Genomic DNA, 144179 nt, shown 5'->3' on the forward strand with positions numbered 1-144179 from the left:
CACTGAGACACCTATGCACTCCTCCTATTAGCCACCCATCTTTTCCTGTGCCCATCTGGCAGAGAACTAGGGAGCTCTCCTCAGTTTCATCTACATTAGGATGGACCATTCCCACACCAGCCCCGGTAACTAGGAGGCTGGGCCCCTTCTTCAATAGAAATAATTAAAGTTTGAGAGGAGAGGATGTATTTGTGAATAAGAACAAGATTTTGATTCTGTTTCTGTTTACAAAATTGAGGGTATAAATAAGGTTTAAACCCCTCTTTTATGTTATTTCATTTATTCATGTGGTTTTTTTGAATGGGTGAAAGAATGTTATGAATGCTCCATATCAAAGTGTGCTAATAGCTGGGGCTGAGAGCACAATAACTCTGCTCCTCCAGTTGCACACTCAATAAATGCTATTTAATGTACTCCAGAAAACTGTTACTGTCTGGCTTCCTGAAAGAAAGTGATTCAGTTTTATTAGCAGCTGATCTGAAACGCAAAGGTTCTAAAGGGCCAGTGCTTGCCAGCGGTACCAAAGGAAAACAAAGAAAGGTCCATGGTTTCACTATGGTTTTGTGTGTTTGTTTTTCCAGGCAGGGTTTTTTCTCAGTCAAGGGTTGCTAGAGTTTGGTTGACCTTTATCACTAACCCTTTTGGATCTGTAGTTTAAGAAGCCTTGGGCCAGTAGTCCACTATATGTTCAGGGGTGGCTCCAGGCACCAGCGCAGCAAGCACGTGCCTGGGGCAAGCCTCGAGGGGCGGCCTGCCGGTCGCTGTGAGGGCGGCAGGCAGGTGGCTTTCAGCAGCGCACCTGCGGGAGGTCCGCCGTTCCCATGGCATTGGCAGCAATTCGGCGGTGGGGATGCCGATGGCGCGGCACCGGTAGACCTCCCGCAGGCAAGCCGCCGAATCCACATGACCAGCAGACCTCCCGCACGCGTGCCGCCGAAAGCCGCCTGACTGCCGTGCTCAGGGCGGCAAAAAACATAGAGCCGCCCCTGTATATGCTGATGGAATTAGCTAACTGCTTAAAAAAAATAAAATACTTGCACCCAAGGGTTAATGTTGATAATATATTAAAATAAGTTTTAAACAAAATTGAGACAAAAACAGAAAACCTTCCTAGTTTTGAGTGCACTCCCATTCTATGGGCTGCGGGAGACAAGTCTTTCCAAGCAGCTACGTTGAGGTGTGCAATACCTACACAGTGGCACCAGTGTGATTTCACTTTTTAACTAGGGATAGTAAAAGAAACGTACATATTGACGTGTGAATTTACCAGTTAAAGATGAAGCCAATTGTACTTTGCATTTAAAAATGAACATATTTAAACCGTAGGCTGACATTAAATGTTTCTGTGACTAGAACTGTGTGTTTCTATTTTGACAAAGTGGTGTAAAAATGTAAGCAATTTTTGGTAGTCAAAGCTAGGCTTTGATGTTTACACTCCAGTAAGACAAATGGGGGAATTTCACGCTTCACACTTGGTGTTCTATTGTGTCACTGTGTCTGGCTATAGAACAAACAAGATGATTTATGGCATGATGGCTTTCTTCAGCACCAGAGGTACATTTTTCATAAAAGCTTTGATTCTGGAGAACATGGGAAAAGTTACATAAGGAACTTTAAATACATGGCTTTTCTTCATTTGTGGATTCTGTTGCTTCTACTTAGAAGATCATTGTCCAATCCTTTGATTTAAGCCAGTTTAGTTTCAACCTACAAGAGCATCCCGTCTTTGTACCAGATCACAATCTCGTTATCACATACGTTGAAAAGTACATTGCTGCCCCCTCACATTCATACACAGAAGTAGATACTATGAGATATGTAGCAAAGTACTCTATACATCTGAGTCTACAAGATGGCTCCATTAATAACACTCATGGTGCTTTGATTTTTGAGTTAAAAGCTCTGAAAAACATTAGACTGGCAAATATTTTGAAGTGCTTTATATATATATTTAAGTAGCATGAAAACTGTACAGCATATACCATAAAGACTAAAAACATGTTATCAAATATATTCTGCAAGCATTTTATAAAAAAAAACCTGTAACCAGGAGGCTGCTACCACAGAGTTGGGTGCATTTTGGTGCATGAAGTGCCCTATTTTGGATGAAAAACAAGGTTGCAAGTTTCCATTCTAACTCCCATTTTCACTCACTCAGAATTTTCTGAAACTCTTCCCTTTCAGGTTCATATCCTTTATGCTTGGCCTGTTCCCAAAGGTGAATTTTATGGCAAGGTTGTAAGTGGTTTTGAGTACTGTGTGTATATGGAAAATATGGCCACACTACCACAGCTAAGTACATGCAAGCACATACCTTCACCCATTCAATGACTTCATTGGGTCTCTGTGTGGGCTTAGCATTAACACCCGAGTTCAGTCCATAACATGATCAGGACCTATATACACACTCTTCCCTTCATAAAAATCTTACTCCTTGTTTTTAAGCACCTCTCTTGCTGAAATGGCATGGGAGAGTTTGTTTTTCTAGGTTAGTAACAATTCTTTTGCTGTCTGTGCCATGGCATTATTTTTGACTAGAGATCAGTTCATGGACCTCGTGACTGTTTAAGTTTGAGGGTTCAGAAAACTAGTCTAAACTGATGTATTTATTTTTCTGTAATCTAAACCCATCTCCCCTAAAAAAGAGGTTAAAGTAAAAAACAACAAAAAGCAAAGAAGAAAGAATCCTAGCCTGTATGTTGGGAAGAAAAAAGTACCTCATTAAGTTAAGGCTGGCTCAAATGGGTGCTCTATAGACAGTAAGTATCTCCTTAGTGGAATTTGAACACCAGTAACTCTAGGATTCAAGTTCAACTTTCAAATCTACGATGGTCAAAAGTTGGACCATCCATCCTTTTTTGTCTAATCCTGGAATTGTCAATGCTAGGGGTTGGTTTTTTTTTTTTTAAAGTGTAAGAAAGTCAGCATTGGAATAACTTACAAGGAGCCAGAAAAATGGTGTAGTAAGACCCCCAAGCAACTAACTTACAAGGAGCCAGAAAAATGGTGTAAGACCCCCAAGCAACTGTAATTTATGACTTTTCACACTTTCTATTGACTCCTTGGCATATACATTACATTAATGCGATATCCTTTACATATTACCAGAGCGTGCATAAGTACCTTTAAGGGACTCTGTCTGATTCTCCATTGCCTTACACCTTGTGTAGTCATTTCCACTGGTGCAAACTGTCAAATCAGAATTGCACAAGTGGTTGTGCAAAGAACTACACAGGGTAAGGCAGTGGAGAATCGAGCCTAAAAAGTCTAGTTAGTAAGAAGAGGTAGAGCAGGTCTAAGTTAAGCATCACCTTTGAACTTGGTCCAGTGAGTGAGCATGCATGTAGCAGAGATTGTGACAGAGAATGTGAGGGGGGAGATAGGAGTGTGAGAAGTAGGAAGAGAGAGAAGAGAGAGTTGACTGAAGACTAGAAAGCGAAAGGAGGTCTGAGCAAAGGAGAAAGTTAAGAAAATAAGACAAAAGCATAAAAAATTCATAGGCTTTAAGGCCAGATGGGACCATTGCCATCTCATCTGACCTGCCTATCACAGGCCATAGATTTCACCAGGTTTTCTGCAAGAACGGAAAACCCATGGAAGAGGAGAGAGCTCTGAAGCAAAAGTAGACGAGCAAGAACTAAGGTAGGACTCTCAGCAGAGGAGTTGGTTTTGGTTTTTTTAAAGAGCTGGATCTGCAGGTACAGGGTTAAAAAGTACCATGAAGGGGTTTGAGAATGAGAGAAACCAGCCAAGAGGACACCAAGGAGGGGAATCCCATTTCTCTCCTCATTCTCTTTAATATAGCTTCCCACCAATTTTATTCTGAAAGGGAAGAGGTGGAGTTTTTGGCTGAGAGAAAGGAAAGGGGTGAATAGGCAATCGTTGCTCCCAACTCCTCTATACCCTGATCCCTATTCTATTTCTATTGTATTCAGGTTCTTATACTTCAGGGCTGGGCTACACTGGAAAAGTAGATTGACCCAGCTATGTCACTCGGGGGTGTAAAGAATCCACACCTCTGAGCGATGTAGTTAAGCCAACCTAAGTCCCAGAGTCGGTAGTGCTAGCTACTGCCTCTGGAGGATGTGGATTACCTATGCAGACAGAAGAACCCCTCCCATTAGCATAGATAGCATTTACACTGCAGCTCTACCACAGTGCAGCTGCAGTACTGCTGCAGTGTTTCAAGTGTAGACAAGCCCTTACTCATCACTGTAGTGCCTGAGCACCTTCCAGAAGTGCAGTAAGCAGCATGGCTATGTGTCAGTCACATGTTTATTCTCTCATCCTCTACTGTGGGAGAAAAATGTACAATGGACTGTCTTGTTTTGGTAGGGTTTTATGTTTTGGGGGTGGGGGGTAATATACATGTTGCTATGTAAAAAGAACAGGAGTACTTGTGGCACCTTAGAGACTAACAAATTTATTTGAGCATAAGCTTTCGTGGGCTACAGCCCACTTCATCAGATGCATGCAGTGGAAAATACAATAGGAAGATATATATACACAGAGAACATGAAACAATGGGTGTTGCTATACCAACTATAAAGAGAGTAATCAGTTAAGGTAGGCTATTCTCAGCAGGAGAAAAAAAAACTTTTGTAGTGATAATCAGGATGACCCATTTGCAACAATTGACAAGAAGGTGTGAGTAACAGTAGGGGAAAAATAGCACAAGGAAAGCTTATGCTCAAATAAACTTGTTAGTCTCTAAGGTGCCACAAGTACTTGTTCTTTTTGCTGATACAGACTAACATGGCTACCACTCTGAAACACGTTGCTATGTGACTATGTTAGAAAAGGCAAGGTCAAACAAATGCATTTGAAACAGAAGGTGGTAAGGTTTCTCCTGAATCCCACCTTACTCAATTCACACCAGGTAATACCTGCTAGTATATTCTCTCTTTGAAAACCTGGGCAAGCCACAGTAGACTGAAATAGCTCAATACTTCCTCTGAAACAGAATCACAGATTCTAAGAGCCCAGTCGCCCTGACTATTTAAGGCTCCATGCTGCAAGATGGTGAGCCCTCTCAGCTCCAGATGAAGTCAATGTAAATTGAGGATGCTCATTAGGATCAAGCCAATACACAATAAAAACATTTCCACTTTTGTTTTCCTCACAGAGGCAATCCAACACATCCTCTTCCCATATGTTTCTTCGGTAACATAATGCTCTGAAAGAATGCAAAAAATGTCAAGAATAATTAGCGATTCACTTAAATGTCTAGCACTGAGCCTGCTGCATTTTAGGGGTGAGAAATGTGTCACTTCTACAGTCATTTTAATTAGCAAATGTGTAGTTCAAATGGCTGTGGTAGAAATAACTTTGTGTAGCTCTCCCAGTGCAACAGCTAACAGCTATTGTTGTTACCAGACACCTCCACTGAATCAGGATCATCCATCAGTGAAATGTATGGAGCAGTTCAAGAGCTGCCTTTGTCAAAGACAGAAATTTACACTTAAGGATGGGAGCAAATTGCCCATAGCCATCAAAAAGGAAGGAGAATTAAAGGAGCTTTAGGAGGAATTTACAGTACAGAACACAATGATGAATGTAATGACTTCATTAATTCATTTATTGCTTTAATAATGTTGGAATTAGATAATTACAGACGCTCTTGGCCTTGACACAAATTATTTTTCCTTTAGATTAAGTGTGTTTATGTATGCGTCAAACATAATGCTGAAAGTTTTCAAGTTCACACCAGGACTAGAGCTCATTCCCAATGTCTATGCTGTGGGGCAGAACCAGGAAATATCTATCCTATTATAAAGGCCATGCTTCAGATAAAACCTTAGTCTGAGGTTGCTTCTGGTCCACTAAGGTGCCTATTCAAGTGGAAGGTAATAGATCCCTGGGTACTCTTTGAAAACAGTAGGGGTTAACTTGTGTGCAGGCCAACTTTTGTCTTCCTTTCAATGTGTTGGCTTCTGGATTCTGCTGGCTTCCACTGGCATAACCCTGGGTGCAGAATCCCCAGTGGTGCCAAGTCTGCCTAGGGAAGGCTTGCAGAGAAACAAGGTGCCCACAATCTCTGCCTCTGTCAGGGGACCTGGCTCCAGCCAGCCACTTCCCATAAGAAGACAGTACCAATCAAGGACGTTGAGGTGGCTAGGGACTGCACTGATTCAATACATCATCTGGGCAACCTTCATTACCAAGGCTCCTATAAAGACCCAGCTGCAGTTAAAGGCACTGTCCCTGGTGTATTTAGTAGGGAACGGCAGTGCAAAAACTATACGCACTACCTCAGGAAGATTCCTCCCAAGGCACAGTGAGCCCTCTAGCACAGGGGGTGAAATTTGAACCCTGGGTTCCACCCAGGATGAATCCAGTCCTCTGCATATCATACCCTACCCATGAAAATGCTTTGAGATGTGCAGCTTGTACATTGGACTAGAAAGCCATCTTGAAAACCCTAAAAATTCAGCATTTCTGACATTTGCCATGGAGCAGTATACAACTGCCTAGCTCTATACATCCAGTCATCACCCTTTACAACTCAGCATTTACCCACAGACAGCACATAGTGAGGTCTGGGGTACCACGGTTATTTCCTATTCTGGGTACAGGGAGCTGCTGTGGCACTTCAGGTATAAGTGTATAGAGGTCTGAGTAAGTGCTCATGTAATGCCAACGGACCCCAGTCGTCAGCGGGCAGGAGTGAATTTGGGACCTTGGGAGCTTAGTGCATGAGCCTTTACCGCATGCGCTAAAAGCCGATTGGCTCTTAGCTAAGGCTGTAGCGCAGACTCATTGAACTCTCTCAGTGGTCTCGGTGCCAATAGATGGGACAGAACACCACACCCAGGAGGTGTGTGGGTTACACTCAGTTCAATTTTTTGTACTGATATTTTTCAAACTTAAAATCATTGTTATTTTTCCAATTGCATGCAGTGCTGATGATTTCTGGAGTAAGAGCTGATACAAGAGCAGAAGTCTAGCCTCCATTGATTCTGTTAAGTCCGTATGTTATTATAACAGACTGTTGTTGACTAAGATTGATTTTTTTTTAAAAGGATCCAGCATTTTGCCCTTCTTTATCAGCTGCTAGGTAGAGCAGCATTTGTAAATAAAGACATAGTAGTTCAAATCCATCCTTGGTGTAACTTCATTGAAGTCAGTCCAGGGATGAATTTGGCCTATTGCGTGCAAGTCTTAAGATGCCAGTGAGTGGGGATGATTGGAATAACAGATGGAAAATGAGAAGAAGGATTTCAGAACATACTTTCTTTAATGGGCCACAATCTAGAGAAATATCAACCTTTATTTGTGGCTTCTCTGTGGGAAAGGCCTCCACTAGATCACATATATTTGTGGTAGAGTGAGGGAGCTAATAGGGCTGTACTAGAGACATTTTTCATATTCATCTCTGTTTTGGAAAACGCAAAATCAAGTACAGAAACGAGTCTCAGTAAACTGTAAGCCTCCCCATCCCTACAAGGCCACAAACCTATGAAGACACTGCAGATCTATTAACTTTGCAGACGAGGCTACCCAAAATCCCACAGGAAACCTAGGGCCAAAAATGGCAAACTCAGGTATCTAAAATCAGACACCTTGACTTCAGTGAAGGCAACACTTCTGACAACCAGGTCACTTATTTTGGGTACAAAACTTTACGCACCCAAGTTAGAAAATATCAGCCTAACAGTCCTTCGAAAAGATCCAAGATATTTTCGCATGCTTCCTAATGCTACATCAGTCCACACACTCTCCAAATGCCTTTAAATTAACTCCTACTCCATGGTGCCAGAGGTTTAGAATGCTCAGATCCTTTCCACTTAAAAAAAAACCACAGAGGACCCTTTGAAGCACTTACACCTTCAGGGGAACAGCTTCTTATTAGTCAACATCTATATGTTCCAGCCATCTCGCGGGTGGTCAGCAGCGCAATTCTAAGCCAATGAGCCAAACTAAAACTAGCATGGGCAAATGCCAACAAATCCAGAGGTTCAGTTCTGAGAAAAACCCTCATGTCTGGATGCTTAGCTGGGCTTCATGGATCAATATTGCTAGAATAGTTTTTTGTGCAGCATTTCTGCTTGTTACAGGCCGGAAGCTGGAAAAATAGAGTCACAGGGAAATGAGGGGAACAGGTGAGTTAACGTTTCATCGCCTCAGAAAGTTTGGTTCGGTTTGATAGCAGGGTGAAGGATTTGCTTGGGAAGTTGTTATTTTATCACAATGTATTTTCCAAGCCCTACCTATTTATGCACTCTCTGTACAGTGCTTTGGAAATGTGCCCTTATCACTGTGTTTTAAGCAGAAAGAGGTTGAGCTTCAAGAAAAAGAAAATATAATTGTTCTAGCTCCACACTGAGCATATTGCCTCCCTGTAACATTCCAAGCTGGCTTAGCAACAGATACGCTGCAGTTTACAGTGCTAGATTGTTTCGTCAGTTCAATTTTGAGATTCCAGCCATGGGGTTCTTAGCTTTTGCCCGAGGCAATTAACTGATTTCCTGTCTTTGCTATTAAAATTAAGAATTAGAAAAGTTAGTTCTCTATTCCTTATTAGGAAGGTCTGATTTGACCCTGAGTCACTTCACTTGGCCACACAAAGGCAGTAGCAGAGACAGTTGCAACCAATGTGACAATTGGTAGCATCTTAATGTGTGACTTGGAAACTATTTTTTTTAACCTTTCTCTATAGTAAGTAGGTGAAAGAAGGTAATTGCTGGGTACATGCTGACAGCATTGGAACTAGACAGATTCCCAGTCTTAATCGCTCCATAAGCATTTTATTACATTGGGCTAAATTAATGGATTTTGTGTTCGATGGAGGAAGGGGATTTTCCTGTGTGTTCGCGCATGTGTGTGTAGTCCTCTTCAAAGCCATTGCTTTGGAAGTAAAGCAGAAAGGACTCTGGGCTACAAAGGGATGCTTATGCTTCTGTATCATCACATTATGATTCTGGTGATTATTATCAAATGAAATGAATCCCTAGTGTTAAAAACAGGGAAAATAAGGGGAAAGGAAGTACAACTGACCAAAAGTAGAACTGTGCAAAATTTTTACAACACACACCGAAACCAGACAATTTTGTATTTTACAGACTTGAGCCAGTTTGACCAATGATTGAGAGCTTTTCTTTGAGAATGAGCTGAATTTCTAGGAAATAATTCTTGCAAGATTTCTAGCCCAGATTTGCAGCCCAAGTGGTTCTGATGAGAAATCACACTCTTACTTGCTTATCCAAATTGAGCCTGAAGTCTGAATCATTTCAATTTCACCCTTTACTAGTTGGCAAATTAGAAAACACAACCTAAACAGGGCAAAGATGCTATACAAATGTAAAAGACTTTTATTAAAATGTGTATAAAATTGTTGAGGAGTTTTCGTGTCTTTGGTGCTGTTTGTAGGTCGTGTTTGTTCTTGGTGTATTAACTGTTTTTTCCTGAGCCACCTTTGTTGTTGTTACAAAATCATAATTTATTGTTTATTACTTCCATTTCAGTAGTGCCCCAAATATGCTACATGCTTTAGCAGTGTTAATTTCTAATATTTAATATAGATGCTGAACAAGAATTGGGATAAGGAGACTAAGAGCCCAAAAGAAAAATAAGTTCCACACTACCTGAGACAAGAAAACCTTTTTCACAATATGGAGATGAGTTAGCATAAAAAAACACTCCAAAGCTAGGGCTAGATAACAAGAGAGGACTGAGATAATGACCAGTAGGGCTGGCAAATAGGCAGGGAAATGGATAACAAAGGATATTTTAAGTTTTGTTTTTATTTCAGGGTTAATAATTCTGAGACCTTGTAGTTAGTATGCAAACACCAAACAATCTCACATATTAGGTAACATCAGTGTTGTGGTCAAGGAACCATCTGTGTCACATAAATACAAAGGGATTGGAGGCCAAGTATTTGGAGTGATCAAATGACAGATTTGTTTACATCCTCAACAGCCAAAGGATTCTTTCCAAGCTATACCTATGGTGACAGCTGCTCAAGGGATTACATACCTTCCCTCCCTGCCACTCCCCATCACTACCCCTCCACCCACATTCAATCACATCTCTGCCAAACTTCTCAGCAGCTGGGAATATCTCCTAGATTGGCAAGAGATCATCTCTGAAAGAATTTCTCTTTCCCCCCAGAGACTCATCAAACCGTGAAGATTAACCTCAGTGTGTGTACGAAATGTTAATAATGGAATGTTTGGACATCCATCGGCACTCAGACTGCACTGCTTATCTTTAGCAATGCATTTTCTGGTCGAGGGTTCATTTCTATGTCACAGGGGTATGCATGTCAAAATACAAGTAAAGGGAGTTTGGGTGTAATTACCCCAGAGGCAGGCATGAGGCTAAACAAACTGCAGAAAAGGACAGAAGACATCTTAGAAATTAGATTGTAGGCTTCCTTGGGGAAGGGCCAGGGCAATTGGACTGATTTTTCCACTGCCTTTCTTCTTGTGGTGCCATTTGCACCTGTGTAAAATGCATATACAATGCTACCACTCTGACTGAGTGGCCTTATGCACCCTCTTCGCACTGATGTGAATGACCCGACAAGGCAATGGTGAATCAGCCTCCCCTGCATGTGTCTGATTCTCCTCTCCCACCAGTTTTGAACCAAGATACCTCCACTGACACCAGTAGAACTACACCTGATTTACACCAGTGTGAGTGGAACATCAGGCCCTGTCTCTTTATTCTATATTGAAAGCACCCTAGGCAGCCATAATGCTATATGCAATTGTTAGATAACAATAAAACCACTTTACTTTTTATGGATTATTTCATACAAACTCTATCCCAGAATGTCTCTGCCAATCAAATAATATAATTATGGAATTCAAAAATAGCAGAAGGCAAGAAAAATTAAGAGTAATAGGCCAAAGGCTTCTTTCAAATGGGATTGAAATGTGATAGAGAACCGATGAGGTGAAGAGATGGAGGGTTTTTTGAATGGCAAGAGCTGCAAATGAGGCCCATGTGAGACTCCAGAGAGGAATCCTAGTTGAGCAGGAGACACAGAAGGAGAGCAGACAAAGCCGTTGTCCTCTCATTAGAATGGAGCAAATCCACTGAAGAATTTAAAACAAGGGTCCTTATTCCTCTCTCATACTAGATCTACAGCAGCGTAACACCATTAAATTCAGTACAGTTGTTGCTGCATTACATTGGAGTAGCTGAAAGGAGAACCAGGCCCCAAAGTAGCAAGTTTGAACTGGATCCTGAAATTAAAGGAAAAAGACTAAACATCTCTGAGGAGGGGTGAGGCAAATGAACAATCACGGTACATGTAAGAAGATGGACAGTAGCATTCTGGTCAAAACAAGGCTCAACCAAGATTTCTCAGATCTGTTGGGTTTTGTCTACACTAGGATTATTTTCAGCACTGGTGCAGCTCTGCCTGTTCCTGGCATCTGTTGTCAGCAATGGGTAAAATGCCTAGTGTAGGAAGACTATAGACTTTGGGGACTGATGGTTCAGGGACTGGTGATGAGATATGGGTTTTTTAATCTCTGGGCCCCTGGTTCCAATCTAGAGTAGGCAGACAATTTAACATTTTCATCCATGGCCAATAATTTGGGGTGCTTTGATTTTTGGTTGCCCAGTGTGAGACATGCATCTTTTTATTGTTCCTCGTGGCTTAATCCAACTCCTACTGAAGTCAAAGAGAGTCTCTCCATAGGCTTTGGTGCAAGTTGGATCAGGCTCTTTAATGGTTAAAAGGTCACCTGTTTTTTTCATCACACTCATGACAAACTGGAAAGACCCAACATGGCATTGTCTGTCATGTCTTCTTATAGATTACTTAATGGGGTTGAGCTGAGGTTTTCTTTTAAAAAATGAGTCAAGAAAATAAAAAAGAAAAGAGGAAAATACAAGAATCTGATGGAAAGAAAAAAATAATGTGGTGAAACCCATTTGAAAACCTCTGGGGTGGGGAGGTTCACCCCACAAAGAATATTTTGATTTTTCAGCAAAAAAATCAAAAGCTAAAACTTTTTGGCTTAAAAATTGAAAATTTCTATTACAAAAAATACCCCTGCTGTGCCTCATAGAGCTTTTAGTTCAGGTGCATTGTGCCTTTGTTGTCCTATATAAACCTAGCTTCCTGGTTGGATTACATATCCCATCATGCACCACACTCTCCCCTGGTGCAGAGCCACCATGGTGCATTAGGAGAGTCCCTAACCACAGTGTATCATGGGAGATGTAGTCTGACTGAGGAACTCTGCCCATAATAAAGAATGGAGGTATGAGGCACCTGAATTATCAATCCTATAAGGATCCGGGGCAGCAATTCCAAAAATCTTTTTTTTTCCAGTTTTTGGCCAAAAAGTCAAATATTTTCAGTTCAGTTTCAAAAAGACAACATTTTCCAGAGAAAGCAGACACTTTTCATTCAAAAAAATCATATAATCAAAAACACAAGTTCTGGTCAAAAAAATATTTTGAGGGAAATATTTTGTCCAGCTGCATTTTAGTTTAGGGGGCAGGTCTAGATAGAGGACCAGATCTTCAGTTGCAATTGAGCTACACTGAGAATCAGTTCAGCCCAGGGCCGCCCAGAGGGGGGGGCAAGAGGGGCAATTTGCCCCAGGCCCCGAGCCCCACGGGGGCCCCCACCAGAGTTTTTCGGGGCCCCTGGAGCGGGGTCCCTCACTCGCTCCGGGGTGACGGCAAACTCTTGTGCGGCCGGGCGCAGGAGCTTCTGCCGCTCCCGGTCTTCCCCGGCGGGGGGTCCTTCCGCTCCGGGGCGGAAGGACCCCCCGCCGGCGAATTACCGCCGAAGATGGAGCGGGACCCGCCGCCGAAGTTCCGCTCGGTCTTCGGCGGTAATTCGGCGGCGGGGGGCCCTTCCGTTCCGGGACCCGCCACCGAAGTGCCCCGAAGACCCGCGGCGGGGCCCCCCTCCGCCGAATTACCGCCGAAGACCGGGCTGCGCTCGGCGGCGGGTCCCGCTTCGGCGGTAATTCGGCGGCGGGGGGGTCCCCACCGCGGGTCTTCAGGGCACTTCGGCGGCGGGTACAGGAACGGAAGGGCCCCTCGCCGCCGAAGACCCCAGGCCCCCGGAATCCTCTGGGCGGCCCTGGTTCAGCCCCTCTTACTTACAGGTAAAGGTTAGGGAGATAGCATTCAGAACAAATAATCTATTTATGAGAGAGTTTCAAAGCAGTCAAATGATGCTTGTTGTGTTCTTTTTTCGACTGAAAATCTCCCTAAGGTCCTAACCTGAAGTACTAAAAAGACACGGATCACCAAATACTGATTTTTCATCTCTTTCACCCCTGTCCCATCCAACTTCAATGCTGGACCAAATAGATGAGTAAAATAGATTGAATTATCCTACAATTTATCTTCTTGAATACACAAAGGCCAAGAAATTCACAAATCTATGGAAACCACTCATTCTCACTGTCAGAATAGCCTATGGCAGTTTATTTTGTTTTGTCCTGTTGGAAGTGGCTCTTGCTTCTCAATGCCAGTATTGTGCACTGATGAGCTATTTCAGAAGGAAATTGGCTATCTATTGATGAGTAACTGGGAGGTATTTAAGCGCTTCTACTGGAAAACTCATAGAAATGCCTTATCCTGTATCACTCTGTTTTCATTATCTATTGGGTATAGAGCAAAATCAGGACAAATAAGGAGGAGAAGAGAGAAAATAGGAAGACCATGGGGGATTTAATTGGTCTCAGGCTAGCTAAAAAAAAACCCCCACCATTAGACTGACACTAATTAGTACTCAGCAATAGTTTAAACCAAGGAAATAGGCATACTTTTGCTGCACACACACACACACACACATACCTTGTCTCTCAGTGTTTAAGCACTGGTTAGAGGTACTAATGTTAGGTTCTAATGTTGTTCCTCCCCTGACCATGACTTACAAATAAACCAACGCTCTCTGAATCACTAGTCCAATGCGGCCACAGTAGGTATACAAAGAGGTATATTTTAGAGTAGCTTGAGAAAGCTGTATTTTACACCTTTGTTACATGCTCATATAACATATATCGGGAAATAGAGGAAGGGGACATGGGGTACAATTTCCATTATCAGAGCATAATTTACTTATTGGGCTTCCAATTTTTCACCAGCTGCAGTTGGTCTCTGCATTTCAATTGCACTGTGCCTGCCAACCTGCGACAGAGCTGCCATTTTCATGTATATTCAAAAAATACGTTGGTGCAAAAATCTCTATAGTTAAATCACATTCTTTAATACAACCAATTGCAAAAACAATGCCTGCAACAAAATGTCCACTAAACTACATTACCCACAAGGCCAAGGGCTTCAGGTCAGGGTTCACATTAACAACTCAAATATAAGAAGTTCCAACTGCTGGCTAGAAAAGAAGTTCCAGAAAAGAAGGAAGATAGCCAAGGTAAGTAGTAGCTTCCTAGCTCATTAGCCATGTTACTGAACAGACAGACCCACAATATGAAAACAACAAATAAGATAAGGCAGCTTTTATGATAAATAACCCACTCCAGTATTTGTCAGCCTTGTCTGGGTTGCCCAGTGTCATATTAGTCTAATTTATTCACTTGTCCCCAGAAAGAACAAACTACTGCTAAATTCAAAAGTCCTCTTAAAGTTACAGGCCTTTAAATATATTTTCTATTCAAAAACCTCCTTTCCACAGGTTGAACTGTAACAATTTTCAGTCCCTGAATTGCCTGTCTCCAGACTCTCATTCATCAACAAGTTTCTCTAGTTCATTCTGAGTCCCCTCAAATCAGCGGGGCTCTGCATGGGTGTAAAAGTCCAGGGTTGTTGATCCTGAGAGCTTAACAGTCTAGATTCAGTCCACCTACCTAGAAGTTACATACTCTGTTGTCCATTGTCAGTCTCCTGAGCTACACTTTCCCCTGCTTATGCTTTCAAAGAGGGCTATGCAAAATGACCACCATTCAACTTAGAATAATCATTTATGAAACCATATATAGGTGACCTGACAGCAAGACCTCATCTTTAAACACCTCTGAATTTTAAACAAGCTCAGGTCCAAGTCCAAGGTTGCAGCTGGAGCCCACCTCTAGTATTTTTACAGGCATTTGTGAATTTGATCCACAGCAATACCTTTTTCAGGTGAAATATACGAAATGACAGCCACACCAAATTACATCCTGCCATGAATTTGCCCAGGATGGAAGTGTTGCCATGATTCCAGTAAAATTATCTTTTTGCTGTGAAATTTTCTTTTTTGTCATCCTGCAAAATTTCCCCCTCCCCCTTCACACACCCTTATTTATGGTTTATGGCCTGTGTTATATAGGAGGTCAAACTAGATGATCTAATAGTCCCTTCTGGCCTTACAAATCTCGGAATCTTATAATTTATTTTGTGTACTGTAATTTATCTTTGTGGGAAATGGTCTGTAGACCTCAGACTCACTTCATCTTTCTCTGGTGAGCCTGGAAAAACAAATTAGAAGTAGCTCGTCATGACTTAAACCCAAGTATTTATGGACTTAGTATGCTTAACAGCCTTTGACTGCAGGTAGCTTTAGTCATATGTAGCTCAGGAATTATTGGAAGAAATTGAATGAGATTAACAGATTTGGGGTCTTCAAAGAAAAATATGTTTGTATTAGTAACATTGGTATAACGTTCCAGCCTATGTAAAATACAAATACATATTGATAGGGCAAATGTTGGTGTTTATGCAGCATTGGTTTGAAACATTGTTGCAAAATATAATGAAACTCTGGATTAAAATGATAATAACAAAAAACCAAGAATCTACCAAAGGGAAAAGAGTTAAACCTAAAATCCCCATAATCTTGCTTTTCTTTTCTCCAGTGAAAAGGTGATTTATTATTTGCATTCCAGAGGACAGAATAATAGGAACAAACTTGTGAAAATGCAGTAGAAGCAATAACACTTAAAAAGCAATCACCTTTCATTTCTAGATTTCCATGCATTTCTGTGTTGTCCTGTCTAGTGGTCCTGTTCCTGAGCCTTTTTCAAGAATCAGTCACTTCACTGTTGGCCAGCACCTTCTGTAGTCACTCACACCACTGCAAAGTGAGTGTAAAACATTATCCTTTTTTAAATGATTTTGAAATATTTGGCTGATTTTTTTTAAAACATTATTTTTATTTTAGTGTCACTCTGCACTTTCAAGTTCCAGAAGCAGAAATGTCATAATACCTGTTGTTTCCATAGAAAAGGAGATAACTGATACTATTCAGTCTAAATGGTCTTGATCTTAGGGCTTGGCTACACTTACAAATTTGCAGCGCTGCAGCAGGGTGTGAAAACACTGCTGCAAGCGCTGCGCGCAAAGCGCCCAAAAGCGCAGCAATCATCGCCCCAGCGCGCGCCCGCGCGCCCCGTCGCTTATTCCCCACTCCAGGGGAGGGGGAGGACAGCGCTGGGAGAGTTTTTCTGGGCGTTGGCGCTGACTACACTACGCGCTTCAAAGCGGCGCTGCGCCAGCCCGCCGCTGGCAGCGCTTTGAAGTTTAAGTGTAGCCATAGCTTCAGATTGAAAGAACAAAAATGAGAGAACTGAAGTAAATTCTCAGCGAGAGAGAGCAAGCTCACAGGGTGTGAATCCTATAAATGCCTTCACTAAATACACAATGGCTGTTAGTTTCCATAGATTGCAATATCCTTGTAGATTTAAAGGTGCAGTGCATAGTCACAGTCATAGTGATATAATCACTGGAATTTTTTAAATTAAGGTTGGATTTTTTCCCAAAAGATATGCTCTAGGTCAGGGGTCGGCAACCTTTCAGAAGTGGTGTGCTGAGTCTTCATTTATTCATTTATTCACTCTAATTTATGGTTTTGCGTGCCAGTAATACATTTTAATGTTTTTAGAAGGTCTCTTTCTATAAGTCTATAATATATAACTAAACTATTGTTGTATGTAAAGTAAATAAGGTTTTTAAAATGTTTAAGAAGCGTCATTTAAAATTAAATTAAAATGCAGAGCCACCCCGGACCGGTGGCTAGGAGCCAGGCAGTGTGAGTGCCACTGAAAATCAGCTCGCGTGCTGCCTTTGGCATGCGTGCCATAGATTGCCTACCCCTGGTCTAGATCCAACAGGAATTAATTCAGTGAAGTCCTATGGCCTATGTTATACAGGAGGTCAAACTGTATGAACACAAGGGTGTCTTCCGGCCTTATCATCCATATAGCTATGCAATTCATAGACTCATACACCATAACCACAAAGCATTTTGTGGCATATCTGGAAGTTATCAGTAGTGGAAATGCCACAAGAAAGCCTATTTTCACAAGCATTTAGATTCTCCATTGCACTGCATTGTTTACACCAAAGCAAAGTGGGGATAAAATGCTGTCATTCTAATTTACTAGCTTTTTGCACCCACTTTATACTGGTGTGAATAACTACACAAGGTATAGGGCAATGGAAAATCAGGACCTAGATCTCAGGTCTATTTTGCAGTCTCCAGGGGTTTAACTATGTGTCTGAATGTTTGGGTGTTTAATGAAATTGAGCTGGAATTCCCATCACAAATACCCATGTGTAAAAGGGAACTATAAACCTGTACTCCTACTTTTCATTTTCCCTTTTTGTTGATAGATGTGTAGAGATGTAAACTAAACACCCACACCCCAAATCTCTTAAGCCACTTAATTTAGCCATGCCATTTACAGTAAAAGTGAGAAAAGAAGTTTTTAAATACAGGCTAATAGCCAGAAAGGCTAGGAATTTCTCAGCAGGATACTGTACTTGGGTGGGCTGAGTAAAGCTAACATACATACTTTTCCCTTTAATTACAGACCTACCTTCCTACAGCATCAGGCAGGTTGCTAAATAGTTTTGGATGCCAACTGTGGTCTGTTATTTAGGTACTCCAATGTCATAGTGCACATATTTATTTAAAAATAAAAAAAAAATCCCCAACTTTATATCATGTCCCTGCAAGCTCTCTGAGCCCTTACTGTACATATGAATGAAGAGGGACTTGTGAGAGCCTGATTTTCTTGCATGACAAAGCACTAGGCTAGCTTTTGATGGCAGGTCATTCAGCCACAGGGTGCCACAGGACCAGACTGTATCTTATGCAACAGATAACGTCCTCTGGTCCTAAATGAAAGCTCCATCACAGGGGGTCTGGGAGGAACTTCTCTGCTATTCTCATTTTGTTCATCTCTCTGTATTTGGTTGCCCAGCTCAAATGCACCTGTTTTCACAAAAAAAGTCTCTCTTTGTTAGCATGGATTCCTGCACAGTGTTAAAATCCACTGAACATGGTCAAAAGGTCACTTATTGTAGCCCATCTCATCTAAAAAAGTCTGCTCTGTCCTGTTTGTAATTTCCTGTTTCCCTTGGGTACAATATTTAACTTATGTAGATAGGTGTATCTGTTCTTTCTTTATCCTCCAGCACACTCAGGTGCATAGGGTAGCTGCTAGTTGCCGACATGTATTTTGGTCTTGTGCTGGTCTGTTTAGCCGCCTGAGTGTCATGTTGAGGGATCTGGCTTCTTTCTCTATTGTTCTGCATAATGTTTCTCTAGGTTGCCCTCTTTTTTCCTTTTTCAGCTGGTGTCCATATTATCTCTTGATGAGGAAGTCATGTTGGTGGCTTCCTTCAAGCATGTCCTAAATAGTTCCATCTTCATCATCTTACCACATTTGATGCTTTGGGTTGGTTTGCTGTACTTAGAAATTCTGATATTGCAAGAAACTCTTTCCAATGGACTCTGAATGTTGTAGGTTTCCATGACTCCGCTCCGTAAAAGACAGACATGATGCAGTGTGAAAAATTTCGATTTTGCACTTACTTTCCTTATGACTTGCTTAGCTTACCATAAGAATAAGGTGCACTCTCCCATACTCCCATATCAGATGGGAATTAATAATTTATTCTCAAACTTGCCGGGCCACAAGCTTTCTGATGAGATATGGTTGACGGATATAAGCACCAACACTGTTCATCATGTTCAATTGATCGTGGTGCTATGTAGCCTTCATCGTAGCTCCCTGAAAGTTTATTGCTCAGCCTCCCTCCCTCATTTCCTCTAAAGCTTTCCCAGCTGTTGTGATTGCATGCTGGGTTTTTCCTCTTTCCGAAGCTGGACAAAGATTTCATTGGTTTCACTTCTTCCATTCTTGGTGTCAGATATCCCAGGGTCCCATTTTGGTGCCTGATCCTGCACCATTGAAGTGAATGGCAGCTTTACAATTGCCTTCAATGGACGCAGGAGCGAGGCCTTTATGGCATTGCATGATACTTAAAAGTCACTTATATGGGCATTCTCCTCCTCCTCCTTCTCCTGTGCTCTGTCAAACATGAGAAGATGAATTAGGATAGATAGGTTGCCAAGCTATTAACAGCTTGATGTACATTGCTAAAGCAAAGTTCATATAGTTTGTGACCACATCAGATAATATCTTCCTGATAAATGCATCCCTCTACATTTTCCATAATAAATTATCTAGGAAAACTCTGCATTGTACATGAAGAATACAGATCATTTGACTTAAAAGAACACTTGACATGGGAATGTATGTATCCTGGGCTAGCAGGGACTAGGAGCACCCAATTCCCTTTGTCTACACAAGTAATTGTGTTGCTTGGCTCTGAGGGGATCACTGCTTGTTCTACATCTCAGCCTCAACCCTGTTTGGGACCAGCACAGATTCTCCCATTTGTAGTACAGGGGGCAAAGGAAGGAAGGTTCGGGGTCAGGGCACTAATGTGGGACCTGAGAGACCTGGGTTCAATGCACTGCTCTTCTTGTGTGATTTGGGGCAAACTACTTCATCTAGCTATACCTCAGCTTCCCATCTGTAATACAGAGAGAACAGCACTTCCCTACCTCACAGGGGTATTGTGAGGATGAATAGAATCATAGAATATCAGGGTTGGAAGGGACCTCAGGAGGTCATCTAGTCCAACCCTCTGCTCAAAGCAGGACCAATCCCCAACTAAATCATCCCAGTCAGGGATGAATACATTAAGGATTGTGAGGTACTCCAGTACTATGGCAGTGGGGACCATATAAGTACCTAAGGTAGATACAAGGTGCAGAAATGGAACCTTATGGGTGTTCTACCTGTAGCCTGCCTGGAAGGTCTTGTGCTGGTTTTCTGGGACACGGGTGAAATTCACCCATCAGGTGTAATGTTAGGTTACCTGTGGGGAATTATGGATGTGTTAAAGGGAGAGCAAAGGTCTTATTGTGTGTGTGTGTGTACCTATTTCAAACTTAGATCTACCTCATGGCATCCGGGGTGTGATACAATGCTTTATTTGCTATTCACTGGGGCTTGATCTCGCATTTCCTGCACAACCCCATTACAATTAATGTATGTTTTGGTTTCATAAAGAATACAGCATCCACCTATGGCTTATTACTGGCCATGTATTTGGCTGCAGTTCAGGAAGCACTCCAATGGCATTAATATTGGATCTTTGTACTGTCTTCTTTTATATTGTTTACATGGCTTCTGTCTGCTCTGTTAATTCGCAGTGACATCTTTAAAACTTAATTTCTTCCCTTTGAAATGTGGAAAATAGTTTAAATCCAATATGTTGACAAATACAAGAATATAAAATCCTTTAAAATAATATTTAATCTTTGGCTTGACTCAAAACACCTCCCCGCTTTATGCTGAGGCCCAATATGCAAACATTAGAGTGCTCCACCACAGATAAGAAAGGTTCTGGGATTTTAATCAGTGTCATGGCCAGTTCTTCATCATATGCTGATTCACGTACAAAAAACATTTCTTTCCCTGTTTCTTAGCACACTCATTGTGAGTCTATATGGCCCAGAGTAGTTTTCAGTGCATAATGGCTATTGCTAAATGGATGCCCGGTTGTTGTTTTTAAATTAAATGTCTTTTGTTTTTTTCACTCGGAATTTTGGAATGTTGTATTGATTGTCTGTTATCTGTCAAGGCATCACTCAGCAACCAAGCAACTCGCTGTTGGAGATCGTCCTGCTTTTACAATTAGCAATAGAAAGCTATTGTCACTAGACAATGATGCCTCTGAGGTCTGGTCCAGTGTTTTGGGAGGGTTTTCTTACTCTACAATTAGATCTAAAGCATACACGAACTGGTTGTGACTTGGAAAAAAATGTTTAGTTCAAAAAGAGAAGAACACCACTGCACCATTAAATGCTTCGAATGCATATAGAGATTGGTTGCAGAATCCCACCTCCCTAATTTTGTAAGTTTCTGCCTCTTTTTCCCAGTTAAAATATTTCACATCAATAAAAAATATTGAAATATGCTTCTACAAAAGTTACGACCAATTAAAATTGCATTTTACATTGTGTTTAACAAAAACCTAGTTGGAAAAAGATCAAATCAGCTTGAAAGAGAGATTTATAAAAACAGCCTCGCTGGGAAAAGATGGCCATTTAAATGATAAATTAGATGCAGTTAGAGCTAATTTTGGCCTTTCTTTGAGCCTTCATAAAATCCCACACTTGGAAACTGAATTAGGCAGGGGGTCAGGAGGGACAAAGTTAGTCCTAATTATGTTTTATTTGGTATGACCGTGTAAACTGCTAACCCATTCTGAACATGGCTGTTTGCATAGATATCAGCTACTAATAAAGTATATGGTAGACTGTGTATATTATAAAATATAGATTATACAAACCAATATCCTGACTCCAGTTTTTAAAAATTACAGAGGAGCTCTGTCAAATGGGGGTTTAACTATTTTTTTTAACTGCATAGCTGGGACAGTATAAGCCCTAGTGTAGACACATATATACCAACATAAGTGCTTTTGCTGGTATAGCTTATGGCCAAGATCCAGAAAGATACTTAGGCACCCACCCCTCCAGATTTAGGCATGTGATCCACAAAACTCCTGCTCGGCTACTGCCTAACCCTTTAAGTGCCTAAACTCAATTGGCAGCCCAATTTTTGCAGTGAAAGTTCCCTAGGTGCCTAAATTTCTGCCTCTAGGCATGTGCACAGTTGCCTCACTTTAGGCATGCTGATGCCCGTCTGCCACCTAAGCACCAGTGATATCTACAAACTGAGGAAAGATAGGCAGAGGAGCATCTTCCTTGCCTGAGGGGTGCAAACCTGTAGGTGTGCTCAGGGCCCACCTGTCTCTATACAAAACTGCTGGTACTTGTCCAGGATGTGAAACTCTTGGTTCAAATCCCCCTTTTGCCTGATGAGGAGATGGGATTTAAAGAGGTGTTTCCCCACCTGTCTAACTTCTGGACAAGAGAGTGATTCATGTTCTTTCTCTGGCCCAATTAATATTCAATTATTGAATTAAAGTTGACCAACCTCAATAGGAGAGATGCAAAGGGACCCCTATCAGAATATCACATAATCCAGTGGTTAGATCACATATCTGAAGGGTGGGAGATCCCTGTTCAAATCCCTTTGCTTCATCAGGGAGAGGAAGGACTTTAATGTGGGGGCTCCCTCCCCCATCCGAGGTGAGTATCCTAACCAATAGACTTAAGTGGGTGCTGCTCCTCTGCCTTCTCCTTCTCCTCCTGACTGCTTAGTGGTGAGCTAGGCCTGCACCTAACTCATTCTCACAAGAAAAGACATCCTAAGCCACCTGACTCCAGGAGGGTGGTTCCCAGTTGTGGATCGCAAGCAGAGATAGGTACTGAACTCGGTGAGAGGGGTGGGGCTTAGCACACACCTCTCTTATCAGCATCTCTCATTGGCTTGCTTAGGTGGCTCCCTGCTTAGCATGCTGACCTTCGTGGATCCCATTCCCAGGCACCTGTCTCTCCCTATTCATTGTATAGGGACCCTTAGTGCCTCACCAGGGTTTGTGGAGCCCAGTATAGTTCTAGTGATTTTTCTAGGTACCTAAAAGTTAGGTGTTGCTATGCTGAGCATCATAGAGTCCAGGTCTTTCTGTGGATACAGGCCTATGTCGCTCAAGGAAGTGGTGCAAACTATGCCAGCAGAAGAATTTTGATGCTGGTATATGCTATGTCTACATTAGGAGGGTTTGCCAGTATAGCTATGCCAGCAAAACTTCTCTAGTGTACACAAAGCCTTCGTTTCATTTTTTATTTTATCATTCTAACTTTTCAGACTCTGGATGTCATTATTTTATTGCATTCAGTGATGAAAAGGGGGGAAAAAGGAAGAAAAAGAGAGGGAGAAGTTTTTCTTTAAAATGTAGAAAACTATATAACAGCTATACTGGCCAGACCAATAGTCCATCTAGGCCAGTATTATGCTCTGACAGTGATCACTGCCAGATGCTTCGGGGGATGAACAAAACAGGATAATTATCGAGAGATTTATCCCCTATCTTCCAGTTCCAACTTCCGGCAGTCAGGGATGTAGGGACATCCAGAGCATAGGGTTGCGTCCCTGATCCTGTTGGCTAATAGCTATTGATGGACCTATCCTCCATGAACGTATCTAACTCTTTTTTGAACCCAGTTATAGTTTTGACCTTCACATCATCCCCAGGCAATGAGTTCCCTTGGTTGGCTGTATATTGTGTGAAATACTTCTGTATGTTTGTTTTAAACCTGATGTCTATGGTTTTGGGCAACCCCTGGTTCTTGTGTTATGTGAAGGGGTAAATAACACTTCCCTATTCATTTTCTCCACACCATTTGTGATTTTATAGACCCCATCACATCCCCCCCCTTAGTCATCTCTTTTCCGAACTGAGCATTCCAAATCTTTTTAATCTCTCCTCCTATGGAAACTATTCTATACTCTTAATTTTTGTTCCCTTTCCCTGTAGCTTTTCCAATTCTAATATAGCATTTTTGACATGGGGCAACCAGAACTGTATGCAGTATTCAAGGTGTGGGCGTACCATGGGTTTATATAGAGGAATTATGATATTTTCTGTCTTATTATCTATTACTTTCCTAATGGTTCTTAACGTTTTCTTAATTTTGTTGACTGCAGCTGCATATTGAGCAGATCTTTTCAGGCAACTATCCACAATGACTCCAAGATCTTTCTTGAGTGGTAACAGCTAATTTAGACCCCATCATTTTGAAAATATAGTGGGATTATGTTTTCCAATGTGCATTACTTTGCATTTATCAGAATTCAAATTCATCTGCCATTTTGTTGCACAGTCACCCAGCTTTGTGAGATCCCTCTGTAACTCTTCAGAGACTGCTTTTGGGTTTAACTATCTTGAGTAATTTTGTATCATCTGCGGATTTTACCACCTCACTCTTCATCCCCATTTCCAGGTTATTTATGAATGTGTTGAACAGCACAGGTTGTAATACACTTATTTGGAGGTCCCTGCTATTTACCTCTCTGCATTGTGAAAACTGACCATTTATTCCTACCGTTTGTCTCCGATCTTTTAACCAGTTATTGATCCATGAGAGGACCTTCCCTCTTATCCGATGACTACTTAGTTTGCTTAAGAGCCTTTGGCAAGGGACCTTGTCAAAGGCTTTCTGAAAGTCCCAGTACACTACATCCATTGGATCTTCCCTTGTCCACATGCTTGTTGATCCCCTCAGAGAATTCTAATAGATTGGTGAGGCATGATTACCTTTACAAAAGCCATGTTGACTCTTTCCCAACATACTATCTTCATCTTTGTGTCCGAAAATTCTGTTCTTTACTATAGTTTCAACCAATTTGCCTAGTACTGAAGTTAGGTTTACCCGTCTGTAATTGCCAGGATCGCCTCTGGAGCCTTCTTAAAAAATTGACATTACATTAGCTATCTGCCAGTCATCTGGTACAGAGGCTGATTAAAGTGATAAGTTACATACCATAGTTGTTAGTTCTGCAATTTCAAATTTGAGTTCCTTTGGAACTCTTGGGTGAATACCATCTGGTCCTGGTGACTTATTACTATTTAATTTATCTTTGTTCCAAAACTTATTCTATTAACACCTCAATCAAGGACAGTTCCTCAGATCTGTCACCTAAAAAGAATGGCTCTCCCCCCCTCCCACCTCTGCGGCCAGAGGAGCTGGCTCTCCCCTGGGGCCCCAGGGCTGGAGGAGATGTCATCTCTCGCTCTGGTCCGGGGTCAGAGGAGTTCAGTCTCCCTGCCCCAGCTCCAAAGGAGTTCTGTGCCCCCACTGATTGGGGGGAGCAATTCCCCTGCTTGCTGCCTCCCATTTAATTTGAACTTCTATGATGGTGTTTTAAAAAAAGTTTCCATGCAGCTTGCAGGCATTTCCCTCTTGTGGCTGTCCCTTTTTATTTCCATTTAACTAGCTTCCTCATCTTCGTGTAGTTCCCCCTTTCTGAAGTAAAATGTTACTGTGGTGAGCTTCTTTGGTATTTTCCCCCTTACAAGGATGTTAAATTTAATTACATTGTGGTCACTCTTACCGAGTGGTTTGGCGATAATCTCCTCTTGGACTAGATCCTGTGCACCATTTAGGACTAAATCAAGATTTTCCTGTCCCCTTGTGGGTTGCAGAACCAGCTGCTCCAAGAAGCAGTTATTAATGATGTCTAGAATGTTATCTCTACATCTCATCCTGAGGTGACATGTGCCCAGTTAATATGATGATATCCCCCATTATTATTGGATTTTCTGTTTTTGTTGCCTCTCTAATCTCCCTAAGCATTGCACCATCTCAGTATTGATTAGAGCTGGTACAAAAAATTGAAAAATAGTTTCAGAAAAAAGTCTATGTTATAGAAACCACTTAAAACTTTCACATACTGTATATATACACCAGCTGGGAATCTGGCTCATGATATTATGGGCCAGATCATTAACAGATATCTTGGTGTGCCCAAGTGTGTTTGTATAATATGCCACATGATACCATGTGACACAATCAAAGATACATGTCAAATTTTGTTTGTCATCTGCTCTTTTCTCACTAATACATCCCATTGGGATTTACAATAACTTTCCAAGAAATATAGCATCTTCAAACAGCCGTGTAATGGGCAGGCTGCCCCCTCACTGGCAGAAAAGGGGTTAAAAGCAGCCCTAGGGAGGCTAAAAGCTATGCTCTAGGAATTATTATGGGGAAGTTCTATGGCCTGTGATAGACAGAAAGTCAGACTAGATTATCACAATGATCCCTTCTTGCTTTAGAATCTATGAATACTGGCCTAAGGCCCAGGTTGGGTAGCATTCAGTTTTTGACCTGTGATAGCTTTTCTGTACATAAAAATGTCACTATTTTAAAGTCTGTTACCCATTGCCCTACAGGACTTATATTAAAATTAGCCCCAGAGTTCAAATTATTTGTATACATATGATGTGGATTTATAAGACCCTTCTAGATATAAATTAACTTCATTCAAAATTCCTTCCCTAAAGGTAATGGAAATAACATTACTGTAGTTTTCAATCAATTACAATATAAAACATAAGGATTGCAGGTCTGAAACTGTTCCTTAGTTCATACCAAAAATCTACATGCTTTCAAATTTTTATACTAGTTAGGCTTAATTTACTGTGTGTTGCATGTTTGTTTATTTAAAAAGTGAATTTCCCTAGTATTGGCTATTTATTTCTCTAGAAATTGGACACCTATTAAAATGCTCTAAGTGATATTAGTTGTTAGGCCTGTCAACGTGGGAGACCCAGGACTTGAACCTGGGTCTCCCACATCCCAGGTGAAGTACCCTAACCACTAAACTAAAACTTATGAGGGAGCATTTCCTCATCTCCCTCTCATCCCCTCACTTGCTAAAATCACATAGGTGCCTAACCTCAAGAGAAGGTTTGCAGCTGAGAATCCCAGGTGGAGATAGGTACCAGATTTAGGCACCTATCTCCAAGAGAGGGACAGAGTTTAGCACACGCCCCTCAGTCTGGCATCTTCCATTGGCTAACTTAGGCAAGGATCCTCCTTCTGTGCTGGCTTTTGTGAATCCCCTTCTGAGGCACCCGTCTGTCCCAATTAATTGTCCAGGGAGCCTAGGCTTTGTGAATCCCAGTGATTTTCTAGGCACTTAAAAGTTCAGTATGGCAATGGTAAGGCCAACGCTTCTTTGTGACTCAAGCCCTAAGTGTCTTAGGCACTTTTGAAAATTTTATCCCAGTCTGTACTGAGGGACAACTCCAAACATGCCTGCAATGTGCAGGAGGTCAGACTAGATGATCATGATGGTCCCTTCTGACCTTAAAGTCTATGAGTGACAAAGGACTTCTAATGGGAAAAAATCATAGATGCCCACTTGGAAAAACTCTGGGGCACTCAGCATAGCATATGTTGTGCTGAGCAGCTATGCAGTAATGCTATGGGGAGACTGAGGAGTAACAGTTCAAGCCTTTCCTATATGCACCTGGGATTGCTCATGCATTATGCAAGCTGGAAGGAAGTCTACCTGGGGCTAGCCTTTTGGATCTTTTAAATTATTAACTAATAAATAAAAGGCAGCTTTTGAACCAGGTAGAAGAAACATATGCACGCGTTACAAGGGGAAGCCATTAAGTAGATGAAAGGAAATAGGGAAGGATCAGAGAAACAGAATATGTCGTGTAACCAAATATTTTAAACTTACATTTTGATTGCTGTATGAGATAGCACACCTGAGCTTTAGCACAGCCTTTTACTATTGAGCACTAAAATATCAGATTCTTACTGCTTGATTTTTTTTCTCCCCGATTTGGTATAGATTGGGGCTGGGCTTCTCAAAGTTGGCTAAGAGCATTAGTTGGCTAACTCTCTCATTGATAGTCCTCTCTGAAAATTCCAACCTGCGTGTCTGCCTTTTGAAAACTAAAAATCCCATTCATTTTGTATTAATTTGCTGCAAGCCCTCCTACTGACGCGAGGGTTATGCTTCAAGCCAAGTGTTTCAAAGAAGGATATGATCAGGCAATTCTTACATGTTAATTAAATATTGACTGTGAGGAGGAAGTGGTATGTAAGAGAACTTCAGAAAGGAAGTACCACTGCTGTGTCAATGCCTTTTCCCTGCTGCATGAGACCAAGGCAGAAAGGAGCTTTCCTTAGATTTTATTTTTTAAAACTAACTTTTGTCTTTGTCTTTCCTGGGTGTGTAGATGTAGGAGTGAGCGTGTGAGGTTTGCTGCTGATCAGGATGTTTGAGTGCTCTTTCTCGTATTATTTTTAGGGAGGGTGAGTGGAGACAGTTTATTTTTATTTTTTTAAACACAGATTTGGTGCCTGATCCTGCAAACTCTGCTGAGAGTAGTGGTCCCACTGTAGTTATTACATGTTCAGACCTTTGTGCGCTTCTGCCATCTACCACTGAAAAGAGAACTGGGTAAGCACAGGTATGGATCAGACAAAATGCTACTGTAATGTCCCAGGTGAACTCCCTTCCCTTTTCTTCAGCAGGAGTTTATATAGCCCCCTAGTGCAAGCTAGTGTGAGCCTTCAGGTGGTGAGTGCCTAGACCTCTGTGTGGGAACTGTGCACTCTGTCCCTCATTCTCTCATTGATACGATGACTTGAGTGTTGGAAGTTACTTGATCCTATTTAGCACCTAGAAGTGAAATAATTAAATAATGGTTTCTGGACTAACTCATGCGAATGGAAGGACTCTGGACCTGGTCTCTTTCACACATGTATTCTCTCTAGATATTTAGCTGCACAGAGAAATGCATTTCCCTTTACCTGTAAAAGGAGTTAAATCCCCCATAAATCCAAAGACACTTTTTTGGAGAATGCAGCGTGTTATTAAGAGGTTAGAAAGTTGGGAAGCTTGGTGTTATGTTCAAGTTACCTGTAGTAATGACCTAAAATGTAACAGTTTAAAAGGTCTGCAGTAAGTTTCCATACAGAATGCGGAGAGGTCAAAGACCACCTTTATCCTCACACAGCACTCCTTTCATTCTCCGTCAGAGTTGCTTAAGCAGTTGTTAAATTTACATGCCTCTCTTTTTTCCCCCTGCTACTGATGTTTGGTGAGAGGAAATAAAGATTGCCCTATCCCCACTTGGCCAGTCTTGGTTAATTTTAAACCAGGACCCTGATCAGAAACTCACTTTGGATACAGCAGCCCACTGGACTGGGATGCATAAAAGGGTTGTCTATATTTCTTTGCATCAAGAGCAAGCCATAACATCAATATGAAATTGAATGTGGTGACTGGATAATGGATCTTCTCTCCGATAAACACGAGGTGTTCATAGAAAATGGAATGTTATGTATTATTTCATAGTGCCCAAAATTGTGCCGGACACCTCATAGAACATGTAAACTGTAGGAGATTGCTGTGCTGAGAATTTGCAATCTAAGGTTCTGATCCTGCAAAGATTTGTGCCTGGGCTTAAATTTACACACTGTGAGCAGCCTCAGTGACTTAAATGGGATTATTCCCAGTATAGGAAGTGCTTCATATGTGTAAATCTTTCCAGGATTAGGATTTAATTGCTTACAATATACAGTGAAGAGGCAACAAACCAGTGGCACGGGGAGCAAAGAGAGAAGTCAAAGTAATAAGAGTGAAGTAATTCAAAAGAGTTTGTGTAACATGGTTCAGCGATTGGCTACAACTTCTTGTGGACATCAAGGCAGAAATGGGCCTATAGGAGAGATTTAAATGAGAGCAATGGCCCGATCAACCTGCTTTAAACTCTATTTCTGTCACTTTGCATAACCCATGTTATGTTCACGCCTGGCTGAGCATCTGTGTAATCTTATTGCTGGGACCCCTGTCTTTCCTCCCCATAACCCAGCCTCCTTCTTAAGTTGCCCCTCTGTTGCATTGTGTCTGAAATTAGATGGTAAGCTCCTCAGGGCAGAGACCTGGTGCAAAGTATACATCCTGCAAGATGCTTCACACAATTGTGAGTGCTGCAGAACAATAAATATTAATGCTCCATTATTATTGTGTACAGTGCACATCTACTTTAAAATCTATTCATTGCAGGTTGGGGAAGAGAGAGAGTTTGTTACTCATTCATTAGTACAATACACCATTGTTAAATATTTAGAGGTTTAAAGACAAAGTTGTCAGTTTGTCTACAGCAGCTTTTTTTTTTTTTAACCTGCTGGGCAGCTAAATAGAGCAATTGATCTAATATGTTTAGAGGTTAAGTACTGTAGCCAAAAGATTCTATTCCAGCAGAAGGTCGTATCGAGCTATTATGCTGTGGAGAACTTGAGATAATGGGAGCTATCCTCGGAAATTGACCTCCAAAAATGAGAGCTCTGTGTCAAAAGATGGAAGGGAGGAGGCAGAGAAGAAAGGAATTCACAATAAAGCTAAAAGGAAATAATATTAAAGTAGGGCTGCACGGCCTCTACATGTTCTGTAGGACAAATGTGGATGCCATAATACTGTGATACTAGGCCATGACACAGTTGGCACACTATGATGCAGCCTTAAGTTGTTGATGGCAAAGCAAGATGACATCACAGTAGGTGATACTGTGATGTCATCCTGTTGCATCAGCCTTGCAAGTTATTTTGTTTCCCTTTATGATCAGATTTTCAAAACTGTCTGACTCCTTGCACCTGAAAGTGGTCAGGTTGCATGTACAAAGCCCACCCTTGCTTTTGCAAGACTGGTAATGCCCCTGTGGGGACACAAATGTCTGCTTGCATGCACAGGTGTGGGGTTTGCATTTGCAAAACTTGCATGCAGAAGTTGGGCAGGTGCAACAGAAGTAGATAGCTCTGCAGGTTGTGTTTCTTTGTCATGCTGGCTAGGCTTGCAGAAAACAGGAGAGGTATAAACCCTAGTCTGAGAGTACAAGACAACCCAGAAGACCTGCACTGTTTGGAGGTGAGACTAAACCCACAAAATGATAGGGTGACATTGCAGGTCAAATTAATCTCTGGTGTCACTCCAGTGAAGGCATAAAGTTGATCCCCATTTGTATCTTTCTGCATAATAATTCTGTTTTTTAAAAGTATCTACTAAAAGAAAGAAATGTGATGGTAAAGGATGGGCTCCATTCACCTTTCCTATTTTTATTGGAAGCCACTCAAGACTTTTCAAATTATGACAAACTTTTGGAGTGGGCTGTTCATTTCATCACGTAATTAATGTGCGTGAATTCACACTACACAGCCCTGGCTCAAGCATAATGGATTTTGTCTGCTTTATATTGTCTGTCATTGATACCTTCACACTGCTGAATTTTTCTGCTAGAGGTAGACAGAGCAATAGCTTATTCTAGCACTGGTAAAAATCAATCATTTATATTGTTTTCTATTGCTTGCCTTTAGTTGCAACATGATATATCTTTATATTCATCATATGAATGTTTCCCCAGACTTTCAAAGCAAAGCCCTTCAGTAGTACTTCTTGTGTTATTTACGGTATATAGTACTTAAAAGTATGATAGGAGCTTAGGGATATGAAAGGAGATAGGTCTCTGCCCTAAAACAGCTTCCATTCTAAGGTATTCATGTGGCCCCTCCAGTAGCTGAGCACCTTACAGTCTTTAATGTACAACACCCCTATGAGGCTAGGAAGTACTAGTCTTACTATTTTATAGATGGGTAAGTAAGATACAGAGAACAGGAGTACTTGTGGCACCTTAGAGACTAACAAATTTATGTGAGCATAAGCTTTCGTGGGCTATAGCCCACTTCATCGGATGCATGCAGTGGAAAATACAGTAGGAAGATATATAGATATATACACACACACACACACACACACACACACACACACACACACAGAGAGAGAGAGAGAACATGAAACAATGGGTGTTACCATACACACACTAACGAGAGTGGTCAGTTAAGGTGAGCTATTACCAGCAGGAGAGAGAAAAACTTTTTGTAGCGGTAATCAAAATGGTCAATTTGCAGCAGTTGATGAGACGTTGTGAGGAACGGGGGATGGGGAATAAACATGGGGAAATAGTTTTACTTTGTGTAATGACCCATCCACTCCCAGTCTTTATTTGAGCCTAATTTAATGGTTTCCGTTTTTGCAAATTAATTCCAATTCAGCAGTCTCTCGTTGGAGTCTGTTTTTGAAGGTTTTTTGTTGTTGTAATATTGTGACTTTTAAGTCTGTAATCACGTGACCAGGGAGGTTGAAGTGTTCTCCGACTGGTTTTTGAATGTTGTAATTTTCGACGTCTGATTTGTATCCATTTATTCTTTTGCATAGAGACTGTCCGGTTTGGCCAGTGTACATGGCAGAGGGGCATTGCTGGAACATGATGGCATATATCACATTGGTAGATGTACAGGTGAATGAGCCTCTGATAGTGTGGCTGATGTGATTAGGTCCTATGATGGTGTCCCTTGAATAGATATGTGGACAGAGTTGGCAAGATACAGAGAGTAAGTGCTACACAGAGACTCTCTGGTAGAACAGGGAATTGAACTCAGCTCACCTTAGGCTCAGGCTAGTAACCGAACAGCTGGACCAGCCTTTCCCTCTACCCTGGTGGTATTTAGTTATTTGCCAATTTTACCAAGACGAGGAGATATGGTTACCTCAGTATCTGCAGTATTCCCTTGGACTTCAGTGGAATTACTGTGGATTTTGACCAATGCAAATTATTAGTAAACAAAAGCTATGGTTTGCGGCAGTTAAGGTTGCAGAAGGAAATCCCCTGTCCACCCATGCTTAAAAGAACAAAAATAAGAAGTTAAGGGGAAAGAGTTGTTGTGCATTTCTTTCTGCCATAATATTGTCTACAATGCTGCTGCTGCATTCTGCAAGGCTTCAACTTCCATCTCCAGCAGCTACCAAAAGCAATCAATACATATCCCCAGCTTCATCAAACCTGCAAAACCTTAGCTAGGACCTCTTGTGCTTTATATCAACTATAATAGATCAGCACATCTGTCTGTCACACATGCCATGCAATTGAGAACTTATTGTGCCTTCACACTGCTGAGATCAATGTTAAAACTTTGGACTAGAGTGCAGGTTTATTGAAGTTGAGGTATGCATTGCTCCTGATGGTGTTGAGCCACCTAACAAGTGTGAGAGGTTGTGAGATGCCTCGGTAAATTCTTTGTTCATTACAGTTTATCCCCATTTAAAATGAAATTAATAAGTACACAGAGAAACCCTCCATGTTTAAAAGTGACAACAGGACCTGTCAATTGGAGGGAACCTCTGTCAAGGAGATTGTCATCACTCACTTTCAAAAGCACAGTGTAGCCTCTCACAGACTTCTGGACTTGGATACAATAACAGCAGGGTGTGCGTAACTGCATTACATCAGCAGGTCTGTCTGTTGCACTCCCTTTTCCACTGGGTTCCCTCGCCACTGCCAATATGAAGCATACCATTCAATGTGCAAATATATGTCAGTGCGGCACACCTCCAACTGTCATGGCCCCCATCTTGGCCAATACCAAGGACTGAACCAATGCCAGAAGTAAAAAACATGAATGTGCTAAAGAGTCAGGCACACATGGTGTGAGCTACTACAGACTTCTATCTTCTGTGAATTGGGCACAGAGGGGGACAAATAACACAGACTAACCCCTGGTTTACACAAGCAAAATGTGTGGCAAATGGCAGTCATGTGAAATATGTATTTTGGTGATTCCAACGATCATTTACAGGTTAGCACATTTTTTTCAGTACAAAATGTGTTTTAAAGAGGCCTCACTGTGTGAATCACACTTAGCTATGCCATCCTCTTACATGGTCGGCAACAGGGTTTGAATCCCTTGTGATTCATTATTCTGACCCTTACTCCTTGAACTATAAGAGTAATTGCTAGCTTCTCTGTAAACCAGTCACTAGAGGAGAACAACTTGACACCCATTTTCCCAGTGGGTTCCACAACTATTTACTAGTCAGCGGTAGAATACTGGTGATCAGGAATCCTGTTTTCTGTTCCTGGCTCTAGGAGGAGTGTGATTTATAGCTGTTAAAGATAGGACAACCCATCTTGGGTTAGCTACTGTGTGAGGCAGTGGTGAGTGCTAGAGATCTGGATTCTTGCATAAACTGTTACCTTAATTTTTAAAAAAGTTGAAGGGGGAGGGGAGGGTGTTCTGCAGCTCTCCCTACCTGGCTCTAGGTTGGGGTTTAAGGCTGTTGCTTTGCTGCAATGGGGTTCTCTAACTGTGGTGGGGCAATAGACGGAATGCATATCCCTATCTTGGCACTGGAGCACCTTGCCAAGAAGTACATAAACGGCAAGGGGTACTTCTCAGTGGTGCTGCAAGCACTGGCGGATCACAAGAGACGTTTCACCGACATGAACGTGGGATGTCTGGGAAAGGTGCATGATGCTTGCATCTTTAAGAGCTCTGGGCTGTTCGAGCATCTGCAAGAAGGGACTTACTTCCCAGGACAGAAAATTACCATTGGGGATGTTGAAATGCCAATAGTGATCCTACCCCTTGCTCCCATGGCTCATGAAGCTGTACACAGGCAGCCTGGACAGTAGTAAGGAGCAGTTCAACTATAGGCTGAGCAAGTGTAGAATGGTGATAGAATGTGCCTTTGGACGTTTAAAAGCTCACTGGTGCTGTTTGCTGAGTAGGTTAGACCTCAGTGAAACCAATATTCCCATTGTTATTGCTACTTGCTGTGTGCTCCATAGTATCTGTGAGAGTAAGGGGGAGATGTTTATGGCGGTGTGGGAGGTTAAGACAAATTGCCTGGTGGCCGATTTTGAGCAGCCAGACATCAGGGCGATTAGAAGAGCACAGGTAGGCACGCTGCGCATCAGAGAGGCTTTGAAAACCAGTTTCATGACTGGCCAGGCTATGGTGTGACAGTTGTGTGTGTTTCTCCTAGATGCAAACCCGCCCCCTGTGTTGATTTTAATTCCCTGTAAGCCAACCACTCTCCCCCCTTCGATCACAGCTGGCAAAGGAAATAAAGTCGCTATTGTTTTGAAACCCTGCATCCTTTCTTTATTAACTAAAAAAAAAAGTGAGATAACTGACAAGGTAGCTCAGCTGGGGTAGGGGAGGAGGGAAGGACAAGGCCACATTGCTTATTGTAGCCACACTACAAATCAAAACTGTTTGAATGACACCTTCTGTTGCTGGGGCCATCCTCTGGAGTGGAGTGGCTGGGTACCCAGAGCCTCCCCCCCACATTCTTAGGCATCTGGGTGAGGAGGATCTGGAACTTGGGGCGGAGGGCAGGCAGTTATACAGCAGAGGTCTGTGCTCTTGTTTGCTTTCCTGCAGCTCCACCAGACACCTCATCATATCTGTTTGCTCCTCCATTAGCCTCAGCATCGCCTCCTGCCTCTTCTCATCACGCTCACTTAATGCCTTCCTGGCCTCTGCCACTGAATGCCTCCATGCATTCAGCTGTGCCCTATCAGTGCGGGAGGACTGCATGAGCTTGGAAAACATGTTATCGAGTGCGTTTTTTTTTTTGCCTTCTAATCTGCGATAACCTCAGGGATGGTGATGATAGGGGGAGCATAGAAACATTTGCACCTGTGGGGGGATAAAAAGGGGGAGTAAAATTTAAGATGGTACATTTCTGAGAACAAAAGGGAGAGTCTTTCACAGTGAATCAAGCAATTCACAGCAGACAGCACATGTGCTTTAGGTACAAGGTCACATTTTGCCTTTTATATTGAGCGCCTGCTGGTATGGTGACATATCATGCACAGCTGGGCAACAGAATTCGGTTTCCAGGCAGCCATGTTAAGCCAAAAGGTACGTGGGGTTGGCTTCTTCTGCCTTCATAACATGTGGGAATTGTTTCAAACTGCAGCACCCTCCTTTCCCATAGCAAGCAATGCCAGTTGGGTTTGCCATTTAAAAGGAGGGACTGCAGTTTTCGGGTGGATGTGCAGCACACACCTCCTGCCACCCCATCGTGTGGCTATTCTCTGGGATGATCCCTTCACCCCTCCACCCACCACGTGGCAATTCTCAAGGATGATCCCTTTTAGCCAAGCGCAAACAGCCCACCATGAACGGGGTCCTTTTACTGTTCCCTTACAAAAATTCCCCTATTTCAACCAGGTGACCATGCATGATATCACTCTCCTGAGGCCAACACAGAAAGATATAGACCAAATGTTGCTTGAATGCGACCAAAACCCAGAGCCATTCGCTGCCATGCTTTGTGCTGCAATGATTCCAGACTACTTGCTACTGGCTTGGTGTGGTAAAGTGTCCTATTGTGGAGGATGAAATAAGGCGGCAGCCCTCTCCAGAAACCTTCTGCAAAGGCTTTCAGAGTACCTCCAGGAGAGCTTCATGGAGATGTCCCTGGAGGATTCCCGCTCCCTCCCCAGACACGTTAACAGACTTTTCCGGTAGCTGTACTGGCCGCGAATGCATCGCAAGTCTTCAGGGCGAATCAAACATTGAACACAATTGCTTTTAAACCCTGTAGTGTAGTTACAAATGTGCACTCACCAGAGGTGCCTTCTCCGGCTTCAGGGTCCAGGATCCCGCCTTGGGAGGGTATTGGCTCCAGGGTGATGAAAAGGTCCTGGCTGCCAGGGAAAACAGATTCACCGCTTGCCTGCTGCACATTCTCCTCCTCCTCCTCCTCCTCTTCCTCATCTATAAAATCCTCCTCCCTTTTGCGTGAGACTCCCCCTTTGCAGGTGTCCACGGACAGTGGTGGGGTAGTGGTAGCCCCCCCTCCTCCCCAGGATGATGCAACTGATCACAGAAGTGGCATGTATGGGGCTCTGATCTGGAGCGACCATTTGCCTCCTTTGTCTTTTGGTAGGCTTGCCTGAGCTCCTTAACTTTCACACGGCACTGCTGTGTGTCCCTGTTGTAGCCTCTGTCCACCATTCCCTGTGCAATTTAGGCATATATTAGCATTTCTTCTTTTTGATTGGAGTTCGGCCTGCACAGGTTCTTCTCCCCATACAGCAATCAGATCCATTGTCTCCCGTTCGGTCCATGCTGGAGCTCGTTTGCGATTCTGGGGGGACTGCATGGTCACCTGTATTGCTGAGCTTGCCACGCTGACCAAACAGGAAATGAAATTCAAAATTTCCCAGGGCTTTTCCTGTGTACCTGACTAGTGCATTGGAGTTGAAAGCGCTGTCCAGAGCGGTCACATTGGAGCACTCTGGGATAGCTCCCGGAGGCCAATGCCATCGAATTGCGTCTGCACTACCCCAAATTCGACCCAGCAAGGTTGATTTTAGCACTACTCCCCTCGCCAGGGAGGGGTACAGAAGTCGATTTTAGGAGCCCTTTAGGTCAACGGAATAGGGTTGGTTGTGTAGACGCATTGCTTATAAAATCAACCTAACGCGGCTAAATTTGACCTAACCTCGTAGTGTAGACCCAGGCTTAGAAATAAGAAGTAAAATAAATGGATTTAGCTCCTAAAAGATTTAACTTTTAGTGATGGCTTGCATATTTCTCTAGGGAACACTATCATGCTTTTGCTAACATGCTGTTTAGCTCACCTAATGAGAGCTTGTATCTATGTAACATTTTATTTTTATTTTTTCTGGCTAATGTCCTGTCCTAATGTGTCATGGTATGCGCCATGCCTTTTCAATTCACTGTCCTGTGTGTTTATACCATAGTGCCAAATTATGTTAGGGAAGCTGTATTTTCAGGTCTGTTATCTGAGACAGGGGTTGTCCTAGCCACATACTGTTTTAATTTCAGAATCACAGGAAATTCTTTTGCAGTGATAGGAGAAGGCCTCACAATTCAAGAACAGAAAAAAGGAAGATGAGTTTCTTCTTTAACATGTGGTGTAAATTCTACTGAAAATCTTTGCTTAGCCCCCCACCCGCCCAAAAACAAACAAACAAAAAAAAAAACAACAACAACCCTGTGTGAACTTCATTGCTTGCAAATGGTGGAAGACTGAGAATTTCAAAGCCAATTTAGAAGCATAATAGCCTTTGAAATGAATGGGGAACTGTGCATCTAAATACCATTGGCAGCTTTGAAAATCTCAGCTGTGCTGTATTTCTGCACTTGAACAAAAAGGGGTACACATAATGCTATCAACATTAACCCTCTAACAAGATCCAACAGCTTCTCTTAGGTGTTAATCATCAGAATATTGATCTGTATTGGTCCATATTTTCTGAAATTACAAGTGTAATATACATTCTGTTAGAAAAATTAAATGAATAGCAGTGATAAGAAGGTTCATTTCTTATAAGCATGAAGTTATCAGGTCTGGCAACTCTAGAAGCAGGTGGAAATATCACAAAAAAAAAGCAAACAGGATGTTAGGAATCATTAAAAAGGGGATAGAGAATAAGACTGAGAATATATTATTGCCCTTATATAAATCCATGGTACGCCCACATCTCGAATACTGTGTACAGATGTGGTCTCCTCACCTCAAAAAAGATATTCTAGCACTAGAAAAGGTTCAGAAAAGAGCAACTACAATGATTAGGGGTTTAGAGAGGGTCCCATATGAGGAAAGATTAAAGAGGCTAGGACTCTTCAGTTTGGAAAAGAGAAGACTAAGGGGGGACATGATAGAGGTATATAAAATCATGAGTGATGTTGAGAAAGTGGATAAGGAAAAGTTATTTACTTATTCCCATAATACAAGAACTAAGGGTCACCAAATGAAATTAATAGGCAGCAGGTTTAAAACAAATAAAAACAAATAAAAGGAAGTTCTTCTTCACGCAGCGCACAGTCAACTTGTGGAACTCCTTACCTGAGGAGGTTGTGAAGGCTAGGACTATAACAATGTTTAAAAGGGGACTGGATAAATTCATGGAGGCTAAGTCCATAAATGGCTATTAGCCAGGATGGGTAAGAATGGTGTCCCTAGCCTCTGTTCGTCAGAGGATGGAGATGGATGGCAGGAGAGAGATCACTTGATCATTGCCTGTTAGGTTCACTCCCTCAGGGGCACCTGGCATTGGCCACTGTCGGTAGACAGATACTGGGCTAGATGGACCTTTGGTCTGACCCGGTACGGCCTTTCTTATGTTCTTATGCTTTCACTTGAGATTACTAGTCCTTAGTGCTTCTAGAAATACTGTGTGATTGCAAATGTGTGAAGAACAGTGGGTTTTTTTGCAGTACACCTCTACCCCAATATAACGCTACCTCATGTAACACGCACTCCGGCAGATCAAAGCAAGTTTGATATAACACGGTTTAACCTATAACGCGGTAAGATTTTTTTGGCTCCCGAGGACAGCGTTATATCGGGGTAGAGGTGTACTAAAAAGATGATGGTCCAGAAACTGGAATTTTCTTCGGGCGTTTCCTCAGCATGTTATTTCCAAGTTTGTCACTTATTTTCAAAGCTAGTTCATCCACCAGATGTGCCAGGTTCCTTTTTTAAAACAGCAGTTCTCAATTTAATTACTTCTAAATTTTAAAAAGATAGCTTCATAATACTAATAACACATAATATAATACTTAGCTCTTATAAAGCACTTTTCAGGTGTAGATCTCAAGAGTGTTTTCCCTTGAGGTTCACACTCAGTGCTTTTCAAAGACAAGTGTATGCTTGTCTGCTTCTTACCTGCACTGCAAATGAGAGAACTGTGTGGGTCCAACTGAGAGCTCATTATCAGCAAGAGGAGGAAAACTTGCACCATGGTAGTTAGCAACTTCACATGAACTATATTAATGCAGCAACAAAAATTATAGACACACATTTCTTCTCACACTGCAAGATTTTTAATATTTATGCCTCTAGGTCTCCCGTTTGGGACCTTTAGGTCTCAGTTTATGACTTATTTTATCACTTATGCAAATAATGCTCAGATTTACTTCCATCTTGCCAATAATTCATTTTCAGCAACAGAGAATGTCATCCAGTGTCAGCTGTGAACTTAAGGATGTCATAGAAGTTCCTAAAATGAAACGCTGGTTAAAACAGAAATGTCTCTTATTGGGGCTAAGCAGCTGCTCCATGTCCCACTTCCTGTTGTTGTCACCCAATGAGGGTCACATCAAAACTTCTCTTCCCAAAAAACATTGTTCTCAGTGTAATCTTTGATTCCACAGTAAAATAATTTATGCTAGATCCCTTTTTTAAAAAAAAAGTCAGTAGGGGCCAAATTTTCTAACATAAGAACCTGATATGTGCCCTTAAAAATTATGTGTGCATATACAAACATGTAATTACATATAAAACCAGGCAATATATGCTCAAAGATCTACTGGCATATGTACATGCATGCTTTGTCCACTCAATTCTCTGTTTGCAGGCACATATGATGTGCCTGTGTTTAAGGCCTTGTCTATTAAAGAAAGTTGCACTGGTCTAACTTAGGTTTCTGCACCAACTTAGTTAAATCAGTGCAATCCCTTGCTCAGAGATGACCTGTGCCTGCCAATAGTCGGGGGGCAGGGGCAGTAGAGTGTGGCCAGCCACCTTCAGCAGTGTTTCTGAGCATGCTCAGTACAAGCCAACCAGCAAATATTTTGGGGGGAGGACATGTGACTTCACATGCCCCCCCACATGTCCCCTCTGCCCTTGCATTTGAACAGTCTTATTTCCATTTAAGAGTGACGTCATTTGGTTAACTTTAAATTGATTCCTAATCCATTTAAATCAACCAAAAAGTCTTGCAGGGCAGTACTTATATGGCTCCTATTACCATATTATCTGAGCACATCACAACCTTTAATGTATGTACCCTGAGAACCCCCGTGTGAGGCAGTGGTTGTCCCCATTTTACAGATGGGGGACATGGGGCACAGAAAGAGAGCAAGTGCCCAAGATCACACAAAGTCTGTAGTAGAACAGGGAACTGGACCCAGTTTCTAGGCTAGCACCCAAATCACTGGAGCATCTCGCACTTTGAGATGTTTAAACCAAATTCATAGAATCATAGAATATCAGGGTTGGAAGGGACCTCAGGAAGTCATCTAGTCTAATCCCCTGCTCAAAGCAGGACCAATCCCCAGATAGATTAACAATGTCCACACCACCTTTTGTACTCACTTTAAACTAAGTCAGTTTTAAGTAACATCTGGACGTGAAGCAATTAAATTATTTTGTAGTCCAGGCCTAAAAAAATTGGCCATCCCATGTTAGCAGTATTGCCAGCACATTAGATCTGATCTGCGAATATGATTTAGAATGTTTTAAGAGTTTGTTTTGCATGGGAACACAGGATATAGGACTGGAAGGAACGTCCTGGTCATCAAGTTTCACAGATTAGAACTAAAAAAGGATACAAATGAGGATACCTTTATAATGAGAGAGACAACAGAAATTGGCATATTCTTCTATTACAAAAACACACATACTTGGAGTGGTTATATCCAGAATATAAAATACCAAATCTTCAGTGACCACTTATTCCTTTCAGTCAAAGTAACTGTTCCCCTTATTCCAGATGTGCAGAAAGATTTTCAGAGTTTTGGAAATGTTTGTTACATCCTAAAAACTGTTGTTTGGAAACTAACTGTTGCTTTCATAGCATCTGTTCCTCTAATGTCCTGTTCACCAGACTCCTAGTTAAAGGGATAGGGTGATTTCAGCTTATTAACAAGAACATATCTGCAAGGCTTCCGTTCAGGACAAAGCCAGCCTGGCATATTGTGACATGGGTGGTGGAATGCCTACAGTGAGGATCCTACCAGGGCTTAGACAAAAGGTAGATGCCAGGCATTGGGATGTAAGCACCCTGTGAGCATGCTCACTGGCAGATTTTTAGGCAGCTAGGGGTCTTTACTGGCAGAAACGTAGATGCCTATGGAATGCAGGTTAGTCCGTTAGGCAGCAGCTGAGCAGGGGTTTTAATTTGCATTTTGGACCTAGGTGCCTAAAGTGGCAGTTAGGAGCCAAAATTCCTTTGTGGATCCAGCCTTCAGTCTAGCTCTGCATCATCCATGCAAAGGCCAGGAACAACCTGTTCCTTTGTTTCTCATAGCCCTGGTTAGTTTCTATTCCATACTTTAAAGAGAACCTTAGGGAAGGAGTCTCATGGGAATCTCTTTTTCCAAATTAAATGTCCACAACTCTAATAGCCACTTGCATATTTCTGTAGGCTACAGTCCAAGAAAGAACTATAGTGTGTGCTTAAGTCCATGTACATATGCAATGGCCACCAACTTGGCCAGCTCCAGGGATTGACCCAGGGACGTCCAGAGTTGAAAGCCTGAACTAAAGAACCAGCTCTGTAGCTGGGGGTTGTAACAGACTCTCACCCTCTATGGATCAGGCACATAACACACACTGACTACCAGGTTATATTTCAGTCTATCGATCAGCTCCTTAGAAGTTTTTACAGTGCCTAGCACATGAGGGCTGGGACCTCTAGGCATTACCAGAATGCAAATAATAATAATGAATAGAAAGGCTGCAATGAGATTTTATCATATATTAAAATTAAGCATCCTGAGTAGGGATGTTTTCCTGAAGCTGGGCCTTAAAGATGAATAGGAATTCTGTAGCTGAGTTCACCAGCAATAACAGCCTGTAGTCAATTAGCTTTGTCCAGGCTTTGCTGTTAGAAGGAATAGGCAGCCATAGGCCACATTTAAGAATATCTTGTCCTGGTGACACTTTTTTTTTATCTAGGACTTTCTCTTCTTGCGCTGCTCGTCTCTCACTGATATGTTAGGCAGTCTGATTGCCTCACTGTTCAAAGATAAGATTGAATACTTCGCTTCTCCGTTGGGTATTTGGCGATTCCTCCCCCCCCCCCGCCGTGTTTTCCCCTATTTGACTGCAAAGCCCAGAGACACCATGTGTGAACAGCAATTTTCCCCCCTAATGTCCAGCTCTGGGATTTGCAGGTGGAGCAATCGTGCTTGGCATATTCTATCTTTCTGATCAAGGTCCGTTTTCCAAGCCAGCTCTTCAGTCAGCCCTTGGAGACAAATGTGGGGGATAAAAGGAAAAAAAAGCCTCTCAACATTTAATCATCCCCAGGGGTAAAGCAATGTGCGGTTGGGAAGGAAGGTCACTGAAGGTCAAGAGGATTCCGGGAGGAAAGTGCCTTTCATGAGGAATTGCAAATGTTTACTTTAAACGAGTATTTAAAAGTCAAGATCCTGAAAGAAGCCATATGTTTTGATTTTGAGACCAATTAGTCCGTTTCATCCGCAGTTTATTCTGGGGACTTGTGGCCTCTTTCTCCTTCTAAAGGCCAGGGCTAATGAAATAGCATGTACTCCGATAGGGTAGGAATAGTCAGTGTAGCAGATTGAAATGATTATTTGGGATACACTTGAAAATACCATTCAGAAACACTTTAAACATTCACCATGCACGGGGAAAAGAGTCAGGCTCTGCCTTTTTGTGTGAGGAAAGTTACAGTGCCTGTAGGTTGAATGGGGACAGCATGATGCTGTCTATATTTTGAGATGCTCTTTGATATATAAAATTCTTGTTAGGGATTCCTTATAAATACAGTTTATTAATCACTCCATTCTTTTCCCCTTTTCATTTTTTTCTTTGCACAATAATCATTCCAACTGATTTACCAGTCTCAGTTTAAAGAATATCTTCAGCATATAGAATATCATGAGAAAATAGCAACTTGTCACTAGTCACTGATGTTATCTAGTAATTACAACTATAGCATTTTATTTGCCATTCAGCTTTTGTCAGACCATGTAGAATGTGAATACCAATTAAACACACAGTAAAACCAACATGAAACGATGTTCATTATTTTGCTTATAGGCACTGTAATAGTCCGGTGTTGGGGCCGTGCCCTCTCAGGGGCCATCGGGAGCCAGGCCGCCTCACTACACGGCCCAAATCAGTCTCCGGGTTCTGAAGGTCTTGGGGTTCTGCCCCTCAAGCAGGGGCTGAACAGAAGGCACACGGTTACTGCAATGAGTCCCAGCCCTCAGTCAGGGCGGGGCAGCAGACACTAGGTCTAGGCTCAGATCCTTCCCACAGGCTAAGCACCCATACAGTCAATAAGCCACGGCCCTCATTCAGGGCAGGCCAGCAAACCAGTTCTAAGCTCCGGTCCTGGCAGCCGGAGCTGAGCCATTACAAAGTCAGTAAGCCCCAAGCCCTAGCTCAGGGCGGGGCAGCACACAAGAGTCCAGGGAGCTCAGATCCTTCCTGCAGGCTGAGCAGTAACAAAGTTAACAAGCTAAGCTCAGGCCCTCAATCAGGGCGGGGCACCAAACACAGCAGTTCTAGGCCCAGCTCCTTACAGCAGGAGCTGGGCAGTCAGGACTCCGGTCCTTACATCAGGAGCTGAGCAACAATGGTCAGTAAGCCCCAGCCCTAGGTCAGGGTGGGGCAACAAACAATAGTCCCAGGGGCTCAGGTCCTTGTCTCAGGAGCTGAGCTACGGCAATAGTTCCGGAAGCCCAGGCCCTTAGTCAGGGCGGGGCAATAAACAATAGTTCAAGGCTCAGGTCCTTGTAGCAGGAGCTGAGCAGTCACAACAATACCGGGGCTCAGGTCCTTGTGTTAGGCGCTGAGCCACAGCAGGTAAGTGCAGGCTTCTCTGCCTGACCGCTGGTAGAAGGGGGAGTCTGCCACCCGTGCATGGGGTGGCAGGGGGGACACAGGCCCACCCACTCCACTGTGTCCCAGCCCGGGGCCCTAGCAGCGGCGTGGATCCGCTGCAGTCAGTGGGGATCCTGGCCGCAACACACTGACATGGGCACGTCGGTGCCCTCAGCCGGACAGGGGTCGGCTACCCCCGGGCTACACTCCATCTCCCCCTCCTCGGGTACCTGCTCGTTGCTGGGCTCGGCAGCGGGGTCCCACACCATGGGCTCCTCGGCGTGCTGAAGGCGGTCTAGGTCGGGCTGCTCCTCCGGCGGTCAGGGGGCCGCTCGGGCCGCTCCTCGGGGTACCGGGCTCGGGGCAGGCTCGGCCAGTCCACCTTGGGGTACCTGGCTCGAGGGAGGCTCGGTCCGTCCGCGTCAGCGTACCTGGCTCGGGGCAGGCTCGGTCCGTCCGCGTCAGCGTACCTGGCTCGGGGCAGGCTCGGTCCGTCCGCGTCAGCGTACCTGGCTCGGGGCAGGCTCGGTCCGTCCGCGTCAGCGTACCTGGCTCGGGGCAGGCTCGGTCCGGCAGGAGCCCGGTCAGGAGCGTCCGTCCTCTCCGGCCGCTGGGCTCCAACTGAGTGCTGAGGCCGGGCTTTTATACTTCCTGTCCCGCCCCTTGACTTCCGGGGGGCGGGAACAGGTGGTGGTGGCTCCGCCCACTGAGGTGGCTCCGCCCACTTAGGTGGCTGTTCTGGTTCCTCTCTCTCAGGGGCCGTCGGGAGCCAGGCCGCCTCACTACAGGCACTCATCACATTAACACCTAAGATGCTCACAAATATTAACCAATAAACTTCACTACACCTTTGTGAGATAAGAAGATATTATCCCTTTCTTTACACAAAGTTAAACTGAGGAACAGAGAGATTAAGTTACTTGCCCAAGATAACACAGGAAGTCTAAGGCAGAGTTGGGTATGGAGAGTGAAATCCTGGCTCCACTGAAGTCAATAACAAAATTGCCATTGGCTTCAGCAGGGCCAGGAGTTCACTCAGAATCCAGATCCCCTGATTATCAGTCTTGTATCTTAAGCATAGGATTTTCCTTACTCCATGATTACAGTAAGAGCTACACAAAACTTGCATACAAAATCCGAAACCTAAGTTTTGAAGAAACTTGGGCTGAAGTTAGAGAAAGCGAAGATGAGTCAATTCATGGTTTGGGGTAGAAAGTATGTGAAATTCCTTGGTTTCATGTTATTTTAACGTGAAAACTGGCAAAACCTGGCTATCTCACTAAATGTGAGTTTGAGGAGCTGTTTGAATCAATATCAACAACAAAACTCCAAGGTTTGAATCTGCATAAACTAAAAATGAAAACAGGTCACTGACTTTGCAGAGCACTAGATACAAAACACATTCTTCTATGCCCAGCAAATATTTCAGATTTGGTGAGGTCTCCAGCAAGGGTGACTCCACCCTACGCTCTCATTTTGTGGAACCCCAGACGTGTCCACACTGAGATTTCCAGATGTCTATTAAACTAGAATTTAAAAAGAAAGCTTTTTGTTAGATAGAACGTATTGCCCTTATAGGGAAAGGAAAACAACTGGATTAAGGGAACATTTCATTAATTTGGGATTTTTTGAGTGAAGTTTAGTTTAACACTTTATATCAGGGGTAGGCAACCTATGGCACGCGTGCCAAAGGTGGCACGTGAGCTGATTTTTTTTCAGTGGCACTCACACTGCCCAGGTCCTGGCCACTGTTCTGGGGGGCTCTGCATTTTAATTTAATTTTAAATGAAGCTTCTTAAGCATTTAAAAACCTTATTTACTTTACATACAACAATAGTTCAGTTATATATTATAGACTTATAGAAAGAGACCTTCTAAAAACATTAAAATGTATTACCGGCACGCGAAACCTTAAATCAGAGTGAATAAATGAAGACTCGGCACACTACTTTTGAAAGGTTGCCGACCCCTGCTTTAGATGATCCAACAGCGTAATGAATTAGGAACTGAAATAATGTGACTAAACATTAACTATTATCAAAATCCTAGTGAAGTGAAGGGAGTAATACATTGTATCACATAATCTTAACTGGTCTGCCAGGAAAATGGAGATTGAGTGTGTATGCTTGGAAGCTAGGGAAAGATTAGGAATCCTAATGGGTCTATCGGAAATGACCTGTTACTTATAGTTAATTTCTACTACTTCATTCCTAACTATCTCAGTGTGTAGAGCTGGGGAGATGTCAAGTTTTAAAGAGCAAAACATCATTCCATTTGGCAAGAAATCAATCAGCATCAGAATTGGAGAGAAGCTGCTGATTGAGCTAATGTGCAACTTCAAAGGATAAAACTTGAGATGACTTTCAGACTTAACAGAAAAATTAAAACAATCTATTGCAGAAAGACACTAAATTATTTTGTAAGTCACTCATTTAATAAATCAGGAAAGGTAGATTATTTTCCCCTCTAGGTCATTTTAAAAATGCTTTCCCTAGAGGTTGTGCAATACACTGACTTGTGTAATAAATCCAGCATCTGTGGTTTCCAGTGTGAGGGAATAGCATTTTATAAATACTAAACATAATGGCTCTTTACAATACGTGCCAGTCTCCAAAAGCAAGTAGGGACATCCCAGCCTGATCCAACTCCCATTAACCTCACTTAGAGTTGAATGAGGCTGTTGCAGAGAGGGAGCTTGTATTTTGGCCCTAACTCCTTAAAATATATACTTTGAATCCTAGCTGGGGGAAAGTATGTACATTACTGCTGTTGAGGGACAACATTATGTAGTGATAAGTATCATCTTTATTATTATATTCTTAATTTTTGTTTGTATTGTGGTAGTGTCCAGAGCTTCCAGTTAGTGTTCAGGGCTATTTGTGTGTGTGTGTATTTGAATCTCCCCATCCCAGGTGAATGCCCTAACCAGTGGGCTATAGTCATTCTTTCTCTGGGCCCCTGGCTATTGAAGTATTTATACACAGTGGAATAGCTTCAACAGGAAAGATTCAGAGCACTTTATCCTAGAATACCCCATAGCCTGGAGGGTTTGGCAGCCTTCTGGGAGGAGGGAGGTATAAGTTCAAGTTCTTGCTCTATACCAGCTGTAGGAGGGAATTGAACCTCGGCCTCTCACATATTGGCAGGGCCAGCTCTAGGCACCAGTGTCCCAAGCATGTGCTTGGGGCAGCACTCTAGTCTTTTTTTGGTTTGGGGTGGCAAAAAACCTGCTGCCGGCCATGCATATTGGGCTAAAGATTAGAATGGAAGTTACACCACCACCATGTTTTCTGTTTTTTGCAAGAAAGGACTTAGGCACCTAGCTCCTTCTGAGGGGCAGAGTTTAAGCCACACCCCTCTTCTCAGCATATCCTATTGGGTTCTTAAATGTGTCCCCCACTCAGTGTGCTGCTGGTTGTTGTGGATTCCATTCTTAGGTACCTCTCTTGTCCCATGAATTGTATCTAGGGCCTGGGTGCCCTGCCATACCCCCAAGAGTGAGGTGCCCTGCCATACCCCCAAGAGTGAGGTGCTCCAACACTGAGCCAAGGGTATATCTACAGAGCAAGGGTGACATGGGCTGTGACATGTTTAAATCTAATGCCCTACCATCCACACGCAGCTCTCAGACACATGCCCCCAGATGCATGTATGCCCTCAGAACATGGGCTTGCTGGCTTATCAAGGGTATAGGTCCAAGCCCATGTCCTTCTGTAGTGCATGTCTCAGCTGCCTGCTTTGCAGTGAGGATGTATCTAAAGCATGGTTTGTCAGGCTCATGTTCAGATAATCAGTCAATGTGCTATCCCACAATTCCTGGGGCCTATGTGTTCCACCCTTCCACTTCCCAACTTTCCACAAGCCTCCTAATACACCGGAAGCAACTTCCTGGTTCAAATACAGCCACTTGGCGTTTAATCCTTCATTGCACATGATCTGCTGGATTTTCAACAAAGCTTTTCAAGCCCAGTTCACAGAAACAGAGGGGAAATATGCCAGTCACCCAGCACACAGCAGTACAACTGAAATGTCTACCACCATCTCGTAGACACTGTGTCTGTATCCTGCAATAACAGTGACCCTGTGAACAGGAAAAGTTCTTCCCCCAGTGCTGGAGACATGTCCTGTCTCTGGGTGGAACTGACAAAGCCGGGAGCATGCAGAGCCAGAAATGCCTTGGCTGGGTATGTTGGTGGGCTGAGAACACTTCCACACTGGGTGAGAGGATGGGCAGGCAAGTTCTCCCACAGCACACCATGGACCAAGCCCTAGAGCAGCCCCAGCTACCGAGGCGCTAAGAACCCTGAGATTCACCCCCCAGAAACCAAAGTATCAGATACAAGTCAACGCACCTTCAGTGAGGACATGGTATGGGGTGTGTGTACCACTGCAGTGTGCATGCTTGCAGGAAAGCTTGGCAAGGACAGGTTTGCATGTGCGTGTGCCTGGACGCTATGCAGTGTAGATCTATCCTAATTTGCCTTTGTGGTCTGGCCCTAGGTGGGCACAACAAACAAGTGGGGGTGGGGAGCACAAGGTAACAGTGCTCTTTCATTTGGGTATGTTTTCTATCAGTTTGCTAAGGTGTACTTTTTTTATATTCTTTGAGCTGATATTCATGTACGGCGGGTTCTAGCTCTTATCTAGCACTTTCCATCTCAAAGCCTTTTACTAAGGAGGTCAGCATCATTATACCCATTGTACAGAGTGGGAAACTGAGACACAGGGAGGTGAAGTGACTTGCCCAAAGTTACACAGCAGGCCAATGGCAGAGCCAGGAATAGCACCAAGGTCTCCTGATTCCCAGTCCATTGTTCTATGCACTAGGCCACATCACTTCAGAGCTACATTGTGCCAGTATAGTACTACACATGACTGCTACAAAACCAACTGGCAGGGAGAAGGTGAGAGTACACATGTTGGTGTCATCACATATCTAATGAAAGATGAAGCCATGTGTGAATTATGCAGGCCATCCAAAGAAGTGCCAAGTCATCATGTGTTCTGTCGCATCAGGCCATCCCTAACAGAAAAGCAATTTTCAGTATGCCTTGGAGAGCATTAAAAATGAATTGATGCTATTTTTGTATCCCTATGTCTGTACTTTCAGAAGCCTTAATATCCTTTCTTGCCATTTCCTTATTCCACCATCCATCCCTTGCCTATTATCTCCTGGCATTCACATCCCTGCAGACAGAAAGTATCTGCTACTTCTCTTGCCTAACTGCACTGACTGGGGGACTCCCACAGCCACTTACCCTGCACCACCCCCACCCCAAAGGGAAGGAAGCTGATGGCTACCTCCTGTTTTAGCTCCTCTCAGAGAGTGGATGTGTGCCTATCATTACCCTTTTCTCTGCTATCTCCTGGAGCTGAAGAACCTACCAGCTTCTCTTGTCCCTTCTTCCGAATGAGGGATCCACCAGCTTTTTCCCCAGTTGCTCCCAGCTGAAGGGGGACTCTATTGGTTGTTTTCATGATCTAGCCTCTGGTGGAACATCTTTGTGGCTTCTATAGTACCTCCCACACACGCATGCCAGACACTTCTCCTATTTCCCCACCTTTCTGCTCTAGGAAAGCAGAAGCCACTAAGCACTTCTCCTGTCACTCACACTGGAATTATTTATACAACAAACTTGCCCTCAAGGGTTTCCTTGGCAACATACATGCCTTCCTGTTATCTGTTTTACAAGCAGGCTTGAATTGTCCCACAATAGCCTAGAGGCAGCAATTTAACACAGCTGGTGGCACAATAGTACTTTTCTTTTAAGGCCATGTTTCTTAGACCAGATGTATCTTGAACGCTGATAACAGATCTTTTGTTCTTGTGGACTGACAGTCAAGTATTGTAGTAAAGATGGAAGGAAAGAGAAAGTGAAAGGACTAGCAGCCCAATATGCAAACTAATCAGCTGTAACAGGGAGCTATCTGAGATACCATGTTTATATCCTACTCTAAATTAAGGAAAACGCTGATGTATCAAGTATCACAGGACTATAACAGTCTGTATATGTTGACTCATTATGGCATCTGCTCTAGTCCAAGTTTTTAAAGGTTTGGTTTTTTTCCCCTCATGGCTACACCTGTTCATAGTCATGGTACACACATAATTTTTTGCTAAGTGAGTTATATACATTGCCCATTAATTTCCTTTGGGCGCCATTCTAGCTCGTAAAGTTTATTGGCCATAGCATGTAAGCAATTCATGGTTAAATACAGGTAGAAGGGCCCAGCTTGTGACAAATCTAATTAAGCAAAGAGGAGATGAAGCTTTCAGGGAATCTGAATCAGAAGTGGTTCTATGGATTTTGTACTGTACCCCTCCATTTCAAAGTAATCTTTACTAAAGGCTAAGGGAGATGTAGGATAATAAGGAAGCATGGTCTACTGTTTGACCCCCTGGGAAAATCATTTATTCTTTCTCTTCCTCAGTTTCTCCAAGTGTAAAATAGGGATAAGTATACCTCCTTACTACTCAGGGATTTGGGGAGGTAAGTTCATGGAGGATAGGTCCATCAATGGCTATTAGCCAGGATGGGCAGGGATGGTGTCTCTAGTCTCTATTGCCAGAAACTGGGATGGATCACTAGATGACTGCCTGTTCTGTTCATTCCCTCTGGGGCACCTGACATTTGCTGCTGTCAGAAGAGAGGATACTGAGCTAGATGGACCTTTGGTCTGACCCAGTATAGACGTTCTTATGAGGTTTAATTCCACTCTTAAAGCTGAATGAAATGTTTGCAACAATTTAACAAATATAGCTGCTTTCCATTGGCGAACACTCTACGAACAGCCACTGATTTTCGTTTAATCTATGAATTCATTTGCTATTGAAAATTATTTGAAAACTATTTTAGACCCACACATTTCAGTTGATTGTTTCCTCAAAAACTATTCACTGTGACTATTGCTTTCTATACTGGCTATTCATAATTTGCTATATGTAATGCAACTAAGTCACATAGTAATTTTTTTTTCTACTGACACTAGGTGACTGTATCTCATAAAAAAAAAAAGGAAGACACTTGAGCATAAATATTGGTGCAAATGCATTTACATGATTATCTGCAAGCCTTGTAGCATGCATACTAGTGGGAAGTATTCACAAAGGACTTCATGGCATTTTATGTGAGCAAAATCTCACTTGTATGTATATTATTTAGATTATGAACTCTTTGGGGGGCAAGAACTATCTACTGCAGTGTCTGGTATAATGGTGCTCTGTTCTTCCATGGTCCCTAAGCACTACTTTTGTTAACAAATAATAATAATCAGAATGTGAGTAGAAAGTGAATGAGAGGTGGCACAACTACCATGGAAGCAAATTCAGTTTTTATTTCAAACAAACATTCAATAAGGGCCAGATTCTGTCTCCCTCACACTAAACAGTGATCAATCCCACTGAAACCAGTTATATTTATTGTGGAGCCAGGTACTATGCTGTGTAAGGACAGCAGAATTTGGCCTAAATATTTTTTTCCTTAGCATTTCCACACCTCTGCTCGTTACTGTTGAGAAATGCTGTAAGAGCTTCCAGTAAAAGGTGCTTTATAATTCCTAATTGTAGTTATAATCCTGTATTTTATTTATTATATATGCCCATTGGAGGGAACATTTTAGGTCAGAATCCAGGCTTCATGTTTCTTGTCCCGTGTCTCTGTGCAAATTCAGACCAGCAGTTCTGTTTCCAAATTTTCTAAAATATTACAACATGGAAATATTAATCCACCCATAGTAATGCTGTCTAATCTTCCCAGTAAATCAAATAAAGGTAGAGTTCTAAATAATGCTTAAAAGGATCAAAGTAACACTTCTCTTTTTCTTCGGAAGCTTTCAGTTTATAATGCCCTTATTTAAGGATGCCAGGAGATTTACTGATAGCAATTAAAAGTCCTTGACATTTGATTTAAACTGTCTCCAAACCCACAGGAACACTAAATAGAAGTCCATTGATTTAAGTGACGAGAATGCTTTCTACAGGCAGATGAACCCTGGGCAGTTTTTTCCTTTGGAAAGATAAGTCTGTGAGATGATTAGGTCACCCCTTGCTAGAATCATACTCCTTTATTGGCAACGGATGTACTTCTCTGAGCTCCAAAGGTGGGGACACTAACAATTTGCAGATGGATCTTATGCTGGGGATGGGAGAGATGAAGGCAAGAGCTGCATGTTAATCAAAATCTAGGCCACTGTTTTGAGAACTTGGAGCTGCAAGAAAGATGGATGACAATTGTCTTTAGATTCAGAAAGTCATATGTTAAAAGTGTTTCTCTTTATTAAAAAATACATTATGGATGATTTGGTAGGAATCCAGGTTACATAGCCACCTGAGGATGCTTTCTTCTCAAGGCAGTGGGGATCAGGAATATCACAGAGGGGATATGGTTAATAGAGGCCTGCTCCTGTACCACTGAAGTCAATGGGAGTTTTCCCAGCATATGGGGTCCAGCAAAGGTACTCGATGCCACATCACTCTTCAGCCATCACAACCTGCCATTCAAGGTATGTCTAAGCTGCATGCCACAGTGTAGACTGTGAGGCATTGCTTAGGCAAGTATAGTAAAGAAATTCCTGAACCTGAGGGTATGTACCCTACACAGCTCTTTACACACCCAAGCCATGACTTCCCCTTCTACACTGATACTTTTAGCAATATAATGTCTCACTGCCTTTGCACTACCGGAGTCTTTCCCCACTTCAGGGAAAGCCTCCAGCAGTGGGGAAAGGCTCTGGCAGGGGGGTGGCAGCACAGAAAGTTTCTGACAGCTCTCACTGCTGGAGCCTTCCCCACCACAGGGAAAGGCTCTGGAGTTCTCCGCTGCTGGAGCCTTTCCCCAAGCCCCCCCCCCCCCCTTCAGTCTTTCATTGCCACGACATGTAGCTACACACCACAGTGTAGATGCAGCCTGCTTTTCACTGTGGCGTGTAGCTACACATATGAAAAACAAAGCTGCCAATGAGTGTGCAGAGTAGACTTATTCTTAGGGTATTAGTATCCTTTTCATGAAAGACTTGTCAAAGTCAGAGAAAAATAGGAGGGGGAGACACAGTGACCTATGATGTGGTTGTGGTGGGTTTTTTTTCCAATTATATTTGAAAACTGTAGTAATCTGTTTCCTGTGGTAACAACAGAATTAAGAAACATTTACTTCCATAGACCAGAGATTCTCAAATGTTTTTTTTTTGTTGTTGTTGACCGACCCCTTTTCAAATGCAATGTTAATCATGGACCCCCAAGTGAGACACTGATTGACAAGAGTATACGTGTACTTCATATAAACATGTACTGTCAGTAAAGGTTTAAGAAAGAGTACTTACAGATATCAGTGAGATGGGTGTGCCTGCTTCTTACTGCAGAGTCTATCTATTCTTGGTGTGATGGTTCACAAACAAACTCACGCGTGGCGATATTATTTTTCACATTTCCATAACATTTTGCTGATCCCTGTGCAGTCTCTAAAAACCCTGTGGGGTCCATAGACCCCAGTTTCAGAACTGCTTCCATAAACACAAGAATATATTGCAGAATTGACACTGGGCCAGAATGTGTCACCTTCACTCAGAAGGAGTAGCATCTTTTTCCACTGGTAGTCCCATTGACTTTATTGAGCGCAAAACCAAAATCAGTCCTGCTATGAGGATCTTAAATTTAACACTAGTGCGAGCTCCTTGTGGGTTCAAGGATCTGCTCATCTAATTACAGGATCAGGACCTGAGATAGTCACACAGAAGATGAACTACACTGAGACGTCTAGAAGAGAGGATAATTTTTGTTTTCTTTTTGAACTGCAAATGTAGAATTTGGTGATTGCTTATTAAGCTGGGGTGGGAAATCAAATCACGTGTCTGAGGCAGTGGCAAAATGCACAAATACAGCAACAAGAGAAAGAGATGAAAAGGGCACCAAAACGTTGTTTTCACTGATACAAAGGTGGGGGGTTTCCAGCAGGATAACAAATGCGATAGCTATCTCATTGTAAAATGCTAAGTGGAGACAAGGCACTTGTAGTGTTTACCATCAGGTAGCTAGGCAAGGTCAACACTAAATCCCCCACCGATGGTTGACCTTGCAGTAAAATTCAAGTGCCTTGTCTCCACTATATTTTTACAGTGGAGCAGTGCACGGTGGGTGTTAGCTATTCTGCAGTAAAAACACATCTGCTTGTCAGTGCAGACCTAGCCTGAGACTGGCATCATTGAGATGCTGGGATGGTTTAGTGGTGTAATGTGAATGCACTTTATGGAGTGTTCTCAGCATGTGATATACTGTACTTGCTTTGTATGAGGATAATGATACTTAATCATCTTTGTGAGGAGCTTTAAGATCTATGGGTTAAAAAATGCTGTATGTAAGTGCTAATTAATAGCACTTTTTGAAAGATAATCTAGTAAGGTAAAATCCTTTCAGAATTCTCATTAGAGGGATATGATGAAATTATGTCTCTATGAAGAAACTTTATGTGGATCTAAATTCCTGTGATTAGTACCTTGGTACTACATGGTAAATTCTCTCTATATATCCAAGATAGATTATATTACTTACCATTGAAGTGATGCATTTATATCTGATTATAAAACTCTTATGATAAATACTCTCTCTCCCTCCTTTTCTTACAAGTAGTTGATATTAAAGCTGATGAGTCCCATAAAGGGCCTTGGCATCTTCATCCCCCTTGAACTCAAAGGGAGGGGAGGGGAGAGTATGTGCATAGCACATGATTTGGGCTCATTTGCTGTGTGGTATCACTTTTGCTTCCCACACTCTTCGGAACACACTGATATGACAAACACTGATATGACAGCGTTCTACAACTTTGAAATTATGGCTCTATTCCAACTGGGCAAAAGCAATAGCAACCTATTTCTGCTTTGTGGGATGCAAATAGTCAGGAAGGAGAGAGCAAGGAAATAAATCACCCAATTCCATCATATAAGGCCTACAATCTACATTTTGTATCCAGTCTATGATGTGTGAAAAGGAAAAGGAGCTAACTGAAAAGTCCAGATAGAAATGAGACGCAACCATGCAGTACAGCAAATGTTTTCAGCGTAACTGCCGGTAGTCTCTGCAGAGACCAGGCAATTGTATGGACATGGAGAGTGGACTCACTGGCAGAGGTGGTCTGTCCAGGTCAGAATTCTGGTATATCTATCGGTAAGAGGGAAACTTGTACTGCCACTGCATGTGCTACACTTATGAGGTAGACAGGGCTTGACTCTTGTGGATGTCAAGTCTGCACCTCTTCCAGCAGTAAGTTTGCTAAAGAGACACCTTTTGTAGAGAAACATGGTGGCTTTGTGGTTAAGCCTCTGGTTTAAGGTGCAGATGATTTGAGTTTAATGGCTGCTGTTACTGTAGACTTCCTGTGTTACTTGGTCAAGGTTAATCTTTCTGTGCCTCAGTTCCCCCAGTTAAATGATGATATTGGCCTCCTTTAAGTACTATGAGATCTACTGATAAGTGCCATATAAGAGCTAGGTATTATTATAATTTATCCTGTAAGCATTCTGGGCAGTGTTTACTATGTGTATGTTCAGAACCCAGCATGATGGGGCCCTGATCTTGGGGCCAGGGAGGCTTTAAGTGCTACTGTTGTGTAACTAGTAATAAACCCTGAAGAGGCATATGCCTGACTAGGCAATCCAAGTAAATAACTATTTTTGGTTCTGCCACAACCCAAAGAAACTTCACAAACGTGTGTTGTTAATCTTCTTATCATATTCCAAACATCTTTTTAATCATGTTCTTGATTTCTAGTCTCCATGTTGATAGATCATCTGTTTGTATTTTGCAGAATAATAGAAGCTTTGAGATTTTTAATTCTGTAATCACTGTGAATCATGGATACGCTCGGTACAGCACAATTTAAAAATAAATACCATTGTACCAGCCAGTAGTTGATTCTTCACATACTATATATCGAGCCCTGAGGCAGAAACTGTCAGCTATCAAAGAAGCTGTTTAGAAATCAATATGTCTTTCCATGAAAAGGGGCAGGCATGCGCTTTTCTAGCATCTTGTCAGCAGACTGTGAATGTAAATAGGCCTCAAGCACAAAAAAAGAAAAGTTCAATAATCATCTAGCAAATAAGCACCATGGTAGCAGGTGGAATAATGAATAGTGTCCACTGATAGCCTGCCCACAGACAAAAGATTAGTTCAAAGCATGTCTCAAGAACCTACTTACATTAGACTCACTGGCCTCAGGTTTAAAGTGGGAGGGGGGGAATATATATAGATATTTTTTTTTAACTTACACCAAAGCCCGTCTGAGTTTTGAGAAATGACTGCTTGATGATCAAAATTAATTAGAGGTTTCCAAGAGACAGCAACGTAAAATTAAACACACGCAATAAACGATTCCCCCTTGCATTTTGTTTGCTGAACATATGAAATGGGCTTATTTTAGGGAGTAAATCATGAAATATATTCAAATAAGCCTGGATGGATTTTAAGGAACATAGTGACTGGGCTTGGGGATTTTTTTTTTTTTTTAAATCCCATACAACAGGTTTTCAGTTGTTTCAGTTGTAGGGTGACCAGATGTCCCATTTTTAAAGGGACAGTCCCATATTCAAGCCCTCCTAATGGTGTTCCAGCTGTTTCTTAAAAACGGGCAAATTGTCCCATATTTTCTGTCCCTGCACCTCCCCTCCCCCAACAATACTTGTGGGTGCTGCTGCTGGCTGGATCCCTGCTCGCCAGTCGCCTGCCCACCAGCAGTGAGTGGGAGGGTCCAGTGGCTGACAATGGGGGTGGGGGTGGAAGGCTGGTGGTGGGGCAAAGCTGCAGCCCATGGGGCTGGCCACTCCCCCTGCTGGTCCACCAGTGCAGACCCTGCTGCATGCCGGCTCAGCCATCAGGGCCTTGCCCCCTGTCCCGTTTCCAGCCAGCACCGGCTGCAAGCTGCAATGGCGGGTGAGTGCGGGCAGGCACTAGGCAGCTGCCAGTTACGTGTCACCTCTGCTGCTCACACATCGGCCCCTTTTACATGCCATGCCCCCACTCTTGCTGTCCTCTCTCTGCTTTGCCCCTTCACCCCCCCATCCCTGCTGCTCCTCCATATCCTCCCCCTCTTCCCCTGCCCCCCCCTGGTGGGGCATATCCTGTTCCCAGCACCGTGTGGAGAACCAGCCCCTGGTCGGAGTGCTCAGCTCACCCAGCAGCCTGGCCGGCGGGCTCCTTCCCTCGCTGCCTCTGGCTGGGCCGGTGCCCCAGGAAAACCCAAGACCTTCTGGCCCAGGGCGCTGGCCAGGAGGAGCCGAGCCCGGCATGTGCCAAAGCCCCGCACAGCACTGGCACAGGGTAGCCTCTCTGCTAAGCTAAGGCAGGGTGGGGTGAGGGGAGGAAGTGATTTCCAGACTCTTCGCACCCCAACCTTGCAGGCTCCACAGCAGGCCCCCGGGCAGGGATTTAGCACCCTCTTCAAACCCCGCCCCCGCACCCACACCCTGGGTCCTGCCCCCAGGGAGCATGGGGCTGCTCTGTGCCTCAGGCATCCTCTGCTGCTGAGTCTCCTCTCTGGCCGGGTTTGCTGAAGCCCCTGCAGTCAGGTTCCCTGGGCCCTGATGAGCAATGCATCCATAGGGCTTAACCCCTTCCTGCCCACGCTGTGGCGGGAGCAGGAGGGAGGACAGGAAGTGGCTGGGTTATGTTGGTGGCCAGCAGCAGCCTGGAGGAGGTGTTAGCTGCCTTTCAACACTGTGTGGGCAGGAAGGGACCGAGAAATGAGCTCTGCAAAGACATGGGCCAGGTCATCCCTTCCCCCTTCCCCTCCTCCTCTCAGCTCCCATGCATTCCTGCACAGTGCTGAAAGGCTGCTGCTGGCCACATTCTGGCGTGAACTCTGGCAGAAATCTGGGGAGGGGCGGGATGTGACCCTGTGTGCCCCCCACCCAAGTGTTGCCTCAGGAAGACAAGGTGTAGGGTGACCAGACGTCCTGATTTTATAGGGACTGTCCCGATATTTGCTTGTTTGTCCCGCGTCCCGACCAATGTTAGGTCGGGACACTGGACAAACAAGCAAAGGCTCCGGAGCCCAGAAGGGCTCGCGCCCTCCCCCGCCCTGACTCTGCCCCCTCCTTCCCCCCATTGGCTCCCTCCCCAAATCCCCGCCTCTTGCCAAGCATGCCATGCCCAGGAGACGCAGGGGAGTGCGGGGCCGGGGTGAGTGAGAGTCTGGCCTGGCACCGAGCAGGCAGGACTCGGTACCTGAAGGGAGAGTAGGGGGGCGGCCCGCGGGGCCAGGCGGCGGCTGTTCTCCCCACCTGGGCAGCAGGACTCGGGAGCAGCCGCTGCTGCAGCTCCCACTGCCGCGGGGGGAGGAAGCGGCCAAGCACGTGGCGCTCAGCGGCTGCAGCTTTGGCGCCCGGGCCAGAACCCCCCGAGCCCGGGCCTGCTGCAGGGACCCAGCAGCGTGCACGCTGCGCCCAGCCCCTGGCCAGTCGTGTCTGGGCTGGCTGCCCGGCTGGTGCAATCCCGCAGCGGAGGCATCGGCAGCCCAGCCCCATTCGTTCTCCTGCGGGACCCAAGCGGGATGGGGGGGCTGGGGCCTGCTGCCCCCACTCCGGGGCCGCCCGCGGGATTGCACCAGCTGGGCAGCCAGCCCAGACGCGACTGGCCAGGGGCTGGGTGCGCGCTGGGTCCCCGCAGCAGGCCCGGGCTCGGGGGGTTAATGGGTGCTAGAGCCGCAGCCACCAAGCTTGGCCAGCGGCCGCTTCCTCCCCCCGCGGCAGTGGGAGCTGCAGCAGCGGCTGCTCCCAAGTCCCGCTGCCCAGGTGGGGAGAACAACCGCCGCCTGGCCCTGCAGGCCGCCCCCCTGCTCTCCCTCCAGGTACCGCGCCCGAGTCCTGCCTGCTTGGGGCCAGGCCAGACTCACACTCACCCCAGCCCCGCGCTCCCCTGAGTCTCCCGGGCCTCCCTCCAGCGCTTGCGGAGGGAGGAGGAATCGGGGGTGGGGGATTTTTTTTTTTTTTTGCTCTGCCACCATTTTTTCCCCCTCTGTCCCTGCTCTCCCCCCCCCCCCCCATGTCCCGATATTTGACCTGGGTGATCTGGTCACCCTAACAAGGTGCCAAGTACCAGGAGAGGCAGGTCTGTCCTGGGGGCCCAGGCAGGCATGGAGGGCAGAGAGCACTAGTCAGGGAGAAGAGAGTTGGTCAGTCACAGTCCCCCACTCCCGTGTGAGAGAGGTGTGCGGGAGGGTGTGTGTGTCACTTCTCCCCGTGTGAACCTTAAAGCTAAGGTAAATAAAAAGAATCCAACTACACAGTATTTCTTTTTAGCAGAGGCTCAGTCAACTTGATGTTAATTTGAACGTTTGTACTGCATAGTTTGGATTGATTGCCATTGAACTTGCTTGAATATGAGTAATTTTACCAAGTGTCCCGTATTCAGCATAGGGAAATGTAGTCACCGTATTGAGTTGTCTCTCCTGCCTTTGGATTAAACAAATGTACAAGAGACAGGGAGGGCAGAATATGACTCCCTTACTCCTGCTATCTAGCACTTTACTCCACAAGTAGTGTCCCAGTGATTTTTTTTTTTAATGGGACGACTTGTGGAGTAAAGTGCTAGTCAGCAGGAGTAAGGATATCAAAATTTGGCCCAATAATCTCAAATTAAACCTAGACATCTTAATAGATCAGATAAGAACAAAATCTTCCATAAAACCAAATAGGCAGATAAGGAAGTTTTGTGATTTCAAATGATTGTTTTACAGATCATTTGGTTTGATTGATTAAGCTTCAAACATCAGTAGGTGAGGGATGTCCTTCATGCTAGTCAGCAGCTATTTCTTCCTTTTAATGTGTCTTTCCTTCTTTTTTATACTTTTTATGGCTCTTTTTGATGTAGGGTATTGATATATTAACTTGTCTTCTGTGAGTTATAGATATTGAGGGTTTCTTTTCCTCTGGGAAATATGCTCAGTCATGATTAATTTTCAATGACTCAGTAAAATGGTTTGGTGATCTTCTTTTCTTTTCCTTCTGAAAGTTTCTGGACTGACAACAGAAGTCTTGATGGGAACAGAAGTCTTCTATTTCTCAGGCAATAAGATACAAGATGGGCATTGCCATTATAAGCTTCTCACCACGGGACTTAATGCACTGTGCTCCAAATTTGATATTTTTTTGGTAGTTGCCACTTGCTATTCTTTCCTGCTTGTCAGAAGGTACAAATTCATTTATTTGTAAATACACACATCTTTTTGAACAGTTGAGTATCAAGGAAGAAAGGTTTCTTTAAGGCAAGAAGTGCTTGCTTTATAATTATACATGACTTCCCTCTGTTTGATCCAATTTTGATATGGTTAGTAAGGGCCTGATCCCAATTTCATTGTGCCTTGGATCTGGCTCTAAATACCCCAGGAGCTGAAATCTTCTGGTCCATTTAATGTGCGCCAAAAAAAAACAACAACTTTTTTCCAAGCAGCTATGGCCCCCTCTATATCGAGTACAAACCATAGCTTTTTAGATCATTTGCTGACACACACATGCTCGCGCTCTCTGTCTCAGCATTTTCAGTGAAACTTGCTCGTTCACTATTTATACAATAAATTACAGCTTCCTAGCAAAGGTGCAGTCCATGGAGTTACTGTAGCTGTTAATGAAGAAGATTTTAGTCAGAATTAACAATTTCATTTTGTTAAGATCCTTGGCACAACAGGGACCACTTGTGTGAGGAAGGTGAGCAGCACCTGGCCCATCATATGAGCTTTATTAGTGAAGAAAATTGCCTCCATCTAATGCAGGTTGTGACAATTCTATTACTGCTTTTTCTAGTATCACTGGGGTACTGTATCTCAAAAGAAGAGAAGCACTGTTTGATAACCTGAGAAAAGCATTCACGTTATTTAACAGCTATTATCACTGACTTGTGATATTGGATGGCTAACTTTGCTGCGAACGCATAAGATAATTAGCTGGCATGGTGAGATCAGAATAGAATCATTAACTTCCGTTTCAGAAATCTCTTTTTATCATGAGTGATGTGCCAGTGGGGGTCTCAGAGGGGTTTGTTTTTGTTTCACTCTGTTTTGTTTTTCTGGAGCAGCACATAAGAGATTTACTCCTGGTGCTGATCCCAATTCTAGAGCTAGATAATAACGTACCCAAGAGACAGCCCAGTCACTGCAATAACAGAAAAACTCCCAGAGCCTAAAATAAATCCATTTCCTGAGCACTTCTAAGTGCCGTGCATTTCCCACTGTTCCATATTGCTAGTGAAACAGAGAGAACACACAGTCCAAGGGCAGAGAATCCTGACAAGGGACTCAACCACACCTCTTCTCTGGGGTCCAAGCATTGCAGTGTTCTGCCATGAGGTCATCAAGCAAATACATCCACCAAGTCATAGTCTAGGTGCACTTATGCTAGAAAAAATAGTGCCTGTATCAGAACAGTAGACAGCAGTGAGGCAGCGGAGGAGACGTGAGTGTGAACAGGACATTGGCCAGGGGTGGCTGAGAAGGCGTGGATGCAGTGCGGGCGTTGGCTAGTGGAGGCCAAGGAGGCATGGACAGGGCACGAGTGTTGACCAGGGGTAGGCTGAGGAGGTGAGGGCATTGGCCCAAGGTGTTGGCAGTTTCAAGTATTTGCCCAGTCTCATTTGGAAGAAGTCTCCCTCTTTTTAGATTAATTTTAAGACCATTTTAAAAATAGTTCTCTCTCTTAAAAATCAATTATTTCTACTGTGTGTTTCAATGAAAGATTCCCAAACTGGCTAGTAGTTTTTAATTTTCTCATCTGGTAAATTGGTTATTTATCCCACTATTTTTCTCTCTCATACCAAATATACCCTTCAAATGATGGCCAATAATTCCCATGTAGGTTTGGAAATTACCAGATTCCATAATGATAATATGACCCATGCAATCTATAACTGTATTACACTATTAATTTTTTGTGAAATTGCAGATTTTTTTGGATTTCAGATAAAATGCTCCAGACCATTGTGGAAATTTTTTCTTTCAAAGATCTACATAGGAGGAGATGGTTTAATGAAGAGGTTGGATTGAATCAATACATCTAAACATCTGAAATTTTGGAAAAGTTCCTATGGGAAGCTGGATTATAACTTTGTAGCTGAGACCCATCTCTAGTAACATGGCCTATAAGAGAACTGGAAAATGTGGGAATCATAGAGCCATGTTATGATTGCTATATTTTAACAAAATTATGCATCCTTCCAGCAGACAGACAGATAAAAAGAAAACAGCACTGCATTTCAAACTGTGGTCAATGGACTGTCGGTAGTCCAGTAGAGCCAGTGGCGGCCAGGGCCGGCTCCAGGCACCAGCTTATCAAGCAGGTGCTTGGGGCGGCCACTCCGGAGAGGGGCGGCAGGTCCAGGTATTCGGCAGCAATTCGGCGGAGGGTCCCTCACTCCCGGTGGGAGCGAAGGACCTCCCACTGAATTGCCGCAGATCGCGATCGCGGCTTTTTTTTTTTTTTCCCCACGCGCGCTGCTTGGGGCGGCAAAACCCCTGGAGCTGGCCCTGGGGGTGGCTCTAGGTATTTTGCCGCCCCAAGCACGGCAGGCAGTCTGCCTTCGGCGGCTTGCCTGCGGGAGGTGCCCAGTCCCGTGGATTCGGCAGCATGCCTGTGGGAGGCCCCGCCGAAGCCGTGGGACCAGCGGACGCTCCACAGGCATGCCGCTGAAGGCAATCTGCCTGCCGTCCTCACGGCAACCGGCAGAGCGCCTCCCGTGGCTTGCCGCCCCAGGCACACGCTTGGCGTGCTGGTGCCTGGAGCCGCCCCTGAGTAGAGCACTTACTGGTGATCCATGAAGGGCAAGATAGTCCCTGATATTGGCTCTCCTTAGTCCAGGTGCCACAGTGCATTGAAATGCAGCTAAAATATATTGCTTTCCCAGTACTCTGTTTCCTTCTTTGCAATTGCTGTACTTGCCATAGAGAAGAAATAGAGAGAAATGAGAGAAGTCATCTGCACACTCATACAGAGGAGAAGGAAAGTCCACATTCTTAGTGTTAAATGTCCATATTGTGGAGAGTTTAAGAACCCTTCAGATAGCTGAATTACTGTACATGCTTTAATGGTCCAACTGATCTAATGTTTCTTGCGTTTTCAAATAAAACATAATCTACAACATTCATTAGCACTTTCCTTTAAAAAAAAAGATCACTCTCAATTAGTTCATCTGGAATGTTATAATAAGCAGTGGATAGTTCAGTAACCCAAAGTTTAGCACTTGTATGGCAGAGTTTACTAAGTGTTTGACTCTTTACTTTTTTTGCTGATTTAAAAGCACCCAGAAAAATTGCCCTTGCTAATTGTCCATTAGTAGGTGCTTTTAAACATAAAATGAAACCCTTTATTTGCCCTGCTGTTTGATAGTCCTCAAGAGGCAAAGCTGCTTCTCTCTTGAACCCATGTGACCTCAATAGTCATTTGAGATGTTAATTTACTGAAAAATGGAGCAGAACAATGATGGATCGGAGAATTTTAACCCTTCTCCTTCCAAAAGAAAACAAGATAATGCAGACTTTACATATCGATCAACTGGGCTTGGATTAAGTCTCTCCAAAGTCTTAGCCTAAAATAGTCTCTCATGTAAACAGAAACTTAACCACAAGTTTTTTAGGAGTCACTTGGTCAGATTCTTAGTGTCAGTAGTATATTCAGTGGATAACACCAGGGAAAATTGTGCTGCAGAGACAGATTAGCATTACTGATGCCTTTAGTTCAGAAGAATGACTCTGGCTGCACTTGAGTTGAGCTATTCCTTTTTCTATTCAGAACTAGGTCAAAATAAAATAAAACATAAACCTTCTGATTTTTGGTTCCCAGCAGGTTTCTTCCCTTCCAGGTTCAGTATTGCAAATATATTATCAAGGGAATAAACGTCCCCAGGGAAAGACAAGTGTATCTGAATCAATTCAGTACCATGTTTACTTAAGATACTAGAGGCCAGGGCCCCACTGAAGTCAATAGCAAAACTCCTCTTGTCTCCAATGGGGCCAGGATTTCACCTTAGATCTTCAGCTAGTGTAAATCAGTGTGACTCCTTTGAAATCTACAGCATTTTGCTGATTTGCACCAACTGAGAATCTGATGCTAGAATTTTAGATATCATCAGCATTAAAATCAAATTGAAACATATCTTGAATTATGAGAGATGCTCCCAGCACACCTGGTGCTTTCATAAAATAATCATAGATGCATTAGGAATATCTGAAAAGAGTTTGGTGGATTATCTTGCATCCCAATCGGTATAAACGGGTGGGAATCATTTTGAAGCACACAAGGAATCTGCAAGTCAGTGCTATTTTATGTTGAATGTATTCTGTACCTTTTACTGGTTTCAAATGGCTTTGCAGAATAAGAAACTTTAACAGTGGCTCCTAAAAGAAATACATTTTCCTTTTCATAGTAAGATTCATCTTAAAAATGTATCTTTAAACTTGTGAGAAATCTATTTTCAGCTAAGCTGGCAGCTAACTCGTTTTGGCAGGTCAAAATGGAAGGGTCCAAATCATGTTCTTAGAATAGTGTTTAAAAAGTGCATTCTAGCCTAGCTCCCTAAGGGTAGTTATCATTACTAACTGGAGCATGTGGTTGCTGAGCTAGCCCAGAGAGCACCACAACAGCAGCTGATGAAAGAAAAAAAAACCTGACTTGTTCTCTTTCCCTTTGACACAGCCACTTGGGACATGACCTCTCTGGCACAGCCTCTCTAAGCCAGTTTATTCCTCTCATCCCACTGCACTCCTTACACACCATCTCCTCACCCCCAGAGCCATACTTATAAAAAGGAATGATTATGCCTGGTCCCTGGAGGAAAATATAACAAAGAGAGAATGGGAATAATATATGCTCCACCCTAACCATTGCAAAATAGACACGTCTCATGAATCCCCATATTTCACGACCAAAGCCTTAGATTTAAGAAGGATAAAAAGCAATCTTAAGAATGGAACTTTAAGTTCTTGTTACTATTCTTCCTCCTCCCAACTCTTGTAGTTCATCTCAGTCCTTTTTCTTTTCCTTCTCACCTTCTCAGTCACTCTGGCCTCAGCTGCATGTTCAGAATAAAGAAGTATCTGCTTTGTTTATGGATCACTTCACAATTATCATTGTTACTGTGCCTTTTAAACATGCCTTTTTAAAAAAAGAGCTGTTCATACAAAGCAAAATCTAAATCCCTTTGGAAACCATTGGTTTTCCAAATGGTCATTTTAGTGACTTGGGTGAGAACGGTAAGATTCTAATCACTTCATAATGAGACTGCTTTAGTTTCTCTCTCTTTCTCTTTGAGACAAGAAATAGTGTAATGCTGCCTTGACCCAACAAATAAATATGACTGTGTTAGAGCTTTGTGAAATGTCTGCAATGAAAACTCTAGCCACAAAATTTCCAATTTCCTTACAAACTTAAATCCCAAACCAAGTGGGTCAAAATGTTTGCCGAAGTTCACAAGCTTTGAATGAATCTGGGATGATTTATGGTTTCATTCTGAAACTGGAGTAGACCCAAGTCTGATCTGAAATCCTTTTCTCCTCAGCACCTTCCCAGATTTTGAAGAAGTTTGGATACAGATCTGATTTTGAATTTTTACTGCTTGCGCTGAACCAGAATCCTGAATCCAAGCAACCACAACCTGAAGAAATTTGGATTTTGATCTGAACTTTAAAACTGCTGCTTATCTCTAGCTGAAACCCAAAAAAATCCAGTTTGTCATGGCTGAAAACAGGCAGCATTTATTGGTTTCAACTGAGTTTCACTTTGGGACTCAAACCTGAAACTTAGGAAGTATAAGCCCAAAAGGATCAAAACATTTAAATAATATTTTCTATCTTATTGTCTGCCTCTTTCCTAATGGTTCCTAGCATTCTGTTAGCTTTTTTTGCTTGCTGCTGCACATTGAGTTTTTCAGAGAACTATCCACAATGACTCCAAGATCTCTTTCTTGAGTGGTAATAGCTAAGAACAGCTTTGGATCCCATCATTTTATATGTATAGTTGGGATTATGTTCTCCAGTGTGCATTACTTTGCATTTATCAACGTCGAATTTCATCTGCCATTTTGTTGCCCAGTTTTGGGAGATCTTTCTGTAGCTCTTCACAGTCTGACTTGGACTCAACTGTCTTGAGTAGTTTTGTATAGTTTGCAAATATCGTTTATCTTTCCAGATAATATTGGCATTGGCCTCAGAGATATGACCTTAGGCAAGTCACTTCCTCCTATGCCTCAGCCTTCCCATCTGTAAAATGGGAATAAGGATACTTACCTTCTTTAGAAAGGGCAGTGGGATCTACAGATGAAAAGCACTGTATAAAATCTAGGTTAAAATAAAAACAGCTTCTGTAATAGCAGCAAAGAATCCTGTGGCACCTTATAGACTAACAGACGTTTTGCAGCATGAGCTTTCGTGGGTGAATACCCACTTCTTTGGATGCAAGTCTTCTGCTTTTCTGAAGGCATCATATGGTCTTAGAGAGAAGTAGTTACAGGGTAATGCTTCAGAGGTGGAGAGGTTGTCTGGGCCAGCAGGAAAAAAAAAACCTTTGTCCCCTTTAAGGCTTGCATCACCACCCCTCCTTGTAGTCACTCAGCATCTTTGTGAGCTTGAGAAGGGGGGCTCTGTGGCTGATTGGTTGGACAGAAGGGTGTGGCATAAACTTATTGGCTCCCACGCACCCAATGCGGGGGGTGGTGGTGTTATAAACCCTTTCTTCTGCCATTGGGTGCCATTCTGAGCTGGGAAGAAAAGCTCTCCCCTGCCCCACTTAAGATTAGAAAAGGACCGGCTTTGGGAACCTTTCTGTGGGCATTATGCTAGTCACAGTTTGGCTTGGGCAATATGCGGTTTTGCCTTCCTCTCAGTAGCCCAAGACCTAGTGCAGTGGTCTCCAACCTTTTCTGGGTGGCAGGCACCTGACGACAAGTCATCGAGGACCGTGGCTGGCGGACAAGCATCCACCGAAATGCTGCCGAGAAGCGGCAATGTCAAGAGGCGTTGCTGCCGAAATCCCGCCGAAAATCAGTGGCATTTCGGCAGTGACGCCTCTTTGTGACGCCGCTTTTCGGTGGCATTTCGGTGGTGGCGCCTCTTGATGACGCTGCTTTTAGGCAGCATTTCAGCAGATGCTTGTCTGCCAGCCAGTATGCGGGAGCACATAGATGCCCCGGTGGGCGCCATGGCGCCTGCGGGCACCGCGTTGGGGACCCCTGACCTAGTGGATAGGTTAGATTGTAAAATCCATCTTATAAAAACCCAACATGTGCCCAGTGTGGGTAATTGTTCAGTAGGGGTCCAGTTCCTAATAAATGGGAAGAGGATTAGGAAAAAGCATCTCCTGAAGAATCTGGGGAACAGGGCTGGTCTCCTAAAGTCTGGTACAGTGAAAAGACAATGTCTTCTTCCCCAGTCCCTTAACTCTCATATGAGGGGAAGGTGGTGAGGTCCCAGCAATGGTGCTATGACCAGTGGAATGAAGGGGTAGGTAGCTAACAGCAGCCATCTACCAGGAAGACCAGACTGCAGATGGCAGCCTGCACTGAACTGAGTTATTGCCAGATAGTTCTGGGAGATGTTAATGAAGTTGCAACACAGTTAAACCACATTCCTGGTGTCTTTCTTTCCTCTTGTAGTATCTGGGACCATAACAAACACCATATCCTTCACGCCAGGTGAAAGGACAACCTATTGGGAGTTAACAACTGTAAGAGAGAATGCATGTGAAGCTTGTGACTATATTACGTTCCATCTGTTCTTTTTTGTGATAAGGCAATCCTATTATGTACATAAAGTACCATTCGTGGGCATATGTAAACTTTTTCATGGATTACAACTACAGAATTAATTGATCCTTCACCCACTGAAGTAAATGGAAGTTTTGCCATTGATATCAATGGAAACAGGGTTGGATACGATAGCTTTTGAAATATGGGACCTTCCTATTGGGGCAGAGAACTAGCTTCTGTCAGTGGAGCTGGGGGTGTTAGCTTGGCTTGTGTTTTCCATTTTGAACAAGCACTGAGGCAGCTAATAATTTACCAGAGGACGCTATGATTAGCACAATGTATGGATCCTCAGAGTCCAAGCTACCTTGCGCTTCAAGGGGGGCCTTATTCTCTGACAGCTAGGGGGAAACCACAGCAATAACTAGCCAATGCCAGCTGGTCCAGTGCCGAAAGAGTAGACTTTAATTGACAGTGAGGGCTGAATTGATTTTTCACACTCTCTGAGGCTGCATGACAACCTCTTTGAGTCCTTCTGTGGTAAGAAGCACTATTCAGCCAGAGGCTCCTAACTATGTATGTGGGAAATGGAAGGGGGGAATGAATTCATGAAGAAATCTAGGTGCTCAAATTTCAGTGTGATGAGTACCATATGAATACCTAGAAAGATACTAGATTTTTGTTGCTCTTAATATTTCCAAAGGCAGTATTTTACTGGTTTATAACAGTGTGCAAAAATGGGGAGTGATGCTTTAATTTTAGGTTACTATATACATATTAGATTAAATGTATCACTGGGGTAAATCAATTGTCTCAGTTATATGAATTTGATCCACTGGGTTTAGATTCAATAAATCAATTATATGGCTATATAATAATAATTTATAAACCTCAGAATTGTTTATTAGTCTATGACCACTATATTTATTTTGCATTTAGCACCCACATAAGTCTAAACAATTATATTAAATTAAGGCTTAGGAACTTCAATTTAAAACACAGAAAGCCATCACTGTATTCTCAGTGGGAATTCGAGAAAATCACTTAATTCGGGGCTTTTTTCCTCTCATAAAGGTCTCATCTTTATCTTCTTGAGCTAGGGTATTCATCTGCCATCTCTCTTCAGAAAGCCTATTCACTTCAATGACTTTTATTACCTCCCTTTAGTTATTTTCTTTTTGTTTTAATTATGCTTTGTTGATGCTAATAGAGCAATAGAACCAGAGTTAATATATTAGGCATAACATGGTCTTTCCAACACCACATCTACCAGGAAGGTAAATTATAGCTGGGCTGTCATTCACGTGCTACACTCGCTGTGGAACTCTTGTATATTTCTGTCACCTTTCTTAGTTTGACTTGCCCATATACTTTCAAAGGGGTGTCCTGGGAACTAACCAAATGACAGATATTAACATCAATGAGGGTCATGCACTGCTTTTCTTGTTGACCCCTGAGAAGCTGGAGATTGGACTGCTGTGCTTTTATAAGAATTTCCTATACAGTTAAATAAAGAGAGACATGGAGGATGAGATAATATCTTTTATTGGACCATCTTCTATTAGTGGAAGAGACAAGCTTTCGAGCTACACAGATACAACAATGCTACAAATAAAAACATAGTCATTTATGGATGGAAAGTACCATAGGTCCATGAAACCTATAATGTAGAAACAAAAGAATTGCTGTAAACGATCATACCAATTGTCCACCTAGTCCACTCTCCTGTTTTTGATTGTGGCCATAACCAGATGTTTTCAAAAGAAGGTATAAAACCTTTATAGTGGAGAATTAGACAATAAAAATGCTTATAAGAGAGAATCCTTTCTAATTCCAGGTAGTTGGAGGTTGGCTTATGTCCTCAAGGCAGAGTGATGATATAATTATGATTTTTTAAAAATTATTTTAAGGTACCTGTGGATAATATCATTCAGATAGTCTTATTTTAATCTTTCTAAACTCTATAATATTTTGTAGTTGTGAGTTCCACAAGTTAATTATACATCATGTACAAATTATTTCTTTATCTGTTTTGAATGTATTATCTTAACTTTATTGGATTAACCTTTTTCTTGTGCTACGAGAAACTGTACATACAAGTACCTGATTAACATTCATTTACCATTCATTATTCTCTATACTTCTGTTATGTTCCCTCTTATTCATTTCTTCTCTATGCTAAATAATCTTAATATTTCTAATATCTCATATGAAGATCTTTCCATGCTTATCATTTTTGTTGCCCTTTCTAGAGCTTTTCTTTCATTGCTGTATCTTTACTGGTGTGTTGTGCAAAACTGAACACAGTATTCAAGGTGAGTAGGTAATCTTGATTTATATGACAACATTATATTACCATATTATTTTCCATCCTTTTCTTAATATACACTACCACTTCCTTTGCTTTTCTGTGCACTGAGCAGATGTTTTTATTGTGTTATCTGCAGTAACATGCAACTTTTATTCCTAAATTATTACAATTAATTTAGAATCCACCATCATGTATCAAATTCTTCCTTTTTAAAGTTCATTACTTTACACTTGTCTCCACTGGATTTTATCTGCTATCATGTTGCCCAATTGCATGGCTTTGTCAGATCCTTCTGAATTTTCTCATACTCCTGCATTAATTGAAATAATTTAGTGTCATCTGCAAACTTTGTCCCTTTGCCCCCTCTGCCAGGTTATTCATAAATATATTAAATAAATAACACCGATTCTAGAAAATATGCTTTGAACAGCTCACTGTTAACTGCCTTCCATGACCAGATTTGACTGTTTACCCTTTCTCTTTGTTTGCTGTTTCTTAACCAGTTTCTAGTGCATGACAGAACATTACCTCTCACCTTGTGAGTGCCTGGTTTCCTTAATAGCCTGTGTGAAGGACTTTATCAAGAGTCCTAATAAATTGCATCTGCTAGTTCTCCTTTATTCGCTAATTCGTTACCTCATTAAAGAATCTTAATTGGGGGCAATATTTTTCTTTACAGAAATAGTGCTAGTTTGAGCCAATCAGCTCCGTTTCATCTAGACGTTTTATAACTATTTTCCCCACTAATTTACCTCCTTTTTAAAAAGATAAGTACAAGATATACTACTGGCCAGGCCTCCAGTTAAGTAGTTGATCACATGTTTTTGTTAGCAGCTCTGCAACTTCTTTTCTAAGATCTTCCAGAATTCTTGAATGACCAATGTCCAGTTCCTGGTCAAACCAATGTCAGCTGGTTAGAAGCAGAAATATTCTATTTTCCACCCTCATACCCTTTTATCTTTAATGCATTTATGTAGTATTTTGGAATACTCCACATGCTAATCAGCCTGTAGTCGAAAAATACTTCTTGATACTCAGCTTGAACCCCTTCTTCCTTAGTGACAACCTGTGTCTTTTTGTTGTCTCTTTATACCAAATAATTTCTTGTACTGAGATCCTTATTCATCCCTCAAAGGTACTGATAGAGATGTCTTCCAGAAGTACCTGATCACTTGCTAACACTTTTAGGCTGTCACACCCATCTTATCTCCTTAGGGTTGGTTCCCTCCAGTGCCTCTTTCTTTAATGCAGTTTGTCATAAAGATGGCCCCTCTTATACCATTGCCTTCAAGTAACACTCACTAGAATCATGAAAAGTAAGTTTTTATATAAGGGAAAGAAAGAACAACAGCAAAATGCGCCAAAAAAAGCAAAAGCAAAAGGGTAAATCAGGAACAGATAAACACATTCCGTCAGAATGGACATTATACAATCAAAACTATAGCGTGTGACCAAGGGCCTGATCCAAAGACTATTGAAATCAATGGACTTTGGATCAGGCCCTTAATTTTAGGTCTTTGCTCAGTGTGTACTCCCACTGACTTTGTGTGAGGAAGGGCTATAGAACTGGACCCAAGATACCTGATTGTGTGTTTGCTACCCTTCACCTTCTAGCAATTACTCAGTCAGCAGAGTTCACCCGCATGCCAAGAGTTCTCCAGAGTTCTCCCAGTAAGAGCTCTACAGAAGGTATGGGACACGCTGGCCTCCAATTCCCCTTCACTAGAGCTCTGTCTCTGAACTGACAGTCCGACTCAAGTTCACCTCCATTTCCCTGGTGGTGGTTTTCTGTCACAGCCAGCGCCTCTATTCTAGAACTCTTTTGCCCAGGATTATGCATGCGTGCATAAGAGATTTGCTGTGATGGCTCCTGATGTAACCTTTAGAATAGTGTAGTGATCTCATCTAACACAAGTGCTTGTATGCAAATTTTAGATTCTCTTTCTGTCATCTCTATCAACGCTGAGCATGTTAAGATCACAAAGCTGTTATGTTCCTTTTATTTTTCCAAATCATTCCCATTATATTTCCAATATCATCCCATTCTTTCACCCTCCCTTCAACACTTTCCAAAACAGAGATGTCCTTTTTATGTGAGTGGTAAGGTAGCATGCTATCCAGTGTATACATATGCTAATTAAGGACACAGGACCATATGTATTGTACCTGATCCATTCTCTCCTTAGCTGTGTAAGTAATTTCGCCTCTTCTATATCCAACCATTTAGAAATGAGCAGGTAGATCAGCCTTCACCTTTCTGCTGAAACTATCAGTTGTATAACAGTGATGTCTGAATATGATGTTCATGTTTATCCTCTGTGAACTAGACTGAAATTCAGCTCATTTCACATATACTCAACAGTCATCAGACAAAGTAACAATTGGAGTAGGTCAGATTTTACCAGTGACCTGCACAAGACATACAATTCTGTAACCCACTACTACTCCCAACAGCATCCAGCTCAGTCCTATGTGGGGGAAATTGTTATTCTTCTGGACTGTGTACTATCAAACATGAAATGTTTTTTGTTTTAATTTTGTTCATTTGCTTTCCCTAAGGGTCACTTCTAAAAAGGTGCACAGCATTGTGTGACGTTGCACTCCATATGATTTTATGAAAATATGGTAAAGAGTGTGAATATAATGTAACTGGAATATGCTTTTTGCAAAAGGTCTCTTGTAAGGTATCATTACAAAGCTTATAATTTACTGAGTATGGTCATCCAATTTGTATAAATGTATCATTCTTGTATTTGAAACTAGAAATATGAAATATAACACTGAGGTCCAACCCGTCACACATTAGTCTTTGAACACACAAGTACTTCTACTGATTATGGATACGCCTGTATCTTGTTTTGCTTTCAATTCTACATGGAATCATTTACATGATTCCACAGTTACATTCTATTTTCTCCTACTGATTAATTTTTAACAAATTAATTTGCAAACCCATTGTGATGACTGTCTGCCAGATCCCCGTATTGAATCTTTGCTTATTGAAGGAACATCTATTACCCACCATATTTAAAGTATGCTTTAAAGATACTTTACTGCTAAGAGAAGGATTATTCAAGCCTGAATGCTCCATTACCTTGAAAAGTTGTTGACCCTAGTCAGGAAGGTGACACTATGCTCTGGAGTGAAGTATCCACCTCCTGAGATTGGCTGTGCTGGTGCATTGCCCTGTATTTTTAAATTCGATGGTTCTATCTTTTCACTGAATGGGAATGTTCAGGGAAGTAGTTTAGAATTGTTTTAAGTCTCCCTGGCTTATATAAAAGAACAAATCAGTGATTGGAAAAAAGCTGTGCTAAGAGTGTTATGAACTTTTCATTTCTTGATAGCATTAAGAAAACACGGAAAACCAATAGACTCATCCTCCAAAGGAAATTAAAACCTTTACTTATGCAAGGCTCTGCTGGTAGATGTTATTGAACTTAACCTGGTGCTTGCTTGCATGTACTCTATAACAATAGCAATGATCTGTAATGTAAACTTATTCAACATAACATTATATAAATAGTAATAACAACTAAAGCTGGCACTCTGTAAGTCACCCGGGTTGCCTTTTCTCAAAGCAGCCTGTCTTAAGGGTAGAGGCCAGGGTTAGTATTAAGTTTTGAATTTCCTGCCTCTTTGTGCAGCTTGTCTCTCAATTTTAATTTTATTTAAATATAGCTTTCATGAATTATCTTTCTCAAAGAGATAATTCAAGGAAGATTATAAACTGGTATTTCTCTCAGTGCCTGTTTTATTGGTTCAACGTGGTTTTGGTTTTTTCTCAGTAGACGTGTATCATTGTTGATTTATTTATAAAATGTTAATGTGTAGCACAGAAAAGAGGAACAAAGCAGAATATTGACATCAGGAAATACAACTACACATCTAATCCTCAAAAAGCAGTTAAAAATAAAGTCAAATTAAACAAAGACCTAGAGGAAAGAACGAAGGAAGAATGCAGTATGTATATAAAAACAGGCATGTTCTGTCTCTCTTGGGTACTTCTATTATTCCCAATGCAATAGTATCTGAACACCTCACAGTTTTTGAAGTACTCATCCTCCCAACACCTTTTGTGAGGTAAGGAAATGCTATTATCCCTATTTTACAGCACCAAGGCACAGAGAGACCAAATGAGTTGCCCAGCATCACACAAGAAGTCTGTGTCAGAGAGGGGATTTGAATCTAGGTATCCCAAGTCCAAGGCTAGTTCCCTAACCACTGGATTATCCTTCCTCGCTTATAGTAGTCCTAACTTGTGTTTCTTGTCCTACGTTTCATAAATCAGCATACAGGTGCTCTGAATTGATGAATGGGACCAAGTTCATTCACATCCACTATCCAAACTCCCCAAAATGTGAATGGGTTTGGATCAGGTGTTTCATTTTGGATCCATGTTCTAGAGGTGGGTCCAACCCTGATGTCCAGATTCAATCACCGTTCCCCCCACCAACGTTTATGGGGATTCAGACCTGCTGTTCGGGTTTGGTTTTTTGAAGGAGAAAAATGAAGGGGCTTTGTGCATGACAAGGAGAATGTTCTAGGCACAGTGGGAAGAAGGCACAAAGATGGGTGATAATATGGTAGTGTGTTTGTTTGGTTTTTTTAAGTAAGGGTCCTTCTATTGAATATGAAATCCTGGAACTAATGAGAGGAAGAAATTTTGCTCCCTTTGCCAATGCAGAGTGAATGCACCATCAGTGTCAGAGCACTAAAAATGCACTTGGAAAGATTTGAGACAAATATTGTGCCATCTGCATTTGCTTCTGCTGCCTACTTGAATGGCAAAGCCCAGAGGGCCAGAGGGTTTATTGTCTGTTTCCAAGGAGCTGTTTGGTAGTACAGCAGAAGCTGTGTCAGAGGAAGTGGTATATCTCCGGGGGTGCTGTCCACTGTTTGTTTTCTCTGCAGGGCAGTCACTGCTTAATCTTAATCTTCAAAGCCTGGATTTAAGTATTTTGTCAACCCTTAACTCTTACTTGTTCATAGCGTCTGCTGGGGGCTTGGCTGCCATAGCAACTAACAAAGAATAGATTCTTAGTTATATTGTATTGAGAATCTGCCTTCTGCTAACAAGATTTTGAGAAATATTGGGGCTCTTCTTTAGGAGCTATTTCCTCTGAGGTGATTTCTGTTTGATCTTCTTTAGTGCTAATGGGAGTTACACATGTACTTAGGGTCAAATCCTGGTCTCTCATAGACACCCAGACACTCTCTAAAAACAAGAAGTCATACATTTTAAGCAGCTGCAAGTGCCCTCTGAATTTAACACTAGGCTTCATCAATATTCTGCCTTCCTCATTGTGACTTCTGTGTCTAATGCCATTCCTAACATCAGAGCAGGGCTAGACCCAACATGAGCAGGTTAGACAGAAGAAGACAATGGTTGCATGTTCTTACTGGAGAAAGACCAACCTTGAACTCAAATGTAAATTATGCCCATCTTGCAAAGGAATAACTGCTTCATGAAGAAGGTGCATAGATGTGCAAACATAAGGAAGGGAGCTCTCAGGCTAAGGTCTTTTTTTTTTAACTCGTTGAGATAAATCCGAAAAATACATGCAAAATCCAGCATTTGAGAGGTGACATGGATCTGAGACCCCCTTCCTAGTTGTCTGAGTACATAATCTAGCTAAGTACATTGATACTATGTTGATAGATACTGTATCATTTTTAATCTCAGATGTAGGCTAAATTATGTCTGGTTCTGCATGGGTATGCTACAGCAGGGGGAGAATAGGCATAACAAACCCCTCAAATACTCATACAATTGGGGCATGTTATCGATCCACAATTGTGGTCAAATCAATAAACAAAATATTTAGTGGTATAAAGAATGGGATAATACTGGAAATATTCTAATACCATTTATATATATATCTATATCTATATCCGTTTCTATGCTCTCATCTTGAATATTTTGTTCATTTCTCATCACACTATCAGAGCAAGGCAACAAATTGTTGGAGGCCTGGAAAGACCTGCATATGAACAGACTGACAAGATTAGGATTCCTTAGTTTAGGGAATGAGGGCATGCAATAGAGGTATATTAAAACAATGAATGGCACAGAGAGAAAGTAAATCATGCATGTCTACTCTTCTTCATATTACAAGAATGAAGGCACAGTCACTGAAAATGAAAGACAGCAGAGTGAAAAAATGATTAAAGCAAATACTTTAATACCCAATGCATAACTATTCTAAGGAACTCACCAATACAAGATATTACTGGATTGCAAAATTTAACGGGTTCAGAAAAGAACTAAACACTCATAAGGATAACAACATTCACTGTTACATTAGCTAAGATAAAAAGTATGAGGAATATAGACTTTCTTTCATGGCATTAACCAACCATTAAATGCTGGGAGCTTATTAGAGGAGAGAGAGAAATTGTTCTCCTTAATCTCTGAGGATAGAACAATAAACAATGGGCTTAAACTGCAGCAAGGGAGGTTTAGATTGGACATTAAGAAAAACTTCCTAACTGTCAGGGTAGTCAAGCACTGGAATAAATTGCCTAGGGAGGTTGTGAAATCTCTGTTATTGGAGGTTTTTAAGAGCAGGTTAGACAAACACCTGTCAGGGATGGTCTGGATAATACTTAATCCTGCCTTGAGTGCAGGGGACTGGACTAGATGACCTCTCGAGGTCCCTTCCAGTCCTATGATTCCATGATTCTTCTATGAACAGGTTATTGTTACATAGATGTCTCTTGTGAGGGGTATTGTACTTTCATTCTTCTACTGCTCACAGTCAAAGACAAAATAAACAGACGACTGGTCTGATTCAGTATGGCGGTTTGTACACTCACTGGGGCTTTGATGTGGTGACCTTTAGGAGCTGCTGCTAGACACATCTGTTTGTTCATGCTTCTCCAGGAGGTAATAGGGAGGAGAGAAGAATTGACTAGGAGACAGAGGTTGATGGAAAAGTGTCTCTGTGAAGCTGGGAAGGTCTTTGGGAGTTTGGTTTTTTTTTTTTTTTAAGGAGGTCTTTTTTAAAATTATTTTTGTCAGTTTTATCTATTTAAAAATTGTAGTTTTAATGGCGTCCATGTGTCTGCAGAATGTGATATATGCAAGTGGAAAATATAAACAAACAAATGTAAAATAGGTTGGGCCAGATCCTCAGCTGGTGTAAATCAATGTATCTCTATTGATTCCAGTCTCGCACACAGAACCTAGTAATCAAGGCCTAAATCCTTCAAAGCCCAAATACCAACTTTTTAAATTAATTTCACCTATATTTCAGAGCTATGATACAGCTTACAAAAACGTAGTACATTCCAGTTTGGCACTGTAGACTGTAATGACTCTCAGTGCCATTCTTTACAGCAATGGGGTAGCGTCACTTGCATTACAAGAGAACTGCCATGCCATACAGAGCCTGTGTCCAGACTCAGGTGACTTTGCTATTTTATTAATGCTCTGGGATTTTTAATGAAGAATTCATCATAGTACCATAAACTGAAGGTCTTTTTCATTAAAACAAATGGAGCTTTTGAAATCAGCAACATTTTGCTAATTAGTGGAGAATTTGAGAAGTAGCTATGTATTTATGAGTCTAGTGTCCTGAAACTAATTGGGTTTGAATTTGTTTGTAAATTGGTAATGAGAGAGAGAGAGAGAGAGAGAGAGATTAAAAAAACAACAACCCTCGTTTGTTGGAAGTCTGATTGGTGACCTCATGGTGTTGATGACTGTATTAACTGAAGTGGCCTTTTTTTGTTCAGTGAGAATATTTATTACACAATTTATTCACACTCTTGTATTTTAGGAAGATTCTCAAGATTTAGAAGCAGATTATGACTGAATAACAGGCATAATGCTAAAACAGAAACTAATTAGTTCTTTGGCTGTTATATTAAACTTTAGCATAATAAAATAGTTATTCCTTTGAATTTCTTTTTTTTATGGTGTTGAGACACTAGGAAATGGGAATTACCATCTAACTATGTGATGTGTATACATATAGGTGCTATTTAAACAGAGATTATTGTTGAGAGCTAAAGTGGCTTTGATTTTGAAATACTTGGAACACCAATTAATGTCATTAGCTTTGGGATGAGATATGGAAATAAAAACACAAGAGTCACTCAGAGACTCACTTGTAAAATTTACAGATATTTTAGAAAACACAAAACAGTCTACGAATACCTATATGGGGAGAACTTTTCTCATGGTAGCAGACAATGGCATAACAAAATCCAGTGACTGGAAGCTGAATCTAGACAAATTCAGACTAGAGACAAAGTTCAGATTTTTAACGGTGACAGCAATTAACAATTGGAACAACTTACCTAGGGTTATGATGGATTTTTCATCACCTAAAGGCTTTTAAATCCAGACTAGATGTCTTTCTAAAAGATACATTCTAGCTCAAACAGAAGTTATGGGCTTGCCGCAGGAATTAATGGGTGAGATACTATGGCCGGGCTAATGCAGGAGATCTGGGTAGATGATCATATTAGTCCCTCCTGGCCTTATTCTAAGAATCCCAGAACCAATCCCAGCAGACTGAAACTAAGCAGTAAATTTGGACTTCTAAGGCTACCTCCTGTCTATGTATGCAATTTCCCTCTTTCTGTCCTATCTAGTATCAGCTAGAGATGCTGTAGGAATTGTGTTGCCAGCCAACATCATTCAGATTCACCCATTTCTGGATTCCTGATATAACATGGTTTTTAACTTGAATGTCTATGATATAGTTTCCAAGCAGAATATTCATATTATATTGTTGATGCATATCCCTCCAGGGTAGATGCTAACAGCATGTCCACTGCCTAGGGTAATAGACAGCAGACGAATGAGGTGATGGTGACAGATGGAATCCTTGTTCTCATCCTCAATACATGAATAATGCCACTAATATCTTCATGGATGGGGCCTCTGTTTCTGACTGACTCAGTAGTGGGACCACGATGGACAGGTTTGTTAAAGTAATTGATTATAATAATTAAGTGTATGTCATGTTTAACTTTATTTTTATAATATTTTGACTGTCTGGTTGTTTTATTATTTAACAGATTATTTGTTTAGGACCTGGTTAGAGTAACAGTTCATTCACAACAACTAATCCTGAGAATAAACTGACTACTTTTTAGAGCAAAATGTAGACAGTGAGCCTGATTCTGCATTATGTAGTGGCCCCTTTGTACTGCTCTTCTGGCACACAGAGGTCATAAAGCCAATGTATTGGACCATCTGGTAAATCTTCCAGCACAGGGGAAATCCCTAGGCGGCACAGAGCCAGTGTAATGAGAGACAGTTTTAAAAATCTGTGCCTTTAAAGTACTTGCAGCTGGAAGATCTCTTAAATCAATACATGTATCATTCTGCAGCACAAATTGTTAATCACAAGTCAATCTGGGGGCATGATGAAAAACAAAGTTTTCCAATATAGGCATGCAAGTTGCTGCTTGGTTTACTTTTTTTGTTGGGATGGGAAACTGTTTTCATGTGCTCCAACCTGCCTGTTGTACCTAACTGTTGTCCTAAATGTAGATGGTATACTCTTTTGGACAGGGACGGTCTTTTTGTTCTTATTGTACAATGCCTAATACAATGGCCTCCAGGCACATGCTACCACAGTACAAATAGTAAATTATCATCCTTGCAGTTAGGAAGACACCAGAAAAATCTCAGTGGAGATTTAGGAGTCGCTTTTTACAGTCACAAATGGCTGAACCACAAATCAGTAACTTTTTCTAAGGGGTACTTTATGGTTCTGTTTCACTGGGTAAATATTGACCACAAAAGAAATTTGATGTTTTTCTACTATTAATTTTGACTTTGTCCCATTGATCTTATTTTGGTGACAAGACAAAGGGAAAGAGCATTTACTAAAATCCCTTGCTAATTTATCTTCACATAACAAGTAGGAGAATTGTAGTCAGTACTATACAGATCATTTCTTCAATTCTCTTCTGCAGTTTTCCAGATATATCAAACTCTAGCATAGAACTGTGAGAACTATGCCTATGCCTATGCCAAATGCTAATGCTAAATACAACTAAAAAGCCCAAACTCTTCCACACACAAATGTTGTGTTGTTTTTTTTAACTGAAGTATTAAATCCTGCAGTAGTGCTGTATTAACAATTAACATAAAGCAGCGATATTTTGTGCAACTACTGTAGAATCCTTTCGAAAGGGAAGGTAAGCTGGATAATATCTAACATTTACACAGTGCTCTTCATCTTAAAAATGCATTATGGGTAGTCATCCCCAGCAACTCTGTTTAATAGCTAAGTATTATCCCCATATTTATGGAAGACTTTCCATGGTGCTAACCATTTTTTGTTGTCTACCTATCTCTTTGTACCGGTAAAGGTTAAATGTTTTATTACAGCAGAAGTCAGTGTCGAAACCGAGATTAGAATTTAGGAGTCCCTGGCACCCAGCTCTCTGCTCTAACTAGTAGTCTGTGTCTGTCTCTGTGTCTCACTAGAGTGATGAAAAGTTTGATGTGTGTTCTGACAAACAACTGTTCCTAGATCTTGCTCTATTCATCCGTGGTTTCAAAGATCGCTCCCTCAATGTGTCACTTTTAGTGCTGTGTCTCCTGTTTCAGAAACATTCTGCAGCTGCTTGCTTCAAAATGACATGTAAATTACATAACCCGTCTATCATACAAGCTAGTAGGCCTCTGGTGACATAAACTGACCATTTGGTAATTATAGCTCTCTGATTCCAGATTTCCTGCTGCTAAGACAAGAGAAAAGAGAAGAAAACTGATGAGGGATGGGAGAGAGAAGCACAAAACATCTGATTACTAGTGACAGTGAATCTCACAAAGTGCAGATGTTTGGTATGGAAAACTTATCCAAATGTATTCAAATCTTGTTGGGCTGTGAGGGTTTGTCTAGTCCATACCAGTGGGGTGTAAATTCTAGTTCGCACCAGCATGATGCGCACTAACTGGCCTATCTTGAGCCTGATAGCGTGTTAATGTTATGGCATGTTAATACCAGTGCGCATTAACATAGTACTGTTTGAAACAGAACTACATTAAAGTGCACTAGGGAACTTTTAGTCCACACCAGCATGGTCCTCATGGGCCAATTAATGTGTGATGTCCTGCTGCACATTCGAATTCACACCCCTCTAGTGTGGATTAACACACTGTGTAAACAAGCCCTAAATCTCCCAACTACAGACTCTCTTGTGAGAACTCGATTACTTTCAGGTTCTAAGTGGATCAGAAATAAGATAAGAATAACCTCTTCCCGGATACTTTTCTGCCTCTGCAACTAGTATCAGACAAAACCAGAAAGTGCAGGCACGTCAGAAATTGATAGAAGGGATGGAGAGAAGGGAAATTAGCCACTCCAGATGTACTCTGTCTCAAATATTAAAAAAAGGTTCCATTAAAATTTGTTTCAAGTATGGGTGATTATTTCAATCAGCCATATTTCATCTGACTATTGTAGTCAACAGCAGACATGCTAACTCATTATGTACAAATCTCTTCATGTCTTACATTTTAAAGAGACTAAAGCTTCGTCTACACTGCACTTTAAACTTTTGGCATTAAGAGGGGTGTAAAAAAACCACACCCCAAACGACAAAAGTTTTACCGACGAAAAATGCCGGTGTGAACAACACTTTGTCAGCGAGAGAACACTCCCGCCGACAAAGCTACTGCCTCTCGTTGGGGTGGATTTTTTTTGTCAGCAGGAGAGCTCTCTGCTGCCGACAAAGAGCAGCTACACTGCGCATCTTTTAGCAGCATGGCTGTAGCAGCACAGCTGTGTCGCTAGAAGATGAGTAATGTAGACATAGCCCAAGAATATGATCTCAGGAGCCTGTGTAGAAATCTCCCTTCTGACTATTGCCTGGTGCAATATTTGTAAAAGGGAGTATGGACATTGATTATTGCTGCTGCGTATATTTCTGGAGAAATGATCACAACAACAGAACTAATATGGCAGAAACTGAAAACAGGGCCTGAGAGCAAAAACTAGTAGGTCACTGATTTATCATTTGAAAGAACAGTGGCGACATGGGATTAAAACTGAGGGTAGATGTGCAAGAAATTAAGATATTTTATGGGCAGAGTGGTAAATGAACAGGATGGACTCCAGTCATCATGGTGTGGTCAATTAGTAGTAGTAATATGTTGAAACAAAGTTTGGATGATGATATGTCACACACTTTACTTCCCTTACATCCCTCAGCATGCTGACCTAGGTCTGGTGGGTTGTTAGGGTCTGTCTTACCTTTTATCACCTCCTGTAGCATATCTAGCACAACTAGAATAGGGGTCACCCAGTCCATAAGTTCTAGGACCAAGATTATGGCTAGTCCCCAAGAAGATTCTTTTTTTGTTTATGCCTCTTCTCCATTGTGTACATGTGAAGTGTTAATTCATAGATACATAAAACTGAAAGCCAGAAGGGACTATTTGATTATCTAGGCCAACCTCCTGTATATCACAGCCCATCAAATTTCATGCATTTACTCCTGCATCAAGCCCAGTAGAAAAGTAATCTCATCTGTGTGATCTGGCCAGGGATAAATGGGAACACATATGGACCATCAACGTTATATCATCTATCAAAATGAAGCATTTAGGGCCTGATCCAAAGTCTGCTGAAGTTAACAGGAGTCTTTCCATTGTTGGATCAGGCCCTTAATTCCTATTCAGTTCCATTGGTTTGCTACAGGAGTTTAATGACAAAAAATTAAATAGAAATGTGGCTATTTGTTTACATCCAGCTGCATTCTTCATTAGGAAAACTCTGAATCAGTATCCTTTCATTGGTTACATGGCACATTTTCCTTTGGGGAGGTCTAGTTGCAGAGCAGAAGATAAATCATGATTTTTCATGAAATTTAGGTTTTTTCCACAGAAAATCTCAATTTTTCAAAAGCTGCATTTTCCATTGAAAAATCATTCTGACAGAAAAGTCCTGATCTGGTCTACCTACACATGACTAAAATCTCAGGTGATAAATAGGACATAAGTGGGTCATGGGCCCTGTAGCAGCTGTCACAGAGAGGCAAATTTCATACTTAGCAAGTTGTAAAGGTGTGTGTGTGTGTGTGAATATGAAATAACACTACCCATTCCCCTTCCTTTTGATATGTTTCAACTTTATCTAATTTGTCTTTGTTGCCCTGAACAAGCCACTTCACTTCTCCGTACCTCAGTTTCCCCAGCTGTAAAATGGAGATGATACTGATCTCCTTTCTAAACCACTTTGAGATCCACTGATGAAAAGTGCTATATAAAAGCTAAGGATGATTATTATTAATTTGTAAACTCTTCAGGGCAGGGATTTTTCTTCTTTTGTCTAAAATATGTAACTCACTGCTGGTACTTTAATAAATAATTGTTTCTGTATATACTCTTATTGTAGTACATCGTAAATAGAATACTTTATAAATGAATTTTTAAAAAATTAATGTGCACACAAAAGACATTTGATTTTCAATAGCATATGGACACAGTCATCCGAATACCTGTTTTAAAATATGAAAATCAATAATTATTATAAACTCCACATAGGAATGCCATTTATTCATCAACATAAAACAATTTTTTTTAAAGTAATCTGGTATCCCTTAGAACAACTCTGCATGTTGTGTTGATACATGTTTGAAAACAAAAGAGAGGAATTTTCAATCCAAGTTTAGAGCACAATGAGAACAAGGAGATCCCTGCCACTGTGGAATCTAAATTTGTCAACGATTCTGCTATCAGTTTGTTTCAGTGATTAGTTATCAATTGATTAGTCATCCAATGAGATTCAGTGAACAGTTTATCAGATTTTCAAAACTCTTCTGTATGCAGTCAAAGCACTGTTTGGTTGTCCTCCCCCTGGTGTTATTGACTTGCATCCAAAGTCTAATTATGTGTACAACAGCCAGTTGCAAGTAAAATCAGATATGATTCTTAAGCTCATTGCTGAGGATGCTGTATTTCCAGTTCCCAGTTTTACTTAGCTGCAACTCTATTCATGACAGCAATTGCATTCTCTGGTCTCTTGCCAGAAGTCTATATTTCTGTCAGTGGGGGAGTTTGAGGAGGCACGCTATGTGATGACTCTTAAAATGGAAAACTCTCAAAACTAATTGCAATTGTATCTCCTCCAAAAGTAGTTGAGTCCTGTCATTAATTTTTCAAAGCAGCACATGAATATAAGGGGGGGGGGATATAGCAAGTATTTCTCTGTGCAATCCTCAATAAAAACTTGGCTAAATCTTCAAACAGCACTTTTTAAGTGAATAGCCTCAAAGTTATAGGATTGGATCTCTCAGAGCACCTGGTCCAGGCCACTGCCTCTGGAAGGGAGGACCCTATATTATTTTCCTAAACTGCGTAAACTATTTACTACATTGGCAGCCCTTAAAATGTTCCAATTACCTTAGATAACTAAGTAAGTATTTGCAGTCAGATAACTGTAGTATTCAAGGTATTTCCTATAGTAAATATAGGGAAGTGCTATAGAAGGGCATACTGAAGATACTGAGGTAACCATATCTATTTATCTTAGGTTAAAAAGCTTTTAAGGCACACCACTCTGTTTTAAGTCACTTCCGCTAACTACTTCCCATTAAAGATTTTGCCATAATTGCCTTAAGAAGGAAATTGCTCCACTTGCAAATCATCCTTGGAAACAGAAAGAAAGGCTTTCCTACTATCTGAGCTAATTTCTTCCTTTAGCTTTAATTTGGCACTCTTTGCTTTCTCACTCATGTATAACATGAAGAATTATTTTCCTCCTTTCAGAGTGGTCTGTTGGTTAGACCAAGAGCAAGAATTTGGGATTCTGTTCCCAGCTCTGACTGGCTGTGTGACTTTAGGCAAGTCACTTAGAGTATGTCTACATTGCAGTTAAAAACCTGTGGATGGCCTGTGCCAGCTGACTTGGGCTCATGGGGCTGTTTAATTGTTGTATGGGTTCTTGGGCTTGGGCTGGATCCCAGGCTCTAGGACCCTGGGTGTGGGATGGTCCCAGAGCTTGGGCTACACAGCAGTTAAACAGCCCTTTAGCCCGAGCCCTGAGAGCCTGAGTCAGCTGGCATGGGCCAGCCGTGGGTGTCTAATTACAGTGTAGTCATACCCTTCACTTCTCCTTATTTCCCAGTTTCCCCATCTGTTGAACAGCGAGGTATTTGCCTACCTGACAGAATTGTTGAGACTCACTGTCAGTGAAGCATTGGGAGGTTGGCAGCTGACTACGTAACAGCAAAGCGTTGTTATTCCAAACTTTAACTACTAAATCTTGCATTCATTCTAAACTGTTCACAATGGGGAATCCCTGCTGGCATCCCCAATAAGGTAATGCACAGCATCTCTTTTGACCTGTGACCTAGTTGCCATGTTCTATAGCATTGAACTGTGGCCTCTAATCTAAAGTCATCTCCTTTGTCTCTTATAGCTCCCAGCAGCTTTCCTAATTTTGACTGAATCTCTCTGAACGCTTCCTCGGAGGAGATCCCACATGCCCAGCAAAAGCAGAGGGTACTGCAGGCTGATCTGCTCGCCTTTCATTTCATTCTGACTGCTCAGTCTGTCTCTCTGACACCTAAACAAAGGGAGAAGAAGCTATAAAGGGTTTCAACTCAGAGCACAAAAGGAGTGAAAAGCAAGGCCAAAAGTCCAGCGAACAGTAAAAAGCATGATTCCTTAGAGCCTCCCAGCTCTCCAGCCCCAGTAATTCAAGCCCTGGCGGTGGGGAGGGGCCGACAGAAGTTGAGACAACAGGCTTGCCACAAGCTGCCGGCTTCCACCACTGTTTCTAGCCTTCAGTGAGATGTGGCTGTTTGATCAGCTGGTAGTTGTATTACTGCACGTCAGGGGATCTTGGACACCCAGGAAGCCCTTTATCTTCCCAGCTATTTTGTTGACCTGTTGACCCATTGCACCCTAGGGGCAGTTATTTACAGGAGACTTGGAAGGATAGATCAGGACCTTCATAGAAGCAGCTAAGAAGGCAGCAGAGGGGTAAACAGTAGTGATTAGTCTGTGCACAACCATAACCATCCATCACAATGTGGAGCCATGGTGCAAAGAGGCTAATTCCTACTAGTAGCTAAGGACTGACACGTGCTCACAAGCTCTCCAATCTTCTGCCTGTGCATAACCTACAATCCTATATTGCTAACTTGAAAGGATGTCAACTTATCTGGTGGTGAGGACACTTCAGAAAGATAAGATATAGAGCAACCTGTTCGTTGCTCCTTGTCCATAGAAATGATCTAGCTTTTTCAGGTCAGTTGTGATAGAAAAGTAATATTAACTCCTCCCTCCCCCACTCACCCACCAGACCATGCACAAAATGAATAGAACTAACAAAATGGGTGCCTTTAATTGCTCTAATCACCTTTGCTTATATCTTCCATCCCTTCCCCCACCTTTTGTCTATCTTTGCCTTTCTAGGCCCGGATTCTGAATTTATATCTATTAAGGAAAATTGCTGTGCCTATGAGAAGCCTAGCTGAATTCAGTGGGGCTCTGCAAGAGTGCTAATTGCAGGACAAATTGTAAGCTGTTTTTCTGTGTTTGCAAGATACCTACCATAGTGTAGGCACTACCACAATCTAAATAATAATAAAGAATGGGGGTTTTGTGATGTGGAAACTTGTACTGTGGGAAATAAGGGGTGAGACCATGAGTCATTTCACATAGGTGCCCAAACAACCATCAGATGGAAACCTCAGACTTTCAGACTGCACTAATATGAGTTGAATTTGAACTAGCAGTTTAGAAGTGAAAGCAGAGCTGTGCAAAGCTAATGAAAATGTCACTGTGGAATTTCACACAAGAATATTTGCCACTTCATTTCTGGCAATTTCATATCCCCTCAAATTTAGCTTTTCCAATTCAACAAAATGGCTATTATATAAAAAAATGGAAAAAACCCGAATATATATATTTTGATTTTTGACACGTGTGCTGAGAACTTCCATTTTGCTTGGAATCTTGCCCATGGTCTGTCAGAAATGGCCTAGTTTTCACAAAAAGGGGCCCAAGTGTATTACCAATGATGGATGGATGGATTTATTTATTTATTTATTTATTTTGGCAAAATGAATCCATTTTTGTATATGAAAAAAAGAAATAAAACCTAAAAAGTGGAGAGAAAAGCCAGAGTATAATTAGTTTACCCTTTCATAATAACTAGTTTAGCCTGGATGCTCATAATCCAGTATCTAATCTCCTGAGGCACAGGGAGTATGTCTACACTTAAAATGCTATAGCTGAAGCTATGCCACTGTAGCACTACAGTGTAGACACTACCTACATCAATGAGTGGGGTTTTCCCTTTGCTGTTGTTAATCCCAGGGCCAGTGCAACCACTTAGGCGACCTAGGGTGCTGGAATTTGGGGGGCGCCATTTTCTTCGGCAGCGACTGCGGTGGCTGGATCTTCGGCTGCCCCGGTCGCTGCCGGCATTTAGGCGGAGGGAGCTGGGGCAGGGGAGCGCGGGGAGAGTCGCCTGCAGCAAGTAAGGGGGTGGGGGCGGCATGCAGGGGAACTGCCCGCTCCAGCTCACCCCTGCCCCGCCTCCTCCCCGAGCACGCCGTGGCTGCTTCACTTCTCCCGCCTCCCAGGCTTGCGGCGCCAATCAGCTTAGGCGCCGCAAGCCTGGGAGGCGGGAGAAGTGAAGCAGCCACTGCATGCTCGGGCTGCTCGTGCTCTTGCGCGGAGCAGGGGTGAGCTGGGGTGGGGAGAGTGCCTCAGGGTGGAGGGTGGGGGGTAGGGAGCTGCTGCAAGGGGGGCGCCTCAGGGCGGAGTGGGGTAGCTGCTGCGGGGGGGCGCCTCAAGGCGGAGGGGGGGAGCTGCCGCAGGGGGGGCACCTCAGGGCGGGAGTGCGGGGGGGAGTGCAAGGTGGAAGTTTCGCCTAGGGCACAAAACATCCTTGCACCGGCCCTGGTTAATCCACCTCCCCGAGAAGTGGTGGCTAGGTCAATGAAAGAATTCTTCCATTAAGCTAGTGCTGTCTACACCGGGGGTTAGGTCAACATAACTACATCTCTCAGGGGTGTGGATTTTCACAGCCCTGTGAGACGTAGGTATGCCGACCTAACCTCCAGTGTAGACAGTGCTAGGTTGATGGAAGAATTCTTCCATTAATCTAGTTACTAGCTCTGGGGGAAGTTGATTTACTACAATGGAAGGAGAACCCTTCCCATCACTGTAGTGAGTAGTGTCTACCCTGAAGCACAGCAGTGACACAGATGCAGCCTTGCAGCTGTAGAGTTTTAAGTGTAGACAAACCCTTAGTCTCTCAGTGCTGTGTTATATATTATCCTCACTAACTATCCAGCTGATTGTGAAGCACAAACATCCTTACTTTAGTGAGTAATTTTTTCCCTTTGTATTGATTACTATTACATTCCTCCCAAAATAAATAGCTTTAATTAACCTCTTTGGGGACTTTTCAGCAACATAATTAACTTTCTCTGAGAGAATTCAGGTTGTGGGGAATGGATTATGACACGTTTTGTCCTAAAGCCAGATGGATGTGATTAGAAAGCACAAAGTAAAGCAGCTTGCTCAACAAATGAAGCTGAATGGTCTGTAAACCTTGGGGGCTGCTCCCATATACAAAGCGTAGCAGAGCCTATAGTGAGGCAGTGATCCACAGAACAGCACTTCAAGAGGGTTGAGGTTACTATAACTGAGATTAAGATTGAGGTGTTGCCAATTTTAGCCCTCTGTGGCAGCCGTAACATAGAGGCTGATGTCTGTCAACCATTGTCAGAAATTGGACTCTTGACACTGATTCAAAGGAAAAGCCAGTTACAATTAGTGCCCAGCTCAGGGCAGGAAGGGAAAGGCAACTAGTAAGCTCAAGCATTTCCAGTGTGGTACATGAAGAATGTGCTTTTTATTACTCAAGTGCATGGTGGGGTAAGGAGACGGTGAATCTGTGTGTCTATTACTTGTGTAAGTATTGGTCCCTGCTAGGAATAATTGAGATAGCCCAGTACAGGGGGCCTTTCTAGTTAATCATATGTAATGTCCTGATGTTGATTTTGTTAAAATCATCTTGATGAAATGAGGCTATCAAACGCCTTTAAGTAATGCTCAAACATTGTGCTGTAGTTGATGTAATCAGTTATGGATATCGATGGCACTGGGAACTGGGGAAGTTCAGAAAGGAGGATAATAGAGGGACAAAGCACTGGAGGGAATTCAGTGAAGTGCAACAAAAATGGTTAAAAGCGTTGAAGGAAAAGAGATTAAAGGAATTAAAGGTGTTTAGCATGGCTAAATGACAGAGAAAGAGGATATAAAACTCCAATTTTCAGTGTGTAAATTGCTGAGAGACTGTTTAGTGTAACATAATGGGGCACCAGTAGGGGAGATGGGATGAAACTGTGCAAAGGAAAACAGAATCAACATCTGTTTAAAACATTCTTAATGGCCAACTCTATTAGACCGAGGAATAATCTCCTGTGGGAAGTATAGAATCTTCATTGCTGAATTCTTTAAACTAGACTGGACAAAGCATCCAAAAACACACAGTGAGGTATGATCTTGTGCTGGTAAGGAAATGACTAGATAACCTAACATTTTTTCCATCTCAAATTTCAGTGATTCTGTGTACCAAATTCAGTCCTGAACAGTGTGAGCTGGCTCGGTGAACCTCACAGGACTATTTTTGCATTGATTTCCTGGGGCAAAGATTGTAGGTAAAGGTAAACAGTGAGGAGTTGGTGTGTTCATTGGGCACCACACAAGCAGAGGGCACTTGAGAACTAATTTATATTTATGAAAAAATGTGCTGTTTTCTCTTACCCCAACCCCATCCTCTATAAGAGGATAGAATAAGAAAAAGCTGCAACTTTTTTCACACTGGTTACTGTAGCCCCAGGTTCAGCAAAACACTTAAGCACATGCCTAAGTCCCACCGAAGTCAATGGGATTTAAAGCACGTGCTGAAGTGCTTTGCTGAATCAGGGCCTGAATTCCTTCCATAGACACAAGCCCATCTGCCTTCCGGCACTTCCAGCAGGAACACGTTTAAAGTTATTGTTGATACTTTTTTTAACTATAAATGTACAAAGTGAGAATAGTGCTGGCACTGGGTCTGACCCAGATTCTGTTGAAGTCAGTGGCAAAATTCACAACAGAAGTAATAAATATAGGCTTAATATATGTATTAACTACTGTGACATACAAAAAACATTTTAGTGATTTATGTTATTAATGAGCACTTGTTAAAATAATTGACTTTTTTTTTTTTTTAACAAAACATGAAATGACAGGCATTTAGATACAGCCATGGTCTTGTTTTTATGAGCACAGTGTGTCCCTTAAAAACCAATTCAGGACATTTGTGAACTCTTTTCCTCCATTGAATTTAGGGGTTACAGTTAAATGAGTTATCTTCTGCATAACTATACTGGTATGTAGGGATGCATATGTTTGGAGCGTCCAAGTTATTGCTTGCACAGTATGCACACCATATTTATGAGTTATAATCTTGGGTTCATTGGGAACCACATTTAAGTCGTATATTAGAACTCTGGATTAGCATTACTGTCCTTCTGCATCAGAGGACACAAACATCATGGAAAAGCTAGACTCTACCCCAGGGGTGGGCAAACTTTTTGGCTTGTGGGCCACATCGGGGAATAGAAATTGTATGGCAGGCCATGAATGCTCACAACATTGGGGTTGGGGTACAGGAGGGGGTGAGGGCTCTGGTTGGGGGTGCAGGCTCTCGGGTGGGGCTGAGGATGAGCGGTTTCGGGTGCAGGAGGGGGCTCCTGGCTGGGATCGAGGGGTTTGGAGAGCAGGAGGTGGATCAGGGCTGGGGCAGGGGGTTGGGCATGGGGAGAAGCTCAGGGGTGCAGGCTCCGAGCGGCACTTACCTCAAGCATCTCCCGGAAGCAGTGGCATGTCCCTTCTCTGGCTCCTACGCGGAAGTGCGGCCAGGCAGCTCTGCACGCTGCCCCATCCGCAGGCACTGCCCCTGCAGCTCCCATTGGAACGCCACAGGGGGACATTGGGGCATGTAGAAGCCGGAGCGGGGCCATGTCACAGCTTCTGGGAGCCACATGGTGCGCTCCCCTCCTACGCTCCCCAACCCAGCGCCCCAGCTGGAAAACCAGAGCAGGGCCAAGCCACATGATGCACCTCCCACCCCCACCCCCCGACCCAGTGCTGTGGCTGGAGCGCCGGAGCGGGGCAAGCTCCAGACCCCACTCCCCAGCGGGTGCTTGGGGGCAGGCTTAAAACAGCTTGCACGCCAGATCTGGCTCGTGAGCTGTAGTTTGCCCACCTCTGCTTTACCCATTTATAATATTGCATCATATTGTATATAGTAGGAAAACTGTAATTTTACCTTTGCTAACTCCCTATGGCTTTAATCAATTATGAGGTCACCAGGAGCCAGTCCATAAAAAAATGGCTTTCATAATAGACTGTATTATAAATACACCCATTATCAATGTTAGAAGCAGCCTTTCTGACTTAGTTTATTGCATTTTCTTAAAAAGGCTCAATGAGTCCTGGTGGTTATATCTTAGCTTACAATTTTTCTCCCACTTTGGTGGATATCCGCTTAGAGGTGCAAGCTGAACTTGTGTGCAAAAGCAGCAGAGAATCCATCAAAACAAAATATAAACCCATAATTATCTGATGGGTGAATTCTCATTTCCTACAACAGCCAGCATTCTAAAATAAGGCCCTTCCTGTTCTCTGCACCCTACCTGCAAGGCAAACTTTCTTCCCTTTCAGGGCCAAAGCACAGAATTAACTACCAGTGAAGTTCACAAGAAAAGCTCTAATCCTGTCTGCAAAGCTGTTACAATAAGCACCAGAACTGTGAATACAGAGCATTGATTACCCTCTAGCAGAGGATTCTGCATTGACCTGGCTGCCTTGTGTGATCAGCTGTGCACACACTGAAGTAATGACAGGTTTCAGAGTAGCAGGCATGTTAGTCTGTATCTGCAAAAAGAACAGGAGTACTTGTGGCATCTTAGAGACTAACAAATTTATGTCAACATAAACTTTTGTGGGCTACCTCAGATGCATAGAATGGAACGTATAGTAAGAAATATATATACATATAGAGAACATGAAATCTGACATCAGGAATCATAACATTCAAAAACCAGTAGGAGAACACTTCAACCTCTCAGTAACAGACTTAAAGATGGCAATTTTGCAACAGAAAAGCTTCAAAAACAGACTCCAATGAGAAACTGCTGAGCTTGAATTAATATGCAAACTAGATACCATTACCTTGGGTTTGAATAGAGACTGGGAGTGGCTGGGTCATTACACATTTTGAATCTATTTCCCCATGTTAAGTATCCTCACACCTTCTTGTCAACTGTCTAAAATGGGCCATCTTGAGTATCACTACAAAAGGTTTTTTTTTCCTGCTGATAATATCTCATCTTAATTAATTAGCCTCTTACAGTTGGTATGGCTACTTCCACCTTTTCATGTTCTCTGTATATATATTTCTTACTATATGTTCCATTCTATGGGTCTGATGAAGTGGGCTATAGCCCATAAAAGCTTATGCTCAAATAAATTTGTTAGTCTCTAAGGTGCCACAAGTACTCCTGTTCTCTTTACACTGAAGTAAGCCCCTGAAAACAAACCCACTCCATTAATATGATTTTTTTTCCTTACTGCCAAGCTTTTTAATTCTCAGGTTCCTTTCCATGTTGTTTTCTTGGCTTTGCACATCTCAGGCTCCATATCACCTCCCTGGTACATCTTCTGGTGGTGGTATATGCACCCATTTTGCCTCCCAAGGGAGGAGAAATCAAGAGGAACATGTAGTACTCAAGAGATTCTACTTCTGTTGTTGTTGTGTGAATATAGATCATTAGTTCTAAACTGATACCTCTTATAATGATTATAATGCTAATATATAGTAATAGCCGCCAGCCATTCCACTTTGGCCTGTGATCTTAGCAGATGATACCCACTAAATAGGGTTGGGTGGTCACAGACTCTGTAGGAGGTGGCATGCTTCCTTCTGGGTCTGCATGGAAGGAATGTCACAGCATGGTGATTTGTGGGCTACTGTGCTGCTGCAGATGTTAACTTTTTGATGCAATTTAAACCTGTGCTCTATTAGTGGTCTTTTAGGATCCCGTGACTCCTGGTAAAAGACTAGGGGTGAGCTCCTGTGCCTGCTTTGGCCTCTTCATGCACTGTGGAAGACAGCTGTAAGGCTGCCTCCTAGGGATCTTGTCACAAGCTCTGGCATAGGGGATGTGTTGGGGCAGGACTAGGACCAGGAGGTGTGTGCCAGAGCAGGGCAGAGGCTCAGAGCAGCACTGCTGCTTATAGAGCAGCCAAGGTATTGGTAGGCTGTGTTATCTTAATCAGGCTCTCCGTGGTGATCCTATCCAGCCCAAGCAGGAGCCCGAGTTGTCAGGACCCAAAGGTGAATTAAAGCCGCCTTAGCCACTTCTCCCTGAGCTGTTAGTTCTGTGGGGAGCCTTTTATGTCACAGCCCAGAATCTCACCGAGTGTTCTTAGCCCCAGGGTTCTGGCAAAATTCCAGTTGGTTAATTGCATTCCACCTACTTCATCCCCCTGTGGTTTCAATTGGACATGCTATTTCTTCACTTCTTGTGTTACACTATGGAGAAATGTTAGTGGGCTATATAAAACCTGTTGTTGTGTTTCGTTCCAGTCATGGGCAAAGTGATTCCTATATAGCTTATATCAGCCTGCAAAGCATTTTAGGATCTTCATTATAGAAAATGCTATACATACATAGTACCATAGCTATCATCACTAGTACACACTCAGTGCCTTACACCAACAGCCTGATGAAATACAGAAGAACAGCCATAGTGGGTCAGACCAAAGGTCCATCTAGCCCAGTATCCTGTCTTCCGACCGTGTCCAATGCCCGGTGCCCCAGAGCAAATGAACAGAACAGGCAATCATCAAGTGATCCATCCCCTATCCCCCATTCCCAGCTTCTGGTAAATAGAAGCTAGGGATACCATCCCTGCACATCCAGGCTGTAGCCATTGATGGACCTATCCTCCTCCATGAATGTATCTAGTTCTTTTTTGAACCCTGTTTGTAGTCTTGGCCTTCACAACATCCTCTGGCAAGGAGTTCCACAGGTTGACTATGTATTGTATGAAAAAATACTTCCTTTTGTTTGTTTTAAACCTGCTGCCTATTAATTTCATTTGGTGACCCCTAGTTCTTCTGTTATGAGAAGGAGTAAATAACACTTCCTTATTTACTTTCTCCACACCAGTCATGATTTTATAGACCTCTATCATATTCCCCCCCTTAGTTGTCTTTTTTTCAAGCTGAAAAGTTCCAGTCTTATTAATGTCTCCTCGTATGGCAGATGTTCCATACCCCTAATAATTTTGTTGCCCTTTTCCGAACCTTTTCCAATTCCAATATATCTTTTTTGAGATAGGGCGACCACATCTGTATGCATTATTCAAGATTGAGTGGATGTTTTCAGAGAACTATCCACGATGACTCCAAGATCTCTTTCTTGAGTGGTAACAGCTAATTTAGACCCCATCATTGTATATGTATAGTTGGGATTATGTTTTCCAATGTGCATTACTTTGCATTTATCAACACTGAATTTCATCTGCCATTTTGTTGCCCAGTCACCCAGTTTTGAGAGATCCTTTTGTAGCTCTACAGTAGCTTGGGACTTAACTATCTTGAGTAGTTTTGTATCATCTGCAAATTTTGCCATCTCCCACTGTTTACCCCCTTTTTCAGATCATTTATGAATATGTTGAATAGGCCTGGGACCAATACAGACCCCTGGGGGACATCACTATTTACCTCTCTCCATTCTGAAAACTGACCATTTATTCCTACCCTTTGTTTCCTATCTTTTAACCAGATACCAATTCATGAGAGGACCTTCACTCTTATCCCAGGACTGCTTATATTTCTTAATAGCCTTTGGTGAGTTACCTTGTCAAGGCTTTCTGAAAATCTAAATACACTATCTCCACTGGATCCTCCTTGTCCACATACTTGTTGACTCCCTCAAAGAATTCTAGTAGATTGGTGAGGTATGATTTCCCTTTACAAAAACCATGCTGACTATTCCCCAACAAATTATGTTCATCTATGTGTCTGGCAATTTTGTTCTTTACTATAGTTTCAACCAGTTTGCCTGCTACTGAAGTTAGGCTTACCAGCCTGTAATTGCCAAGGTCACCTCTGGAGCCCTTTTTAAAAATTGGCATGACATTAGCTATCCTCCAGTCATTTGGTACAGAAGCTGATTTAAATGATAGGTTACAGACCACAGTTAGTAGTCCTGCAATTTCACATTTGAGTTCTTTCAGAACTCTTGAGTGAATACCATCTGGTCCTGGTGACTTATTACTGTTTAGTTTATCAATTTTGTTCCAAAACCAACTCTAATGACTCCTCAGCCTGGGACAGTTCCTCAGATTTGTCACTTAAAAATAATGGCTCAGGTTTGGAAATCTCCCTCACGTCCTCAACCGCGAAGACCGATGCAAAGAATTCATTTAGTTTCTCCACAATGGCCTTATCCTTGAGTGCTCCTTTAGCACCTCGATCGTCCAGTGGCCCCACTCATAGGCGGCAGGTTTGTATAATTTTTGGTGGGGCCCAAAATGGTGGTGCCCCCCCCACTCCCGCCCTGTAAGCCGATATAAAATGAAGCTACAACACGTCAGTACCACAAGATTACAAGGTTGGAGAAGGGGTAGGGGGTTCCAGGGGCCAGTCAAGGGACAAGGAGCAGGGGGGATTGGATGGGGCAGAGGTTCGGAGGGGCAGTCAGGGGACAGGCAGCAATTGGATAGGCATGGGAGTCCAGGGGGTTTATCAGGGGACAGGTAGGGGGTGGGGTCCTGGGGGAAAGTTGGGTGGGGTCTCAGGAGGGGGCAGTTGGGGACAAGGAGAAGGGAGGCTTAGATAGGGGCTGGGGTCCCAAGGGGCAGTTAGGAGCAGTTGTCTCGGGAGTGGGTAACGGGGGACAAGGACCAGTGGTGCTTAGATAGGGGGTGAGGGTCCTGGGGGGCAGTTGGGGCATGGGTCTGGGGAGGGGGCAATCAGCGGCCAGGGGCTGGGATTCAAAGGGCTCTGAGCTGCTGGCAGCCGCGGGGAGCCCTGAGCCCTTTAAATCCCAGCCGCCACGGCTGGGATTCAAAGGGCTCTGGGCTCTCTGCCCCTGCGGGCAGCCCAGAGCCCTCCGATTCCCAGCCGCGGCTGAGATTTAAAGGGCTCTGGGCTCCCCGCGGTTGCAGGCAGCCCAGAGCCTTCTGGTTCCCAGCCGCGGCTGAGATTTAAAGGGCTCTGGGCTCCCCGCGGTTGCAGGCAGCCCAGAGCCCTCTGATTCCCCGCCGCGGCTGAGATTTAAAGGGCTCTGGGCTCCCCGCTGCTGCCGGCAGCCCAGAGCCCTCTGATTCCCGGCCGCGTCTGGGATTTAAAGGGGCAAAACCTAGCTCCAAATATTGGTGGAGCAGAGCCCCTGATTTTGAATATTCCTGGGGCTTTAGCTCCACGAGCCCATATAAGTTGGCGCCCATGGCCCCACTGGTTGTTTAGCAGGCTTCCTGCTTCTGCTATTACTTTTTGAGTCATTGGCTAGCTGTTCTTCAGATTCTTTTTTGGCCTTCCTAATTATATTTTTACACTTCGTTTGCCAGAGTTTAGCTCTTTTTATTTTCCTCACTAGGATTTAACTTCCACTTTTTAAGAGATGCCTTTTTGCCTCTTACTGCTTCTTTTACTTTGTTGTTTAACCACGGTGGCTCTTTTTTGGTTCTCTTACTATTTTTTTTAATGTGGGGTGTACATTTAAGTTGAGCCTCTATTATGGTGTCTTAAAAAAGTTTCCATGCAGCTTGCAGGGATTTTACTTTTGACACTGTACCTTTAAATTTCTCTTTAACTAACCTCCACATTTTTGTGTAGTTCCCCTTTCTAAAATTAAATGCTACAGTGTTTGTTTGCTGTGGTGTTTTCCCTGCCACAGGGATGTTAAATTTAATTATATTATGGTCACTATTACCAAGTGGTCCAGCTATGGTCATCTCTTGGACCAGATCTTGTGCGCCACTGAGGACTAAATCAAGAATTGCCTCTCCTCTGCTAGATTCCAGGACTAGCTGCTCCAAGAAGCAGTCATTTAAGGTGTCAAAAAACTTTATCTCTGCATCCCCTCCTGAATTGATATGTACCCAGTCAATATGTGAATAATTGAAATCCCCCATTATTATTGAGTTTTTTTATTTTAATAGCCTCTCTAATCTCCCTGAGCATTTCACAGTCACTATCACTATCCTGGTCAGGTGGTCAGTAATATATCCCTACTGCTATATTCTTATTATTTGAGCATGGAATTACTATCCATAGAGATTCTATGATACAGTTTGATTCATTTAAGATTTTTACTTCATTTGATTCTACGCTTTCTTTCACATACAGTGCCACTCCCCCACCAGCCTGATCTGTTCTGTCCTTCCGATATATTTTGTACCCTGGTATTACTGTGTCCCATGATTATCCTCATTCCACCAAGTTTCTATGATGCCTGTTATATCAATATCCTCATTTAATACAATTCATTCTAATTCACCCATCTTATTATTTAGATTTCTAGCATTGCTATGTAAGCACTTTAAAAACTTGTCAATTTTTAGCTGTTACCATTGACTATAACTTAGTAGACAATGTAGTGAATGTAGCAAACAATTTTTATCTACTGCGCAGTATTATTATCCAGATACTATTTCTGCAATCTCTCTATCAACATTGTTCTGTGTCAGAAAACTTGTTAAATCCAAATAAATAACACTGTCAACATTGCATTCTCTTTATCCACCTTGTTGATACTGGGGAAAAACAATTAATGTGACATGATTTGTTTTATAAATCCCTGCTGCAAGTTTTGACTCATAAATAGGGATCTACTTAAAATGCATTTGTGGGGGGATACAAACTGAATTATGTAGGGCCTGGATACACAAATTATGAACTATCCAGACAAATTGTGAGTATATGACCATGCCCATGCTGTACTCAATGTAAGTTTAAAGTAAGAACCATATAATATAATTAGGTGAGATATAGTCATTTGAATAACTGGCTTTATTTAGAAACTACAGATTGAGTCTGAATCACAAAATTTGAATCAAATTCTGTACTTTGAAATCTGAATTCTACCACAGATTTCCTGTTAACCTCCAGTGAGACACTCAACCTCTCTCTGCCTCAGTTTCCTTATCTAGATGATCATGAATATTTGCAATTCAATCAGTGGTGCTTAGTTTTCATTGGTCAGATAAATCAAGTGGTTATTGCTTTTGTTCCCTAACTGGATGACCAGGCACTTTTAGAGCAAATAATTTTGTATGCAAATTTTAAAATTGAATTCTGCAAATACCTGTGCATGTGACTCTGGAACTTTGCCTCACCTGTGTTTGTTACCTTTTGGTGTTCTCTTTTTGCCAAATATTCAAGCACTCAAATTTTACTGGCACAGAGGTTCACAGAACACAAAGTTCAAAGTCATATGCACACGTGTGTGCATAAGGAGATTTTAAAATCTGCATCCACAATGTTTTCATGCTCATCCAGTAAAGGAACAGAAACCATGTGACATAACTGACCGGTCATGACTAAGCAACAGCTTCAGTACTGCCAAATCATGACTCAGGCCAACCAGCATTATGGTGTTAGATTTAAAATCATGAGCTTTTTAAAATAATACATTTGGAGTTTCTTCTATTTGACTTCTAGTTTTAAATGCTTTAATGGTCATGTTTTCAAGCTTTGCTTCTAGGGTTGCCAACTTTCTAACTGCACAAAACCGAACACCCCTGCTCTGCCCTGCCCCTTCTCTGAGGCTTCACCCCACTCATTCCAGCCCCCGTCCCTCTGTTGCTTGCTCTCCACCACCCTCACTCACTTTCACTGGGCTGGGGCAGGGGGTTGAGGTGCTGGAGGGAGTGAGGACTCCAGCTGGGGGGTGTGGGCTGTGGGTGGGGCCAGAAATGAAGGGTTCAGAGTGTGGGTGTGGGCTCAGGGCTGGGGCAGTGGTTGGAGTGTAGGGTGCAGGCTCTGGGAGGGAATTTGGGTGTGGGAGGGGGTTTGACCTGGGGCAGGAGGTTGGGGTGCAGTCTCCAGCTGGGCAGCACTTACTCCAGGCAGCTCCCAGTCAGCGGCGCAGCAGGGATAAGGCAGGCTCCCTGCCTGCCCTGGCTCCACGCTGCTCCCAGAAGCAGCTGGCATGTCCGACCCCTAGGTGGAAGCACGGCCAGGCAGCTCTGTGCACTGCCCGCACACACAGGCACCACCCCTGCAGCTCAGGGTGGGGCCAGCACATGGAGCATCCTTGACCCATGCACCTAGGGGCTACAGGGACATGTCACCGCTTCTAGGAGCTGCACGAGCCAGGGCAGGCAGGGAGCCTGCCTTAGCCCCACTGCACCACTGACAGGACTTTTAACAGCCCGGTCAGTGGTGCTGACCGGAGCCGCCAGGGATTCTGGCTGAAAACTGGACACCTGGCAACCCTATTTGCTTCACTGACGTCAGGCCTAGAAATGTGTTTTTTTTTTTAAATGGGAGCTAAGAGTTTCATTTAATTGCGTGACTCCAGGAGCTGGTGCTTTAAGAAAAGCACCAAATATTGTGAGATTCTCCATAAAATCATGAGTTGGCAACATTGCTATTTGAATTTTCAATATTCATGATCAACCCATAAAAATGATACTGAATGAATAAGACCAAATATTGAATTTACTCAAGGAAATCAGAAAACTGCTCCAAGATATTCTGTAACAAAAGAGAGGCAAAATGTATCAAAAATAATTCGCTACAAATTATTTGCTCAATGCAAATAGTTACCTACGTCACATCTAAATGTTTATACAGCACTTTGAGATCTTTGGATGAAAGGTGCTACTGAGAAATTATGTATTGTATTGCTATTTTCCTCCACTAATAATTTTAAAAACATTTGGTACCTGCTGTGTGTCAGTCTTTAACATTTCTGAGTTTGCTAACCACTTCTGTGAGCTCTGCCCAACACCTCTAATCCACTCCCCCTCAGCCCTTCCATGGCCACACCTTTTATCCTCTTTGATCCCTTGTGTGAATTTTCCTAGTATCTCTCACATCCTGAGGCCGCCTCTTTCATTCTCTCTAGCCAGGTCTCATGTGATATGCCCCACAATTGCTTAGGTCACCCAGCTGTGTTTCTGTGACCTCTTCTATGAGTTCCCTCCAGTGTCTGCTCTCCTTCCTTCCAGCTAAGTCTTTCATCTTCTCTGGCCTTTTCTGTGAACTCCCTTTATGTCTCTTACCACATTGTCTTCTGCCCACTCAAGAGTCTTACATTTGATCCTCTTTGTTCTGCTTTGAGCTCTTCTCCAGTGTTTCCTAGCACCCTCTTCTGGTTCCTCAGCTCCCTCTCCACATTTACTGGCCAATGCACACACGATGTTGGACAAAAAAAGATGAAGACAAGGTATTGAAATCACTAGTAAATTATTTGAATGTCACTTCAGGATGTTATGTATCATCAGCAGTGAATTGAAACTCTTTGAAACAACAGACTTTGTCAGGTGAGATGCATTCTCCATCCCAATTGTGTACAGATGTACACACATTTTCCCTGGGTAACTAGCCTTGCGTGATACTCTGGCCTTACACAATGAATTTTATAATCAACACTCCACTAAGCCCAAAGAGTGCCTTGGGCATTCTCACAGCACCCATTCATGAACGCCTACATAGACACTCACACATACGTGCCCTTCCCTACTGGATCACCAAGGCAATTTTTATGTTTGTCCTTCCAGTGCTATTCTCTTAGGCAGCCAGCTGATTAGAGATTCATTACTCAACCATAGAGTGATGGTGTGGTGACAGGGAGATGCAAAGAAGTGCCATATGTTGCTCAACAGAGACTTCGCCTAATTAAAGGGCAGTGTTGAAAAGCTTGGAGTTCATTTGGAACCTGTCATCTTTATTCAGAAGGCTGCCTTTTACAATGAATGTAATGATGGGACAGATCCTTTGGACTCTAATACAGACCCCCCTCCACCACCTGAGAGTGGGGGAAAGGGAAGGTTCTCAAATTCTTTTTGCACTGAAATGCTTTCAGAGGGTATCCATGTTTTTCAAGCATTTTCCAGGACACACAGGTTTAGCACCCATCCTTCTTTGGTGATATGAAACCTCTAGTAATTTAGATCCATCCACCCAGGGATGGATTAATCCTTTCTGTTACCCTGGGCTGAGACTTCAAATGTTGTTACCCTGTCACCCCTTCAACTCAGAGAGGGAACTACCTAGGATACCAGGACTGAATCTGAAAAACGGGCAAAATTTTAAGTATACCCCAGAAAACATTAAATAATATTAATAATGAATTGTGTCCTATTGATAAGAGAATCATGTCACACTGAAACACAGCAAAAATCAAATAAAAAGAAAACCAGGGGAAATAATGAGAAGCCTTTTCTCTGTCATTGTGGTCACTAAATTTTTCTTTTAATTTTCTGTTGCTTCAGACCTTGCAGCCCCCAACTCCCTGAGGTTAATATGTAATTGCTCACATCCCGTGACTGCAGCTTTTATGCTAAACTCTGTTATCTTTGTTTCCTCATCCTCCTTCCTCCTCCTTCCATCCCCATTAGTGTTTATCATCCAGCTGTCTGAAACCTAGACTTCTAAACATGCTGGGGTTGCAGCTGACTTCTTTGTTGTGTGTACAGTGCCTAGCACTATAGCTGGGGTTCCTACTCCCTCCTATAATAGGAATAATAAAACAGGATTTGTGACAAGTACAACAGTGCAAACAATTTGCAATTTGATACATGTAGCCCTTTTTTTCCTTTTCATGAAATGTCCAAACAGATTGTAATTCACAGTTTATTCATTGATTTTACAAATTTGGTCATTATTAGAAATTGTTTGAATGTTTTGTCTGAACCAATTGCAGCCTGTGGATTGCTCTTGGACAGTTCACTGTGCATATTCCTTTGAGTACTGGACATTCAAGAGTCACACTTTGTGGGGCGCAGTTGGTTCACCTAATTTGCATCTACACTTGTTTGCAAATGAGGAAATCTAGAAATCTCTTTCAGATTTTCCACCACGTTTGAATTTAAAGGGAAAACCAAACGATGTTTTGTGTATTCTTTTTGTTAAAATGACATCCTGTTTTTTAAAAAGCTGTAGTCACATGGTTTTGTTTCTGTTCTCTGATTGGATGACCAAATCTTTATAAATACTAGTACTTTTGCCTGAAACAAATTTCCTTTAAGCATCCAAAATGTGCTTTCTGAAAACATTTATATGAACAAAAAATAATGGGATTACTTCAGGGGTGAATTAGGCCAATTAATGTTTTTGCAATGCAGTGCTTGAACACAATATCTGAACAATAACTTGGCTGCCTTCCCTGTTTTGAAGGATGATCTAATGTTCTTACATGCTCTTGGTAAGCGTCCACTGCAAAAGTGAATATTGATACTGAAATTTCTTAAACCCACAACTCTGTGCTGAATACCCGGCCCCCAACCAATAAATATGGAGCTGATTTGTTTCCACTGATTTTGTTGTCTTGCTGTTGTGAGGCTTTGCATGAGATTTTGATAGTGAATTATGATTTTAAATACATCTCTTAGTTCAGCAGACAGGGGTCACTAACTTTTAAATTGGACAGTCAGATGGATTCAGTCACAGTCCACTCCTATGTTATTGATATTTCTGGAAGGAGGAGTAAACAGGAGTTTTTTCTCAAAACGTCAACACAGGAAAACAGCAATATTTGAGGAATGTTGAAATTCCAGGGAAGATTTTTTTAAGGGTACTTAAAATTAAGCTCCTAAATTCATATATAGCATCCTAAGTAAGTGGCCTGATTTTTCAAGTGTGCTGAGTACCCAACAGTTCCCACTGAAGTCAATACACTTATGTGGCATGTTGTTTTCTTTTGGGCCTCCGAACATAGTCAACAACATCTGAATGGCTCTAAAGGGGTACAGAGAAAGTCAAACTGCAGTGAGGGCAATGCAGCTCAGTTCTGTAGGCAAGAAGGAGAAACTCCTGCTCCAGTTCAATGTTAAATATTAACTTTCATATTGACATTCCAAAGAAGAGTAACCTGAAAAACTCAAAGAAATGGAACTATGCAAATACCTGAGCATAAAGACTATGGGCAGTTCGTCTGTGTTAGAGATATGCCAAACTAGCTGAATCTCCATGAGAGATGTATTATCTGGAGAAAAGTGCTGATTCACTATAGGTTAAAGTTTTATTGAGCATTAGTGATTCCATTTTCTTCTCTATAAGAAAATATGTGGCTGTGGGGAAGCTGTGAACTTTTTTTTTTCTTTACCAGAAAATGCTTTCACATCCCAAAATTTGCTTCAACCTTTTAAACAAAAACAACCCTTCTTCATTTAAAAATGACTGAGCAATGAATATTTTCACCCTCATCCCCTCACACTTTGACTCTCAGCAGATGTGCCCAAAAATTTTAATAGGGAAAGTAAACTAAAGCAGATTATTTTTAACATACTCAACACATTGTATAGAAACAGATTTGCCATTCCAGGTCAGACCATTACTCCACTAAGTCTGGTATCCTGCTCCCAACAGTTATCCCCAGAAGAAGATTAAAAATCCCGTAATGATTCTAATATACATGAAGTTGGGGACAGGAACCACCACGCTGCATCAGATCAATGATCCATCAACTAGGATATTTTGTCTTTGACAGTGGTCAATATTATCTACTTCTGAAGGAGTAGATTCTCCTAATGGAAAATAATTTATTAATATGTCAATAGGAGAGTTTCTTCACAACACTAAGCAGTTAGTGTTTGACTCATGTCCTGAGCCAGGTGGGTTGGTCCCCTTTATAAATGTTGATTATAGCTACGATAACTGGAAATAGTTATATTTTTGAGATTTAATCCTTTTGCTGACTCCCATGAAGGTCTTTTCCTGATTAATGTTTTGTGACAGTGAGTTCCATAGGTTCTTACTTTTTAAAAAAGTCATTTTATCAGTTTTAAATGTATCACCTTTTAATTTCATTAGGTTTCACCTTTGCTCTTGTATTGTGGAAATACCAACTGACCATCGCTGAGCCATACATCAGTCCTCTAACATCCTGATAATTTTGGTTAAGTGACTGTTTTTTCCTGTGATCTTCTGCATTCTTTTTTTCCTTTTTCAAGTATCAGCATCTTAAAAGCAGTCTGTTAAGGCCAGATTGAACAGAGCGAGTGATCAGGGCCTAATTATCTTCAGGCCCTGTAGTTTTGCATCAGTACCATCGATGTTTTGCAACTATGAGTGGGTTTGGGATCCTGTGTGTTTGATCAAAATCTGATCATGTTTATCCTTAATCCATTTATAACCATAAGGTTCCACTTTTAATGGATGCATTTAAGTCTAGAGCTGCAAGATGTTTGTCTCTATCTGCAGTTGTCAGCTTCTTCAGGGCAAAGGACATGTCTAACTAGATCTTTGTACAGTACCATATAGGTTTATGGCACTTTCTACATGATTTGTATGAATATTAAGAGTTTGTCTGAGTGGAAGACTCTAATTTATTAACCCTTCAGAATACACAAGCCAACGGCACATTGGTTCCAGGTCAGCTCACTCTTCTCTATAAATATGCAGTCAAGTATCAGAGGGGTAGCCGTGTTAGTCTGGATCTGTAAAAGCAGCAAAGAGTCTTGTGGCACCTTATAGACCAACAGACATATTGGAGCATGAGCTTTCATGGGTGAATACCTACTTTGTAGTCATGTCACCAGATTAACAGGAAATCCAAACTAGATGAGGCTATTTCAATTTCTACCCCAACCGGCAATGAGCACATCATGTTTTCTGGAGCTGCTGAACCAATAAAGTGATGTTCAGAGTGAGACTGTTGCATCCTAATGTTCTGGACATGATTCCTTTCTGAATTAATTTCAGTGCTCATGAAGGGTGTTGGTTTCCAGAACTGTCAGTCCAACAGGATATATATGTTACTGGCAGTAGCAGTATAAGCTTCTCTACCCTGCCCTGCTAATGTTCCTCTTACTTATTCTGGAGCAAGAACTCTTTAAGGGGTGAATAGCTCAATCTCCACCATAGGCCTCCAGTCAGAGACTGCCAAAAAGGGTACCAGATGTAGAGGTTGTGTGATGTGGACGCCTCTTCAATAACTATAGTGTCTTTTCCATATATCTTCATACTTTTAGGTTCAATTCTAGATGCAAAAGATGTGTTTACAGTACCTGTAAAACATCATGTGTCCACTCAAAATCACCTCAGAGTCTATATGAGGGCACCATATGTTGGTCAAGGTCTTCATCTGAGATGAAATGGCTTGGAAGATGCATACCACCACCACCACCACTGCCCTTTGCCCAACTCCTGTTACTCATCATGGGGCTTTCAAAGCATGTAACATTTCATCATCCCAGCTCTCCTACTGAGATTTACGTTGAATAGAAACCTAAAAGAAAGAGCGGCACACGGATGAGACATGCTGCTCAGTAGCTTTAGTTGGCTGATTTTATGATTGTTACATGTTAATCCAGATAATTATTTAATTGGCTGGAGTACATGTTCGAACAGTGGGTTGTTTTTTTCTCTCCTTTTATCACAAGGTCAGAACAAGAGAAGAACCAGACTTTAAAAGGAAACTCAGTTAACAGGCAGCTTTGTATAATTTTTGGTGGTGCCCAGAACGGGTCTAAGTTCCGTACCTCCCCCACCTTGTAAGTTAATATTTTTTTTAATAATGTAAAAATGGACTGGAAACAGTAAGCATTTAACAGTTTCCCTATATTGCACAATATCACTACTGTAAAAAAAAATTTAACTAAGAATATCAACTTTATTAATACTCTTTTGAATATGGAAACCACCAAGCACTCTTGGATCAATAACCCTCAAAAGCAAATACTTTCTAAAATTAAAACAAATATAGACCCTTCTTTTGCAATGTTCTTCAGGAGGCAGCAAACACTTTTCATCATTGTTTGATTCTTGAAATGAAGTCATCCAGGAGACTTGCAATGTCCAGTTCAGAGATAGAGTTCTTATGAATGTGCAGAAATGCCAAGTGATTTAGATGTTCTTGGCCCACTGTCGTTCGCAAATAATTTTTCAGTCTGCACAGGCAACTGAATGATCACTCAGCAGTGTAGGTTGTAGTTGGAATTGTGTAGAATAATTTCAAGAGAATTGTAACTTCTGACAACATGTTACTCAAGCCTTCGTTTTTTTTCAGAAATTGCTTCACTCACTGAATTAAGCTGGCAATTTCTCGATCTCCAATATCACTCAACAGTTCTAAATGAAGAGAGAGCCTCTCCGTGTTAATGTCACCATGGAAAGCTTCACTCATTGGGACAATGTCCCGTTTCAAGCCATTTGCTGCATCAGTTATATGTTTCTCCAATTTTACTGCTTTCTGTTGAAAACCTCTGTTCAATGGCAACTTTGCAAGCATCAGTGATCCCAACATATATTTGATGAAAATACTCTTTGGGGTCACTGAAGGTGTGAAGAAGGCTTCCATGGTTGAGCCATCTCGGTGGCTTGCAGTTTCTCAGGAGTGTAGGATCATCTAAATAAAGATTTCTTGCTCTCTCTACTGTTGTTTTCCAGAAATGATTGTATGATGAGTCAGTGCACAACCTGCTCAACACTTCTTGCAACAGGCCAACTTTCTTCATAACGCTTGCCAATGACAAGTTTGGGCTTTGAATTTTTGCATTAGCTTCTTCTACAGGACCCATGGCTTTCACAAGAACTATTAGTGTAAAATATCTTGAGAAAGATTGAAGTTGCTTCAAGAATCCACTACATTTTGAGCCAAATTCATCAGAAGAGTAACTAAATTCATCTAGGCAGTTCATCGTGTCCTCATAGTTGTGGAGCAGTGATTTAATGCTACTGATCCTTAGTGTCCATCTTGTTGGGCACAATGGTCATAAAGAAGGCTCCCCTTCACTCTTTGAATGTTGCCATATGCATTGGTGACTCCCTGAAGGCATTGATAAGATATTTCACCATTGAAAATATATCACAACATTCTTGAATATTATGCAGGGCATCTTGCATGGCAAGGTTAAGGGAATGTGCCGCGCCGTGCACAAATTCCGCTCTTGGTTCTCGATCCTTCACACTGGTTTGGCCCCAGTAAATTTGCCAGATACATTACTGGCTCTGTCGTAACACTGCCCCTGGCAATCAGAAGAGGGCAAATCACACCTAAGAAGTGTATCTTCCACAATTTTTTGAAGAGAGAAGCAGCATCCATTGCATCAGTTTGGTAAAACTCAATAAACTCTTCATAAATCTCCCATTCTTCACTAGAAAAGAACCTTAAAGAAAAACGTACTTGTTCTTTCCTTGACAAATCAGTAGTCTCAGCCATTACAATGGCATAAAACTTTGAAGCCTTTATCTTTTGCACAATTTGTCTTAGAGCCATCATTGCAATTATTTCGATTATTTCGTTGTTAACCTCATGTGATAGCTACTTGTATTTTGTGTGACTAAGAGCTGCATCAAATTTGAATCACTCTCATTATGTCCACATAATGCTATTCCTTGATGAGCTAGGTACTGAACACCGTTAAAAATTGTCTGCACTACATTCCTAGCTGATTGTGTTTCTTTTATGTAACTGGCCAACGTTAGTGCAGAAACATTTACCTGAGATTGCAGAGCAGCATACTTTATTACCACTTCCTTATGACAGGAGGCTTTTTCATGTGATGTAAAACTACGCAATGCATGTCTCCAATCTTGAAATCTGGATGAAATAAACGTTGGTTCTGCCTTCATAGAAAATATTAAGATTTTCTTTTCAGAACAGCTTTTGCAGACTGAGCAAAAAGCTCTGTCTAATTCGCTATTGGACTCCAACCACATAAATCTTGATAGCTAAAATTGCTGAAAACTCCTTTTCTTATCTTGTAGATTGCCACATCTTTCTTTTGTATAACTTCAGTTTAAAAGCTGGGTGTCGAACTCAGGCCATCACTTAATGAATTATCCTTTTCTTCTTTTTCTCTGATTAACGTTATTAAGAATTTATCCATTGTTGATTATTACTGGTCCTACAAATCAAGAATTTGTTGCTGGGATAAAATGAAGCTACAACACACCAGCGCCACAAGATTACAAGGGCCAATTAAAAGTGGAAAGTCAGAAGCGGCACTCGCCTGCTTCAATACATTATATTTTATTGTACCCGTATACAACCAATTATATACTTTAAAGGGTGTAAAATAATCAAGTATTGTGCTAAACATGTTCATATGCCAAACTGACTGCCAAATTTAAGTTGTGTGTTTTTTCCTCTCAGGCAAGGGCTCAGGGATGGGGGTGGGGATGAGGGGTTCATGGTGCAGGAGTGGGCTCAGGGCTGGGGCTGAAAGTTGGGGTGGAGGGGGTGAGGGCTCTGGCTGGAGGTGCAGCCTGTGGGGTGGGGCGGGGCTGGGGATGAGGAACTTGGGGTGCAGACAGGCTGCCCTGGGGAGAGGGCCAGAGAGGAGGACTCCTCCCAACACTCTCCCTGCTGCCAGCAGTGAGCTCCAGGGGAGGGGCCCCCTACTTTCCCCTCGGCAGCACACTCACCCTGCACCACTGTCCTGCACATGCTCCTAGGGACCCTCTCAGGTTCAGGAAGCCCCCTTGCCTCCCCTATGGTGGGTGCTGGGGAGGGCTGACATCACATGTGGCCTTCTCCCCTGCTGCCCCTCACCTAGGGTGACCAGATGTCTCAATAAAATCAGGACTGTCCTGATATTTAACCCTTTGTCCCGCATCCCGATCAATATATGATTGGAATGCCATTTGTCCTGACATTCAGATAAGGAGGTGAGCAGAAGGGAGGCGCTGACTCTGTGGGTGAAAAATTGCAGCCAAGCTCCCCCTCCCACCTCTTTCTTCTCCCTCCCCCTCCCTCAGTGTGCCGCGTCCCCGCTTCTCCCCCGCTCCCAGCGCTTCCCACCACCTAACACCTGTTTGGCGGTGCTTAGCGCTTTCCAGGAGAGAGGGGGAGGAGCAGGGATGCGGCACACTCAGGGGAGGAGGTGGAGAAGAGGCAGGGCAGGGGTGGGGACTTGGGGGAAAGGGGTGGAATGGGGGCAGAGGGAGGGTGGATACTTGGGGGGCCGACGCCACGCGGCCCGCCCCACTCCCCAGTTCAACAGGGGGCGGCGGAAGGAGAACAGCAGCCCCTGATGGGTCAGGGCAGGGAAAAACAACTAAGTCCGTACCCTGGGGAGTATCCCCAGGGGCGGCAATGGCATCACGGGAGGTGGAGGGGACAAGGGTGGGGCCAGGGGTTGGTTGGCCCACACCCAAGAGGGACACCCCCTGGGGATCGGGTCCGGGTAGCGGGGCATCGGCCGTTGCCTCAATGGGCTAGGTGGCCGTCAGTGAGGTGCCACCTGCAGCCGGGCTGATGGAAGACCCCAGGGGACCCTCGGAGGCGGGAGCAGAAGCATCAGTCAGGGGTAGGGAACCCGGGGACAGGGGGACCGAGGTGAGGTTGCTCAGATCGAGACCCGCTAGCAAAGGGTCATCCGCCCCCTGCGTAACTGGGGTCAGACCCAGGGCCTCGATCTCCTCATAGATGGAGGGGAGATCGCCGTCCGCCACCCCGGGGCCCTCCCCGCCAACAACCGAAGCGACGCCCACCTCAGCGCTCACGGGGGCTTCCGATGGCAAGGGGGCAAGAGGGGCTCCCTCGGGAAGGGACCCTAGAGGAGGGGCAGCATCACCATCCGGTGCTGCCACGTCGTGCCCAGCCGGCACCACAAAACGGGCGTCGTCAGGGGGCAAGGCGGAAGGCTCGTCATCAGAGACCCCTTTCCTGCTCTTCCGGGGGGTCTCCAAATCCGAAAGATGTAATGGGGCCTGAGCCTTCCGCTTGCCCCGCTTCCCCTGCACTAAGGACCAGCCCTCCATGGCATCATCTGGGGGCTGGCTAACAGGGGTCAGGTCTGGGGGCAAGGGCGATGGCTCAGAGACTCGTGGAAGCAATGGAGGGGCAACAGGAACAAGGGAGGCGTCTCCCTGGGGCGGGCCCTCTCCCATGCCCGGCGGTATCTCCGCCACACCTTCCTCCACAGCGGTGGACTGAGAAGGAGGAGGGGCAGCTTCAGGTGCCGGGCAGCCAGGGGCACTGGCGGTGACAGGGCCAGTGCTTTGCCGGGGCTCGGGGGTCTCGGACGCTCCTCCATGCCGGGCCAAGGGGCAGTCCCTCCGGACGTGCCCCATCGCCCGGCAGAGGTAGCACCGGGCCTCCCCCGTTGAATAATGCACCCGGTAGCAGGCTCCCTGGTAGGGGACCACAAAGGACCCCTCGAGCGCCTCTCCGTCACGCGCCGCCGGCGGCAGTTGAAGCTGCACTTGCCGGCGGAACGAGAGGACGTGACGGAGGGCGGGGTCTTTGCAGCCCAACGGGAGAGGGCTGATGACGGAGATAGGGCGCCCCAGGGCAGAAAGGGCAGGCAGCAGGGCGGCATTGGGCAGGAAGGGAGGGACGGAAGTCAGGAGCAAGCGGACTCCCAGGTCTTCCAAGGGCTCAAGGGGCACGAACACGCCGCCCACCACCAGACCCGTCTCTACCGCCTCCTGGGCGGCGGCCTCCGACGCCAGGAAGAAGACTACCTTCCCGTACATCTTGGAGGCTGCCACGATGGCCGTGGGCCCCACCACCCTCGCCAACGCCCGCACGTAGGTCTCCACGTGGGGCGAGGCGGGCACCAGGAGGCAACGGACGCCGTGCTTCCTGGTCAAGGTGGGGAAGGGGCCCCGGCCGCTATAGACGGTAGAGGAAGCGGCAGTCGGAGAAGCAGTGGCAGGCAGGGGGGCCGCCGCCACCTGGGCATACGCCCTGGGGGCCGGGGGAGGGACACCCGCGGAGCTGGTAGAGGGAACAGCGGGGAGGGAAGCCGCGGCCGGTAGCGGGGCCGCGGCAGTGGGGGTAGTTCCTGCCATGGAGGGCTTGGTCTTTTTAGCGGGGCCCTTACCCTTCTTCCCACCGGCTGGGGGGGTCCCCCCAAATCGGAAGGGGCGAGGGACGTGGCAGCAGCGGAGGTCTCCCCGGTACTCGCCGCTGCCGGTACCCCAGCGGGGGCAGTGGCAGGTAAACCGGCAGCGGCGGTCGAGGTAGAGGCTTGCGGAATGGACATGGGGGCTTCTAGAGGAGGGGCGAAGGGAGCATCACGAGGGGTCTCCCCCGCCGCATCCCCCGCCATAACGAGAGCAGGGAGGGGGACAAATAGCGAGGGGAGGGGAAGAAGAGGCGGCAATCACCCCTCCCCGCTAGGCTGCAGGCAGGGGAGGAGGGTGCCAGAAAGGGAAGGCTAAAGGGGTGAGGGGAGCAATCAAGGACCCAGGGCCGGGAGGGTGGCAGGCCACCGACCCAGAGGGGAATTCTGGCTCCTCTAGTTGCACTAGGGGATCAGGGGGGCTAACAGCATAGGGGGTGCAGTGAACAAGGGCAAACTCAAAAGGGGGAAGGGCACAAGCGCATGGGAGGGGGCATGGGCGCACGAGGGGAGGGACCAATCAGGGCTGGGGGATCACAGGGCTGGGGGGGGGGAAGGTCGAGCTAGGAACGGGGCAGAGGGACCACGGGGCTAGCTGCAGGGCTGGGGCAGGACAAGCAGGGCCGCAGAGGGAAATGGGTAGGGCAAACAAATGTGGCAAAGGAGAGGGGGCCAGGCCAAAGGGGTGGGGGTGGGGGGTGCGCCCACGGGCACTTGTGCAAAAAGTCAGTGGTGGCTGCTGCTGTTGCAGGCCCAAACGGTGGAAGTGGGCATGGCAAGCCAGGTGAGCAGCTCAGTCCCAGAGGCAGGAGGCCAAAGCAGAAGGAAAACAGCCAGCGGGGGTGGTGGAGGGGGCATCGATGGTGGTGGGGGCGAAGGGGGACACGGATGGACCAGGGGCAGGCTCCACCGCACACCCCCGGTGTCCCAACAGACACAGTCCAAACCCCACCACAAGAGCACAGTCCAAAAAATACTCAGTCCTTTAGTGCCCCCTCCACGGTGGTCTTCAGAGTCTCCATGTGGTCCTCCAGCAGCAGGCGGTCCTCTCCTTCTCCTCCTCCTCGGGGCTCCAGCAGCTCCCCAGTAGCAGACACAGTAGCTCCAGCAGCTCCAGGCAGTGGTCTGGTGGCCAGGCAGGAGGGACCCCGCTCAGAAGATGGTGGTGGTGGAGCCCTCGGCAATAAGGGCTGGAGCTGGGGTCCCTCACTCCCCTCCTCCGGGGAGCAGGCCAGCAGCCCCCCCCCAAGGGGCTGTAGGTGGAGTAACAGCAGCAACTGGGCGGTGGGGGGGAAATCCACTAGCCAGCCAACAAGCAGGTAGCAGAGAAAGGGGGTGGGTGGTGGTGTCTAGCCCAGCCAGGGGAGCAGCCGGAGCAGTAGCAGCAATGAGGGCCCAGCAGGAACAGCAGCAGCAGCAGCAGCCCCCTCCCTCCTACCCTCTACAGCAGAGAAGGCAAAGGGAGAGCTTCTGGCCACTGGAGAAAGAGTTTTCTGTTCCCAGAGTGACCAGAGCAGGGGCTGCACTAGAGTAATCAGGAACCTGCTAGAACCAATTAAGGCAGACAGGCTGATTAGAACACCTGCAGCCAATCAAGGCAGGCTAATCAGGGCACCTGGGTTTAAAAAGGAGCTCACTTCAGTTTGTGGTGGGCATGTGAGGAGCTGGGAGCAAGAGGCGTAAGGAGCTGAGAGTGAGAGGGTGTGCTGTTGGAGGACTAAGGAGTACAAGTGTTATCAGACACCAGGAGGAAGGTCCTGTGGTGAGGATAAAGAAGGTGTTTGGAGGAGGCCATGGGGAAGTAGCCCAGGCAGGTGTAGCTGTCATGCAGCTGTTACAGGAGGCACTATAGACAGCTGCAATCCACAGGGCCCTGGCCTGGAACCTGGAGTAGAGGGCGGGCCCAGGTTCCCCCCAAACCTCCCAACTCCTGATCAGATACAGGAGGAGTTGACCCAGACTGTGGGTTCCACCAGAGGGGAAGATCACTAAGGTGAGCAAATCTGCCAGTAAGTGCAGGACCCACCAAGGTAGAGGAGGAACTTTGTCTATATATATATATGAGTGGTGACTGAGGCCCAGACTCCATCTCCTGGAAGCACCCTTGGTGTTGCCTCCTGGCAGGTGCCAGGGGAGGGGAGGGCTGACAATCATGTGTGCACCTTCTCCCCTCTGCAGGTGCAGCAGCAGCCAGCTGCCTCAGTCTGCTGCTGGTGCCACTCTTGTGGCAGTAGTGGCCGGCGCAGGCAGGGCAGCTGCCTGCTTTCAGGCAGGGATGCTCCAGGGCCTGGGGAGGCATGTGTGTGGTGGCAGGCAGGGGCCAAGGGACACTCAGGTAGAAGTGCAGGCAGAGCTGGGAGAGAGACCCAGCTCCAAACATTAGTGTTGCTGGGCCCTGAATATTTCCAGAGCCCGGGCACCATGGGCCCATACAACTTGCCGCCCCTGTCAGTTAATACAAGTATATTTATTTTTCCTGATACTGTAACTCCGAATCCAAATAGTGTTGGAAAGTTCAATGGTACAAATTCAATGTTCAGCAGAATTTACAATGAAATTTGCAAGCCCTCCCTGATTTATCTCATTCTGCACAATAAAAGCACAGGACTAGATGACCGTGCTAGCTTGCCTGCTCACTTGTGGCCAAGAATATCAGTTTCATTAATTTAGAAGGGAGATGTATTAAAGATGGCTAACCATTCTTTCAGTAGTTTAACTTTGTCACTCTGAAAGGCAGGTAGAGTTAATAAACAGACTGTTGTGTTTAATTGAAGCAAGCCCAGAGCACTGAGCAGTGGCAGACAGAAACCTTTCAAGTAGATGTATTAGTGCTCTGTGCTGAGTGACCTAGAGAACATGAGATGCATTCCACTCACACCAATAAGGACTAATGGCTCTGAACCTGTAAAGTGTATGCTATATCCCTAAAGAAGGTCTTTGTGGCAGAAATGCTAGAATTTTTCTGTCTATAACCTGGGGGAAAAAAGTGTCTTGAATAAGTGTTTAAAAGGAAAAAAAGATACAATCACTGTAAGTCTCACTTGAAATTCAGATTCAGGCGTATAGCTCCACCTGTGTAAATTTGCTCAGGAGACAGGCTTTGCAAAGGATCTTTAGCTTACTTTTTGTGCCAGTAGTTCTACTACAGTTTTACATTTTGGAACATCAGAGGTTAAAAAAAAAAGTTTATAAGCAGAGCCACAAATAATAGTGAGTAAATGTTAACTTATAGCCACTGTACAGTATTTGGGAAAGGGGGTCCATGTGTGTGATTTCAGGTGAAATTCATTCATGTGCAGAGGGCCAAGACAAGACCTGTGCACTACTTAAGCACTCAAAACAGGGCTTAATTGGGACTTCAGTGATGCATAGGCCTTGCTAGTGAATGGGTCTTTTGCTGGCCCTTTGCACTGAGGCAACTTTCATCCATTCTCACTTAGAGGCATGTGTGGGTTTTTAAAAATGAAATTCCATATCCGCTTATTTCTCTGTCACTGTTGTTTTAGTTGCATCTTTGAACTACAGGAAGCAATTGACTTCGAGGTATTGATTTCCAACACTGCTATATATGGAGAGGCTTGATTGCTAATTGAAGAAATGTAAATCCACTCAGCTGTGTGATTTGCAGTGCTAAGGGATAGCTCATTAAAGGAAAAACATCTATTTGATCAACAGCCTTACTGTAGATTTAAAGTTTCTTTCCTTTCCTCCCTTCCTTAACCAGTGATTAAGACAAACTGTTGTGTGTGATGTAGAAATAGACCCAAAGCAGGAAAAAAGCAAAAGTATCCTAAAGCAGTTTTATTTGCAATGTTCAGACAAATAATTAAGCTATTTATGTTAATTCTCTAGTTCCAACACTGAGCACACAGTCATACAAAGCACTGAATGAAGCCAGAAGAGTTGGGGCGATCCACACCTAATGGGATTGAACCCCTAAATACGTACATGTTGTTTTTGAGTGAGCCTTGAATAGGTAGTGTTTTCATTTAGAGCTTGTACACACTACCATGTATGTTGGTATAACTTATGTCACTCAGGGATGTAAATAAGCCACCCCCTTGAGGGATGTAAGTTACACTGACTTAAGGGTTGGTGTAGACAGTGCTATATCGGCAGGAGAGCTTCTCCCACCGACATAGCTACCACTGCTCCCAGGGATGTTTTTATTATGCCGACGGGAGAGCTCTCTTCACCGCTGTAGCACTTCTAGTGTAGACTAGCCCTTATTCTGTTATAAACCATAAGCTAAATGCATGCACAATGTAACTTCAGTGAAGCAAATGGTTTTACTCCAGGGATGAATTTTGGCCTGTTCTGTTAGCATGACAGACAAGCAAAGACGCTCATCTGCACAGCAAGGGTTGTAGTCAAGGTCAATGGCTTGGTTATTTAACATGAGGGGGGCAAATTCATCCCTGATGTAACTGTACTGGAGTGAACAGTTACAGCTGGGATGGATTTTGCTCAAGGTGTCAAAACCTTCTATTCATTTTTTATTGTGCAATTTGTACACAGTGCTGATCACAATAATGTTTCTCCAAGCAGAAATGGGGACAGCGTGTTTTGTGAAAAGCCTCTACAGCAGGAAGGAGTGTGGGGAAAGCTCCTGTGGTGCAGAAGTCCACAATATGCAGGAGGCTGGGACCTTTTTGAATGGAGTCCCAAAATTCTGCCCCTTCACTCTGTACCAGAATCACCCCAGTTCCCCTGAGTCCAGTCCTCCTGTAGCTGCTTAGGAAGGGCCAGGATTTGGCCCTTGCTGCTGTCATACTTGTGCAAAGGAGAAAGTGTTGCCAAAAAGGGGTGTATAGATAAGTTTTAGTTCAACTAAGATGTTTGTTTCAAACATACCCATTGGGAAGTTAGGCACCTATATACCTTTGTGAATGCCCTCCAAGTATCTTACAATGTACTGGTTGTATATTAGGGCATGCTATGCTGACATAAATTATAGCAGATGAGCCCTCAGATCTAAGGTTCCAAACGTGTGGTTGCATTGTCAAACTAGAAAAGGGTGAAACACATCATCATGACATTGAGTCAGGATTGGAAAGTTCTTAGCAGGTAAACTTGAACAGTGGTTTCCTGTTCAAAAACGTAATCCTATCCTAAGGTCATTAAGTTAACCACATGTTTGGATAGCTGAATTTCCAGTGGGTGCCTTTGGATAACGGGCAATTTGTGGTCAAGATGAGAATAAAGTGTTCACTGTGATATGAAAAAATGACTAATTGTGTTATAATGTGAAAAAGGGTGTGCAGTAAATGGCAATGTAGAGACCAGTGCAGCAGACAAGAAAGCGTAGTGCTCTGGTGTACAACAGCCCCCAGCAGTCTGGGTTTAAACAATTTTAATTCAGCTCAGCATAGATGGACAGATGTTTGTCAAACTGTTTAAGCAGAACTGACAGGCATTATGCGAAATCAATATAAAGGGCTAAATTAATCTCTGATATAATGCCATTGATTTGAAGGTATTACATCTGGGATGAAGATGACCTATAAAATCTAATGTGAGATTATAAGAAAATATGGGCAGACATGATGAGATTATGGTTTTGTTTTTGCAGAACCAGGAATGCTTCACATTTGGATCTTGTTTTATCTGATCCAAAGTTTATAAATTATGCCCATATGCCTCTTATTGAGGCACAAGGGCATAATTTGGGAGAGATTTTGGTTTTACAAAATCTCATTAGCCAGGTTTTAGATTTGCAGAGCCCAAACTTGGGGTAATTCAGATCCAGGTTCCTTTTTACCCGAGTCCCTGAAGATCAGGAGAAGGGGTTCAGATAAATGATTCCATTGCCTTATCTTTAATACTAAGTGAGTCTAACAGCCAAAAATTATCCAGAGCACTTGCTCAGCAATCATATGACCAACATCATCCATCTTTTAGTCATTTCCACATTGAGGGACTCAATTTTAGCACTATTCATTGTACGTAAAAGCTAGATGACAGTTACATTACAAATGATATGATACAGTGACAAGCATTTCATCCAATCACACTCCAGAAAAGTCAAAACACTTCCTGCTTATGACTTATACTAATTATTTGTCACTGTGCAGTAGTTGTTTGTTCATATTATTTCTTTCCTGCACAGACTGTTCACAGCAATTCCCAACCCCAATTTACCAACAAAACATCTAGAGAACTGCACTGGGTTATCAGGTAGTACATAAAAGGAAATTCCTTCCTAAATCTTTCAGGCAGCATGCATGTTTTCTCTGTTTTAAAACTTCATGTCAATTGACTGTGTCAACAGCATGTTGTGATGCACTAAACTTGATATAGTTTTACATATCAATCCTCTGAATTTAAGGGCCAAATGTATCCCCGAAGTGACTAGAATTATCTTCAGAATTAATTTATCTAATGTTGTAATATGGCTAACATTATAGTGTATTTTACAGTAGGAACTCTTAACTTCAGGCCTTTCTGTCTAGATTAGTGATAAAGTTAGTTAGTTATGTAAAGGATTGAGCAACCTTTCTGAACAAGTTTCCTTAAGCAATGACCTGCTGAATACCATGGACTACAGGATTTAAACTATCTGCTAACATATCTTGTGGCAATAAATAGAATAGGAAACATTGCTGTGTCAGGCTGGAGCCAACAACCCAAATGAGAACAAAAAAGATCAATGAGTCGCTTATCAATGTTAACAGAAAACAGCTGCTATGTCAGATGGGATCTCCAGCTGTGTGTCTATCCCAAAATAAAGTCAAGCTACAGCGCAATACAAAATTTTGGATGAACAATACACCCTCTTCCACAGTAGAAGCAGTCATGTAAATCATCTCAGTTAGGGCTTTGAATCTGCAATACATTGCTTGCACTTTTATGACGACTCTAAGAAATAGAGACCATGTTGGGTGTGTGTCCCCAGGTAAGGCACCTGTGCTTGATGGTGTTAAATGTGGCTGTACACAAAATTAGTTTGTTATGCTAAGTGGGACCCTGCCCCAAAGTGGGGTAAGATTGGGGGTTTATCCTCTTCTGCCATCCCTCTTCCTCTGTCTTTCTGGTGCTGCCCTATGAATAGCTTGGTACTGACTGGTGATATAATAGCCTTCTCTTTTTCTCCCCATCTCTTTCTTGCTCCCCTAAGAAATCCTTATTACTGGGTGGTAGGATTGTGACATTCTTCCAGTTGGATTATGACGTGGGGGCGGGGGTTAAATCAGCCAATCAACACCTTTCCTGTTCTTCATACCCCATATTCTCTCTTCATGCTCCATTCTCCCTTTCTTCTGCCCGCTCCCTTCCTCTTCCCTTCCTTCCTTGGCTTTAGGACCTGACATCATAATGCAGAGAAGGGTAAATATATTCCATCTTCTTTGTTGAAACAGGAGACTAATGGACAGGTTCAAAAGATTCTGTGGTTCCTTTCAGTTAAACATCCAACCCACGCCTGCTTTTAGTGACTGCTCCTGATTTTGACCACTCTATTCCATGCTCAAGGAATCTCTTGATTATTTTTATTGATTTATTTTTTGTACACTGACTAACCTAAGTGACCACATGATCTTACCACAGTTACCTTCATTCCAAAGAGTGTGTCTATACTGGAACTGGAAAGTGCAATTTCCAGCTCCAGTAGACATAATCGCATAAACTTTGATCAAGTGTAGCCATGGCAGCATGAGCAGCAGGAATGGCTAGCAGCCCCAAGGATATATTTAGAGTTTCAAACAGGGTCATACTTAGGGCAGCTAGCCCATCCTGCCACTTGTGCTGCCATGGCTACGTTTCTATTTTTAGCACACTAGCTCAATCAGACCTTGTGAGGGTATGTCTACCTGAGCTGGAAATTATACCTTCCAGTTCCAGTGCAGATGTACCCTGTGTGTTAAATCTGCTTGCTGAGTCATGCTTAAATCCCTCTTCAGGGCAGGTGCAGTCTCTTACCATGTGTTTGTACCGCACCTAGCAAAATGAGACCCTGATCCCACACTGGGACATGTAGGCACTGGTAGTGCTACTAAATAATAAAAAATAATTTGGAACAGAATTCAAACTCCCTTGTGGTTCAGGGAATTTGGATATGAAGCATTGGCTTCAGCCCAGACTCAATAGCTTGGTAAGCCTTGTGAAGGTGAAAAAGCCTAGTATATGCAGTCATATTATTGATAGACGGCCTGAGTCCTTACACTGTGCACTTTGCAAACACTTCACTTTTCAAGCGACTCACAAAAATATTCCAGCATCACATTTGCTGGCAGTCCCTTCCTTTTTATAACCATTACATTTCAGAACCGCACAATGCCTTGTGATGGAACCATTTGTTTTGGTTGCAAGGGAGTCTGTTTGGTCTTGTTTAGTGCAAAAACGTTGGTTTTGGGAGTGATGGTATTTTTTTTTTATGTTGCCTTTAATTATGGTTGTTTTATAATAATGCAACCCTCCCAGTTAGGGCAGAAGTGATATTTTCTCGCTAAGCTTCTTTAAAACAAATTTCCGCTTGAGTGCATTGCCTGCCTAGAGCTAACAAAAGAAAATCTTGGGGCAGAAATGGGGAGGGTTATTTGTAATTTGTTAAGCATTCCCAATGGAAGGTTTGTGAGTGACTATGTACTGCTTTTCTTTCTTACAGTGACTTTTACTTTTATGGCACAAGAGAGCACTATTAGAGGAAAAATATATTCTTTGGAGTGGCTGTGAGGGGCGGGGTAGAGAATCTATTTAAAATGCTGGGTTTTTAAGACACAAAATATCTCATTGTGTGGATGAGATTTTTGTGCTGTGCCGCCAGGAGCACAAATGGAGCAGCTCAGGAGAAGAGAAGCAGAGGAGGCTGAAACAAAGGTGAAGTGAATTACAGCAGTCCATCCCAGACTACCTATGGGTTCCAATGCCACTGAGACTCCCCATAGCAGAAGAACTATGGACATGCCCCCCCCGCCCACGGCTTAGGGTGGCCAGATGTCCCGATTTTATAGGGACAGTCCCGATATTTGCAGCTTTGTCTTTATATTGACACCTATTTCCCCACCCCCTCTCCCTGATCCCCAGTCCTGATTTTTCACACTTGCTATCTGGTTGCCTGGCTCCACCTCTAGCACACCCCCTGTGCCGGGGCTTATGAGGGAACAAGGATAGGGCAGTTTATGGAGGCCCTATGCTATGCCTGCACCAGCATTATCCTCGCCAGGCCATTATCAAGCTCTTTACATTCCCTGTATGCCACAGGTGCAGACTAGAGAGGCTAGCACAGGGGACAGAATCTGTCCCTCTTTTTGCATATCTGCCATAGGGAAGATGTTTCTGTGGCCTGATGGGGTACAGCCTGATTCCATCTTTCTTTGTAACCTCATCCAAAGCCTGCTGAAGCTAATGGGAGTCTTTCCACTGAGCTTCAGGTCAGGCCCTATAAGAGGGCTACCTCTTCTTGGTAGGACACTGTAAGTTCTGCCCTGGATAGGGAGCCACGAGGAAAGCAAGAGGTCATCAGACTGTTTACAGTCCAGTAATACATTCTTAAATGGAGGGAACTAGAATGACAGTGTAGGGATTGGTGCTCTCCTTTAACATGCAGGAGATCTGGCTTTAAGGCCAAATCTTTTGCTTCACGGATCATAAATGCAGGAGAACCAAGCCTAATGGCATAAAGATTAGTGATTTGTTTTATTTATTTATATTACCATAGTACCAGGAGCCCCGGTCATGGCCCAGGACCACATTGTGCTAGACACTGTTCAAACACAAACAAAAAGATGGTCGCTGCCCCACGCAGCTTCCAATGTAAGTATTAGACAAGAGACAAAAGATGGATACAGACAGACAGGGGAGTACAGGGAGGCAATGTGGCAATAATTGTCAGCATGATGAGCTGTGATCTCTGCACACCAACAGCCTAATCATTGTCAACGTTTTGTAGGTGTCGCAGTGATGCTTTGCCACCATGTAATTATGGTAAAAGGTCTGCATGAGAAAGCTGATTCAGATTTAGGTGGTAGGGACTCAGGTAGGAGGATAATATCCTTTTCACAAAAGAGCTAACATTTTATGAACATATATATAATAAATGATCACAAAAAGCTAAAATTTTGGGTGGTCACATTGACATCCTGGGTTCCAGTACTAGAGACCTAAAAGTCTTGATCCAAGGATTAAAAAATCTACTGTAAGAACCAGCACTGGCAAATGTACTATCAGGAAAATGAATTTGACAGCCTACTAAGTCTTTATTACCTGATTTCTGTGATCCATAGTGAAAGCCACTGGATATCCACAAACATCAGGTATTTCACAATAGATGAGGATGTTATTTAAATCATCATGTTTCATAACCTCCACGTTTTTTAATTCTATCTTAGAGGAGCCTCCAGCACATTTTTAATCCCTAGCACAATGTATCCAGAATTTACTTTATGGCTCTCAAGTCAAGGATCTGCTGTGGTTATAAAACTGTGCCTTGGAAATTCCCCAAGCTGCATTATTACGGTGACATTGTACAATATAACAAAATAGTAGACATGTGGGTTGAAATTTACAGTCTGAAATATCTGAATCTTTCCATTAGCCTGTTTCTTGTGCACTTCTAAATAGTGCAGATCCCCCAGGGAAATTTTCTCTTTAAAAAAAAAAAAAAATAGGGGCCACAGGGCATTCTGGTACATGTATTTTATAATCAGTTATAAAAAGCCCTCTAACTCAAACCCTCTTCCCACTATCCAGTAACCATGGCATAACCTTGCTATACAAAGCACCCCAATACCTCAGTAACATTGAAAATACCTTTTAAAATCACAGTCCAGGCATCTCATCTCTCTTTGTGCAATCAGCTCTAGTTTCTGAAACTGCACATTTCTGTGGGAGGTTGGCAGGTTGTCCAGTTTAACCTTTAACCTTCTGCAGCCCCAGAACTACATGCACACATCTCTGAATTCCTACTTCCGAGGAAGTAATTCTATTTCCATGGAAGTAATTTGTAGGAAAACTCAACAGAGTAGGATAAATTAACCCTTTCATTACTATATTGCCCTGTCAGTTTGTATTGTTCCTGTGTTTACTCCTTTGCATAATAATAATAATATAATATTCAACACTGCTAAAGCACCTTCCACCTGGGGATCTCAAATGCAATTTACTAACGTTAATTAATTAAACCTCTCAGTACTCCGTAGGGCAAGGAAATATTATCCCCATTTTGAGATGAGAAAATTGAAGTATGAGGAAGTTAATTATTTCCCCAAGGTCATAAAGAAAAGACCCAGGTTTTGGGAGTCCCAGTCTGGTGCTTCAGCTACATGACATCTTTCCTCACTTATTTGACGGGTACCTACCGACACACTGACACACTGACACACTAAGGACCCAGTCGTCCTTAGAAGAGACTCCTTCCACTGATTTCAATTGAAAAAGGTCCCTGTATTTACAACATGACAACCGCAAAAATTCATGAAGGAGGAATCTCAACGATCATTTCCTTTGTGGCCATGTACATATTTCTCAATGAAAGGGAGGGAGATTGGCGGAAGAAGCCTAAAATGAGGCACTTTTCCCCACCCCCCTGCTGTGTCATCCTAACAGCTATTGCTGCACTCCCTAGCTTCATTCCTTTGCCACTTGGCTCACCTGCCCTATGTCCCGTCACGTGGAGCCAACTTCCCTCCACACCAAACCCACCATGAGAATGAAAGTGTGGGAATTCTCATTCCCTTACCCTCAAATCAGATAACACATGTAAGTGAGAGAAAAGAAAGCTCACCTCACTCCCTCAACCCACACCTGGCACTGTCTTCTCCAGGACTTGTGGGGTGAGCCTCAGAGCTCATTCTGCACAGGTGCAAACCCCACACTCCCTCAGTGAACCACTGAGAAGGAATTGCACAAGAATCTTTGCAGAGATTTCTTTCACCTGACCCCTCTGTCCCAGGGGTTTTACTTTGGAAGAGGGTTATCTGGTCCCATAAATATGCTAGCTATGCAATGAATTGAATGATTGCTGCTTAATTTCAAGTCACCAAGAGCTGTTGTATATGCAGATAGGTGTGTTCTGCTTCAAAACTGATGGCACCATATGACCTAATGTTGTTTTCTAGTCTAAATTAATTATTGGCGGCATAAATGCATGACCTAACCTTTTGCTGAAATAATAAATTAGGGTGGGATTTCAAAAGCAATAAGTGTTGAAATAACTCTGCTCCAGCTTAGAGACTAACAAATTTATTTGTGCATAAGCTTTCATGGGCTAGAACCCACTTTATCAGATGTATGAAATAAAAAATACAGGAGCAGGTATAAATACATGAAAGGATGGGGGTGCTTTACCAAATGTTAGGTCAGTCTAACAAGAGACATCAATCTCTCAAGACTGACCTAACACTTGGTAAAGCACCCCCATCCTTTCATGTATTTATACCTGCTCCTGTATTTTTTATTTCATACATCTGATGAAGTGGGTTCTAGACCACAAAAGCTTATGCCCCAAATAAATTTGTTAGTCTCTAAGGTGCCACAAAGACTCCTAGTTTTTTTTTTTTGCTGATACAGATTAACAGGCTACTACTGAAATCTGCTCCAGTTAACATCCATGGCAAAACACCCATTGATTTCAGTGGGATCAGAGGTAGGCCAACATAAAGTGCTTTTGAAAAGCCACCCTAAATGTTTAAGGAAACAAAAAATTACTTGGCAAAAATCAATGTCAATCCTTTACAAATGCGACCCCAAAAAACCCTCCAAGCAAACCACATCTGAGACCTCTTCTCCCTGACTTGTCTCCCTTTTCTGTCTCTTGACAACCATGATGAAATAATATATTAATTGGTTTTGCATGGCTGAGGCCACATTGAGGCAGATGTGTTGCAGCAATTTAATCTAATTAAAATAATTTTCAGTTCTGAGTGTGCATTTAAAAAAAAAAGCTCTTGACAATTGATGCCTGCTGTGAAAATGACTGAATAATGATGAGTAATTTCATTCTTAGTTAAGTTTTTAGCTCTTTTCCTTTTCCATCTGTGTATCCTTTAAATCCAAATTATATGTAATCAACTGTATAGGCAACATGCTTCTTCTTGTAGTTGACAAATTCAGGGGTTCATCTTGCATACCTTTACACTCGCTTCCTGCTGGAGTGAGTCTTACATCTGGTAATTACAACTCAGCTCAGTTAAAGATGCTTTTGAAACATGTACAGCATCTTTTGGTTCTATTATGCTAATTTGAGCAGCCAGAGGGCACCAATCAGTGTATGTGGAGATTAGCTCAGCCTGACACACAGGGTGGTTGGGGATTGGATGGAAGGCCACAGGTATGTCATCATATTTTTAGCTGGACTGTCACATAAGATGCTCATGCATTACATCAACATTGGTTATCCTGCTGGGTGCAGAATTATGGAGCTCCACTTCTTTTCACAGTGGCCAAAAAGGCTATAGATGGGTGCCAGGTCACAAGTGGCACCTAAATAAGTGCTTGCTGTTTTGAGAGATGCTGAGTATCCACTATGTGGCTGTTGTGGGAGCTCAGCACCTCTGAAAAGCAGAACTCTGTCAGTCAAGTGCTTAAGGCCTTGTCTACACTGGAAGGTTGCACCTCTGTAGCACCCACGCTCACCACACCATAAATTACCCTTGTGTAAATCACTTTTTACATGAGTGCAACATAACTAGAGTTTGCACTGGTGCCGGTACTTTGGTAACCAATGCTTAAGCATTTTGGCCACTGTGACCCTCACTACAACTGGTACTTTAGAGTCCTTCCTCCAGCATCCAAAAGGAGCTGGGTCCTATGGCATGTCAATGGGAACTGGCTCAAACCCCATGAGCCCGAGTTGACTGGCCTTGGCCAGCCACGGGTTTCTGGTTGCTATGTAGACATACCTCTAGAAACTATTAATATACATGGCAGCAGGATGCATGTGGACAATCAGTCTGCAGCAGGCTAGTGTGGGTTAGATTCTCACACACACCAGCTTCTCATAAATTAATTGTTCATGTAGACAAGCCCTGAACTGAAGTGCATATGTTTGGGATTATTATATTTGGTGAGGTTGTTGGATTTGATTAGGTATGAAACACCACACTCTTGGGCTCAGGTCACGGATGGGATTGGCTGTGGTCTAGTTGGGCTTGAATTGACTTCAAATTTAGGCCTGAGCAGACCTCTAATGGGAAGTGCCCAGCTTGCTATTTTCTTTGAGGTCTTTCCAAATGCCCCAAAATCCTTTCCACCCCTAAGTTTAGCAGCCCTTCCTCAAAGAGTGCACCACCAGCTCCATCTGTTTAAACGGTATTTTCATATATCACTTACAGACCTTGTTCTTATCCTCACAAACTGAGTCATTTGATTCCTTGGGGGGGGGGGGGATTCCCCCTATCTGAAGCCCATAACATTCACTTTTGGGGTCTAATCTTGTGTGTTTTGAATACCCAAAATTTCCATTGATGTAAGCGAATTACAGATGTAAAGGAGTTTCAGGAACTCAAGATTAAGTCCTCTAATGGTATATTTGCTTACCCCAAGGTAAACAGACTGCAGTAATGCTGCCGAAAAAATGGTCCTCAGAGAGGAGTTCAGAGTGTTTTCACCAACATTATGTCTACATGATAATTGATGGTGAGTGGAAAACAAACAAAAAGCTTTTTGTCATTTAGTAGCAAGTCACTGTATTATTGGATGTGATAAACAAAATTAGAAAACAATTAATTATTTTAAATGTCTAGTTCCACTTGTTAATCTTTTTTCCTTGCTGTCCAGCACCAGAGAGTATATTTAAGAGCAATTACACATCATGAGTGCTTAATCCAGATCAGTTTAAAACACCATTTTTATTTTGATTCTTAAAAAAAATCAGATTATCATTAATAAAGTAATACTGCATATACATAAAATGATGTTTAGTTTCTGATGTGACCTTTCAAATATCCAGATTAAGAGAGAAATCAAGCAGTTTAACTAGCTATCACAGCATTTCCCTGCTGTTTCCAAGCAACTTTCACAGGCAGTGGTGAAGATGAACCAAGCACAAATGCTATTTCACTGCTCTTGGTAAAGCAAATTCAGTAAGAAGAATGACAATTAATACTTAGCATCTATAGCATGTTCCAAGTGGCATTCAAACATTCACAAATCCTCAAAACTCCCATGTCAGACGTAGTATTGCTCTCCCACTTTTGCAGATGGGGCATCTGACCAAGAGAATTGGAAGTGACGTAGGGTGTGTCTACACTAGAAATGTGAGTCAACCTAATATAGGTTGACTCACAGCCACTGTAGTAATTACTGTGGTGGTGTATGTCCACTCTATCCTCCTAGGATTGATGCTACGCATCCTCACCAGGAGCGCTTCCACCGGCCTAAGAAAGGCAGTGTGGGGAGCTGAGAGCCAGTCTCTCTGCTTCGCTGGCAGCTCCCTGCTGGGAGCTCGGCTGCTCCACAGACTCCCAGCGGGCTGCCTGCCCTCCACTCCCTGTTTCCCCACCAGGAGCAGGGGAAACTGCCCGGGGCTTCTTCCCTCCTCATTCCCTGCCAGGAGCTGGGAGAAGCTGATGTAAGGGATGCAGTGTCTACACAGACAGTGCGTCGCCCTAACTACACCATCATAAGCCATACACCTCTCATGGCGGTGGAGTTATTATGTCAATGTAGTAAGGCACTTACATCAGCAGGAGGAAGGCTGTAATGTAGACATTGACATAATGAGGTTGACATAAGATGCCTTATGTCAACCTAACTGTGTAGTGTAGATCAGCCCTTAGCCAAGTCAATTAACAATGCACTTTGATAGGACTTAACACTGCTTTGCTAGCTACTCAAGGTTCTGTTTGCATTAGGCTCCTGGGACAGTGGGGAAATCTCATAAAGGTTATAATTAAGGATGTGATTTTTGTCCCAGCATGACCACTTCTCAAAAGAAAAGCACAGCATAATATAAAAGAGAATCCAATCACTATGTCTAACTGACCTGTGAATCTGGGCCATTATATAGAGAATAAAACATGCTGAGCTACATTTTATTCTCACACCCTGTGCAGTGCTGTTGATTTTGGCCCACTATGTTTTTTATTATTTTAATAGTTAAAACTGGGTGCAGTTGCAACTTGGCACAATGTGCAAAACATGTACATGGCATAGAGGAATAGCACAGCAGGAGACACCACGTATGTCAGAGTATATTACTACTTTGAAAAGAAATGTAATTAGTATTTAGGGCACATTGCAACTTACAGCTCTCTTCAAATGAAACCTCTGCCATTTACCAAGTTTGAAAAATAAAAGCCTTGAGCAGGTGATGTAATGAAAGTCTGTTTGTTTTTCTTTTTCAGATGTCAGCTTTTCCATTTCAATCGGTCGTCCAGACTTGTTTCCACCATTTCTCCTGGAAGATTTTCCTGACTCTGGGCTTGTCTCGACCTTCTGATTAATGCATACACAACTGAAAGAGCTAATGTCTATTGAAGTGCCTAAATATGGAGTTAGGAGCGTAACTTTAAGCACCCGGGTTTGAAAAATATTGGCCTAAAGGCTAAAGTATTTGTGTGAGGGCTGTTGTTTTTTAAAGAAATCAATGTATTCCATGTGCTGTGGCAATAACTGCAGAAAACTTGTCCAATCACCTTCTAGAATCTAAACTCAAATTTCTTTCTGGTTGGGTAGGACCAAGCAATGTGCTTCAAAGGCACTTTTTGGCCACTCCTCTCACAGGAATTTTAATTTTGAGTTTAATAACTCTGTTAGGGATATTTTCCTATCTAAATAGAATCTAACAGTAAATATTTATTAAATTTAATTATGGCAGCATGCTCTACATAATCCTAAATATATAGCTTCACCTGATGTGACTCTTCTGTTTTTACTTCTTATTCCCATCTATTTTTATATTCTAATGATGAAATATGCAGTAATTTTGATCATATAATATTCCTGTTTAACCTCTAGTTTGTAGACTTTTTATTTTATCTCTTCCTCCCACGCTGCCACACTTCAGATCTATCTGGTCCTACAATCTTGTGATTAATTATCCATCATGACATGTACCTGGTAAAAGAGAAATTTAATTAAGACAAAAGTCTTTGACATTAGATCATCTATCAAAACATATTTCTGCTGTATGTCTGTCTGTAGGTTTGAATATGAAAGATCTGACACTTAAGAACCCAACCAAAAACATCTGACGTAGAAGGTTGGGTCTGATGAATTAAGAAAAAAATATATGGGGATAATGTGCTCAGCTGGCCAAAATATTCACCACAAACAATTGTTGACAGTTATCTGTTGTAAAACTCACAAGCTGTTTGCCAAATGTGGTGTTTGCCAGAAGCTGAGAATGGGCGACATTACCCGTTCTGTTCATTCCCTCTGGAGCACATGGCATTAGCCACTCTCAGAAGACAGGATACTGAGCTAGATGGAAACCTTGGTCTGACCCAGTATGGCCATTCTTATGTTGATCCTCATGATAATTTCAGGGAAATTAGAACAACGCTTCCTTAGCTCTCGTTCCCTAACGCCCCTACTCTACTTGCACTACATTGATGACATCTTCATCATCTGGACCCATGGAAAAGAAGCCTTAGAGGAATTCCACCGTGATTTTAATAATTTCCATCCCACCATCGACCTCAGCCTAGACCAATCCACACAAGCGGTCCATTTCCTAGACACTACTGTGCTAATAAACGATGGTCACATAAATACCACCCTATACCGGAAACCCACTGACTGCTATACTTACCTACATGCCTCCAGCTTCCATCCAGGACACACCACACGATCCATTGTCTACAGCCAAGCTCTAAGATACAACCGTATTAGCTCCAATCCCTCAGACAGAGATAAACACCTACAAGATCTCTATCAAGCATTCTTAAAACTACAATACCCACCTGCTGAAGTGAAAAAACAGATTGACAGAGCCAGAAGAGTACCCAGAAGCCACCTACTACAGGACAGGCCCAACAAAGAAAATAACAGAACGCCACTAGCCATCACCTACAGCCCCCAACTAAAACCTTTCCAGCGCATCATCAAAGATCTACAACCTATACTGAAAGATGATCCCTCACTCTCCCAGATCTTGGGAGACAGGCCAGTCCTCACTTACAGACAGCCTCCCAACCTGAAGCAAATACTCACTAGCAACCACACATCATACAACATAAACACTAACCCAGAAATCTATCCTTGCAACAAAGCCCAATGCCAGCTCTGTCCACATACCTATTCAAGTGACACCGTCATAGGACGTAATCACATCAGCCACGCCATCAGGGGCTTGTTCACCTGCATATCTATCAACATGATATATGCCATCATGTGCCAGCAATGCCCCTCTGCCATGTACATTGGCCAAACCGGACAGTCTCTATGCAAAAGAATAAATGGACACAAATCTGACATCAGGAATCATAACATTCAAAAACCAGTGGAAGAACACTTCAACCTCTCTAACCACTCAGTGACAGACTTGAAGGTGGCAATTTTGCAACAAAAAAACTTCAAAAACAGACTCCAAAGAGAAACTGCTGAACTCGAATTAATATGCAAGTTAGATACAATTAACTTAGGTTTAAACAGAGACTGGGAATGGTTGGGTCATTACACTAATTGAATCTATTTCCCTATGTTAAGTTCTCCTCACACCTTCTATGGGTCATCTCAATTATCACTTCAAAAGTTTTTTTTTCTCCTGCTGATAGCTCATCTCAATTGATTAGACTCTTCCTGTTGGTATGCATACTTCCACCTTTTCATGTTCTCTGTATGTATAAATATCTCCTGTCTGTGTGTTCCATTCTATGCATCCGAAGAAGTGAGCTGTAGCTCACGAAAGCTTATGCGGAAATAAATTTGTTAGTCTCTAAGGTGCCACAGGTACTCCTGTTCTTTTTTTTTTTTTTTTTCAGGGAAACAGCATCTGTTTCTCTGCTCCATGGTCCAGTATGGGCACCCACTTATCTGGCCCCCAGATATTGCCTTGGGCAGAGGCCCACATCTCATTCCCTGCTGACTGAGTTATTTCCAAGCTGCATAGCTCCCTGCCTACACTGTGGTATCCCCCGCAAGCCAGACTGCTTAAAAGCCCAGAATATGTACTTTGCTTTCTCTCCTGAGGCTATGACCAATGTATTGCCAGCAGTCACAGGTTATCAGACAGCTTTTTCTAAGCAAGTACGTTTATTCTGCAGGTGAAAGCATTACAGAGAGAACATACTTTAAAACAATAAAAGAATCTACATAAGACATCACCCACAAATCTAACCTGGGGCTCTGGTAGGTGTCAGTCCTTCAACAGCCAAAAATGTTGTTTTTCCTGTAGTTAATGCGTATCTCACATTCAGAACCAGAACATCAAGCTGGGTACTTCAACCATTTCTTTATACAGCTTAGGTCTTTGATCTCCAGTCTCCAGGAACAGGTAATCAGCAGACAAAGATCCTCTTCTCAGGGTGTAGCTTCAGAAGGCTGGGATTTTGCATGACTGGAGTTAGGGTATTTGCATTAACCTCTCCCTAGCAATTCCCGAGGAAATCCACTTAAGTTCATACTTGTCTGGCATATTTTCAATATAGCCTTTTGAACTCCCATGTCTCACATCTGTCACATTTCCCTCCCTACAGAACTTATGTACAATCCCAGCCGACAGTAATACATAAATCATTTATTTAATAAAATGGAGCCCAAACATATTTTAAACTTAATTCAATAAGGTCTCCCAAAGATATGCAGGAAATTGCCATGTCTGTTAAAATCCTCATGACCTGCAGGCTTCATTATTGTTGTTTTCTGTATCTAGAAATGAAACTGCCATTTCTACAACTATTCCAGAACACAGGACCCTATCTGCTTATCCACATGGGCCACCAAATCAAGGTTTTAAGGACTGGTCCAAGCTACCAGTAGAATCTCCTTACTGCATGATCATGACCTCATTCAACAGCTATGTTACACTGGAACAAAGAGCTGTCAGCCTCAGGAGTGGAACTTATGTGCAGGAGACATTGGAGGAGAGAATAATCCATCCACCAAAAATACCTGAGATGGGGTAGCAGAACACTAGAGCTTCCTCCCACAAGAAGACAACATCAGGTAGGGTAGCCAGGGAACTATATGTGGGAGAGTGTTGCATGCCTTGGTGGATTCCTCCATAAGTTCAGCCAAATATCCAGGCTTTGAAACATTTGAAGTTCCTTACATCACTAGATGTGTATGTAGTGTATAGATGTGGTGAGTCTTTTGTTTGTGAGTGAAATTTGGCAATGTTAATGCTGGGGTACTGCTCCCCTTGAAAGTTAATTAAAGAGAAGACACTATTGGTCCATGAAGCACTTATTACTGGTGGTTTCAGAAGACCTGGCTGGTCACATGGTGTTGGTTCTCCTCCTTATTTCCAAGTGCTAACTTTAGTTTAAAAGAGCTCAAAATAGATTTAATGTTTTTCTAATATTAGTTGTCTATGGAAACCATTGCTGTGGTTGTCCCAGGGATGTTATGTGTTCATGATTGGAAGGGAGGCATCATGGTACAGAAGGTCATTTCTTATGATAAAGCTTGAGAATCATTGGTGTCAGGCTCTTAAGAATCAGTCCTTTCTTCAAAGAGCTTACATTCTGATTATAAATATGTCTATGGTGCCCTGTTCCTTCTCTCAAAGCAATTTGCCAAAGATGGCTGCAAGAAATTTAAAATGGATGAAACTGTGACATCTCAAGCTATACATGAACATTTCAAATAATTTTTACCAACTCAAAAGTGAGTGTGTGCACACACCTGTGTTCATACAACTACAAATCCATTAAGTTTATTCCAATAATAAAAAGTCAACAATACCAGATAATTCTCTAAGGGTAAAGTTCAGGCCTACAAACCACTTAAGTCTGACTTCAATCCTATTTTTAGGAATTAAATGGGATTTAAATGAAGCAAAAGATTTGTGATGGCTCTTTGCATAGGAGTAAATTTTCAACCTTGAGGAATTGCCTGGTATAAACTGATCACTTCAGTTTATTCAATGTTATTTGTTACCATACACACATGTGTGCAGCCAGACTCTAACACAGTTGAGGTTAACATGGAGGATGCCAAATAAAAGGTTTTCTGTGCATTTAATTTTGCTCACTGGCAACCTTTACTCACCATGCTGACTCAGGCATGCAGGAGCCAAACTACCTCATTATTTGGACTTTATTGACCCATTTTGTTATACTGAAATGTATTCTGTCTGTTGTAACTGTGCAGTATATTTGCAGTAGTCTGTCCATTGTTTTGTGATTGCCTATTTTCAATTATTATATTCTTAACATTTTACATCCTTTTTATTTTTTCTTCCCTAACTGTGATTCTCTAAAACAATTTTTCAAAAAAATATATACTAGTATGATGTCAGCCTGAGCCACAATTTTCCTTCCTTAGTAATGTGTTAATTGCATTTGTGAGCTTGCAGTTACAACTTCAATGCAAAGCCAGTCTAGACTCTCTGGAGTTATCCTTGTTAGTCTGTGTTCCTTTCACAACCACCCCCAATGTTGTGAAAGAAACAAATTAAATCGGGCAACATCTGGCTTTTTCAGCAAAATAATTTATTCTGATTATTAAAATCAGAGCTGTGAGCAAGAGCCCCCCCCCCCACAGTTCCTAGCATCTACCTTCTCCCAGTTGGGGTTAGCTTACTTTATATGTGATCTTCATTTTAAAAAGTTTGTTGTTCACTCCAATCCTGGCCTAGTTAAATTCAAGAATCCATAAATCTCTATTACCCCAAGGTGCTCCTCACTCTGCTTTCATGTTGAGCTTGTTTATGTAATATTACTTTAGTGCATTAAATCACTTTGCCAAGTACAGTAAAACCCCACTATAACACGATGATTGGGGTCCAAAAAATTTGATCGTGATAAATGCGGGGTCGCGGTATAGCGACGTTTACCATTTCAAGCCGGTCAGTTTCAAGCCAATCAATTTCTCTTGGGCAGAAAAGGACTTGCGTTTGCGAACTGCCCATAACAGTAACTGAAAGGGTGCAGCTCCAGCAGCGGGGGCTCTCAGCCATGCAGCGAGAGAAGGAAACACTTGGGGAGAGCAGGGGAGACATGCAAGGGGCAGAGGAAGAGTGAGGAGCAGCTGGGGAGGAGAATGGTTCTTCTCGCCAAAAGAAGCAGCAGGAGTAAGGGGGAAGAGGCAGTGGGGAAGGCACATTCCATTTTTTTTTTCTTCGATGGCACTCCAGCCTCTTTTTTTGCTTGGGGCGGCCAGAGCCACCTTATGATCGCGTTATATCTGAATTTGCGTTATTGCGGGGCACCTTATAGCGGGGTTTCCCTGTAATAAATAATAATAAATGACAGTTCTTTAATGTTACATCCCTGTTCTCCCATCTTGTCTGTCGTTTGAATAGGCCAGATTGTAAAATCTTAGGAACAGGTAATTGACCAAGATTTTGAAGAGCGGCTAGTGATTTTGGATGCCTTAATTTTTGGGTGGTCAACTTGAGACATCTTAAAAGCTCTTGATTTTCAGTGTGTGGATCCTTAGCACGTTCTGAAAATCAGGCCCCTTCAAGGTGTCTCTAGTTGAGGCACCCAAAATCACTAGTCACTTTTGAAAATCTTCACCTTTGCCTTTGGAAACATCTGTGGAATACTATGTGCACCAGTGGCATTGGAGCTTACCAGATTTTGCAGTTCAGCGGGTATACATAAAAACTCCATTAATAAACAGTAATACTGCATCAAACAAATACTGTAGTACCTTGTTAATTTGCACTCCTCTGAAGAGAATAGGGGAGGCCCAGTGCACACTGAGGTTTCTGACCTATGAGTGCCAAGGTTGCGGAAGAGTATTCTTAACACCAGGTAATTTTAAATGCCCTTGTCCTGTTTCAGGGTATTACTAGGGGAGAAATTGGGAAGTGAAATTTTGTTCCCCTAATGCCCAGTGGTGAGCCTAATGTCCAGAGCCGCCCAGGGGGTGGGGGGGAAGTGGGGCAATTTGCCCTGGGTCCTGCAGGGCCCCCACAAGAATATAGTATTCTATAGTATTGCAACTTTTTTTATGGCAGGGGCCCCCAAAATTGCTTAGCCCCAGGCCCCCTGAATCCTCTGGGCGGCCCTGATAATGTCAAGCACATTAGCCTGCCCTCAACACAGCAGCAGAATCTGTGCTTCAGTGACCTGTAAACCCAATTGTCAATGCAGATTTTTGGTTTACCTAAGTGGAGGTTAGTGAGATCTAAACTGTATTTTTTAAAATAGTCAACATTCTGAGCATCATAGTCCTCTCCTTATGGACTGAAAAGCCAACCCTACTGAGGAAACGTTAATGGCCTGGTTCTCGTTTCTTCTATTTGTAGGCAGGCAGCAATGCAAGTTTAGCAGAGTTAGCCTACCAGGGAGCACCAGTAACATGTTGCCAGTCTACATGAGAACTAATCTCCAAATATTCGCAGCGCTATAGTGGTCCTAAGCCAATAGATCTCTACCCCTCTGCTCCAACTGAAATAAGTAGATTGATCTAGAGTGTCAAATGGGTAAAGCATTTGAGATTTTACTGTCACAAACCACCATCCATAAGAGCTTGTAACCCTTCATTGTCAGCCTCAGCAAGGGCCAGATTCAAATAGCCAGGGGTCCCTCTTAAAACTGACACACCACTGGTTCAAGCTCCCACCTAGAATTTCTGGTTTCTCTAAATACCTTCCCTAGATGCCCTTAATTGGCAAAACTTCACCACTCACAAGTACCTTTTTAGTCTGTGTATGAAACAAGGAAAATTTTATTAGGAGAAAAGGGAGCACAGCATCAACTTGGGAAAACACAGTACCAGTATACCTATGCAAATGATCAATAAAACACTCCCACAGGGTAACTTTGGCAGTAGTCCTTTAACTGTTCCCATCCAACAGGCACATGTCTTTTTACCACGTCACTTTCCTCTGCCCCATCAGCTAAACCCCACTCATGGTTTGGAGTCGGTGGTTAAGGTAGGCCTGTCTCCAGTCCCCAATGGAAGTGCTGCCAGATTCTGTCCTGAGGTTCCATCACCTAACCCAGCTGTAGCAATTTCAGCTTTATTTAGTGGCTGGGTGTGGGGGGGCCTCACTGGAGTTCACTCAGCCCTGCTGCTGTCTTCAGCAAAGAGCCCTCTCTGCATTGCACCCAGCCAAGGAGCCACCTCCCAACAGTGCAGGATCCTCAGTGGAAGAGAACCAGTAGCATATGCAGCCCTTGAGCAGAGTCCTTGCCATAAAGTAAGGACTCTTCCTCAGTATTCTCAGTTCAGTTCCACTAAACAACCAATTCTGAGTTTGTGTTCCTTAATGGTGACTCCCAGGATGTCACTGGAGGAATTCTGGGTAGAAAGTTTATGCAAATGAAGCTCTCTCTTTAGCCATACTTCTCACTTTTGATTAATCAATGGGGGCAGAGAGCTCCTTTCAGTCTGGAGCTTCCATCTATCTGGAGTTCTGGGTAAATCACTTATGCAGAGGACTGAGCTCTGTGGCCATTCCTTACCTGTTCACCAACAGATGGGAGCAGTGAGCTCCTTACCCTCTAGAGCAGGGGTGGGCAAACAATTTGGCCTGAGGGCCACATCCGGGAATAGAAATTGTATGGCGGGCCATGAATGCTCACAAAATTGGGGTTAGGGGGTGAAGGCTCTGGTTGAGGGTGCAGGCTCTGGGATGGGGCCAGAAATGAGGAGTTCACAGTGAAGGAAGGAGCTCTGGGCTGGGGCAGGGGAGTGGGCTGTGGGGGCTCTGGGGTGGGGCTGGTGATGAGGAGTTTGGGGTGTGGGAGTATGTTCTGGGCTGGGACTGAGGGGTTTGGCAGGCAGGAGGGGGATCAGGGCTGGGGCAGGATCTTGGGGTGCAGGCTCTGGCTGGGGGTGTGGGCTCTGGAGTGGGGCTGGGGATGAGGGGTTTGGGGTGAAGGAGAGTGCTTCAGGCTGGGATTGAGGAGTTTGGAGGGTGGGAGGTGGATCACGGCTGGGGCAGGAGCTTGTGGCTCGGGGGCAGGCTCAGGAGTGCAGATTCCAGGCACTGCTTATCTCAAGAGACTCCCGAAAGCAGCGGCATATCCATTCTCTGGCTCCTACATGGAGGCACAGCCAGGCGGTTCTGCATGCTGCCCTATGCGCAGGTGTCACCCCTGCAGTTCCTACTGGCTGTGGTTTCCGGCCATGGGAGCTGCGGGGGTGGCACTTAGGTGGGAGCAGCGTACAGAGCGGAGCCCCCTGACTGTCCCTACACATAAGAGCCGGAGGGGAGACATGCCACTGTTTCTGGGAGCTGTGTGGAGCAGCCCTCGACCCTGCTCCCTGGCTGGAGCCGCTGCTTTCCAGGAGCTGCATGGAAAAGCAGCCAGCAGGAGCTCGAGGGCTGGATTAAAACAGCTGGTGGGTCAGATCCAGCTCGCAGGCCGTAGTTTGCCCACCCCTGCTCTAGAGCTTCAGACCACAGGGATTACACATTTGTATGGCTTTTCCTGCCCTAACATGAGAGTTTGTTTGCCATATAATAAAGATGGAATCAATTAAAGCATGTCTGGTCCTGGCTTAGTACATCATTGCAACCACTTGGAACTGGCAGCATTAGACAAAGCTCCACGCCCCATGTGCATCCTCTCATTGGCTTAATTATTAACTGTCTTGATAGTCACCGCACTGACATGAATCATAAGCTCCTTCTTGGGTGTTAATGAAGGCGCACTGTATCATTTCGTAGGAATTCCATTGTAAGGACCAAGCTTTCATTGTAGCACATGAAGGATTATGGGCATACAGCTCCTGCTGTTAGTAGGGCGTTCGGTGCATAACAGTCCTTGTGCACCACAGGGAAATTCCATTCAGAAGTGTCTCATGAGCAATGGTACCATTACTCCATGTACAAGGGCTGAGGATAATCAAATTCACTGCTTATTAATTTAGATGCATCATGGTTTCTTCTTCATGATAAGTGTTTCCTGAAAGCTGCTGTTCTCTAAGGCTGGAATTTTGAAAGGGGCTTAAGGAAGTTTGATCCTCAGCTCCCATTGAAAGTCCGTGGGAGTTGGGCCATCTAACTCCCCTGAGCCCCTGTGGAAACTATAGCCCAAGCTAATTAAGAACCATTTATTATAGTGTCTTGATGAATGACACAATGGATATCTTATCCCCACTGGGTATTCACATACCTTGTGATTGGGCATGGTATAAAAACCTGGAGAAAGCATAGGTGCTTTCCTAAAGCCCTTACGGTTAAAATAAAAGCATAGGAAGAATAGGAATAAGCACTGGAGCCAGCTGATAGGAGAGAATGCAACACATAACCATGACTGAGTCTGAATCTCTGCTTAACTCTTCTTATTTGGAGTACTGCAAAGACCATTCCACTACACCTTTTATCTTTACTATTAGCGTTGGGGCACAGCTGATGAGTGACAAACAGAACTCTGCTTCTAATGTCACTGAATTTGGAGGGGAGATTAATTACAGTGGATTGCACACAAGATACAGGGCAATGAGGAAGTTTGCTCTGCAGGGCCAAAACAGGCCCCTGTCAGAAGAAGGGCATGTGAATCGGAGAGTGTAAGTCTAACCAACATTCACACCATGTGATTCTTTATCCCCCTCTAGTGGCTAGACTGTATATCTCACTGTGTAGAAATTTATGAGACTGTTCCTTTGTTTGAGCTAATAGAGCTGGTCCTTCAGCTCAACCAGAAAACATTTACACTTTTAGATGTAGAGGTCTTGGATTCAGTTCCTGGCCTAGGGAACTGAATCCCTGCATATCACTGCATATATCACTGCATATAGAAAATTTAATATAGAAACTATAAGTACTCCATGAAAATTCAGGGCTAAAAAGTCCCAACCTTTCTCTGTCACCCAAGGTTGCTTGACGGATTCTCACCAATTACTTTGAGGTAAAAAGCTCTGCAGTGGTTTACTTACAATCTGAACCATCCAGTGCCTCATTGTACTCAAAGCTATGTAATACTGTTACTGTGCAGTAACACCATACACCAGTAAGGCTTGGGAGCAGATACAAATACTGCTTAGTCCACTTGCCGATATTGATTTGGAAGGAGCCTTGAAACACGTGGTATCAAGGTGCTTTTGAAAATTCCATCCTGAAGTTCCAAAAATAGACAAAATGAATGTCCCCAAAAAATGAAGATGCAAGTGTTACATTCAAGTACTAAAACCGTTACATCTGCTCCATCCTCTACTCTTCCCCTTTGTCTATCTGTGGTATGGAGATACAAAGCAATGTAACACACTTGGTAAGATAAGATACAATTTAAACAACATTTTAAAAACTGATCTCTCTTCCCACCTCTCTCCCTGTCATAGATAATATATAAATTCATGTTGTCTGTGATAAATCCCTCACTTAATTTGTATAATGAAGCCCTTAGCAGAGGCTGCTGGCTGAGAACTTGTGCCAAAACACATTTAAACCTGATGCTATGGGCTTTTCGCACCATCAGTTCTTATGGATTCCTCCAAACTTAAATGAGTTTAAAAGCATTAAGTCTCTGGTGATTTTTCATAGCACTGCTCCCTAAAGCATAGCTACTAACAGAAAGAAGGGAAAAAAAAGGATTTTAGCACAGCCTAAACGAATGCAATTTGCCAACCTCTGTGAGTGACATTTCCCATAAAATCCTGCTCTGTTTAACCTACCTTTTTATCACCTCAACACTGTGAACAAACAAAGCTCCTACTGATAGACACCTGTGATGGAAATACCTTCTAACAAGCTGCTCCTACTAGTAAGTGGTCCTGAACCAAAACCCCAGTTCTGCAGTGTTGAGGTGTTTGGAATCTGATGCTGACTTTACAATTAAAATAGCCAGATCCAAACACCGCTGAAATCTAGATCAGGATCCAGATTTTGTGACTTCCTCAGAAGTCAAATTACATGATAGATCTCCTAGTTTATTTTGATTAACTTTTAACTTCCCCTGTCTTTTCCACATCTTTTTTTGAAGTATATCGACAAAAACTACACTCAGGATTCTTACTGTTTAAGTAAAAAAAGAGAAAATATAACCTTTCTTGTCCTTTATGAAATCTCTCTGCAGTATATACATATCTCAGGAGTGAATTGGCCTTTTGCAGCAGAATTGCACTAAGAATGTATAGTCAGTTTGTTATTGAGAATTACCCATATGTCTCTTTAGACATGGTTGTTTTTTAGGTAACATTCTCCCCATGTGTATCATCTTATGCTTCTGCACACTATATCTCATCTCACACTACTCCAACAAGATCTCCCAGTTGCTTAGTTAAATGTGTATTTGTGTTCTGCTTTCTTCTATACTTGCTAGATCTCCCAGCTTTATATCATCAGCAAACATTGTTGAATTTACACTAGGTCTCTAGTGAATATGTTGAATAATATTCATTGCAGAACAGGTTTCTTTCATATCCCTGCCCAACCAACACAACTCCCTCACCTACCAGCTTATTGTGATGTACAGAACAGTCACACCATCGATAACAGGTAGTTATTTCCTAGCTGTCAACTGTTTGTCTACTTTTATTGTATTATAATTCAGAAAATACATTTCTAGCTTCTTGGAGCTTCCAGAATGGTGCCGTCTGAGAGGTCTTGCTGAAATAAAGACAAAGTATGTCCATCACATTCTCAGTATCCACCCACTCCATTACTGCACTGAAAAAGACTAGCAAGTTATATTGGCATGATCTGTGTTTCATAAACTCTTGTTGGTTGTAAGTCAGGTTTGTCCACAACCCTTATGTCTAGGAAGACAACAGCTCCTATAGTAATATCTTACTCTTGATGTGTGTGACTCTGTCAGCTTAAACAAAGTTATGCCAGAAATGAATGGGCCCCACTATAATTTGAGTCTGGTGTGAAAATGAACTGGTCTGAAGTGGGGTTGGTGCAACCTGTCTCTTAGGCCATGTGTACACTGAGAAAATGTATCGTGTGTTAATTAAAGTATTTGTAACATGACACATTTTAACTAACCTGGTGTTGAATGTGACACAAAACGAAACCTAATGTAAACAAGGGGAAGTCATGTTTAAAAATGTGTTAGACAGTCATGGATAATCCTGAGGGACTTTGTTCATGCTGGCTATGTCTAGACAATGAAGAAGAGTGCTTTCAAAAAGGGCTGTGTGTCTTTAACTCAGGTTAGCTAACTTGGGTTACAATAGCAGTGAAGACATGGGAGCTTGGCTTTTAACTCAGGTTAGTTGTTTGAGTTCACTCCCAGGCTTTATCTTGAGCTGCTAACTTGCGTTAAAAGCTGACTTGCCATGTCTTCACTGCTATTACAACCCAAGTTAGTTCACATAAGTTAGCTAACCTGTAGTTAAAAACACCTTTTTTCAGGGAAGACATACCTGAAGTTAGTTTGACATAGTTAGAAAACCCCCTTCATGCTCTGTAGACACATTTTAACACCTAAGAATCATGTTACAACATGGCCAGCTAAAATGATTGCAAAGGAGTTAAATTGAGTCTACCTGACTGTTAAGGGGACTTCACAATCATGTGGAGCTATTTTAAAAAGCATATTTTTGTCATGTACACTGGGCCACTAGTGGGTAGATTGTGTTTATCATGTTGGTTAATATATTCTGTAACCCGGTATATTTTCCCAGTGTAGACATGACCTTGATGTCACTTCAGATCTGCTCCTGCTCTTGTTGAAGTCAGTGGCGAAACTCTCAAAATTTCAATGGGAACAGAATTGTGATCTTCAGCTACAAGAAAAACTGAGAAAAAACTACTTGTCTCATAGCCAGTGTTGCCAACTCTTGCAATTTTCTCACAATATCCAGTGTAGAAAGCCCCAGCTTTTGGAGTCATGTGACTACCAGATCTTCTCAGGTTTCATCTTTTAAAAAATAGTTCCAGCCCTCCTGGCTGCAGTGAAAAGCTTGAAAACATGAAGACTCTCAACTAGAGACTCAAGAACCAGAAGGCAAATAAAAAGAACCCCAGTTTTATTATTTTTAAAATCTCTTGATTTTTAAGCCAGTCTTCTGATTCTTGGGAGCCTCATTCCCATTTGTTGAATGCTTGAGGTTGGCAATAGTGCAGATCACTGACAGAATGCCATAGCAAGACACAGATCTCAGGGGGAGTTTGACCTAGGCTTGGAGTTTAGCAGCTGTTAGGTAGACATGAAGCATCTGGATGATATTAATTTGGATTGATCAGGTAGTAGTGATTATAAACCCCTTTTAAAATATTGAGCATTTTAGATAAGGTAAGCTATTACTTTTAGCATTTTTGTTCAGTCCTTTTCTTATTTGGCCTGATTCTCATTTACACTAACAACCCTTTATATGTCTCTGGCAGCAGATATCCCCTTTAAAGCCTCTGGGTGCAAAGGGGCCTTAGTGTTAATGAGAATTGCATGCATTGAGTCCAAACAGAACTGTGGTTGAATCACCTCTCGTATAAATCTCCCCATAAAGGAGCATAGTCTAATAACAGCATGCACCCAGATATCCAACACTGAGTTGTTTCTCTATTTGTTCCTTTTAATTAGCTCCTTCAGTCCCCTGGTGCATTCAGTTTATTACTTCAATTGTAAACAAAACATTATTCAAGACTGTTTCGGGTTAATTACGCTGTAAATATTCAGCCTGGCTGCTAAATGGCCATAAATTACTATTTGTAACTATAGGACATTCAGTAAAAAGAATAGAATTTAATTGTTTGATGTAAATATAACTGACTGGGTATTTTTTTTACTATCATTTAATTGATAATTAGTGCAGTGCATGGGAATGTGCTTTTAATTTCGATTGAGACCTGCCAACATTTTAGCTGCCCATCTTGGAAATCTCTCCCTCTCTTTCCTGTTCTTGAACCCCCTTTTCTCCACAGGGCACTCTGGGTGAAATTAAACCAAAAGTCCAAACACCGAGGCACCTAAAATCACTAGTCAACTTTGAAAATCTTGGCCTTAGCTCTGCATAAGGCACCTGAAAGTCTATGGATCTGCAGTTGCTTAGCAGCTCTGAAAATGAGACCACCTATTAGGTAGCAAAACATGTATTTAGGTATGTGTAACAACAGAAAAATGGGCTTCAAAAGAAACGCCACTCACTAAATTCAGTCAGAACTAGAGAGGTAGGGACAGATCCTCAGCTAGTATAAATCAGCCAAGTCTATTTATACCAGATGAGAACCTGGCCCATAGTTTATTACACAGATAAACAATTTCACATATTATTATTCTATTAAATGGTGCTGGAAATAGAATAGTTCACTGTTGATTAAACCCAGGCATGTTAAGAGGGACACTGGATAGTTTTAAGAACTGTGTAAATCCCCAGACACTTCTATAGGCATCTTAATCTGTCAAGTGATTTGTAATACTGACTAATTGGTTCAGAAGCCATGGTAAGGGTTCAGTTTCTGATCTCACACCCATTTTGTTGGGGAAATGCAAACAAACATTAATCTGCTAATGTCATCAACTGAGTACTAGGCGGTAGAGGAAGTTCTGACCCTTTAAACCCCATAATCCTCAAGGGAGCAACAGGCCCACCACCTGCATTAGCTCCTAAAACTACTCATTTTAACTAGTATAAATTAGATTGACTGGACAACAGTCTGCTCTCTGCTATCAAAGACCATACCCATAGATTTCAGTGTGGGGGATTACACAGGTGTATCAGAGCAGAATTTGACCCACTGTCTCTAAATGAAACAAACTGGAAAATGGATTGGAGGGTGAATTTATTTGAGCGATTCCTGTTCATGGTCCTAGTCTGTGATTGAAGTAGGTGCAGTTTGGGCCCCAATCCTGCAATGAGCTCTGTGGCTATAACTTGCTATTTGTGCAAGGGGCTATTGATTTAGGTACTTACAGAGCCCCCATCACTGTAGTAATGAGCACCACACAATTTGTAATGTATTTATCCTCAGAACACCTTTGTGCCTTAGAGTAATACTATTATCCCAATTGTACACATGATGAGCTGAGGCACAGAGAGACTACATGACTTACCCAAGGTCCCACAGGGACAGGGCAGCAGCAGCAGGGAACTGAGCCCTGGTCTCCTAAGTCTCAGGCTAGTGCCCTGCCCACTGAACCTGTATAAGCGCAGTGTGCATGGCGCTCACAGGGCTTCAGTTTTACTATTGCATGTGTAACTAATCACCTTCAAAATAAATAAATAAATAAATAACAAGCTCTCCTGCAAAGGTCTAGTCACTAATTAAGTGGTGACACAGAGAAGCATGCAACAAAATGAAAAATAATTGAGACAAAGAAGCCGTCTGTGTTGGGTCTGGGATTTGTTTGGTTTTGGGTTTTTTTGTGTTTATAATCAAGCCAATTAGCATCTTGGCATCTTTCCAAATACGTTATACTAAAATTGGGAATCGTAAATCATTCACTTCAGTCGATTGTGATCTTTATTGTAATTGCTCGGAGCCCAATTCTACAACCCTACTTCAAACACAGTCACACTGAAGTCAGTCATATTGTTCATGAGCCCGGCTCTCTGACATAAGTGAGGGTTGCTGGGTCAAGCCCTTATTTTTGCAGTGCTGACACTCTCCTCCTAATATTAGCAAACAGAACTCTGATGGTTTAAAGGGGGGCTCTACACTGAAAGGTGATGCCTTTTTATTCAGCAGGATCTGTTCCCTGTGTGTATTCAGTGTCCTATCTGCCCGCTTTACTAGCTAAAAGAAGTACTCAATACTTCTACTCCTATTAGCACTTTTGTCTCTTATAACATTGCTCCCTGGGCCCCCTCTGCTCTACCAATACTAATAACCTTAACTACATGTTTCTTTGCTCCCCAGTGCACATCTTCTTGCTTGTCTCTGGGCCACCCTTTCTGCTTGGAACACTCTCCTGGGATTGTTCCATGGCAAATGAGGGGGTGAGGTTAAGGAGATGGGTAACAAAAGGATTGGATGAGATGGCAGCATGGGATGAGGATGAGGGTAGTGGGTTGTGAAGAAATGAAGTGGGAGAGCCAAGAGTCAACGCTGTTGGGGAAGGAGGTTGAGGAGTAGCTGGGGAAGACTGGAGATGACAGCTGCATGAAGAGAGAGAGAAGGGTCAGA

At 43.0% G+C, this 144179-nt stretch overlaps 1 protein-coding gene and 2 long non-coding RNA genes across 7 annotated transcripts in view; all 3 read left to right on the forward strand.

The window, feature by feature from the left end:
* The window catches only part of DACT2 (dishevelled binding antagonist of beta catenin 2), a 17125-nt gene extending 16313 nt beyond the window's left edge, over nucleotides 1-812 (forward strand). The window contains exon 4 of the mRNA XM_039531796.1: nucleotides 1-812. This exon is cut by the window's left edge and continues 2271 nt beyond it. The gene's annotated coding sequence lies outside the window, so the exon portion shown is untranslated.
* Nucleotides 813-14286: 13474 nt separating this feature from the next.
* Nucleotides 14287-86711, forward strand: LOC120401577. Of its 3 annotated transcripts, XR_005596560.1 has the most exons (5): nucleotides 14303-14359; nucleotides 15890-16004; nucleotides 78902-79074; nucleotides 80841-80954; nucleotides 86535-86711. It is a non-coding gene; the product is annotated as an uncharacterized LOC120401577 (long non-coding RNA). The 3 variants fall into 3 exon arrangements; XR_005596559.1 differs by lacking the exon at nucleotides 86535-86711 and having other exon boundaries at nucleotides 80841-82706; XR_005596561.1 differs by lacking the exons at nucleotides 15890-16004; nucleotides 86535-86711 and having other exon boundaries at nucleotides 14287-14359; nucleotides 80841-82706.
* Nucleotides 86712-112829: 26118 nt separating this feature from the next.
* Nucleotides 112830-128352, forward strand: LOC120401578. Of its 3 annotated transcripts, none has more exons than XR_005596564.1 (3): nucleotides 112830-112845; nucleotides 125645-125737; nucleotides 127447-128352. It is a non-coding gene; the product is annotated as an uncharacterized LOC120401578 (long non-coding RNA). The 3 variants fall into 3 exon arrangements; XR_005596562.1 differs by having other exon boundaries at nucleotides 112832-112867; XR_005596563.1 differs by lacking the exon at nucleotides 112830-112845 and adding an exon at nucleotides 112868-112928.
* The last annotated feature ends 15827 nt before the right edge of the window (nucleotides 128353-144179 follow it).

This window comes from Mauremys reevesii, linkage group 3 (genome assembly GCF_016161935.1).
Source record: "Mauremys reevesii isolate NIE-2019 linkage group 3, ASM1616193v1, whole genome shotgun sequence".
NCBI lineage: Eukaryota > Metazoa > Chordata > Testudines > Geoemydidae > Mauremys > Mauremys reevesii.